This window comes from Macaca fascicularis, chromosome 1 (assembly GCF_037993035.2).
Source record: "Macaca fascicularis isolate 582-1 chromosome 1, T2T-MFA8v1.1".
Lineage (NCBI taxonomy): Eukaryota > Metazoa > Chordata > Mammalia > Primates > Cercopithecidae > Macaca > Macaca fascicularis.
Window position 1 is genome coordinate 222,760,587 of NC_088375.1, and position 139,038 is coordinate 222,899,624.

General features: G+C 51.7%; 4 protein-coding genes, 1 non-coding gene and 2 pseudogenes across 27 annotated transcripts; 3 read left to right on the forward strand and 4 right to left on the reverse strand.

Annotated features, from left to right (window-relative positions):
* Positions 1-4,295: 4,295 nt before the first annotated feature.
* Positions 4,296-18,595, reverse strand: MIIP (migration and invasion inhibitory protein). Of its 10 annotated transcripts, XR_012426002.1 has the most exons (12): positions 18,543-18,595; positions 17,310-17,567; positions 16,539-16,730; positions 15,941-16,285; positions 15,470-15,554; positions 7,217-7,325; positions 7,077-7,135; positions 6,441-6,570; positions 6,207-6,303; positions 5,797-5,936; positions 4,939-5,073; positions 4,296-4,604 (listed from the first exon to the last, which is right to left on the reverse strand). XR_012426002.1 is itself a non-coding variant. In XM_065529815.2 (11 exons), the coding sequence occupies exons 2-11, from the start codon at positions 17,352-17,354 to the stop codon at positions 4,533-4,535; spliced, it is 1,269 nt and encodes a 422-aa protein (XP_065385887.1). In that variant the 5' UTR covers positions 17,355-17,567; positions 18,543-18,595; the 3' UTR covers positions 4,296-4,532. The 10 variants fall into 10 exon arrangements, 7 of the variants coding, with proteins under 7 accessions (XP_065385887.1, XP_065385892.1, XP_065385899.1 ...); XR_012426003.1 differs by lacking the exon at positions 17,310-17,567; XR_012426004.1 differs by lacking the exon at positions 17,310-17,567 and having other exon boundaries at positions 16,539-16,733.
* Positions 18,596-20,875: 2,280 nt separating this feature from the next.
* On the forward strand, positions 20,876-22,239 carry LOC141408839 (inositol monophosphatase 1-like; annotated as a pseudogene).
* Positions 22,240-27,076: 4,837 nt separating this feature from the next.
* MFN2 (mitofusin 2) lies at positions 27,077-58,799 on the reverse strand. Of its 12 annotated transcripts, none has more exons than XM_074020021.1 (21): positions 58,750-58,799; positions 57,392-57,435; positions 57,127-57,267; positions 56,047-56,114; positions 49,712-49,890; positions 46,723-46,858; positions 43,434-43,596; positions 42,344-42,468; positions 40,577-40,685; positions 40,361-40,468; positions 38,220-38,373; positions 37,936-38,003; positions 37,669-37,790; positions 35,266-35,392; positions 34,773-34,877; positions 34,456-34,558; positions 33,458-33,678; positions 32,710-32,865; positions 32,138-32,334; positions 30,856-30,990; positions 27,077-29,078 (listed from the first exon to the last, which is right to left on the reverse strand). In XM_074020021.1, exons 5-21 carry the CDS (start codon positions 49,884-49,886, stop codon positions 29,009-29,011), a joined length of 2,274 nt encoding a protein of 757 aa, XP_073876122.1. In that variant the 5' UTR covers positions 49,887-49,890; positions 56,047-56,114; positions 57,127-57,267; positions 57,392-57,435; positions 58,750-58,799; the 3' UTR covers positions 27,077-29,008. The 12 variants fall into 12 exon arrangements, 11 of the variants coding, with proteins under 11 accessions (XP_073876122.1, XP_073876094.1, XP_073876097.1 ...); XM_074019993.1 differs by having other exon boundaries at positions 57,127-57,271; XM_074019996.1 differs by having other exon boundaries at positions 57,127-57,271; positions 58,557-58,799.
* A 5,797-nt stretch (positions 58,800-64,596) lies between these two features.
* Positions 64,597-107,204, reverse strand: PLOD1 (procollagen-lysine,2-oxoglutarate 5-dioxygenase 1). 2 transcript variants are annotated; one of them, XM_005544770.4, is made up of 19 exons: positions 107,038-107,204; positions 93,403-93,494; positions 91,565-91,698; positions 90,954-91,117; positions 89,093-89,205; positions 87,443-87,506; positions 84,976-85,073; positions 84,298-84,399; positions 83,594-83,725; positions 81,172-81,293; positions 78,569-78,673; positions 77,613-77,738; positions 77,118-77,259; positions 75,739-75,852; positions 75,016-75,081; positions 74,081-74,185; positions 70,085-70,231; positions 67,449-67,574; positions 64,597-65,481 (listed from the first exon to the last, which is right to left on the reverse strand). In XM_005544770.4, exons 1-19 carry the CDS (start codon positions 107,111-107,113, stop codon positions 65,326-65,328), a joined length of 2,184 nt encoding a protein of 727 aa, XP_005544827.3. In that variant the 5' UTR covers positions 107,114-107,204; the 3' UTR covers positions 64,597-65,325. The 2 variants fall into 2 exon arrangements, with proteins under 2 accessions (XP_005544827.3, XP_065385870.1); XM_065529798.2 differs by having other exon boundaries at positions 64,597-65,626.
* An 8,830-nt stretch (positions 107,205-116,034) lies between these two features.
* Positions 116,035-122,845, forward strand: KIAA2013 (KIAA2013 ortholog). Of its 2 annotated transcripts, XM_015453409.4 has the most exons (3): positions 116,035-117,257; positions 118,970-119,823; positions 122,114-122,845. In XM_015453409.4, the coding sequence occupies exons 1-3, from the start codon at positions 116,225-116,227 to the stop codon at positions 122,129-122,131; spliced, it is 1,905 nt and encodes a 634-aa protein (XP_015308895.2). In that variant the 5' UTR covers positions 116,035-116,224; the 3' UTR covers positions 122,132-122,845. The 2 variants fall into 2 exon arrangements, with proteins under 2 accessions (XP_015308895.2, XP_045236561.1); XM_045380626.3 differs by lacking the exon at positions 122,114-122,845 and having other exon boundaries at positions 118,970-120,296.
* A 9,587-nt stretch (positions 122,846-132,432) lies between these two features.
* On the forward strand, positions 132,433-132,554 carry LOC123570816 (U5 spliceosomal RNA; annotated as a pseudogene).
* Positions 132,555-134,039: 1,485 nt separating this feature from the next.
* On the reverse strand, positions 134,040-134,158 carry LOC123570739 (U5 spliceosomal RNA). The gene has a single exon (XR_006694991.2). It is a non-coding gene; the product is annotated as a U5 spliceosomal RNA (small nuclear RNA).
* Between the last annotated feature and the right edge of the window lie 4,880 nt (positions 134,159-139,038).

Below are 139,038 nucleotides of genomic sequence, written 5' to 3' on the forward strand. Positions count from 1 at the left end.
AGCCAGGATGGTCTTGATCTCCTGCCTCACGATCCACCCGCCTCAGCCTCCCAAAGTGCTGGGATTACAGGTGTGAGCCACTGCGCCAAGGCATTTTGTTCTTATTTCTAAATGACCAACACAAGACACTAGTTTTGGGAGAGGTAGGTGATGTTGCCTTTTTCCTTTGGGATTTACAGTACCTACTCAGAAGGCACAAAAAGAATAAAAAAAAAGAAAAGAACGCTATCAATTTGGGAGAGGGGGTGCATGTAAGGTGTTATCAGGAGTGTGCCCAACCACCAGGGTCCTTGCATGCAGAGAAATGAAAGCATTTGTCCAGTAACCTTCACAATGCAGGTAAGAAACCAGGCTAGAGGGAAAAGCCAAGTTCTGGAACACAGTTTTTAGCCAGTACTTTTGAAAAAGTACAATACAAAAGTATTTCAATGAAGAAAAACAATGCCAGCTCTGTTTTCAGGAAGCTACAATTCTCGCAGGGGAGAGAGCTTAGGCAATGCATCTCACCGTTAGTTACTTATAATACTACTCAGGGGCCTTGGGGAAGAGCAGGGAGGCAGGCTGTGTGATGGCGGGGGCAGATCTGAGAACCCAGAGGTTCAGGGAGGATCTCTTGAAAGAAGAGACACCCAAGCTGAGACATGGATGGGGCAAGGGCAGGAGACAAGATGAGCAACCAGGGTGACCCCAAGTTGTAGGGGTGAAAGGCCCAGGAGAATTAAGAACAGCGTGCAGGTACCTGGGAGGGTCGTGGGGACATTCACAAAGTGGAATTGTGTGGGTAACCCGGAGAGCTGCAAGACATGGGCTCTGCTCTAGGGGCCTCTTGCCTGGAACCTTCTTTCTTGGGTCCTCTTTTGGCCCAAATAAGCCTGTATCCCAGGCTGAAATCAGTCCTAAGAAGTGACCGGAGAGGCAGCCCCAGGCCCAGGGCTTTCTCAAGCATCTTCCTGCAGTTCTCAGGAGGCCAGGGGCAGTGGCTCACGCCTGTGATCCTAGCACTTTGGGAAGTCAAGGCGGGTGGATCACTTGAGACCAGGAGTTCAAGACCAGCCCGGCCAACATGAGAAGGAAATAGAGAAGGACACCCCTTCTCTATTAAATTACAAAAATTAGCCGGGCATGGTGGCGGGCGCCTGTAATCCCAGCTACTTGGGAGGCTGAGGCATGAGAATCACTTTAACTCGCGAGGTGGACGTTGCAGTGAGCTAAGATTGCACCACTGCACTCTAGCCTAAGCGACAGACCCTGTCTCAAATATTAAAAAGAAAAAGAGTTCTCAAGCGACCAGCAGGAAGGATCTGGTTCAGGCTGTGATCTTCCTACCCCTGCCGATTGCTCCAGATGGCCCCAAGGAGGCTGCCTTCTGAAGAGATAGCCGGGAACAGGCAGAGCACAGAGGTCAGTACATGGGAAAACAGGAGTTATTTGTTGCCACACAAAGAGCCTTTCAGGCTATAGCGCCAGGTTTCATCCAGCACAGCGTCTACAGACTTTGGGCTGTGGTTCTTGTGCATGGAACTGACTGGAAGCAAGCCAGCTGGAAGTGTTTCAGAGTTTCAAAAGAACGGTTTTTCCAGAGAAACCACTCACCCTGATGCATTACGGGCCCCATGGCAGCATTCCAGCCTGTATGGTGATGGGAAAGAAGCATTTCTCTCTGGGTTACACTGTTGATGTTTTGGACTTCTGTTATTGTTATACACGGCTAAATCTGTAAGCTGATCTCAGCTTTGTAAACTTTGTAACTTTTTTTTTTTTTTTTTTTTTTTGAGACAGAGTCTGCTCGGTCCCCCAAGCTGGAGTGCAATGGCACTATCCCGGCTCACTGCAACCTCCACCTCCTGGATTCAAGTGATTCTCATGCCGCAGGCTTCCAAGTAGCTGGGATTACAGCCATGTACCACCATGTCTGGCTAGTTTTTTTATTTTTAGTAGAGATGGGGTTTTGCCATGTTGGCCAGGCTGGCCTCAAACTCCTGACCTCAAGTGATCCGCCTGCCTTGGCCTCCCAAAGTGCTGGGATTATAGGCGTGAGCCACAGCACCTGGCCTAAATTTTGTAACTTTTTTTTTTTTGAGACAGAGTATCACTTTATCACCCAGGCTGGAGTGCAGTGGAACGATCCGGCTCACTGCAACCTCTACCTCCCAGGTTCAAGCCATTCTCCCACTTCAGCCTCCCGAGTACCTGGGATTACAGGTGTACATCACCATCGCCAGCTAATTTTTGTATTTTTAGTAGAGATGGGGTTTCACTATGTTGGCCAGGCTGGTCACAAACTCCTGATCTCAAGTGATCCTCCTGCCTCGGCCTCCCAAAATGCTGGGATTACAGAAGTAAGCCACCGCGCCCAGCCTAATTTTGTAACTTTTGTTTGACAGAAAGGCTTTGAATTCTCTTCTCCCTCTGGCCAAAGAATTTCTAAAGAAACCACTGTCTCCCACAAGTTCTCTGACTCAAAATTACACGTGGAACAACAACAAAGCAAATCCAACTAAAATATGGGACAAAGGACTTGACTTCTCCAAAGAAGATACACAAACAGACCGCATGCAGTGGCTTGCGCCTATAATCCCAGTGTTTTGGGAGGCCCAGGTAGGAATAGCCTGAGGCCTGGACAACATAGCAAGACCCTGTCTCTATTAAAAATAATAAACTAATAAAGAAGTACTCCTGAACTTAAAAGTTAAAGACTATTAATTATTGTTTAAAAGATATACAAATGACCAATAAGCACATTAAAACATGCTCAACTTCACTAATCCTTAGGGAAACGCAAATAAAAACCACAATGAAATACACTTCACAGCCATTAGGACAGCTACTATAGAAAAACCAGAAAATAGCAAGTTCTGTTGAGGATGAGGGGAAATTGGAACTCTTGTGCATCACTGGTCGGAAAGTAAAACAGTATAGCGGTTCCTCGAAAAACTAAAAATAGAATTATTGGCCGGAGGTGGTAGCTCACACCTGTAATCCCAGCACTTTGGGAGGCTAAGGTGGCGGATCACTTGATCTCAGGAGTTCAAGACCAGCCTGGGCAACATAGTGAAACCCCTTCTCCACAAAAAGTACAAAAAAAACTAGCCAGGCGTGGTAGCACGCACCTGTAGTCCAGCTACCGGAGAAGCTGAGGCAAGAGAATCACTTGAGCTCAAGAGGTCGAGGCTGCAGTGGGCAGAGATGGCGCCACTGCACTCCAGCCTGAGTGACAAAGTAAGATCCTATCTCAAAAATAAAAAACCACAGAATCACCTTCTGATCCTGCAATTCCACTTCTATATACCCAAAATAATTGAAAGCAGGGACTTAAAGAGACTTTGTTTCTCCAGAGAGAAGGAAAAGTTTTTATAGCTTCATAAACTCCAGGAAAAAGCCCCAGGACAGCACAGCCCAGTTCCATCTCTAAGCCGAGAAACCTTAGAGAAAGTTCATGCCTCGTTTCCGCATTTATTCCATTTATAAAAACAGAAATTTCATACTGTGCAACCAACATGTACAAGAGGTGAAAGACGGCGCTGCCCACTCTCCCAGACTAGACATCTGGGCGCTCTGCTAACCTTGCCTCCGACTCACTGCCCAGCCCTCAGTTTCCTCATCTGTCCCTGCTGGGGCTCTGAATGACCCACGGCTCCCAGGGCTGGGTGGAGGAGCCATGTGACCCCAGGGACTTCCAGAGAGCACTTCTATCAATGGATCCCAGTTCTGGGACCAGGAACGACAGAGCTGAGTCATTCAAGACGACTCACGGCTTCAGCAGAGGCCCTCGCTGAAATGACTTTTTTTTTTTTTTTGAGATGGAGTCTCGCTCTGTCACCTGGAGTTCAGTGGTGTGATCTCAGCTCACTGCAAGCTCCACCTCCCGGGTTTACACCTCAGCCTCTCGAGTAGCTGGGACTATGGCACCCACCACTGCGCCTGGCTAATTTTTTGTATTTTTAGTAACGATGGGGTTTTACCGTGGTCTCGATCTCCTGACCTCGTGATCTGCCCACCTCGGCCTCCCAAAGTGCTGGGATTACAGGCGTAAGCCACCGTGCCCAGCCTGAAATGACTTTTTAATAACCTTGGCCCAGTCTGCCTTGGGGACCCCCCTCCCCCATCTGGTGGAGGCCACTACCCAGAGCTGGGGATGTGCGGAAGGAGCCACCCTCATGGTGACGCACGCACACTGCCCAGTCCCGGTGGTCGCAATGTCTTCCTTCTGCAGGTGCCAGGAGGGCAGGCTGAGAGGCCAGAGTGCCTTCTGGGCCCCAAGTGCATGAGCAGGATGGAACCAGCACACGTGGGACTTGAGCTGCAGAGCACTGAGCTTTATTTTAAAATTTCCACAGAATCCCTCACCCTCCACCCCAGGGTCCTTCCTCTCTGGAACCCAGGCAGCAGACAAGCCTGGGCCCACCCACCTGCCCAACCTAGGACAGCCGGGCCTGAGCGGGGCAGGCAGGGGCTTCCATCTCCTGGGTGCGCCTGCCAGAGGTGAGAGGCTGGAGGCGGCGGGAATGCTGTCCTCCTCCAGGAGTCAGTCCTCAAGGCTTCTGCCGTGGGACGTGGGGCCGAGGGACCTGGGGCACTGACCAGATCGGGGTGGGGGGCGGCACCTGCATTGGCAAGGCGTGGATGGGGAAGAGGGAAGTTTCAGGGGGGCCACTTGAAAGGGACAGGTCATCTCCAGTTCCAGCCACATTCCCTCCTGGATCTTGCAGTCAGGGTGGCCTTCCTGGGTGGAGCAGGGCAGGCGGCAGGGAGCGGAGGAGTTCCGGGGGATGGCTAGGGTCAGGGCCAGAGGGCTGGACCCCTGCAGAGGGACACCCCCAGGCTCTATCCTCCCCAGCCCAATCCTACCCCCCAGGGGGCTCTGCAGTCCCCAGGCCTGCTCCAAGGTCTTTGTCCCTCTGGGGGGCACCCCAGGCTAGGATGTGATCTGGGCCATACCAGGCGAAAAGGGCTGGTGCCTGACAGCTTCTGGTGCTGGACCTCAGCGGAGACAGAGGACCAGAGGTCCAGGTTCTTGGGGGCTGAGCTTTTCTCAGACTTCGGAGGGAAAACGTCCCAGCCCAGCAGGCAGTGCTGTGGAAGGCAAGGTGTTAAAGGTGCCCGGCCTGGGATAGGCTCCCCGCTGTCTGGGCAGACCCCCATCAGGGAGGGACTGTGCCCCCCATTAGGAAGGAGGCCCCCACCAGGGCAGGGCCTGTGTCTACCCACAAGATTACCCCAGGTCTCTCCTTCCTTATCCTGGCAGATCCAGCCATCGCTGGGGCCCTAAGAGCTGAAATAGGAGGAGGACAGGATGGTGACAGTGACACTCACAGGGCGCTTCCTGCTGTGGGCTCTCCAAGCGCCCGCATGGATTGCTTCACTGACCAGCCCCACCTCGCCACCAACATCCCTGAGGATGGCGCTGTTATGTCCATTTCATGGACCAGCAAACTGACTTTCCTCTGTATCCTTCTCCTCCTCTGACCCCAGCTGCCCTACTCTCGATTTAGGAGTCAGGCGGAGTTGCCACTGGGCCCCCATCCTGACCTGGAGACACAGGAAAGGACTTTTTTTCTTTTTTTTTTTTGAGATGGAGTCTCACTCTGTCATCCAGGCTGCAGTGCAGTGGTGAGATCTCGGCTCAGTGAAGCCTCTGCCTCCCGGGTTCAAGTGATCCTCCCACCTCAGCCTCCCAAGTAGCTGGGACTACAGGTGGAGGCTGCAGTGAGCCAAGATTGTGCCACTGCACTCCAGCCTGGGCAGTAAGAACAAAACTCGGTCTCAAAAAAAAAAAAAAAAAAGAAGCACAGAGACCTAGGTTCAAATCCCAGCTCCTCCAGCAAGGCGCCTGCCACTCCGCTTCGGTCTCCCCACCTGCAGGGTGGGGGTACAGCAGTGCCTGCCCTCCTGGCTGCTGTGGGGGCTCCCTGAGAGAAGCCCCCTAAGGACTATGCCTGCAGTACACAAAAGCGCAATAAACAGGGTCCGTTCATTTCATGCCAGCCTACAGGCAGACCACCCTGGAAGCCCCGGGGTAAGTGGAGCGGGGGTCCTACCTCCCTTAGGGACAGCTGTGGGTGATGGAAGAGGCCCAGCCTGTGCTCCAGAGACTTGGGTGCTCACCACTGTCGAGCCCAGCCTTGCTCTGTGACCCTCCCTGGGGACCTGGGCCAGTCTGAGCCAGCCCCGCCCTCATCACTATCCAGCCCCACGTGGCTGCTCACCCGGGGCAGGGCCAGTGTGTCGGAGGCGTCAAAGCTCTTCCGCCGGTGGATGCGGTACCGGTGCGGGGGTTCCAGGATGGACAGCGGGATGCTCACCCTGCACAGGGGTGCAGTGGGGGACCCCTGAGGAGCCTCCCGGCGGTTGGGGGCCCACGCCCAGGCCCATCTTTACTCGCTTAAAACCAGTGGTTCAGGCTCTGTCCCCACAGGTGTCCCAATACTCTGGTCACTCACCTGACCTGCGCCGGCTGCGCCAGGGTCCCAGGGCCCTGCTGGTCTCGTGGTGTCCTACACAGGCGGCAGGGGGTGCCGGGATCCACAGGCACGGGGAACAGGCGCCGGTTGACACGGTAACAGTACACGCCTGCGAGGCCCATGAGAAGCCGCAGCTCCCCCTGAGCCAGGAACCCAGGTCCCCAGGTCCCCAGGTCCCCAGGTCCCCAGGCCCGGTGCTGCCCCCAGCGGCCCCCAATCACACAGGCTGCCAATCCTCTGGGAAGCAAGTTGGCCCATTTCCTTCTAACCCCTTTCCTCCCAGAACCTGGGGCCCACGCCCTAAGGGGTGGGGAGGGACATCCTCCCGGGGCTCTCAGGAGCTGGGATGGAGTCCCACCAGCACAGAGGCGCTGCTGGGAAGGTTGGGATGGGGCCACGCAGGGCAGCCCCTAATTCGGAGGCCAGGTCTTAGCTCACCCTACCCCTACCAGGGCTTGGCCACCCTGTCCAGACTGCAAGCCTCCCTCCATGAGTCTCAACACCTCAGGGGCCTCCCCAGGCCCCAAACCTCAAATAGAACCGCTCTGTGGCAGGGGAGGCCAGGGCAGCGCGAGGCTGGACTACTCAGTGGCCTAGCCAAGGGCCCGCACTCACATTCATGGTCTTCCTCCACACCGCTGCCACTGCTGTCACGCAGGCCTAGGACCTGGGGTCTGAGAGGGCGAGGGGGATGAGCAGGCCGGGGGATAGAGCCGCTCAGCCACCCTCGCCCACCCTTGCCCACCCCTGCTCACTCAGGATGGCTACAGATACACTCCTCCTTGTTGGTTTCCCGAAACTCCTGCAGCTTCGAGAAGAAGGCCTCAGGCTGGCTGGCGATTGAAGAGCTGGTGTCCAGAGACCCTGGTGTGGGCAAAGCACCAGGCAGCTGACGGGAGAGGGGCTGGGGGCTGCTGTGTGGCCACCGGCCAAGGCTTGGAGAGACGATCAGCCCGGCACCCCAGGCCACCTGCTTCACCCCTACTGTGCCTCAAACAGGCCAGGAGGGCCCCTCCAGTCACTGGGACTGTTGGTTGGTTTCAGTGTCTGTCTACCCTGATGCATAGCCAACCATCCATGGGAAAAATATCGACAGAGACCTTTTTTTTTTTTTTGAGACGGAGTCTCGCTCTGTCGCCCAGGCTGGAGTGCAGTGGCCGGATCTCAGCTCACTGCAAGCTCTGCCCCCCGGGTTCACGCCATTCTCCTGCCTCGGCCTCCCGAGTAGCTGCGACTACAGGCGCCCGCCACCTCGCCCGGCTAGTTTTTTGTATTTTTTAGTAGAGACGGGGTTTCACCGTGTTAGCCAGGATGGTCTCGATCTCCCGACCTCGTGATCCGCCCGTCTCAGCCTCCCAAAGTGCTGGGATTACAGGCGTGAGCCACCGCGCCCGGCCAACAGAGACCTTATGACAGGGCTAGATGCTGTTTCATGTGCCAGGAACTAGATAGACAAAGCCCCCGGCCTTAATGAGTCTTACACTGTAAGGTGGCAAGAGATGAACTAGCCACCAAAAAAAATCCGTGAGACAAGACTGAATGGTGACATCTGCCAGAAAGCAAGAGAGCAGGGTCAGAGCCTAGTATGGCAGGGCAGCCATGCCAGGGAAGGCCTCTCCGAGTGACGACCCTGAGCAGAGACACGGAAGGGCCACAGAGACCTCCCAGGAAGGACATCACAGGCAGATGAAAGAGCAAGCGCAAAGGGTGGGCGCATGTGTGGTTCAGCTGAGGAACAGCCAGGAGGGGAAAGTGGCAGGAAGGGAGTAAGGGTGGAGGAGATGAGGTTAAGAAGCCCAAGGAGGGTTTGGGGACCAGGAGGAACACAATCACATAGGCCATATATTTTTACAGGACTCCTCCTCTGGCTGCTTCAAGGTGAGGGGAAGTAGAGGCATCAGTTAGGATTCAGCTGGGGACAGGCAGGGGCAGCCCCCAACTCAGCATGATTCGACTTAGGATGTTTCTTTTCTTACTTTTTTGAGAGAGAATCTCACTGTGTTGCCCAGGCTGGAGTGTAGTGGAGCGATCTCACCTCACTGCAACCTCTGCCTCCCAGGTTCAAGAGATTCTCATGTCTCAGCCACCTACGTAGCTGGAATTATAGGCATGCGCCACCACGCCCAGCTAAATTTTTGTATTTTTAGTAGAGAAGGGGTTCCACCATCTTGGCCAGGCTGTTCTCAAACTCCTGGCCTGATCCACCTGCCTTGGCCTCCCAAAGTGCTCGGATTACAGGCGTGAGCCACTGCCACACCTGGCCAGAATTTTTCAAGTTATGATTTATCAACTTTACAATGGCACAAAAGTGATCACATTCAGAACATCAGTAAGTTACATGAGACATTCAACACTTCATTATAAAAAAGGCTTGTGTTAGGTCATTTTGCCCAACTGTAGGCTAATGTCAGTGTTCTGCGCACATTTAAGGTAGGCTCAGCTAAGCTAGAATGTTTGGTAGGTTAGGTGTATTAAATGCCTTTTTGTTTTGGTTTGGTTATTTTTTTTTTTTGCTGCCCAGGCTGAAGTGTGGTAGCGTGATCTCGGCTCACTGCAACCTCCGCCTCCGGGGTTGCAGCGATTCTCCTGCCTCAGCCTCCCGAGCAGCTGGGATTACAGGCGGGTGCTACCACACTCAATTAATTTTTGTACTTTCAGTGGAGATGGGATTTCAGTATGCTGGCCAGGGTGGTCTTGAACTCCTGACCTCAAGTGATCCGCCCGCCTCAGCCTCCCAAAGTGTTGGGATTACAGGTGTGAGCCACCGCGCCTGGCCTTATATGCCTTTTTGACTAAACAGTATTTTCAACTTACGTTGGGTGTATCAGGATGTAGCTATATGGTAAATCCAGCAGCATCTATAATCGGATTCTAAAAGTATGTTGAAGGCAGGGTCAACAGGATGTGCTAATGGACTAGATGAGGATGGTGTGAAAAGGAGGGGGGAATTAGGGTCGATCCCAAGGTAATGGCCTGACCTATTTAGTATGTGGAGTTGCCATTTGTGGAGACAGGAAAGACTGCAGGAGGAGCACAGCAGATGGCGTGGAAATGAGGACCCTGATTTCGGACAGAAGGTTAAAAACTTCATGGTGATGTGGAGAAGACAGCGGGATATACAAGCCTGGAATTCGGAGGAGAGATGTGGGCTAGAGATACAAAATGGAGAAGTAGAGGAAGTGTCAAATGCCTCAGCACTTGGGAGATCATAGAGGGAAGAGGGAAGACAGAGAGGAGTCAGAAGACTGAGTCCCAGGCCTAGGGGTGTAGTGGTCAGAACAAGGACCTTTCCTTCCCCGGGAGCCTGGGAAGGAGCACCAACAGAGATGGGGTAGAGCCAGGAAGCATGGGGCTAGAAGTCTAGGGGAGAAAGTGCTTTAGGGAGGGAGTGACCACCGTGTCCCCTGCTGCTCAAAGGTAAGGAAGGTGTGGATGAGGGCTCAGCTGGGGAGTTGGCACCACGGAGGCCACTGATGACCCAACGGAGGGCCACGTTGATGAAATGCTGGGAGCTGAAGCCTGATTTAAGAAACAGTAGTGGAGGCTGGACACAGTGGCTCATGTCTGTAATCCCAGCACTTTGGAAGGCCAAGGCAGACAGATCACTTGACATCGGGAGTTCCAGACCAGACTGGCCAAGATGGCGAAACCCTGTCTCTGGCTAAAAATACAAAAATTAGCTGAGCGTAGTGGCACATGCCTGTAGTCCCAGCTACTTAGGTGGCTGAGACATGAGAATCACTTGAACCTAGGAGGCAGAGGTTGCAGTGGGCCGAGATCACTCCACTGCACTCCAGCCTGGGTGAAAAAGTGAGACTCCATCTCAAAAAAAAATAGTAGTGGAGAGAAATTAAAGGCAATGAGGCTAGACAGCCCTTTTGAAGAGGAAGTTTTGTTATCGAGACAATAGGCAGTCACTGGAAGCAAATGTGGGCTAAAGGTAGAAATGTGGCATCGGGATGAGAAATAACAGGTGCGGCTTTACCCCGACTGGATGTGAGCCGCTGGTAAGATGCTGTCTCACCTGGCCTCAGCCTTCCCATCTGTGAATGGGCACCATGGTGGCGCCTACCTAATAAGCTTATTGTGAAGGGCAAAGGAGTCAGCGGGAGGAACAGGGAGCAGAGCTTGGAGCAGTGCCTGGTGCAGGGAGCATGAGATACAACCAGCTCCCAGAATGCTTCCTGCATGTTCATGTTCATGTTCATGTTGAGGGGCAGGATGAGGATGCAGGACAGAGAGAGAGAGGATCACAGGAAGCAAACCCTGGAGGAGCCAGAAGCAGAGGGGCGGAGCACGCTGCAGCAGGGCCAGGGCCCAGGTGGCAGCGTGGACGGTCACCTTGGGCAAGGCAGGGAAGCAGAGCGCATGGACCAAGAGCAGGCATTGGGACAGACGCCTCCATTTTCCCAGAACCAGGAAGGAGGGCAGTGAGCTGAGAGTTCAGGAAGTACTCAAGTGCAGGGCCTGTGTCCCCGCCACCACTTGCTCCCAGCAACTCCACAATGCACCTGTCTTTGTTTTTTGAGACAGAATCTCACTTTGTCACCCAGGCTGGAGTGCAGTGGCTTGATCTCTGCTCACTGCAACCTCCACTTCCTGGATTCAAACAATTCTCCTGCCTCAGCCTCCTGAGTAGCTGGAATTACAGATGCCCACCACCACACCCAGCTAGTTTTTGTATTTTTAGTAGAGACAGGGTTTCACCATGATGGCCAGGCTGGTCTCAAACTCCTGACCTCAAGTGATACGCCCACCTCGGCCTCCCAAATTGCTGGGATTACAAGTGTGAGCCACCATGCCTGGCCGTGGCCTCCTTTCTGGTCCTGCCACGCCTGTGGTCACCCCATTATGCGTGTAATCCCAGCACTTTGGGAGGCCGAGGTGGACGGATCACCTGAGGTCAAGAGTTCAAGACCAGCCTGGCCAACATGGTGAAACCCCGTCTCTACTAAAAACACAAAAATTAGCCGAGCATGGTAGTAGATGCCTGTAATCCCAGCTACCTGGGAGGCTGAGGAAGGAGAATCGCTTAAACCAAGGAAGCGCAGGTTGCAGTGAGCAGAAATCACACCACTGGACTTGACTCTGGGCAACAGAGCAAGACTCCATCTCAAAAAAAAAAAGAGGAGGCCGCAAGGCTAGAAGAAAGAAAGACAGGAGGTCACATCATCATGGGGCCAGTAGAGGCCAGATCATGCCTCGTAAGTCTAGAATGGGATTTTGGATTTTACAGTAAGTGCTGGGAAAAGTCCATGGGGAGTTTTGAGCAGGGGAGTGATATGATCTGATTTCCATGTTTAAAAACATCCTTTGGCTGCTATGTCAAAAATGACAGTGCACAACCACGTCCCTGGCAGCATTATTCCCAACAGTCAAGAGATGGAAACCACCCAAGTGTCCATCCATGAATGAATGGATAAACAATATGTGGTATCTACACACAACGGAATGTCACTCAGCCCTAAAAAGGAAGGGAATTCCAGCCAGGCACAGCAGCTCACACCTGTAATCCCCGCACTTTGGGAGGCCAAGGCAGGAGAATCACTTGACTGCAGCAGTTCGAGACCAGCCTGGCCAACATAGTGAAACCCCATCTCTACTGAAAATACAAAAATTAGCTGGGTGTGGTGGCGCACACCTGTAATCCCTGCTACTCGGGAGGCTGAGGCACAAGAACCATTCCAACCCAGGAGGTGAAGGTTGCAGTGAGCCGAGATCACACCACTGCACTCTAGCCTGGGCGATACAGTGCGACTCTGTCTCAAAACAAAACAAAAAAATAAATAAATAAAAGAAAGGGAATTCTGACACACACTACAACATGAATAAATCTTGAGGCCATTATGTTAAATAAAAAAAGCCAGTACAAAAGAACAAATGCTGTATGATTTCACTTATATAAGGTTCCTAGAGGAGTCAAATTCATACGGACAGAAAGTAGAATGGTGACTGTCCAGGGCTGGAGGGAGGGGGAATAGGAGTAATTATTTAATGGGGAGAGAGGTTTTTGGGAAGATGAAAAATTGTGGAGACGGATGGTAGTAATGATAGCTCAACAGTGTGGACATACTTGATGCCACTTAACAGTCCACTTAAAAAATGCTACAGGTGGCTGGGCGTGGTGGCTCACACCTGTAATTCCAGCACTTGGGAGGCTGAGGTGGGTGGATCGCCTGAGGTCAGTTCGAGACCAACCTGGCCAACATGGTGAAACCCTGTCTCTATTAAAAATACAAAAATTAGGCAGCACACGGTGGCTCACGCCTGTAATCCCAGCACTTTGGGAGGCTGAGGCAGGCGGGTCACAAGGTCAGGAGATCGAGACCATAATGGCTAACACAGTGAAACCCCATCTCTACTAAAAATACAAAACATTAGCCAGACGTGGTGGCAGATGCCTGTAATCCCAGCTACTCGGGAGGCTGAGGCAGGAGAATGGCGTAAACCCAGAAGGCAGAGCTTGCAGTGAGCCGAGATCTGGCCACTGCACTCCAGCCTGGGTGACAGAGCAAGACTCTGTCTCAAACCAAAAAAAAAAAAAAAAAAAAAAAAAATTAGCCAGGCGTGGTGGCAGGTACCTGTAATCCCAGCTACTCGGAGGCTGAGGCAGGAGAATCGCCTGAACCCAGGAGGCGGAGGTTGCAGTGAGCGGAGACCACGCCATTGCACTCTAGCCTGGGCAACAAGAGTCAGACCTCATCTCAAAAAAAAAAAAAAAAAAAATGCTAGGCCGGGTGCAGTGGCTCACGCCTGTAATCCCAGCACTTTGGGAGGCCGAGGCGGATGGATCACCTGAGGTCGGGAGCTCGAGACCAGCCTGACCAACATGGAGAAACCCCGTCTCTGGGCCTGGTGGCACATGCCTATAATCCCAGCTACTAGGGAGGCTGAGGCAGGAGAATCGCTTGAACCTGGGAGGCGGAGGTTGTGGTGAGCCGAGATCGTGCCACTGCGCTCCAGCCTGGGCAACAAGAGTGAAACTCCGCCTCAAAAAAAAAAAAAAATGCTACAGTGGTAAATTTTATGTTATGTATTTACACAAACACACAAACACACACACAAACACACACACACGCACAAGCGCAAAGGACAATGGGATATAGGCCAGGAGGAAACCAGCCAGAAGGCAGCTGAAGTTGCTGTTGGGGAGAGCTGGACAGTAGCGTGAAAAGAGCTGGCATTGGTATGGAGTTGTGCAGAGGCCTGGCAAATAACCAATGTTCAAACATAGGGCAGCTGAGACTCATTCATTCATTCAACAGATGCACCGTCTCTGTGCCAGAGGTTGAGAGAGCAGACATGGCTCAGAAGGTGCTCAGAGGCTGGTGTGAAGGTAGTGAGTTATCGCAATTGATTACTCACAGTCAGTGACAGACCAAACTCTTTGTTCTACTCTTTCCCCCTTCTTCTCACTACTGCTCGTCTCATTTTTTTTGTTTGTTTGTTTTTTGGAGACGGAGTCTTGCTCTGTCACCCTAGCTGGAGTGCAATGGCGCGATCTCGGCTCGCTGCAACCTCCGCATCCCGGGTTTAAGCGATTCTCTTGCCTCAGCCTCCCAAGTAGCTGGGATTACAGGCCCAGACCACCACGCCCAGTTAATTATTGTATTTTTAGTAGATACGGGGTTTGACCATGTTGGTCAAGCTGGTCTCGAACTCCTGACCTCGTGATCCACCTGCCTCAGCCTCCCAAAGTGCTGGGATTACCGGGCGCCCTGTGGTGCCAGAGAACCCCATTTGACACTCTTTAACTGTACTGCCTCAGGCAAGTTATTTAACTTCTCTGTGCCTGGCCTGTCTTCTCTTAAAAAGCAAAAAAAAAAAAAAAAAAAAAAAAAGGCCAGGCATGGTGGTTCATGCCTGTAATCCCAGCACTTTGGAAGGCTGAAGTGGGCAGATCACCTGAGGTCAGAAGTTCAAGGGCAGCCTGGCCAACATGGTAAAACCCCATCTCTATTACAGATACAAAAATGAGCTGGGCGTGGTGGCGCATACCTGTAATCCCAGCTACTTGGGAGGCTGAGGCAGGAGAATCGCTTGAACCTGGGAGGCAGAGGTTGCAGTAAGCCAAGATCACACCATTGCACTCCAGCCTGGGCAACGAGAGTAAAACTCTGTCTCAAAATAAATAAATAAATAAATAAATAAATAGGCCAGCCCAGTGGCTCATGCCTGTAATCCTAGCACTTTGGGAGGCTGAGGTGGGCAGATCATGAGGTCAGGAGGCCGAGGCGGGCAGATCACGAGGTCAGGAAATGAGACAATCCTGGCTAACACGGTCAAACCCCGTCTCTACTAAAAAAAAAAATACAAAAAAATTAGCCGGGCATGGTGGCGGGTGCCTGTAGTCCCAGCTACTTAGGAGGTTGGGGCAGGAGAATGGCATGAATCCGGGAGGCAGAGCTTGCAGTGAGCCGAGATCACGCCATTGCACTCCAGCCTGAGCGACAGAGCAAGACTCTATCTCAAAAATAAATAAATAAATAAATAAATAAATAAATAAATAAACAACAAAACAAAACAAATAAACAAAACAAAACAAAACAAAAAAGGTGGCTGTGGGGGGCGGTGGCTCACTCCTGTAATCCCAGCACTTTGGGAGTCCAACGTAGGTGGATATCTTGAGCTCTGTAGTTTGAGACCAGCCTGGCCAAGATGGGGAAACACCATCTCTACTAAAAACACAAAAAATTAGCCAGGCGTGGTGGTGCTCGCCTATAATCCCAGCTACTCGGGAGGCCGAGGGACGAGAATCACTTGAACCTGGGAGGTGGAGGTTGCTGTGAGCCAACATTGCACTACTGCACTCCAGCCTGGGTAACAGAGTAAGACTCCGTCTCAAAAAAAAAAAAAAAATTGGGTGCTCCCCAAGGAGGATGGCACGGTCATCAGAGAAACAAGCAACAGCACCGGGTGGAGGCTGAGATAGGAGCATGGAGGAGCCCAGGCCTCCACCTCCCACTCCCAGGCCAAGTGTGTGCCGGGCGGGTAGCAGCAGGCCTTACCTGCAATCCAGTCATAGCCCAGGTATGGCCTGAGGCGCCAGCTCCTCTCAGGAACTGCAGACTCCTCAGAGAAGGTCACCCTGGGCTGAGGAGGGAAGCACAGACGGGCAAGGACTAAGCCAGGAGGCCTGGCCCAGAGGAAGCCACACCTCGAGGGACAGAGAGACTGTGTCTCAACTTACACCCTGACTTGGAGCCCAGGGCTCAGCAAAGGTCACAAGAGCAAGAAGGGAAATGTTTGACCCCACTTTATGTGTGGCTGTGAACAAAGCCTGGCCTCTTCTCAAAGTGCTGAGAAACTCACAGCTACCGCTTAGCGAGCATTTAGGCTGAGCCAGACCCAACTCACAGTATCTCCCAGGAGCCTCTTGTTCTGCAAGGGAGGCTGCCCACAAGCACATGTGTCAGATAGGGAAACTGAGGCCCAAGGAAGCTCCTCCCATCAGCAGATGTCCCGCTCTCCCACATTACCTTGGACAGCTTGCTCTGTTGAGCCAGGATGGACCTCGGGGGCTGTGCCTCCTGGGGTCCTGGATCACCTAGCCCCGCTGAGGGCTCTGGGTCCCTTAGGCTTGAGGTGCCCAGGGAGGGTGCTGAGTGGGGTCTCGGTCGGCCCAGGGACTCCTGGTGCTGGCATTTGGCAGGTGGGAGAGAGGCCACCCCCGATCTGGCCACATCACGGGGGTCCCCTCGGCAGGCATCTGGTGAGCTCCACACAGGACACCGGCCCCGTGGGCAGGAGGTGCTCAAGGAAGTTGAGGACGTCTCTGGGGTCAATGAAGTCTCTGAATTGTAGCTGCTGGATTCCAGGCTTGACTGGAGAGAGGGGCGGGGTCACCCAGGGAGTGGCTGTCAGAACATACCCACGGGTCCTACGCCAGGTACCAAGGCCTGTGTCCTCATCCTGCTCTGGCCTCAGCAGTGACCAAGGCCAGTCTCTTCCCTCCCCAGCCCTCAATATCCCATCATCAGTAAAATGGGGGTGTTGAACAAGATGAGCCCAGAAGCCTGGATGCTGGCCTGAGGTCAGGTAGCCACTTCCTCTGGGGTTCCCAAGGCAGGCACGTACCTCTAAGGCTGCCCTGGTCACTGACCGCCGCACAGCATCCTGCCCCACCCACAGCTGCCTCAGGAGCTCCAGGTTGAGCAGCCGCAGCTGCGCCAGGTCCTCAGCCTCCACCATCCTGGGCCTCCTGCAGCAGGTGTCACTTGCCCCTGGGCCACAGGATGTCCTCAGGGCTGGGTTCCTGCCCCAGCTCTTCTACTTGAAGTCAAGAGAGCAGGACACGGGGCTCAGTAGGGTGCCCTGTGGTGCCAGAGACCCCCATTTGACACTTTTTAACTGTACTGCCTCAGGTGAGTTATCTGTGCCTCAGTTTCCTCATCTGCTGGAAGACAACAGTACCTACCTCATACGATTGTTGTTAGAATTAAAGAAAGCATGTTAAGCCTGGGCAACATTTGTAGACACATTTTTTTCTACAAAAAAAAAAAAAAATTTTTTTTTAATTAGCTAGCCGTGGTGGCACTCGTCTGTGGCCCCAGCTACTCGAGGATCGCTTTAGCCCAGAAGGCCCAGGCTGCAGTGAGCCATGGTCACATCACTGTAAAAAAAAAAAAAACAAAAACAAAAATACAAAAAACAGGCCAAGTGGCTCACGTCTGTAATCCCAGCACTTTGGGAGGCTGAGGCAGAAGATCACTTGAGGTCAGGAGTTTGAGGCAAGCCTAGCCAACATGGCGAGAGGCCCTGTTGCTACTAAAAATACAAAAATTAGCCGGGCGTGGTGACACCCGCCTGTAATCCCAGCTACTCGGGAGGCTGAGGCAGGAGAATCACCTGAACCTGGGAGGCGGAGGTTGTGGAGAGCCGAGATCGCGCCATTGCACTCCAGCCTGTGTGATGGGGTGAGACTCCATCTCAAAAACAACAACAACAACAACAACAACAAAACAATTCGCTAGGCATGGTGGTGGGTGCCTGTAATCCCAGCTACTCAGGAGGCTGCTGAGGCAGGAGAATCGCTTGAACCTGGGAGGCAGAGGTTGCAGTGGGCAGAGATCACACTATTGCACTCCAGCCTGGGTGAAAGCAAGACTGACACACACACAAAATACAAAAAACAAAGTACTTAGCACAATGCTTACTTAATACAGTGCTTACAGTGGTACATAGTAAGCATTCAATAAACGTCTATTATTACCAAAATGGCTGGGGCAAGGTCATGCTTCCTTTTTTTCCAGGCTCACTGCAGCCTCCACCTCCTAAGCAGTGGTTTGGACAACCGTGCTTTATAACTGGTGAACCCAATACAAACCAGGCTTCAAAAGGGATTCTTCCTCCTTTCCTGCCCTCCCTTCCTCCTTCAATTTCTTTTTACAAATGAAGAAACCAAAGCTCAGAGAAGTTAAGCAATTTGCCTCAAGTCACACAGCTAGCAAGAGGCAAGATCTGAACCAAATTTGACTCCAGGATAGATGAGTTCAGGTTTCTTGGAAAGCCTTTCCCTGGAAGTGTGGGGGAGCCTGGGAAAACTCCGCCTCCTCCTCCCAGCCCTTGCCCCCCACCTCCAAGTATCCTCAGGATCACCGGGTGCAAGGTCTGGAGCAGAAAGAAGCCTACTACCCAGGGACCCTCCCACACGTATATGACCCCACAGGGCTGGGGGGCACGGAGATGCAGTCAAGGGGGGCCAACTGCTTGATTCGTAGGACAAAGATCCCGGCCCCCACCCCTAACTGACCAAGTAGCTCTGGGCCACACCCCTGTATCAGAGGGTCGCCGCTTTCGCACAGGGTCAAAGGGCACAGCTGGCCTTGCCTTCCCCTGGCCCCGGTCGCGCTTTGGAAAGGAAACACTGAGCAGAGGCACCGGGAAAGCGACGCTCCAGAAACACCAGGGCCGCAGAAGTAACAGAGGCCCAGCGGGCGGACGCCGAGGCGGGACCCCGGCAGGGGCAGACGCAGCCTCCCCTTCTTTTCCACTGCAGCCCCCGAGCCCCTCGCGGGAATGCACGTGGGACCTGCTGCAGAGCCCTTCCGCTCCACCTCAGTGCCGCCTCCCCTCACTCACCCGGCAGAATCCTCCAATTCGCGCCGCCGCCGCCGCCGCCGCCGCCGCCGCCTGAACCGCCCCGGGTCGCCGGCTGGGGGCTGGGCCTCCGCCGGCCGTCCTGATTGGTCAGGTGAGGGGCAGGGCCGGGACGCCTGGCTAGCGTTACTCCGCGATCCGAAGCGGCAGTTTCAACATGGGGGCGGGACCAAGAGCGGAACTACACCGGTTGGTCCATTTTCGAGGCCGGTCCGGAGGTCGATTCCTGGAAGGGGGCGGGCCCCGGAAGGGCGGACTCCGATTGGTCAGCTGCGGGACTGGGATACGCGTTCAGGAGCGGCAGTTTCCGTCAGGCTCGGTGGCCTAGGCTCGGCGCAGGCGGCAGTCTGGAGCTGCGGGGTAGGTTTGGCAGGCGGCGGGCGACTCATTGCATTGTACTCATCGTTTCATACTTTTTTTTTTTCTTTTGGAGACGGAGTCTCGCTCTGTTGCCCAGGCTGGAGTGCAGTGGCGCGATCTCCGCTCACCACGATCTCTGCCTCCCGGGTTCAAGCGATTCTCCTACCTCAGCCTCCCGAGTAGGTGGGACTACAGGCTTTTTTTTTTTTTTCAAGTAGAGACGGGTTCACTATGTTGGCCAGGCTGGTCTCGAACTCATGACCTCGTGATCCGCCCGCCTCAGCCTCCCAAATCGCTGAGATTACAGGCATGAGCCACCGCGGCCGGCCTGCTTCATACTTTCATTCAGGTTTTTAGAGAGTGCCTGCTTTGTGCCGGAAGATAAGGACTATACAGTAAACAAGAAAATGTAGTATTGGGGCCGGGTGCGGTTGCTCACGCCTGTAAACCTAAAAATACAAAAATTAACCGGGCAAGACCGGGCGCGGTGGTTCACGCCTGTAATCCCAGCACTTTGGGAGGCCGAGGCGGGCGGATCATGAGGTCAGGAGATCGAGATCATCCTGGCTAACACAGTGAAACCCGGTCTCTACTAAAAATACAAAAAATTAGCCGGGCGTGGTGATGGGCGCCTGTAGTCCCAGCTACTGGGGAGGCTGAGGCAGGAGAATGGCGTGAACCCGGGAGGCGGAGGTTGCAGTGAGCCAAGACTGCGCCACTGCCCTGCAGCCTGGGCGACAAAGCGAGACTCTGAATAAAAAAAAAAAAAAAAAAAAAATTAGCCGGGCAAGGTGGCCGGCAGAGGCTGAGGCACGATAATCTCTTAAACCCAGCTACTAGGGAGGTGGAGGTTGCAGTAAACTGAGATCACGCCACTGCACTCCAGCCTGGATGACAGAGCAAGACTCCATCTCAAAAAAGAGAAAAAAAAAAAAAAAAAAAAAGATATCCAGCCTGGGCAACATGGCAAAACCCCGTCTCTACAAAAAATGAACCAGGCACTTGCCTGTAGTCCCAGCTACTCGGGAGGCTGAGATGGGAGGATCACCTGAGCCAAAAAGGCTGAGGCCGCAGTGAGCTGAGACTGCACCACTGCACTCCAGCCTGACTGACAAAGAGGGAGACCCTGTCCCAATAAATAAATAAATGAAAAAAAGAAAGTATAGTATTGGTGTCCAGATAGACGAATAGATCAATGCAGCAGAATAAAGAGTTCCGATATGTGGGCAATTAATTTTTGACAAAAATGAAAGCACACACAATTCAGTGGAGAAAGGATAATGCCTTTGGCCCAGGGCGGTGGCTCACGCCTGTAATCTCAGCGCTTTGGGAGGCTGAGGTGGGTGGATCCCTTGAGGTAAGGAGTTACAGACCAGCGACACCCAGCGCCGCCCCCCCCCCGCAAAAAATGTATTTTATCAATAATGTGTGTGGAAACTTGGAAAAACAAGAAAAGATGGTGTCTTCAACAAATGTTGCAGGTATAATTGGATATCCACACACTCATCCAAACAAAACAAACAAACAAACAAAAACCCATATGCAAAAATTAACCTAGAATGAATCATAGATCTAGTTGTGAACCTAAACTATAAAACTTAGAAAAACTGGGGTCGGGCGTGGTAGCCAGCCTGGGCAACATGGCGCAACCCCGTCTCTACTAAAAATACAAAAATTGGCTGGGCACAGTGGCTCACGCCTGTAATCCCAGCACTTTGGGAGGCCAAGGCGGGGGGATCACCTGAGGTTGGGAGCTCGAGACCAGCCTGACCAACACGGAGAAACCCATCTCTAATAAAAATACAAAATTAGTCGGGCATGGTGGCACATACCTGTAATCCCAGCTACTTGGGAGGCTGAGGCAGGAGAATCGCTTCAACCCAGGAGGTGGAGGTTGTGGTGAGCCGAGATCACACCATTGCACTCCAGTAAGGGCAACGAGAGGGAAACTCCGTCTGAAATTAAAACAAACAAACAAACAAAAAAACAGAATGAAAAGAAGATAGGTAGCCCCTCTACCTCCGGAAGAGCTGAGAGTGATAACACCAGGCACTGAACTAGCAGGAACCCCTCCGACTCAAGAAGATGGCTGATCCTTGGCAGGAATGCATGGATTATGCAGTAACTCTAGCAAGATGAGCTGGAGAGGTAGTTTGTGATGCTCTAAAAAATGAAATCAGGCTGGGCGCCGTGGCTTACACCTGTAATCCCAGCACTTTGGGAGACCGAGGCGGGCGGATCACGAGGTCAGGAGATCGAGACCATCCTGGCTAACACGGTGAAACCCCATCTCTACTAAAAATACAAAAAAAATTAGCCAGGCACGGTGGCTGGCGCCTGTAGTCCCAGCTACTCGGGAGACTGAGGCAGGAGAATGGTGTGAACCCAGGAGGCGGAGCTTGCAGTGAGCCGAGACTACACCACTGCACTGCAGCCTGAGCGACAGAGCAAGACTCCGTCTCAAAAAAAAAAAAAAAAAAAAGAAATGAAATGAATGTTATACCGAAAGGTTCTCCAGTTGATTTGGTAACTGCTGCGGACCAAAAAGTTGAAGAAATGCTTATCTCTTCCATAAAAGAAAAGTACCCATCTCAGTTTCATTGGTGAGGAATCTGTGGCAGCGGGGAGAAAAGTGCCTTAACTAACAACCCCACGTGGATCATTGACCCTATTGATGGAACAACTAACTTTGTACATAGATTTCCTTTTGTAGCTGTTTCAATCGGCTTTGCTGTAAATAAAAAGATATAATTTGGAGTTGTATACAGTTATGCGGGAGATAAGATGTACACTTCCAGGAAAGAAAAAGGTGCCTTTTGTAATGGTCAAAAACTACAGGTTTCACAACAAGAAGATATTACCAAACCACTCTTGGTGACTGAATTGGGCTCTTCCAGAACACCAGAGACTGTAAGAATTGTTCTTTCTAACATGGAAGTTTTTTTGCATTCCTGTTCATGGGATCCGGAGTATTGGAACGGCAGCTGTTTGCCTTGTGGCAATTGGAGGAGCAGATGCATATTATGCAATGGGAATTCACTGCTGGGCTCTTGCAGGAGTTAGCATTATTGTTACTGAAGCTGATGGCATGCTAATGGATGTTACAGGTGGATCATTTGATTTGATGTCACTAAGAGTAATTGCTGCAAATAATATTAACAGAAAGGATAGCCAAAGGAATTCAGGTAGTACCTTTGCAATGAGACGATGAAGATTAATTCCAGCAGCCTCATAGTCAATTCCAGTTGCTTTTCCCCAGATTTGCTGACTCACCGATGGATATGTGTTTTGGAAGTATGATATGCTTGGTTTTAATTCTCTTTGTCCAGATTAAAAATTTGGAACTTGTTCCATTTTTAGAAAAAAAAAATGAAAAGACAAACCACAAGATTGGAGAAAATATTTGCAAATGATGTATCAAAGAATTTATATCCAGATTACATAAAGAGCTCTCAAAACTCATAAAACAGCCCAATTTTTAAAATGGGCAAAATAATTGAACAGACATTTCACCAAAGGAAAAATACAGATGACAAGCACATAAAAAGATGCCGAACATCATAAAAACTGAGGCTTGCCAGAGACTCCATACAGCATCCTTATCCACCACGAATGCCTCTAGTTCCAGCTTCCATCCCAGTCTGCCTAAGTTTTCTCCTGTTCTGGGATCCATTCACTAGGCAAATGTAAATTTTTTTTTTTTTTTTTTTTTTTTTTTTTGAGACGGAGTCTCGCTCTGTCGCCCAGGCTGGAGTGCAGTGGCCGGATCTCGGCTCACTGCAAGCTCCGCCTCCCGGGTTCACGCCATTCTCCTGCCTCAGCCTCCCGAGTAGCTGGGACTACAGGCGCCCGCCACCTCGCCCAGCTAGTTTTTTGTATTTTTTAGTAGAGATGGGGTTTCACTTTGTTAGCCAGGATGGTCTCGATCTCCTGACCTCGTGATCCACCCGTCTCGGCCTCCCAAAGTGCTGGGATTACAGGCTTGAGCCACCACACCCGGCGGCAAATGTAAATTAAACCCACAATGAGATACCACTATAGATCTAAAGTGTATAGATCTAAAGTGATGGTGTGTAAAGTTAAAGATTCACTGTAGGCCGGGCACAATGTCTCATACCTGTAATCCTAGCACTTTGGGAGGCTGAGGCGGGTGGATCATTTGAGGTCAGGAATTCGAAACCAGCCTGGCTAACATGGTGAAACCCTGTCTCTATTAAAAATACAAAAAAATGGCCGGGCGCGGTGGCTCAAGCCTGTAATCCCAGCACTTTGGGAGGCCGAGACGGGCGGATCACGAGGTCAGGAGATCGAGACCATCCTGGCTAATATGGTGAAACCCCGTCTCTACTAAAAAATACAAAAAACTAGCCGGGCGAGGTGGTGGGCGCCTGTAGTCCCAGCTACTCGGGAGGCTGAGGCAGGAGAATGGCGTAAACCCGGGAGGCAGAGCTTGCAGTGAGCTGAGATCCGGCCACTGCACTCCAGCCTGGGCGACAGAGCAAGACTCCGTCTCAAAAAAAAAAAAAAAAAAAAAAAAATTAGCCAGGCGTGGTGGCAGGCGCCTGTAATCCCAGCTACTCGAGAGGCTGAGGCAGGAGAATGGCTTGAACCTGGGAGGCGGAGGTTGCAGTGAGCCACGATTGTACCACGGCACTCCAGCCTGGGTGACAGAGTAAGACTGTCTCAAAAAAAAAAAAAAAAAAAAAAAAAAAAAATATATATATATATATATATATATATATATGAACCCATGCGCATTACTGGTGGGGATATAAAACAGTATAACACTTCGCAAAATCTGTAGAAGTTAAACATAAATTTACCATATGGCCCAAGTCCAGCCTGAGATATCTACCTGCAAAAAATGAAAACATCTGCCTACACAGAGATTTGAACACTAACGTTCCTAGCAGAAATACTCACAATGTTGTCTAAAAGATCACCAAGATGGCTAAATAGTAGAAAGGAGCACTTTCTTGTTGATACTTGTTTGCAAACCAGGAAGAGACGGTCTGCAGCGTGCACCGAAGGTGCTCTCTTCCAAGAGAGAAAGGACAGGTTGGGTTTTATGCCTCACAGGGCCCGTATTCATACATATTTAGCAGGTTTGAGGGAAAAGCTGTATACATATTTATGAGAAGAGGTGAGCTCATGTGCAATGGCTAAATAGTTTGTTCACAGCTTCCGTAAGCTGGCTGAAACTAGCTTAAGTTCTGCAGTTGCTTATCAGAAAAGAATGTTTGTTGGCTGGGTGTGGTGGCTCATGCCTGTAGCTCCAGCACTCTGGGAGGCTGAGGCGGGAGGATCACTTGAGCTTGGGAATTCGAGGCCAGCCTGGGCAACACAGTGAGATCCCATCTCTTTTTTTTTTTTTTTTTTCTTTTTTGAGACAGCATCTCCCTGTTGCCCAGGTTAGAGTGCAGTGATGCAATCTCAGCTCACTGCAGCCTCCACCTCCTGGGTTCAAGTGATCCTCCTACCTCAGCCTCTGGAGTAGCTAGGACTACCAGTGCACACCATCATGCTGGGCTCATTTTTGTATTTTTTGCAGAGACAGGGTTTTGCCAGATTGCCCAGGCTGGTCTCAAACTCATGAACTCAAGCGATCGTCTCGCCTCAGCCTCCCAAAGTGCTGGGATTACAGGCATGAGGCACCATGCCCAGCCAACATACATTCTCTATTTTAAAAATTAAATTAAATTTTAAAAAGAAAAAGAATGTTTGTGTCCAGGCATGGTGGCTCACGCCTATAATCACAGCACTTTGGGGAGCCTAGATGTGAGGATCACTTGAGATCAGGAGTTCGAAACCAGCCTGGGTAACATAGTGAGACCCCTCATCTCTACAAAAAACAAAAAACTTATCTGGGCATGGGCGGCGCACACTTTTAATCCCAGCTATTCGGGAGGCTAAGGTGAGGGGATCACTTGAGGCTGGGAGGTCAAGGCTGCAGTGAGCCATGATAGAGCCACTGCACTCCAGCCAACAAAAATCTATCTCAAAAAAAAAAAAAAATGTTTGTAAGAACCAGTCCTCTATGTGATCAGAGGCATAAGGGTTTGGTTTGTAAATCAAGACTTGGGATCATTTGCCTGATGGCTCCTGATGTTAGGGAGTTTTGCGAATATGTTGTTTTTCTTTGTAATTGAAAAAGGTTATTAATCAGTGAGTGAGATTTCTGTTGTTGTTGTTGTTGTTGTTTTGAGAGGGAGCCTCCCTCTGTTGCCCAGGCTAGAGTGCAATGGCGCGATCTCGGCTCACTGCAACCTACTCCTCCCAGGTTTAAGCAATTCTCCTGCCTCAGCCTCCCTAGCAGCTGGGATTACAGGCGCACGCCACCAAGCCTGGCTAATTTTTGTATTTTTAGTAGAGATGAGGTTTCACCATGTTGGCCAGGCTAGTCTTTAATTCCTGACCTTGTGATCCGCCCACCTTGGCCTCCCAAAAGTGCTGGGATTACAGGCATCAGCCACCACGCCCAGCCCCAGAGGCAGATTTTTATCCACCTTAGTTACTGCTATATTCCCAATGCCTAGAACCATGCTTAGCCCAGAGTAGGTGCACAAATATTTTGCTGAAATCATGAACTTCCTCATTTGAGGAAATTAGGGAAAATAGACCATTGGATTTTGAGATTAGGGCTCATGCATATGAATGTCTGACACATGCTAAACTCAAAAAAGTTGGCTGTTCTTATCTCAAGCCTAAGAGTCCCACTTAGAGACAGGAAACCATCCACTTGAGGACCCAGTGAACAACTTAGCTGACATCTGTGAGGGCCCTGCTTCTGAAGCCATGTATGAGCCAGATGCTCTCTGAGAGAGCTGCCTGGGCTGTCACCCCAGTGCTTGGGACACAGTGATACATTCCTGACTACCTACTTTTTGTGATTAAATGGGGACATTGTTACCAGAGGGTTAAAACTTCCAGCCTCTCAGATTCCCCAGTGGACAGATGAGGTAGTCAGAGAAAGCACAGGAATGAGGCTAGCCTTGACTGGGAATAACTAAGCAGCATTTGCATAAGGCAAGAAGACCCTTTTTCAAACTATGGCTCATCACCCAGGATGATGGTGTTGTGAACAATTTAGTGGGTTGTACATAACATCTTGTTGATGACAGAAACTACTTGTTTTGTGGATTGGAAAAAAAAAAAAAAACACCATAATGATTCATTTTTTTTGTTACCTAAGAAAGTCTTTGGCTGCTGCCTTGAAACAGCCACAGGATGGCAAGGATAGGCAGGGACAAGGCAGGAGCAGGAACCTGGGTCCGGGCTGATGGTTGTGATGGAGGTGAGGAACTGGGCAGGGTTGATAGACTTGGAAGACAGCAGGTGACAGATTAGGTGCAGCACATGTGACCACGGACTCATGGGTGATGCCCCAAGTGTGTGCCCTGGGAATCTGGAAGGATGAGGTTGCTATCAGCTGAGCTGTGGCCTCTGTGGGAGAGCAGGGTGGCCACTGGGCGGCACCAGAGCTGAGAGGACAGCTGTAGGGGTGGGGAAACTGACTAGCCACCCCCATATCTACTCCTGAGGACCCTTAAACAAAAGAAAAACACCGGACGCAACGGCTTATGCCTATAATCCCAGCACTTTGGGAGGCCGAGGCGGGTGGATCACAAGGTCAGGAGTTCCAGACCAGCATGGCCAAGATGGTGAAACCTCGTCTCTACTAAAATACCAAAATTAGCTGGGTGGTCAAGCCGGGTGCCTGTAATCCCAGCCACTCGGGAGGCTGAGGCAGAGAATTGCCTGAACCCAGGAGGTGGAGATTGCAGTGAGCTGAGATCATGCCACCGCACTCCAGCACTCCAGCCTGGGCGGCAGAGCGTGACTCCATTTCAAAGAAAAAAAAAGAATGGTCGCAACCAAATTCTCAGAAGGCAAAGCAGGATGGAACAGTGAGTCATTTACTTTTTAAGTGAAAAAATGGTCTGGAGTTACAGAGAAATCTATAAAGAAATCAGTCTCGATTTCCTGATCCTTAAAGATCAGTTACACCATTTGTTGTTTTGAGAGTATCAAATTCCTTCCGAGAATAAGGAACCACATTATAGTAGGAACTATAGTTGTGGTCACTTCAGAACACAGCTGGCCATGTCCAAGAGGAGTTTGTACAAGAACCCGAAAAGATGGAGATCTCACAAAGGATTTCCAACTAGGTTTTATTTTAGTTTCCAATATTATGAGAATGATACAGGAGTAACTCAGGCAAATATATCACCTTAAATACATCAGAGAAAACTCACTGTGTCAGCACGTCTTGCGCTCCAGCAAATGAACGTAAAAACAGAACAATGTCAGCAGCATTACAAGTGCTTTTGGCCAGACTTCTTTCAGAAAGGGTCTCTCCCTCAGTGGTCTTAATTTAATTTTACTTATTGAAGAAGCTCAAAATTTCATTCATTCCCCAGGGGCTACATTGAAAAAAAATTCATGTTTATGCTAAATAATTTTTTTTTTTTTTTTTCCCAAAAAGAGCATAAAATCCATTGGAATTGTGTGACACTGATTTTCCCTGACATGCTGTGAAGTGGCCCCTATCCATTCAGGCCCAGCACACACCGGGAACACCCACCCACAGCACGTCCACCTGGCAGAGTCCATCACTTTGCCCCACACAACAGGACAGACTGAGGGTTTTAAGTACAAGCAGGTATGTGAACAGGACATCACCTGTGATGTGGCCACCAACCAGTGCACAGAGGCCACCAACTAATTTCCTCAAAGATGAGTGATGGCTGGGCTGCGGGGCCCCTGCCCTGTGGGCTGCTTTTCGGGAGAGGTGTTGCTTATTTCTAGGAAGCGATCCAACTTGTGCCACACAGGATTTGTCACCCAAACTGTTTTTCTCACACAGTCAACACCTTGGTGACAGGCATCTGCCCCCACTTCAACCAGCAACAATCCCAAAACTCAACATCAGCATAAGGATAAGGGGGTCAGTCCAAGTTTCTGGGGATCAGGGAGGGTGGAAGGATGGGCACTGGATTTTCCGCATTGTCCCTTGGCCAACTGCAGTCACTGGCGCAGGAAATTTAGTCCAGGGCACTTGGGGCAAGGTTGGGGGGTTAAGAAACATGTCTCTTAAAGGACACAACAGGGATGCAATCAAGCCTAGTGGGTGGGGGCTCTCAGACCCATGAGCCCCTTGAGAACGAGGTCAAATGGACGGCCCATTCTCCAGCTGTCTTGTGTGGAGCCCACGCTCCTTAGCCAGCTACCAAGGTCCCCACCTTCCACCATCCTTCCTTCTACTACATCCTTCAACCACCTAGACCAAGCCATCTTCCAAAACACATCTACACAAAACAGGCCTGCACAAGTCCAGGACTGACACTAAAGCAGGGGGCACAATAATGAGAAGAGAGGCAAGTCCCTCCTTGTCCCAGTGACCGCCACTTGCTCTGCCATCTCCTCATATATCCAACAGCCCTCTCCTCTTAGCTACTCCCACTCCTCCAGCTGCCTCGGCTGCAGCACAGGGCCCGCCTCAGCCTAAGCCCAGTGGTTACTGAGCCTCAACACCAAGACGTGTCTGAGAGGCTCTGTAAATGGGATAAAGCACTGAGCCAACAGGTGAGAATGAACACACACAAGCCACAGTCCTTCTGGGACAGACTCTCTGGGAAGAAACTCCAATCATCCCTTACACCTGTAGGTGTGCTGGGCTGCAAGGAGGGCAGGTGCGCACAGGCTGGAGAAAGGTGGGGGTGTCTGCGTGATACCCTCAAAGGCTTCCATGAGGCATTGTGCAATGCTGAGATCCCAAGGCCTTATCAAGCACTCAGATGAACCCAAGAGAGCTGGAAAAAGCTTCAACTTAACTCCTTGGTACCAAGCTGTCCATAGCTGTCGTTGAAAGTGTCCTTTAGGGGTATGAGCCAGATCTTCCTGCAACAGCAGGCAAAGGAGGGGGAAAATAACTAGTGCTGGAGGGCTCAAAATGGTACGAGACTGGGTGCTTCATTCTCTTGGCGGTGGCCGGGGGCAGGAGCCACATGTGCCCCTGGGGGAGCCCACACAGCACTCAGGGCTGGCAGCACCGCCCCTCTCCACGCAGGCTCCGCCTCAGGTGCCCACTATCTGCTGGGCTGCAGGTACTGGTGTGTGAACATGTTGAGCTCACTGTCCAACCAACCCGCTTTATTCCTGCAAAGAAATGTTTCTTTAGTAACCATGACAGCTGATGACAGGCAGTATTAGGACTACCTACCAGGCACCATCCTAAGGACACTTGACACACACCCTTACGTAATCCTCCAACAATCGTATTTATTCCTGTTTCACAGATGGGGACGAGGAGGCCCAGAGGGGTTAAATAACTTCCCAAGGCCACTGGTTAATAAGCCAGGGAGCTGCAAGTCAGGCTTTTCTGATTCTCAAGACCTGTGTTTGCTTCACCAGGACCATGTGCAAGTCCCTGAGCCGTCAGGAACTCAGTTTCCCTGCCTGCCAAGGAAGGGGTTGAGGTGCTGACAGGAGACCCTTTCCAGGTTCAACCATGTCACTGTGGCTGACAAGCAGCAGTTCCCCCCCACCACATTCCCCCTTTTTGAGTCCCCAGAGGGCAAGCAGTGTGTCCCTAGGAAGCAGCTGTCCCCAGGTGGGGGTGGGGCGGGGGGGGCACATCCGCACAGTCGAGGGCAGGGAAAGCCCACTGATCTGGTGACGGTTGGAGCTGACACCCTCTGATGCATCTCCCCTCTGGCTCTGCCACCCTGCAGGCTCTGACGTCAGGGGTGAGGGCAGGAAGTGGAGGGTCCCCATGTGCTGATGTTATCACGGGCTGGGCAGGCCGAGGACTTCTGCAGGGTCCCCGTGTGCTGATGCTATCATGAGCCAGGCAGGCCAAGGATTTTTGCAGGGCACTTTTACATTCAGTCGTGCAGCTGTGTCATGAAATCTTACTCCCATTTTACAGATGAAAATAATGAGACATAGCAGAGTTAAGAGCTTGAGCCAAACATGAGTGGCTGGAGAGAACCCAGGACTCCAGATTCATCAGACTGATGCTCTTTCCAGCAAACTGTTAATGAAAGCTCCACAGAGACTCCCTGGAGATCTGAGTTCCAATCCCAGTTCTGCAAGTCCCCAGCCAAGTAACCAGCTTCTCTGTGGACAAACGGGGGGCTATGCCCTCTTCATGGGTCCAAAGAGCGGCAGGTGTAAGGAGAATCAGAGTGCATGGGCTGCTGGAGCCAAGTACACCTGGGCTCCCCTCCTAGCCTGGCCATTTTCTGAGATGCCAGACAAGTTCCCCAATTTTTCTACATAGAAAATGGAGGGATAGGGAAGACTGAGTGAAACAGCACATGTAAAGCACTGTAGGCCCTGCGGTTCGGCACAGGGCGCTGTGAACTGCAGTCTCGCAGTACTGTGATGCCACCATGCCTTCAGCTGCAAGTGCCTTGAAGGCAGTGACGCTGTGTCTTGTTGAACCTCCAGCACCAGCACCATCTGGCACCCGTGAGGTACGTGGTACACATCATTTTTTTTTTTTTTTGAGACAGAGTTTTGCTCTTGTCGCCCAGGCTAGAGTGCAATAGCGCGATCTCTGCTCACTGCAACCTCCGCCTCCTGGGTTCAAGCCATTCTCCTGCCTCAGCCTCCCAAGTGGCTGGGATTACAGGCGCACGCCACCACGCCCAGCTAATTTCTGCATTTTTAGTAGACACAGGGTTTCACCATGTTGGCCAGGCTGATCTCAAACTCCTGACCTTCGGTGATCTACCTGCCTCGGCCTCCCAAAGTGCTGGGATTACAGGTGTTGGCCACTGTGCCTGGCCCGTGGTACACATCTAACATGAATAAATTAAATCCCCACCCAAGACACAAGCCACACCCAAGACACAAGCCCAGCAGCTGAGCCCCAGTGCGCCTGTGCTGCACCCTGGAACCCTCCTTTGGCCACCCAGGTCAGCCTCACCTGAGCAACTTTGCTTTGCTCTGAAGTGAGTCAAGAACCTCAATTTTCTTGTTCATGGCAGCAATTTCCTGCTCCAGGTTCTCTCGGGTGACGTCAACTTGCTGGCACAGATGAGCAAAGGTCCCAGACAGTTCCCTGGGGAGGACAGAGAAGGGATCAGTTGGGGTGTGTGGAGCAAGATGCCACTGGTGGCTTAACCCACCCAGAGTGGGAAGCAGCTGGCCCCGTCGATATCCCTGCCAGCAGCTCTGCCCTGAGCCAGCCCTGGTTTGGCAGAATCTCCTACATCCTGCTGAGACTGTGAATAATCATAACAACCAAACACACTTGGCATCACCACGGCCTGAGAAGCAACAGCACGCAGAGATCCTGACTCTGCTGCTCATCAGCCGAGTAGGAGGGAACATGTGACTGTTTTTCAAATCTCAGTTTCTTCAATTTGAAAAAGGAGATGCCTATAAGACAACATCTACCTCAAAGAATCAGAGAAATACATAAATTAGATGCAAAATGTCTAGAGCAAAGGGTCTGCCACACACAACCAAAAAAAGGAAGCGAGGGCCGGGCGCGGTGGCTCAAGCCTGTAATCCCAGCACTTTGGGAGGCCGAGACAGGCGGATCACGAGGTCGGGAGATCGAGACCATCCTGTCTAACACGGTGAAACCCCGTCTCTACTAAAAATACAAAAAAAAACTAGCCGGGCGTAGTGGCGGGCGCCTGTAGTCCCAGCTACTCAGGAGGCTGAGGCAGGAGAATGGCGAGAACCCAGGAGGCGGAGCTTGCAGTGAGCCGAGATTGCGCCACCGCACTCCAGCCTGGGTGACTGAGCAAGACTCCATCTCAAAAGAAAAAAAAAAAAAAAAAAAAAAGGAAGCGAGGATATTCGTCCAGACCACCCCAGATTAAGCAATAGATTCCCACCTGACTTAAGATGTGCATGAAGATCAGGCTGGGTTCAAAACTTCAAAGCTACATCCACAGCCCAAGCTCTTCAAGGCAACTTCTAAAACTCCTACTAGGACTATCTCTTGCCTTCCCATTTCTTCCTCACCAAGGGGCCCAGAGGCCTACCCAGTCCCAGCCCAAGACACAAAGTGTCCCTGGGAGACCCCTCTCCCCATCACTGGCCTCAAAGCTGGCCCTGCACACCTGAAGGCCCCGGATCTATGATGCTCAGGACCCAGTGGCTTCCAGGCCAGGTTGGAAGAGAGATGGGGAAGGGAGAGGGGGCTGACCCTGCCTAAAGGCAGTCTCCTGCTGGGGTCCGATGGAGCCACTCACTGCTGGACTTGGTGGCTGCAGTTGGAGCCAGTATAGCTGATGACAAGCTGCAGCTTCTCACTGGCATGCTCCACAAACTGGCGCTTGAAGGCCCTCTCCTTGGCCTTGGTGGTCCAGGTCAGACGCTCATAGACGTAGAGGAGGCCATAGAGCCCAAAGGAGAGGGCAATGAGCCGCCAGCCCACTGCCTTCCACACCTGCAGAGCACACAGTCAGCCTGGAGGACAGCCTCTCCGTGGCCCACCCTCCTTTAGGGTCCGTCACTACCAGGGCCGTCCGAAGGGCCTCAGCCAACGAGCCCTCATGTTTCTACTCTTAAGTTCCTCTTTCTATGTCTCCTTTGATCCCACTGAGGCCAGAAAGGCTGGGACCATCTCCAGCGGGAAGTGAGGGAAACTTGGTGAGGGAGTAAGCGCTCCCCATGCCATCACAGTGAAGAGTCACTGAGAGGAGAAAGTATACAGTGGACTGTAGAGTGTGGCCCAATGCAGGGGCCACCACAGGAACCTAGCCCTCAGGCCCCACCCACCTGCCCTCCACCCCCACCTTCCCAAGCTGAACTGGTCACTGACCACTCCTCCAACAACAAGAATGCCCATGGAGGTCCTGGATGTCAGGGAGGCCAGGCCGGTAACCATGGAAACCATGAACTCCTCCTGGGTGAGCGAGCCCTGTGGCAGCGGGGGCATGCTGGGGTTGGCTGGCGTCAGAGGGATAGGACGCTGAACCTGAGGAGAGAAAGATGAGAGGGGTGACAGGGACGTGGTGAGTCTTTCATTCACGTGAACCCTCAGTGTCGCCCTAGTCTGGGGAACAGGGACATAGAGTGGCTCTTCAATTTCCAAAAGGCAAAAAGAGGACAACTAGCTTCGGATGTAGCAGAGGAGACCCTCAGGTGAACACCACAGGATGTGCACAACGTGAGCAGGAGTCATCCTGGCCCGCCTGGCAGCTTCCCCGAGCGTGGGATGTGTACAGAGGGCAGTACGTGTGACAACTCAAGTGGTTTAGAGATGAATGTTTTTAAAATCTGAACTTTAAAATAGTTGTATGTAGGTGGTTATTTTTAAAGTCATCTATTTTTAATAGTTACTTTAATATGTATTAGAGAAAAATACTAGCATCTGTCATTTCACAAATATCACTGCTTAGAACAGATCAGCTCAATCAGCAGCAGAAATTCTGACTGTGGTGTACTGTGTGGTGGGGCACACCACCACAGCTGCTGACCTTTACCCCGTTTCAGAATGGTTCCTGTGTCTGGAGGCGGGGTACAGACTGACCCCCCACGATGCCCCTGAGGTGAGAAGCTTTGCTTGCCTGGTCATTGTAGCCCATCAAGGCCCGACGGCTGTTCTTGGGGCCCAGGAACCTGTTCACCAGCATGGTCCATCCGAGAGAGAAATGGAACTCAATGTCTTCCTGAAAGTCAGCACACAGCTTGTCACAGTTCAGGTCGTAGTTGAGGGAGAAGCACTGGCGCGGGACCAGCATGTCTATCTGACTCCGCACAGACACGGGAAGGAGGGGTTTCAAGCCATCTATCGGGGGAGAAATGGAGGAAAAGCTCATCAGCTCAGCCCTGCGCCACAGCAGCACCAAGCCTTGGAGACGGCTCCACCAGCTACTGCCAGGCATGCTGAATAGCTCTGCCTGGGAAGCACACCCCGGTCAAGTTGGCCCATGAGACTGAGCACGCCTCACTTGAGGCCAGCTCCCCCAGGCAAGTGTGGACCCAGATGCCATACTGCTAACACTTCTGCCTCACATGGACTTACAGGAGCAGGCCCAATTCTCAGCCTAGGATAGACCCATGTGGTAGCACAAGATGGGCTCTCCAACCCTGTGTACAGAATGAGTTCACAAGGCCAGGTCCGGTGGCTCATGCCTGTAATCCCAGCACTTTGGGAGTCCAAGGTAGATAGATCACTTGAGGTCAGGAATTTGAGACCAGCCTGGCCAACATGGCAAAACCCCATTTCTACTAAAAATACAAAACAATTAGCCAGGCGTGGTGGTCATGCCTGTAGTCCCAGCTACTTGGGAGGCTGAAGCAGAAGAATCGCTTGAACCTAGGTGGCGGAGGCTGCAGTGAGTCAAGATCATGCCACTGCACTCCAGCCTGGGTTACAGAATGAGACTGTCTCAAAAACCAAACAAGAATGAGTTCACAACATCTACCCAGAACCTGAAGGTATTGAGTTGAATCATCATGAAAAGTGACAGATAAGGAAAGTCCTGATTTCTTTAGCTTGGCCTCTGTATCTGATCTTCGGGCAGCCCAGGCCACAGCTCCCCAGTTCCCTATGGGCACTGACCTATCATGTCCTGTTGCATGGTCTGCAGGGAGTTGGTGATGGCCGTGGAGCAGCGGTCTGACATGTTTCGGCCCAGTCCTTCCTCTATGTGGCGGTGCAGTTCCTGCCACCAGAAGAGGGAGGTTAAGAGAAGCAGCAGGTCCATCAAAATTCCCTTCAGGCCACATCCACCAGGTGACCCCAAAAGGCTGACGGAAGCCTGGGCCTCGTCTCTGTGGCTTCCACTTTCACTGCTGGGGGGCCCTGACCCAGACCAGCAGGGGCTGAATCACTTTTGGGGGCCTCCTGCCAAGAGGACCTGTTGCTCCATGACTCACATTCTTATAAACCTTGAGGACTACTGGAGAAGGGTGGAAGTCCATCTGGTAATCATCCACCAGCACAGAGAGGCGCCTGATCTCCTCGGCCATCGCAGTTGACACCTACGGCAAAAGGAAGCACACTGTCAAGTATCAAGGAAGACCAAAGTTCAGTCCTGCAGCACCAGGAGAGATCCCAGCAGACGGCATATCTTTCCTCTCAAACCAGCAGCCTCCTCAGCTGCTCTATGGAGTTAAAGCCTCTGAGGTGAGAGGGTCTGGGAAACTCGCTGATCAAACACTCACGTGATCTGTGGAGGTCCAGAGGAAGGGGAACATGCCCAGCATCACACAACCCAACAATGGAACCCAAAGGGCAGCTCTGTATTCTTGAAGCAGGGCCACAACTTCCTTCTGGAAGGCTGAGAAGTCCCTAAGAGGAGGTCTGCTTTCTTCTGGACTCTACTCGGGAGTCCAAATCTCCCCAGAATGCGTCCTCCTCATTTCTCACCTGCCTCTCCACTTCCTCCGTAATCTGCTTAATTCGCAGCTTATAGTCTTGAGCCAAGAGCTCCAGCTGTTTGTCAATAAATTTCAGTCGGTCTTGCCGCTCTTCACGCATTTCCTCGCAGTAAACCCTGAAAGCAGAGTACTGGTGAGAAATCCATGTTCCTGTCTGGCTGAGCAGAGGAGCAAGAGGGGATGCCAGAAAGCCCAGGCCGCCCCGCCCGCTCTCTTGCCTGGCAGGGCTGCACACATGCACCCAGGGGCATAAGCTTGCCCCTTCCCAGGTAAGAAGGGAGCCCTGCAGCCAACCATGCACTCCTCAGTCTTCCACGTGGGACAGGCGGTGGGGACAGAGCAGGGAGGGCGTTGTAAGGGGGTTTAAACAAATTCTGCCAATTAATATAGGGAAAAAAGCTCAACCTCACTAGTAATCATGGAAATGAATTTTTTTTTTTTTTTTTTTTTTGAGATGGGAGTTTCACTCTTGTTGCCCAGGCTGGAGTGCAACGGCGCGATCTCCGCTCACTGCAACCTCCACCTCCCGGGTTCAAGCAATTCTCCTGCTTCAGCCTCCCGAGTAGCTGGGATTACAGGCATGTGTCACCACATCCAGCTAATTTTGTAATTTTAGCAGAGACAGGGTTTCTCCATGTTGGTCAGGCTGGTCTTGAACTCCTGACCTCAGGTGATCCGTCCGCCTTGGCCTCCCACAGTGTTGGGATTACAGGCGTGAGCCACCATGCCCAGCCGGAAATGAAATTTTTAAAGGCACAGTTTTCTACCAAGGCCTGGCAAAAATGACCAGGCCTGAAGTTCTGGTGAGAGCTGAGGAAATGGAAGGCCTAGGGACAGTACTGGTCATGCAATGAATGGGTACGGCTGTTCTGGAGAGCAATCAAGTAAAACTGACTAAAACTGGAAACGCGTGTACCCTAAAACAGAATCGCCACACCCCTAGGAATTCACCCCAGGTAGACTCTTACAAAGGTGCACAAGGGGACACGTGAACACATGTCCACTGCAGTAAGGTTTCCAATAGCAAAAAAGAAATCTAAAATTCCCTCCATAGGAAAATAAGGCATATTCACAACGGAATATACTACAGCAGTTCCTATTCATAAACTCAAACTACACACACTAACAAGGATAAAGGGAAAAACGATGTTGAGTAGAAAGTAAAGCCAGGTACAGTGACAGTGTGATGCCACATCTGTACGTCTGAAGCATGTAAAAACCTTCAGACGTACAAATATGTAAGAATATGTAAAGATGTAAGAATATGTAAAAACCTGACATATTCTTCAGCATTTATGTGAAAGTACTGTTTGAATGGGTGATAGAACAATGTAAGTTCATGATTATGGTGCCTCTGGGCAGAGTGACACTGGGACAAGTGCAAAAGAATCAACAGGGAACTTAACTTTTTAAAATTTTAACTTAATATAAACAATTGAGGCCTGGCGCAGTGGCTCACACCTGTAATCCCAGCACTTTGGGAGGCCAAGGTGGGTGGATCACAAGGTCAACAGACCATCCTGGCTAACACAGTGAAACCCCATCCCTACTAAAAAAATACAAAAAATTAGCTGGGCGCGGTGGTGGGCACCTGTAGTCCCAGCTACTCGGGAGGTTGAGGCAGGAGAATGGCGTGCATCCGGGAGGCGGAGCTTGCAGTGAGCCGAGATTGCGCCCCTGCACTCCAGCCTGGGCGACAGAGCGAGACTCCGTCTCAAAAATAAATAAATAAATAAAATAAACAATTGAGAAAGTCAATTCTGTGTGATAGAAGCAAGGTGTTTTCATATTATTCTTTAGTGACAGGGTCTCACTCTGTTGCCCAGACTAGAGTGCAATGGTGCAATCACAGCTCACTGGAACCTTGAACTCCTGGGCTCAAGTGATCCTCCTGCCTCAGCCTCCCAAAGTAGCTGGAATTACAGGTGTGCGGCCACCACACCCAGCTGATTTTTAAAATTTTTGTAGAGATGGGGTCTTACTATATTATCTGGGCTGGACTCAAAACTCCTGGCCTCAAGCAGTCCTCCTGCCTTGGTCTCTCAAAGTGTTGAGATCACAGGTGTGAGCCACTGCTCCTGGCTGGAATGTTGTTTTTAAAAATGTGTTCAGGCTCTGAGAATGGCTGTGGAGCTCAGCAGGGCATGGGCCAAGGCCTCCAACACAGGGAATCATGTTGCACAGACCAGGTGGGGTGATGAAGTACCCAGCCGCCCTCCTCACCAGGCTGTCTATGTGACTCTAACATGGTCTGGTGGCCAGGGAAAGGGCCCTGGGTGGGAGCCCAGAGACTCAGCCCTGCCATCAAGGCGTGTCCTAACTGCCCAAGGCAGGGGAGGAACAACCTCATCTCGGCAGCCCTCTCCACCTATCTGCAGTCTTGGACTCTTACTGCTGCTCCCGAGCTGCCACATGCAATGAGTCCATGATGAGTCGAACCGCCTCTGCAATCTGCTTGGCCCGGACCGTGTGCTGCTCAAACTTGGTCTTCACTGCAGACTGGGAGATGCACTCCTGGAACACACAAAGGCACGGAGGGAGGTGGGGGCCACCAGGGGCCTACGGCCAAGGGCCAGACTCTGGCTTTCACTGCCAGGGACACGGCCAGTGGGAACTGGGGAGGCACAGAATCACCATATACCAGAATCAAAGGACTCACCTCAAACCTCCTCTCAAAATTCTGAAACTCAAACATCCTCACTTGAAAGCCTTCTGCGAGAGCGCCCCCTAGGAGAATGGTACTGCATTAGCCCAGAAACAAACTTGGCGGCAGAGGAAAAGGATGAAATCCCCAGAAACCAAGCCACTGGCTGAAGAGCAAGAGCCTCTCACTCTGCTCTTCTCAGCAGCCCCTTCTCAGAAGGATTTTCTACTGACAGACTCAGCACGAGACAAAATGTCTCAAACATCAGGGAAAAGAAGGACATCTGTTCTCATCATTACCTCCTTCGGGCATGCCCTGGGCTTTCTGAATCCTGGCGTTGAGCACCTCCTTAGCAGACACAAAGAAGATGCGGTCCCCGGCCTGGGATCGATCCACCACACCCAGCTCATCCACTAGGAAGCTGGTACAACGCTCCATGTGCTGCCGCCGCACCTGGAGCCCAAACAAATGTGTCCAAAGTTGGTGCAGGTGGCCCCACAGCCCCAACCTGCCTCTTTCATTAAAAGAATAGGTCATAAGAGGCTGGGCACGGCGGCTCACGCCTGTAATCCCAGCACTTTGGGAGGCCACGGCAGGTGGATCATTGAGGTCAGGAGTTCAAGACCAGCCTGGCCAACATGGTGAAACCCTGTCTCTACTAAAAACACAAAAAAATCAGCCACGCATGGTGGCGGGTGCCTGTAACCCCAGCTACTCAGAAGGCTGAGGCAGGAGAATCGCTTGAACTTGGAGACGGAGGTTGCAGTGAGCCAAGATAGCACCACTGCACTCCAGCCTGGGCAACAGAGTGAGAAAAAAAAGAATAGGCAACATATTCACATGGCTCAACAGCCAAAGGCACAAACACATACACAGTGCAATGTCTCCCACTATTCTGTTCTCCAACCACCAAGTTTCCCAGACCAATGTGTGGGGGTTACTTGGCGTAGAGCCTGCCAAAGATATTTTATGCATATACAAGCAGAAATGCTTAAACATGCCCTAGACTGCCTCTTGTTAAGCTTATATAGTGCCTCACTTTTGTGCCCTGGAAGGAAAGGAACCCTGGGGTCAAGTAACCTAAATCTGGGAGCTATACTCTGACAAGCCGTGTCCTCCTGGGGCATTGTTTACAGAAAGAGTGGGCATCACTAGAAAATCCCTCCTGGCTCTGACACCTGGGGTTCTACCTATAAAATGTGACAACAGCTTCTTATAGACACCTACCATGTGTCAGGTGTTTTAGACAGCTTTTATCCTCTCAGCAAGTCTATTTATCACACTGGTGAGGAAACTGGATTTACCAGAAGGGTCAAGGGATCTGCCAAAGTCACACTGCCTGCCTAGTGTCAGTCAGAATTTGGACTCTGGGCTGGGCACAGTGGCTCATGCCTGTAATCCCGGCACTTTGGGAGGCCAAGGCGGGCGGATTATCTAAGGTCAGGAGTTCGAGACCAGCCTGGCCAACATGGTGAAATCCCTATTTCTATTAAAAATACAAACATTAGCCAGGCGTGATGGTGGGTGCCTGTAATCCCAGCTACTCGGGAGGCTGAGGGAGGAGAATTGCTTGACCCTAGGAGGCGGAGGTTGCAGTGAGCCGAGATTGTGCCATTGCACCCCAGCCTGGGTGACGAGCAAAACTCCATCTCAAAAAAAAAAAAAAAAAAAGATTTTGGACTCCGGCCTGTTGACTGCAACAGCATGTTTTATCATCCCATATTATCAATCTTATTACCCTTTATTTTTTTGGGGACAGCGTTGTACTATGTCGCCCAGGGTGGTTTCAAATTCCTGGTCTCAAGGGATCCTCTCTCAGCCTATAGGTGTGCACCACCATGCCCAGTTTGTCTTTCATTTCACATATTTAGAGTTGTGAGGCCAGGAGCGGTGGCTCATGCCTGTAATCCCAGAACTTTGGGGGGCTGAGGCGGGTGGATCGCTTGAGCCGTGGAGTTCAAAACCAGAGTGGGCAACATGGCAAAACCCCATCTCTACCAAAAATACAAAAATTAGGCAGCCTCATAACCCAGTCTCTAAATAAATAAGTAAACAGCTAAGAGTTGTGAGTCACCAGTTAGAATCAGTATTCTCCATTCCTCTTTCCAGCCTCTTTCACAGAGACCTCCCTAGAGCTGAGCCTGTTCCATACTAACTCCTCAGAAACCAAACTGAGCACTGGTCCTGAAGATGCACTAATGCTGCAGGGATCCTTTTTAAGCCTAGGGGAGAGTGGCTTAAAAAGGGGGTGCGTCCAGCAAAGTGGATGGCAGAGGGGAAAAGCCACCAGAAGATACCATAGGAGAGTATTTGGAGAATTATTTGGCAATAAAGTTAATTCAGGGAAGTCACCAGATCCAGGAGGGCATGAAGTGGCCCCAGTGGCAGGCAGTGCTCCCTCGGGGTGGCATTCCCCAAACTGCCAAACAGAGGCACTAACCTCCTCCATGTACTCAGGCTCTGAGGCGGATGCATCCCAGCGGTTGTTCAGGATGAAGATGTTCGGCCGGGAGAGACGCTCACTCACCTTGTGGAAGAAGTGCTTTTCCTAGACAAAGGGTAAGACCTCGGTGGAGCAGGAGCCTGACAGCCAAGGCCCCATCAGCTGCCTGCCCAGGGGGTGTGGGAGCTTGGGAGAAGGCAGAGGAGGAGTTACCGTCTGCATCAGGGTGGACTCTGAGTTGGCCACCAGCACAAACACATCAGCATCCAGACAAAACTTGTCAATCCAGCTGTCCAGCTCTGTGGTGACATCAATACCAGGGCTAAAGGTGACAGGAGTAAACCAAATCATCAGGCAGAGCAAGAGCCCTATTCTTCCTGCTGAGAACAGACCTGGGACTTGTGAGGCAGGAGGAGAAAGCCAGCGAGGGGAGGGAAATCAGGCCCAGCCCTCATTAACCGATTTTTACTTTCCATTTCCTATCCTTCCAGATTGCCTGGAAATGAGTGTTTTGGTTTTTTTGTTTTATGTTTTTTGTTTTTTTTTTTCTGAGACGGAGTCTTGCTCAGTCGCCCAGGTTGGAGTGCAGTAGCGCGATCTCGGCTCGCCGCAAGCTCCGCCTCCCAGGTTCATACAATTCTCCTGCTTCAGCCTACCAAGTAGCTGGGACTACAGGCACCCGCCACCACACCAGGCTAATTTTTTGCATTTTTAGTAGAGATGGGGTTTCACCATGTTAGCCAGGATGGTCTTGATCTCCTCACTTCATGATCCACCCACCTCGGTCTCCCAAAGTGCTGGGATTACAGGCATGAGCCACTGCGCCCAGCCTTGTTTTGTTTTTTGAGATGGAGTCTTGCTCTGTCGCCCGGGCTGCAGTGCAATGGCAAGATCTCAGCTCACTGCAACCTTCGCCTCCCAGGTTCAAGTAATCCTCCTGCCTCAGCCTCCCAAGTAGCTAGCACTACAGGCACGCACCACCATGCCCAGCTAACTTTTTTGTATTTTTATAGAGATGGGGTTCCACCATGTTGGTCAGGCCAGTCTCAATCACTTGACCTCCTGATCTGTCCACCTCAGCCTCCAAAGCACTAGGATTACAGGTATGAACCACCACGCGTGGCGGAAATGAGTGTTTTTAAAAAATACATCTATTGCTTTTATAAAAACAGAATTACTTGTAATTCTACTTTAAAGATGATATACCAGGACAGGTGCAATGGCTCACGCCTGTAATCCCAGCACTTTGGGAGGCCGAGGCAGGTGGATCACGAAGTCAGCAGTTCGAGACCAGCCTGGCCAATACGGTGAAACCCCGTCTCTATTAAAAATACAAAAATTAGCCAGGCATGGTAGCGGGTGCCTGTAATCCCAGCTACTTGGGAGGCTGAGGCAGGAGAATCGCTTGAACCCGGGAGGCAGAGGTTGCAGCGAGCCGAGACTGTGCCACTCACTGTACTCCAGCCTGCGTGACAGAGTGAGACTCCATCTTAAAAAAAAAAAAAAAAAAAAAAAAAAAGATATACAACATACAATATACAATTAAGGTGAAGGTGTGACTTGATGTGAGTCCAGGTAAATGCTACAATACTGTACTTCTTGGTATAGTTATAACCTGTCCACCAAGCCAGGGCAAAGTGTTTCTTCAAGGGAGATAAAATACACCTCTGACTCCGCCACAACTCCCCACCCCCAGTATACGTAATGGCACTGGGCTGAGGCTGAGAACCTCCCCAACTTTTGAGCATCCCTCCTATCTCTTACAGACCATCCCTGGGACATCTGGTACTGGTAAACAGGTATAGGTACCAGACTCTAGAGGAAATCCAAGAGGCCAGAGGATTTGGTTGAGCCCATCTGAAAGGCAGTAGTACTTAAGCAGAGCATGGATGGGGCCCAGGGACTCTGGCCCAGATTACTCAGAAATGGAAACCTGGCACCTCCCAGTTTGGACCTCCTAGGAGGGTACCTCCCTCTTACCTGTCCATCAAAACGAGGTCATCCTTCAGAAGTGGGCACTTAGAGTTGGGCCACATCACACTCACTAGGCTGCCAGCATGGAGCTGCTTGTCCTGATGGAGGGCATGAGCCAGCTGGTTCACAGTCTGATGGCAGAGGAAGGAAAGAAAGAAGCTGAGGAGGAAACACCAAGCCAGATTTCCTGTGCCGCTGCATCACAGCACAGTGGCTGGGACTGCTGCCCATTTGCTACCCTTTCTTCTTCCACATATAAAAAGTTAACAGCTGGGAGCTGTCAGTTAAGAACCTACTTTCTTCACTGCTCTTTTGAGCTTCTTTCCTGGATATCACGCTAAAGTCGTCTGTTCTGCACTAATTGATTCTTTTTTTTTTTTGAGACAGTCTCGCTCTGTCGCCCAGGCTGGAGTAGTGGCGTGATCTCGGTTCACCGCAACCTCCATCTCCCAGGTTCAAGCAGTCCTCCTGCCTCAGCCTCCCGACTAGCTGGGATTACAGGCGCCTGCCACCACGCCCAGCTAATTTTTGTATTTTTAGTAGAGACAGTGTTTCACCATGTTGACCAGGCTGGTCTTGATCTCCTGACCTCAAATCATCCACCCGCCTCGGTCTCCCAAAGTGCTGGGATTACAGGTGTGAGCCACCGTGCCTGGCCGATTGATCCTTTATGAAGCAAATTGAGCATCTGGCCCCAAACAAGAATGCAGCTGCCTCTCAGAAAACTCAAGAGTGTCGGCCCCTGAATGATAGGTCAGAGACACAGAGCAAATGCAGGAATCCCTCTCTGGCAATACCCCAAGGAAGAACACAGCACATACTGTCTTCCTTAACGAGTGAAGAGAGGCCAGTGGCCGCTCAGAGCTGTATGAGGAACAGCAGGGTCCTCATTCTTGGTGATCCACATTTCTGAAAACCGCCCCCGCCAGCCCCCAGAAGCTCTCACATCCTTCAAAAAGCTTATCTAAAATAGGGTCTCCCATTCACCTCCACAGGGCAGTGCTGCCCTCTCCCTAGAGGTGAGGTCAGCCATGTCACAATGGAGGACTTGCTCCGCCAGCAGGCACAGGGCTGACAGCCAGCCTGGCACCCTCACCTTGGCGCTCCTCTTTTCCTCTGAGCCCTCGGTAAGGAGAAAGGCCTCATGGCCATCTGTGCCCTCTACCCGCAGGAAGCAATTGGTGGTGTGGCCAATCCCAGAGGGCAGAACTTTGTCCCAGAGCATGGCATTGATCACGGTGCTCTTCCCATTGCTCGTCCTAGAAGGAAGTAACAGCTGTCAGCAAAGCCACCAATATCCGACCTATTCACTGCAATGCTGCCAGTGCCCAGACAGTGCTGAGACACAGAGTAGGCACTGTTTATTAAAATGAATAAACACCCCCAGGCCCAAAGCTGTGACATACCCCTGGTTCATCATTTCAGATTAATCTGCAAGAGGCTCACTACGTACTGTCTGCCCCTTGAATCATACAGCCACCCTCAGCATCACTTATAGAGACTGTCTGAGACAGTCAGACAGTCTCCAAAGTTTAACTCAGGCCTACCTGAAACACCGACTCACCACCCTCAAAGCGTCTTTCTCAGTCTAAATGACCCCAGTGTTTCCCACACAGGGCATGTTTCACTGCTTTTCTCCCATCACGCTCCTCCTTACACATGAAGCTTCACCTTGTCAGTCCCAGCTGACAACTGCCAGGATAAAGGGAAGATTACTTTCTCATTCTTTGTTTTTATTATTATTTGACATGGAGTCTCACTCTGTCGCCCAGGCTGGAGTGCAGTGGCATGATCTCAGCTCATTGCAACCTCTGCCTCCTGAGTTTAAGGGATTCTCCTGCCTCAGCCTCCTGAGTAGCTGGGACTACAGGCGTGCGCCACCATGCCCAACTAACTTTTGTATTTTTAGTAGAGACAGGGTTTCACCATGTTGGCCAGGCTGGTCTCGAACTCCTGACCTCGGGTGATCCTCCTGCTTCAACCTCCTAAAGTGCTGGGATTGCAGATGTGAGCCACCATGCCCAGCCTACTTTCTCATTCTTACCTATCACACCCCTTTCATGTAATCTGGTGGGGTTTTTTTGGTTTTTTTTGATACAGGGTCTTGCTTTGTCGCCCAAGCTGGAGTGCAGTGGCGTGTGGCATGAATAGAGCTCACTGAAGCCTTGACCATCAGGGTTCAATGATCCTCCCACCTCAGCCTCCCAAGTAGCTTACACTATAAGTACGTGCAACCACGCCCAGCTAATTTTTAAATTTTTTGTAGAGATGGGGTCTTGCCATGTTGCTTGGGCTCGTCTCAAACTTCTGGGTTCAAGCATTTCTCCTGCCTCAGCCTCCCAGTGCTGGGATTACAGGTGTGAACCACTGCACCCAGCCATTTCTGTTTCTTGAAAATAGCTCCACTCAGCAGACTCATCTGCTCTGAGTCTCAGAGCTTTCAACCTGTGCTAAATACAGCGTTTCTGAGTTAAAGTTTCCCAGCCACATCACTAGAGCAGAACTACAATGACCTTACCTGCACCCACTGAGACAGGCAGCCCACTAGCTCACCTAAGTAGGGGTCATACCTCCCAGGTGAGGATGAAGAAATGATAGTTCAGAGTACAGGACCACACCTGAGGTTACAGGTCATCAGGAACAAGACTCTAGGCACAGTGCCTATTCCCCAGGCTACCACCAGGTGCGTAGCATACAATGTCTAGATGTCTTTTTTCCTGTATTAGATATGTGTGTGTGTGTGTGTGTGTATACATTTTTTTTTTTTTTGAGACAGAGTCTCGCTCTGTCGCCCAGGCTGGAGTACAGTGAGGTGTGATCTCAGCTCACTGCAACCTGTGCCTCCTGGGTTTACACCATTCTCCTGCCTCAGCCTCCCAAGTAGCTGGGACTACAGGCACCTGCCACCATGCCCGGGTAATTTTTTTGGATTTTTAGTAGAGATGGGGTTTCACCGTTAGCCAGGATGGTCTTGACCTCCTGACCTTGTGATCCACCTGCCTCGGCCTCCCAAAGTGCTGGGATTACAGGCGTGAGCCGCCGCACCTGGCCATTATGCCAGTTATAAATGTTTGGCATAGTACTTTGGGTACATTGTGGCTTCATAAGGGCCAGTGTTAAAACTGCTTCCATGTCAAAGCAAAGAAAACTGCCTATATATTGGTTTGTCCTGGTGGGGAATAAAAAGGATCACTGGTTCCAGTCACAGGAGTAGTAACTGTGGGTGCCTTAAGGTTTGGGGCACTTACAAGGCTGTGGTAGAAACAGATACCCCATGGATATCACATGTTAAATCATGTGTATCTGGGGAATACTCAATCTCAATGTGCATACCTTTGACTACCGCTGTGGAAGCGTTCCTTTAGACAAAGCTGTGACCCATTTTACTCTGGATCAGGACAGAAACAGTTCACATTCCATTATTTGTAAAGTTATCTTCTGTTAGCTTTCATTATTTTTGCTACACTCATTTTATTTGTATTTAAAATGCTTTAGGCAACCTAAGAACAAATGTAAAAGTAAAGATGCAATAAAAATGAATTGCTTGATATTCATTACTTCGTGTGTATCAACAAGCATAGCACTAAAACAAAACAAAACAAAAAAAGATGTATTTAACTTATTTTTAGGTTTTATGCTTTTGTGAATTTTTTTTTTTTGATGCTTGCCTAACATGCATGTGCTGTAAAAATAGTTAACAGGGAAATAACTTGAGATGATGGCTAGCTTTGTTTAATGTCTTATGAAATTTTCATGAACAATACAAGCATAATTGTTAAGAATATGTGTATTAAATTCATGTAAGTGGAATAAAAGTTTTATGAATGGAGAAAAAAAAAACCAAGTACTGTATGATTCCACTTACGTGAGATACCTAGAATAGTCAAATTCATTGGGACAGAAAGTAGAATGGTGGTGGCCAGGGCGAGGGACATGTGGGGACAGGGAGTTATTATTTAATGGGTATAATACAAGCTTAAATTTTGCAAGATGAAAAAGCTCTGGAGACTGGTTGCGAATATACCCACTAGTGAACTATATGCTTAAAATGGTTAAGGGGGTAAATTTTATATTATATCCTTTTAATCACAATCAGAAAATTAAAAACAAAGTCAGGCTTGATGGCATGCACCTGCAGTCCCAGCTACTCAGGAGGTTCAGGTGGGAGGATCACCTGAGCCCAGGGAGGTCGAGGCTGTAACGAGCTTCCAGCCTGGGAGACAGAGAACCCTGTCTCAAAAATCGAATAAATAAAATATAAATTAAAAGGAAAGCAATGAATTCTGAAGCGTGTCCCTGCCCTGGAACGTTCTGCGGCCTTGCACAAAGTGCCTCCCTCCCTCCTAGCCAGGAAGAAAGAAAGGGTGGGTGCCACAAGGACATACCGGCCAAAAAAAGCCACTTTCATGTGCCGCCGAGCCAGCACCTCGCTGATGCCTCTCACTTTGGATAGGTAACCTTTGACGTCCAGAACCTGTTCTTCTGTGGTAACGGGGTCCAGTTCTGCATTCCTGTAGGTGTCTGGAGGTGGGGATGGAACATGGGTCACCACGTGGTCAGAGGAGTTCCACAGTCATAAGTCTGGAAGGGCCAGAGCAACCGCCCTGCTTACCCTAAACGAGTCCACCTCTGGCTCCCTGCAGCCGACAGGCGGAATTCCAGATCCTCATGGTGGCCCCATGGTGTGGTGGTTAAGAACATGGCTAAGGAGCAACACTGCCCGGTTTTGAAGCTGGGTTCTTACCACTTTCTAGCTCTGTGGCCTCAAGCAAAAGAACCTTTCTGGGTCTTAGTTTCCTTAGGCACAAAATGGAGATAATGACAATATCTACTTCATGAGACCACTGTGAGGATCAAATGAATTAAAATACAAATGCTGTCAATGGCGGTTGGTGTAAGATGAATACCTGAACGTTAACTGCCATCCTTGTTCATTTTTTCTTAACAAATATTTACAAAGTTCTTACCACATGCCAGGCACTGTTCCTTTCACTTTTCAAATTCGTTCTCTCCTTTGGTCCTCTTTATTAACGTGGCTCCAGAGGTAGTAAAAGGCAGAGCTAGGATTTGAATTAGGCAGCCTGGCTCTGGAGTCCAGGCTCTTAACCACTCTGTGTCACTTCCCGAGGCCCTCCCTGCCCTGGCCCTGCTGGCCTCTTGCTACCCACTGCCTCACAGTCCTCCCTCACCATATCCCCAAACTCACCAGCTTCCTCGGCCCTCTGGCTCTGCTCCCTGCTGCCCAAACCCCTTCCCACTCTCTGAAGAACTGACACACTACACTGCCTTGGGGCAGCTTGACTCATTCTCACTTGACCTCGAGTCTAGCTTAGACAGCACTGCCTCAGGAAGGCTTCTCTGACCACCCCTCCAACCTGAGTCAGGACCCTGGACCCCTTCTCTGTGTGCCCCAGCACCCTGCACTTCTCCCATCTCAGCTCTCACCTCACCTTAAGTTAACTGTCCAGCTCACCTGCCTGTGTCATCTACCTCATGAGGGCCACGCTATCTGATCCCAGCACCCAGCAGGTGCACAAATGTTTGCTACGTGAGCAGACCTTTGGATTACAGCACTGCTTTTTTCCAGTGCCCCTAACAGGAAGATGGCCAACAAATTACTCCATACAGGAGCAACTGAGTGAGATCCCACCACTGTCCTGTCTAGGACACGCACTAGACAAGCTGGAACACAGCCAGGTGTTCAGCCCCCCTGCACACTCCTGGGAACTACGAGGCTGACAGCCCCAGCCCTGAGAACACTCCCAAAGCATGTGAAGCATGACAAGGGCCCGCCCACTGAGTTTCCCCCGCAGCCAGCGCCATGAAAGGAAGTGACCAAGTCAACAACACCCCCATCTCCCCGCCCGCAATGTCCACCGGTCACCTCTGCCCCAGAGGCATCAATATTCCTCCCTTATATGGGCAACTAGGCATGGCCTTTGGAATGTCCCTCAGAGGAAGCTGGTTCTCAAGCATGTGACTACACTTAAAAGTGGGAGCCAGCAGGCCGACAAGCTCTTGTTACCTGCCCGTTAGAAACAGCCCCCAGGCAGGAACCATCCCCTCCCTGACCCAACACAGCTCAGGATCACTCCAGCTCTTTCCCTTCCATTTAAACAACAGGGAGGCCTCATGTTTTCACACAGAGAGAAATCAAAGCATGCATCACATAAACATCTGCATTAAGCATGTGTCTGTCCACAACGTCATCTGAGTAGGTGACTCAGAGCTTCCAAGAGGGTTACTCTGGGCTCCCAGAGAGCAGTGGCCTGATCTACCCCATCTCTGCATGCCCAGCACCTGCCACAGGGCTGGCACACCACAGCCACTGAGTTGGGATTATTTCAACTACCAATCATACTACTTTAAAATTCAGATTTTAGTTCAACAAGTATTTAGGAAACACCTTCTGTTACATCAAGTGCCATGCAAAGGGCAGGGCACAGATGAGGGCATGAAATTGGACAGTCTCTTTCTTCAAAGGGAGCCTCGTGTAGCAGCCTGGCGTGTAAAACAACGAGAAGCCAAGCTGCTCTCGTTGAAAGCAGAATGGAAAGAAGGTGGCCCCCCTGAGCCAGGGGCCAATCCCGGAAGCCCCACCACTGAACTTCTAGGGTTCTGCAGACTAGAATCTGAAACCACTGTTCACACCTGAGCCCCCTTTCACAAGTGAGGAAACCAAGGGCAGGTAAGACTCAGCTACTGGGTCTCCACAGACAATCTCAGGACCTGGCGCCAAAGTGCCCTTCTAAAGAGGGAGCCTGAGGAAGCAAGCGCTGGAGTTGTCACTCAGACGAGCGGGGCCCCGGGAACCAGTCCTTCTCTGCTGATAGACAAGGAACTAGAGGTTGGGCTCAAATTAGTAACTAGTAGAAAAGGCACAGGTGACATGAGTTTCCTATAGTTCTGTCACCAATCTAAAAATATAAAAGAGAGGGCGCCCCGGTCAGGCATCACTGACACCCAAACAGTGCCTGGTATTAATGGCAGCCAGAACTAGGCAAAGGAAAACACATGGGCTCTGGAGTTGGAGACACCTGGGCAAAGCCCTGATCTATTACTTACAAGGTATCCGACAACTCTCAAACCTCAATTTGCTTGCCTTGTAGATGGGGATAAGATTCACCTATCTTTCATGATTAAATGAAACGAAACCTGTGGACTTCTAAAGTAATTACTAAATGGCAGTTCCCTTGTCTTCCTGGCCTCATCTCCCCAGACTCCAATTCCACATGATTTCAAGAGCAGAGCATTTCTGAGGCTATCTGGGCATGAGTTCCCGAAGAGCAGAGCTATACTTCCCCACCCACAAATCCCACTAGCTAAACATCTAAACAGGTAAGAGTGGGCCTGGCTGAGCAGGTGCCCCCTTACCTTCAAGGAAGGTGGCGCTCTCCTGGATGTAGGCCCCCAGCTGCTCAAAAATGCCATTGATCTTCTTCTTGGCAGTGACAAAGTGCTTGAGTGGGGAAGCATTCACTTCAGCCATGTGTCTCTTATCTTTCTTGACTGTGACGATAGTGTTGCATCGAGAGAAGAGCAGGGACATTGCGCTGCAAGAGAAGCCAATGTGAGCGAACACAGCGATACCTACCTCGGGACATCCTGCTGGAAGGATGGTGGAATGCTTGGGGGAGAATCAAGAATATGGGGATCTCAGGTCACTGCAACCTCCAGGACTAGAACAAAGGATGGTGAGATAAGAAGTGTCTCAGGCTGGGCACGGTGGCTCACCCCTGTTTCTCAGAACTTTGGGAGCCCGAGGCATGCGGATCACCTGAGGTCAGGAGTTCAAGACCAGCCTGGCCAACATGGTGAAACCCCGTCTCTACTAAAAATACAATAATTAGCCAGGTCTGGTGGCACACACCTGTAATCCCAGCTACTCGGGAGACTGAGGCAGAAGAATCGCTTGAACCTGGGAGATGGAGGCTGCAATGAACTGAGATCACGTCATTGTACTCCAGCCTGGGTGACAGGGTGAAACTTTGTCTCAAAATATGAGATAAAATAAAATAAAATTAGCCTGACACAGTGGCATGCATCTGCAGTCCTAGCTACTTGAGAGACTGAGGCGGGAGGGTCACTTGAGCCCAGGAGTTTGGGCTGTAGTGACCTATGATTGGTCCACTGCACTCTAGCCTGGGAGACAGAGCAAGACCACATAAAAACACTACTGGTTAGGGGGCGGGTTCAGTGGCTTATACCTGTAATCCCAGCACTTTGAGAGGCCAAGGCAGGCAGATCGCTTGACCTTAGGAGTTTGAGACCAGCCTAGGCAACACAGGATCCCCGTCTCTATTTAAAAAAAAAAAAAACCAGCCGGGCATGGTGGATCATGCCTGTAATCCCAGCACTTTGGGAGGCTGAGACAGGTGGATCACAAGGTCAAGAGTTCAAGACCAGCCTGGCCAACATGATGAAACCCCATCTCTACTAAAAATACAAAAAAATTTAGCCGGTTGTGGTGGCGGCCGTGTATAATTCCAGTTACTTGGGAAGCTGAAGTAGAGAATTGCTTGAACCTGAGAGGCGGAGCCCTCCCAGCCCAGCCCTCCCACTATGCCCCACCTCTTTTGACCTTTGACCAAAGACCTCTAGGACTTTGGAGTCAAGTCTCATGACCTCTAAAATGTTATTCTTATATGAAAAGATAAGCTACAAAGATGTGTGGGATTGAATGAGAGCAAGAGATAGTCACACAAAAATAGACTGTGATAATATGGCCGGGTGCGGTGGCTCACACCTGTAATCCCAGCACTTTGGGAGGCTGAAGTGGGTGGATCACTTGAGGTCAGGAGTTTAAGCCCAGCCTGGCCAACATGGTGAAGTCCTGTCTCTACAAAAAATACAAAAATTAGTCGGGTGTGGTGGTGCATGCCCGTAATCCTAGCTACTCAGGAGGATGAGTGAGACAGAAGAATCGCTTGAACCTGGGAGGTGGAGGTTGTAGTGAGCTGAGATTGCACCACTGCACTCCAGCCTGGGTGACAGAGTGAGACTCTGTCTCAAAAAAAAAAAAAAAAAAAAAAAAAGACTTACAATAAACAAAGTGTTGGGCCGGACGCGGTGGCTCAGAAATGTTGGGCCGGGCGCGATGGCTCATGCCTGTAATCCCAGCACTCTGGGAGGATGAGGTGGGTGAATCATTTGAGGTCAGGAGTTCAAGACCAGCCTGACCAACGTGGTGAAACCCCACCTTGACTAAAAATACAAAAATTAGCCAGGCATGGTGGCAGGCACCTGTAATACCAGCTACTTGGGAGGTCGAGGCACGAGAATTGCTTGAACCGGGGAGGTGGAAGTTGCAGTGAGCTAAGATCGCGCCATTGCACTCCAGCCTGAGTGATAGAGCAAGACTCTATCTCAAAAAAAAAAAAAAAAAAAGCTCAAAAAGAGGCAGACACACCAGAAGGTAGTGTCCAGGGTAAGACTGGGAATTCTGACCCCAAAAGTAGATCCCTGCCAGGTCCCTCAGAGTTCCCACCGTGGCGAAAGGTACTTCTTGAGCAGAGCCCACCGATCCTAGGAAGTCAAAGGGCAAAGGCCCTCCTGGATGAGGGGGCGTGTGCACAGCTGACTGTGCCTGGGTCTGTCACTGCCTCCCCAGCCACCCTAATCTTAGGGCCCTCAGTTCTCCACCCAGCAGCAAGCTCACTCTCTCTAGACGAGAAATGAGGTGTTGCTCCCGAGCAAGCACACGAGAAACTTCCAAATGGGACCAAAGTATGTTGCAGAAGGTCCTGAAAAGCAGAAAGAACACCCAGAAGAGGTACATGAAGACCAAATGCCACAACGGACGTTTAGGAACTAACCATCCCAAAGAGTGGGCAGAAGACAGACCGACCCAAAGTGGGATAGGGACCCACATGTGTGCCCAAACCAACAAGTTCTTGTGCAATGTTAATGATTCCTCTGGAGATGAGGGAAGGAAGTGACCCCACTTCCGTTTCTACATTCCTCCTCAGCATGACGCCACAGCTATGAGAGATGTCTTCTCAGCATGGAAGCCATATGTGCAGGGCTTAAAGACAGCACAGCTCTGAGGAAGGAAACTGCAAAGAAAATGCTACTCTCACTCTTCCAAAGCAGCAAAGGAAAAGTGCACTGAAATCAGGCTTGCCATGGCCTGGCAGATCAGACTGTTCGAGAAAGAGGGGATGTGGTAGGCACAAGAGGAAAGCCACCCAAAAGGAAAAGAAAAGAGATCAGGGGCCAGGCACGGTGGCTCATGTCTGTAATTCCAGCACTTTGGGAAGCCGAGGCAGGCAGCTCACCTAAGGTCAGGAGTTCAAGACCAGCCTGGCCAACATGGTGAAACCCCATCTCTACTAAAAATACAAAAAATTAGCTGGGTGTGGTGGCGCATGCCTGTAGTCCCAGCCACTCCAGAGGCCGAGGCAGGAGAACCACTTGAACCTGGGAGGTGGAAGTTGCAGTGAGCTAAGATCTCACCACTGTGCTCCAGCCTGGGCGACAGAGCGAGAGTCTCTCTCTTAAAAAAAAGAAAAAAAAAAAAAGAAAAAAAAAAGGGATCAGGGATGGGGCATGGTATAGTACTACCTATGACAGGTTTTGTAATCAGGCAGAGCCAGGTTCAAATTGTGACTATATTATTTCTGGGCTGCTGAAACTTAAGCAAGTTATTTCATCACAGAACCTTGGTTTCTTCATGTGTACAACAAACAAGACACCTATTGCAGAGAAAAACTGTCTCAAACTGTCTTTTTTCTCTACTCTCACACCATAATCATCAACACAAGAGACTTCTGTGACCAAATGTGAGGGGGTTTCTTCCCCACCCCAAGCAGCGGACACCAGCTGGGTGTCCTCTCACTCAGTTCTCACACTGTCTACCCGGAGAGAGTGTCAGATCCCACGGGGTGAGGACTCAGTCCCCAGGACTGCCCCACCTCTCCACCACCACGCCTCAAACATACCAGTCGCAAGTCTGGGCCTCCAGAACTTCTGACCGACTGGCTTTAGGCTGAGGTTCCCATGACCCCCCCTTTGAGTTTGATTAATTTGATGGAGCAGCTTACCTAACCCAGGGAAACACTTATGTTTACTGGGTTATGAGGGCTATCGCAAAGGATACAGATAAAGAAATGCTTAGGGCGAGGTACGGGGGAAGAGGCGTGTAGCTTCTGTGCCCTCCCTAAGCAGGCCTCTCTCCAGGAACCTCCGCATGTTCCGGTATTTGCAAGCTCCCTGAACTCTGTCATCTTGGATTTTTATGGAAGCTTCATGACATCAGCATTCCTTCCCCCAGGATACAGGATCCAACCCTCTCAGGGGAGGGTTTTAAGGCCCACAGTCAGAAAGGTGGGGAAAGATTAGGGTGGAAGGAGAGCAGGAGAAGGTCAGAGGCCTGCCCCTGAGACCTACCACATCTAACATTATAACATGAAACCAGAACAAGGGCTATAGATAGGAGTTACAGGCCTGGGTCCGTGGATGAAACCCATATCCTCACACCATGATACCATCTCAACTGTGAGAAGACTAAAGCTGATGATGCAAGCAACGTGCTTCACATACAGTAAGAGCTAAAAGCAGCTTTACATGTTATAAAGCAATAACAACAAACTCTACCAGCAAGATCACAAGTCTCTCTCCATGAAAATCCAGCCTTCAGGGAGGGCAGAGGCAAGTCTGCCAACTCACCCCACACACACCACTCCCTTATCCGTTACCACGGAGATCAAATACACAGGTCAGCTGGGGAAGGATCAGCGATACCCCACCCCAGAAGTGACTTGCTGCAGGAAGCAAGTTCCCCACTATCAGAAGCAGATGCCTTTAAGTTCTGGTCAATGTTTGCAAGCCCAGGGGATATAAAACCAAAAGCATTAGTGCTCACTAACTGCAAGACTTAACAGCGTGTACACCAGTAGAAGCTTGGGAGCTCCAGGTTATAAGGTCTGCTAGGAGCACAGCCGATCCAGGAGCCTCCCTGCCCTCACCAATAACCAACCTGCAGCAGCCTCCAAACCCCTGGCGTAAAACCTACCGTCAACCCCTCCAAACTCTGCCTGATTTATCTGGCTCTGCTAACTTGCAAGCTAAGATTCCACATTTGTGTTGCATGAGCTGCTTTCTGCCTGGAGTCCTCCTTCCTTTTCCACCCATTTGGCATACTCCTACTGTCCTTCTACACCCAACTCAAGTGTCACTCCCTCCATGAAGCCTCCTCTGATGCCTCATAGAGAACAAACAACATCACAGACCCGGTTTTTGTCACATCCTGTGTCCCCCAATTATCTCAAGGCTTTGACTGCTGACTCCCTACTCCTCCGGAGTGATGCGGGGCAGCTGGGTTCCTGCTCCTCCTCTGGAAAGCCTTGATAATCTCTGCTTCACCACAGAGCTCGTCGCCACAGGCACGTGGGGACCATCCCACAAGCATAGCCTGAGAGCCTGGCTCCAGTATCAGTTACACACTAAGCGTCACACTTCAAGCTGTGACTGCCTCATAAGTGCTCTGGAGATTACAGTTTTGGATAGTCTCTGGCAGCACTTCCCAAAGTGTGGTCCACAGAACTCTACTTGCACCCAATATTCCACCTAAAGAAGGTTCAATAGTAGAATCAGTTTGTAAAACACCATACGCTACTATTCCCCTCAGTGGAGCACACCAGCACAGCAAAGAGTTTGTGAAGGAAGGCTTGTTGTAAAGACACTAGTTTAACTGTATTGAATTCAGCATTTCACAAATATATTCAATTAAAAAACTCTTCTGTGTAATAGTTTTTAAAATCCCGGGCCGGGTGCGGTAGCTCACGCCTATAATCCCAGAACTTTGGGAGGCCGAGGTGGGCGGATCACGAGGTCAGGAGATCGAGACTATCCTGGCTAACACAGTGAAACCCTGTTTCCACTAAAAATACAAAAAATTAGCCGGGTGTGGCCGGGCGCGGTGGCTCAAGCCTGTAATCCCAGCACTTTGGGAGGCCGAGACGGGCGGATCACGAGGTCAGGAGATCGAGACCATCCTGGCTAACACGGTGAAACCCCGTCTCTACTAAAAAATACAAAAAACTAGCCGGGTGAGGTGGCGGGCGCCTGTAGTCCCAGCTACTCGGGAGGCTGAGGCAGGAGAATGGCGTAAACCCGGGAGGCGGAGCTTGCAGTGAGCTGAGATCCGGCCACTGCACTCCAGCCTGGGCGGCAGAGCGAGACTCCGTCTCAAAAAAAAAAAAAAAAAAAATTAGCCGGGCGTGGTGGTGGGCGCCTATAGTCCCAGCTACTCGGGAGGCTGAGGCAGGAGAATGGCCTGAACCCGGGAGGTGGAGCTTGCAGTGAGCCGAGATTGTGCCACAGCACTCCAGCCTGGGCGACAGAGCAAGACTCCATCTCAAAAATAAAATAAAATAAATAAAAAATAAAAATAAAAAATAAAATAAAATAAAAAACCCGAGGATAATGCTTTAGGGAAAGGCCCATTCTTTCTGGCACTCTCTCACTCCTACCCCCAAAAAGTGCGCCGGGGCACAGTATTGACAAATATTAACCTAAGACCAGAAATGAACCTAGTTCTAAATGGAAACTGCTATTAGCCCTCCAAGGTGGTCCAAAGTTTTGCCTCAACCTAGGCCATCAGTCACGGAGTATTAGGTATCTTGGGAGTAGAGACAACAGTAGCAAAATTCACTGCAAGGTGTGTTTGGATCCCAAGCACAGTCCCTGAATCCACACCACCTCCTTACCCAGTGTTATGTACAGCAACTCCTAGCAGGGAAAATAAAATGGATCCACGGATCGTCTGCTGGCACAACTGGAAAAGAGGAGAAGCTGAGAAATCGAAACAAAAGAGGATACAGGGTAAAGGGGACAAAGCAGAATCTTAGAAGAGCAGTGACAAGGAGCCAATCTGTGCTGGGCAGAGACGGGGTGTGGGGAAAAGAAAGAGAGATCAGCCTGTTACTGTGTCTATATAGAAAGAAGTAGACGTAAGAGACTCCATTTTGTTCTGTATTTGAGATGCTGTTAATCTGTGACTCTACCTCCAACCTTGTCCTTGCAAGAGACATGTGCTGTGCTAACTCAAGGTTTAATGGATTTTGGGCGTGCAGGGTGCGTCTTTGTTCCTAGAAAAGCTAGGTATTGTCCAAGGTTTATCCCCATGTGATAGGATGAAACAACGTTGCTAAAAGGTTTATCTCAAGGCACGGGATTTTCCTTTAAACTTATTCATGTCACAGAGATCCTTGTTCTTATGTCTTACTGCTAATTTCCTCCCTAAAAATGATCCTATTGTCCTGCCACTCCCTTATCTTTAAGATGGTAAAGATAATTATCTATAAATACTAAGGGAACTCAGAGGCCGGTGCCGGCGTGGGTCCTCTGTAAGCTGAGCGCCGGTCCCCTGGGCCCCCGCTTTTCTTTCTCTATACTGTGTCTCTGTGTCTTATTTCTTTTCTCAAGTCTCTCGTTCCACCTAACGAGAAACACCCACAGGTGTGGAGGGGCAGGCCACCCCTTCACGGGGAAGAGCCAGCACTGCAGAGAAGACCAAATGAGGGAGACACAGACTAATTCTTCGGGGAGCCCAAGAGATCCCAGCCACTTCCTGAACTGTCAACTTTTAAACAGGCTCTCTAAGCAACCAGCGAAATCCTTCACGGAAGTAGGAAAGAGATACAGCAGTTTTTCAACAGAAGTTAGAAAGCTGTGGCTCTATACAAAGAGGATGCCATCCAAGAGACTTGCCACCAGAGGTCCAGGAGAGCATGCCCCTGTCCACTCAACTCAAATCCAGGGTGCCAGAAGTCACAGCTACTACTCACTTTTTTGGATGGTGAGAGATCTTCACAAGGTAGGCATCATGGACATGGCTGGAGTCCAAAAGACAAAAAGATTCTGAGTTCTCTTCTGTCTTGTCTCAGGTTGAGGTTGGTTATTGATTGACTGTGTTGACTCCACCAGTCCTGACTTATTAGAAAAGAAAAGGGAGATAGATCAGGTGTCCTCCCCCCCAAAAAAAACACTGGTGTACAAAACATGTCTAATCAGGTTTCAAGCCAAACAAACTCATCCCTGAGGGAAGCTTACTCATTGAGGTATTGTGGAGTTGCACCGGTATGTGAGGAAGTGCCCTGGGGAAAAAAACGCAGAGGTGTGGGACCAATCCTGGCTATGCACAAACATGTGTTCTGCCATGTGCGGGTTTGAGGCACCAGGGAGGTCCCTGCAGGAGCCCTGAAAAAGGTACATCTAGAGAGGGGAGAGGAGGACAGAGCAAAACCAGGAAAAAAACTGGGCTTGAGGATTGTGGAACAGCTGATTACTGAGCAACAGAAGAACTGACTGAAAGCCAATGTATTCAGCTACTGTGAAGTATCTCACTTAATTATCAATTCTATGGGGCAAACAGAGGGCTGGAATACTTGAAGATTTATAGACTGTTAGTCGATTGTCTAAGCTGGGATTTGAAATATTAGCTCCCTTTGACTCCAAAGCTCCTGGAGTGCAGTGGTGCGATCTCAGCTCAACCTCCGCTTCCCGGGTTCAAGCGATTCTCCTGCCTCAGCCTCCTGAGTAGCTGGGATTACAGGCGTGTGCCAGCAAGCCTGGCTAATTTTTGTTTTTGGTACAGACGGGGTTTCACCATGTTGACCAGGCTGGTCTCGAACTCCTGACCTCAGGTGATCCACCCGCCTCCGCCTTCCAAAGTGCTGGGATTACAGGTGTGATCCACTGCGACCGGCCTCCTTCCTTGTTTAACTACATTGAGCTGCCTTCCTCCCCCAAGCCCTAAACCTTGGGACACCAGAGGCGGATAACCAGAGCCTTTTTCTGGGTAGAAGAGAGAGAGATGATTGAGAATTTAAAGAAAGAGGGCAATGAAGGAGTACTAGAGGGGGTAACGGGCAGTTCTGCCTTCGTGCGTCTAAACAGCTATTTATTCAACATTTTCTGTGTGCCTTCTGTATGTGTGTCAGGCGCCACGTTAGGAATGGATAAGAAATAGTCCTGCCCTCCAGGGCCTTAGAGTCCGGTGAGAAGTCATACAAGTAAACAGGGTTGAACGAGAGGGTAGTAAGTGTCCAAAGTGGGGAGGGCAGGGCGCTCCCGCGGTGAACGTGGACACCTATCAGGTGCTGAGTAAATGCTGGCAAAATGAAGACTGGATGAAAAACAGAAAAGCGGCAGGGGGTAGAACGTTGCCGTGAAGGGTGGAAAGGCGGGGACAATGAGAAGCTACAGGACAGCCCACCTCCCAGTCCCAGGTCCCGTGGCCCGCCCCCTCCTCTCAGGGCCTGCGGCGAGGCCTGAGAGTGGGGACCCCCGCTTGACTGCATCTCAGACCCCCGTGGCCCCAGAATCCCGTCGGCCTACGCCGAGCTGCTCAGGACTTGCCCGGCCGGGCCGGGCCAGTCCCCGCCACCCCGGCTTGCTCGCCCTCTCACCTTCACCTTCCCGGCCTCGCGGTGGCCATCACACTCACTACGTCACCAACAAGCGCCACCGCGGGGGGAGCCGGGAGGAGGGAAAGGGACGCGCGCGTCACCAGTCGCCTCAGGATTGCCCCTCGACCCGGATGAGCTGGTGGACCCTGAGCCCAGCTGGCTCGCCCCGCCTACTCCTTACGCCTCTGCGGCCCCGCGACTGGACACTTCGAGCGGCGCCTCAGCGCGCGACGCCTCCGCCGGCGCGTCCCAAGCCGATGACGCAGCGGCTCGGACTCCCGCTGCATCGTGGGGGCTGTAGTTCCGGTGGGCGTCGGCGGGAGCTGGGGGGCGGGGCAGGGCGGGGCGGAGCCTCAAGCTGTCAAGGGGCTTTGAAAAACCAAGGGCATGGAGTAGAGGTTCCCGCTCTTTCGCCGGTTGTCCTAGAGCCTGACCCTGGGGCCTCTGCCAGCTCTGGAATCCAGATTTGCATTCTGTAATCTTAGAGGAGTGCTCTCTGGAGGGCCAGGCCTAGGGTGAAGTGACTCATCGGGCAGACAGAAGCGAGCCTGGACGTGCTGCCTGCCCTTCAGTCGCCTTTGAGCAAAGAACAGCAGCAACAAGGGCGAATCAATGCTAGTGACTGAACTGCGTCTCTAACATCCGCCCCTGTGTTTAATCTCCACAGCAGTCCCAAGAGACGGAGAGGGGAGGGTACCCAAGCTCACATGGTTACCCAGATCACTGGGCCCCAGTGATGTGCCAGACACTAGGAAACCGCAGCAAACAGGTCCCCTGCTGGACTTGGCCTCCGCAGGGAAGGCTCCAAGTCTGAGCGCGCCAGAACAGTAGCCACTAGCCACATGTGGCTCTCAAGTCCTGAGCCAGTGCAAACGGAGATGCGCTAAAAGACTTAGGACAAAAAAGACTGTTAAACTATCTCACTTTTTAGGAAAAAAAATATCGACTGCACGCGGTGGCTCATGCCTATAATTCCAGAATTTTGGGAGGGCGAGGCGGGTGGATCTCTTGAGGTCGGGAGTTCAAGACCAGCCTGGCCAACACGGTGAAACCCCGTCTGTACTAAAAATACAAAAATTAGCCAGGTGTGATGGTGCACTCGGGAGGAAGAAGCAGGAGAATGGCTTGAACACGGGGGCAGAGGTTGCAGTGAGCCGAGATCGTGCCACTGCACTCCAGCCTGGGCAACAGAGACTCCGTCTCAAAAAAAGAAAAAATGTATATTTTTGACCCAGAGTCTCACTCTGTCACTCAGGCTGTAGTGCAGTGGTGCAATCACGGCTCACTGCAGCCTCGAACTCCTGGGCTCAAGTAATCCTCCCACCTCACTCAGCCTCTTGAGTAGCTGGGAGCACAGATGCTGCAGCCATGCCTAATATTTATTTTTGGTAGACATGGGTAAGCATTTCACTTTGTTACCCAGGCTGGTCTCCTGGACTCCTAGAGTCAAGCAATCTCCTGCCTCAGCTTCCCAAAATGCTGGGTTACAGGTACCTGCCACAGTGCAGGGCTATTAGCTCATTAATATTTATATGCTGATTACATGTTGAAGTGATAATATTTTGGATCATTTGGGTTAAATACATTACTAAGATTAATTGCACCTGTTTCTTTTTACTTTCAAAAATGTGGCTACTAGAATTGTGGGGAAAAGAGAGATCAGCCTGTTACTGTGTCTATATAGAAAGAAGTAGACATAAGAGATTCCATTTTGTTCTGTATTTGAGATGCTGTTAATCTGATTGTGACCCTACCCCCAACCTTCTCCTTGCAAGAGACATGTGCTATGGTGACTCAAGGTTTAAAGGATTTTGGGCTGTGCAGGGTGTGCTTTGTTAAACAAATGCCTGAAGGCAGCTTGCTGGTTAAAAGTCATCACCATTCTCTTAATCTCAAGTACCCAGGGATACGCACACTGCCAAAGGTCGCAGGGACCTCTGCCTAGGAAAGCTAGGTATTGTCCAAGGTTTCTCCCCATGTGATAGTCTGAAATATGGCCTCGTGGCATGGGAAAGACCTGATCGCCCCCCAGCTTGACACCCGTGAAGGGTCTGTGCTGAGGAGGACTAGTACAAGAAGAAAGAAGGCCTCTTGGCGGTTGTTGGCAGAGAGAAAAGCATCTGTCTCCTGCCCGTCCCTGGGCAATGGAACATCTGGGTATAAAACCCGATTGTATGTTCTCTTTACTGAGAAAGGAGAAAACCGCCTTAGGGCGAAAGGCGGGACTTGCTAGCGCAATGCTGCTCTTTATGCACTAAAAAGGTTTATGGAGATGTTTGCATATGCATATCAAGGCACGGCACTTTTCCTTAAACTTATTCATGTCACAGAGAACTTTATTCATATGTCTTAGTGCTGACTTTCTCCCTATAATGATCCTATTATCCTGCCACTTCTTTTTCTTTAAGATGGTAAAGATAATGATCAATAAATACTAAGGGAACTCAGAGACCGGTCCTCTGTATGCTGAGCGCAGGTCCCCTGGGCCCACTTCTTCTTTCTCTATACTTTGTCTCTGTGTCTCATTTCTTTTCTCAAGTCTCTTGTTCCACCTAACGAGAAACGCCCACAGGTGTGGAGGGGCAGGCCACCCCTTCAAAAATTACATAAGTACCTTGCATTTGTGGCTCAAATTGTAATTCTATGGGATGGTGCTGCTGTATCACCACGGTAGAACAACTTCAATTTATTGCCACAAATAACCTCAAGAGGCGAATCAGTACTCTGATATCAAACTGAATGGTTTATCAGTCTCCTGTGAGGATGGCCAAAGGGAGCTGTCCTGCCCACAGTGCCCTCTGAGTAGCCTAGTGCCCCGCGGGTCTGACTGTGTGTGGGGCCACACGCAGACTTGGCCTCAGGATGCAGACAGGGCCCTGTCTGGGATGTGGCACATCTTGGGGCCTCAGTTGCTAGCTGCCTTGTACTGGGTCGGATTGTTTCCTCCTCCACAATCTCTGGACTCCCTAAGGGAGGAACTCTAAATTCCACTTCCATTCTGAGGGCAGGAACTATAAATTCCATTTCCTTTTTTTTTTTTTTTTTTTTTTTTTTTGAGACGCTCTCGCTGTTGCCCAGACTGGAGTGCAGTGGCACCATCCTGGCTCACCGCAACCTCCACCTCAGGCAATTCTCCCGCCTCAGTCTCCCCACTAGCTGGGATTACAGGTGTGCACCACCATGCCTGGCTAATTTTTGTATTTTTAGTAGAGATGGGGTTTCACCATGTTGGCCAGGCTGGTCTCACTCCTGACCTCAGGTGATCCACCCGCCTCGGCCTCCCAAAGTAATGGGACTACAGGCGTGAGCCACCATGCCCAGCCTTCCTTTTCCTTAACATAATCTTGCCCAAGTCAGGTGGAAGCCTGGGTATTCTCTCTCCTAAACATCTCTCCTGCCCACTCCCTCCTCTTCCCTTAACTTCCCTGCAAGCATTGGTCTAGGCTCTGGTCACTTGCCTGGACTGCTGTAGGAGCCTCTGAATCCATTCCCAGGCATTTAGTCTTGTACTCTGCCCAGCAGCTAGGCTCTCTCTGAAACACATCTGCAAACTTGCCCGGCAAGTAGAGGAAATCTCGCAGTTTGTAGATATGTTTCAACCCATCACCATGTGTTTCTCATTGAGATGGCTGAATTCTTGTTTCGACCCTCTGGATCACAAAACTCTCCTAGCAGTGCTAAGTGTTATTGGGAATGGGTGCAGAGCACATTGATGTATTCATGTACAACTCCAGGAGACCTTTCTTTCTTACCTTGTTTTTTTTTTTTTTTTTTTTTTTTGTAGACAAGAGTCTTGCTCTGTCACCCAGGCTGGAGTGCAGTGGCGCGATCTCAGCTCACTACACTACAACCTCTACCTCCCAGGTTCAAGCGATTCTCCTGAGTAGTTGGGATTACAGGCATGTGCCACAAAGCCCACCTTATTTTTGTATTTTTAGTAGAGATGGGGTTTTGCCATGTTGGCCATGCTGGTTGAGAATTCCTGGCCTCAAGTGATCCTCCCACCTCGGCCTCCCACCGCACCCGGTCCATATAACTTTTTTTTTTTTTGGTGACAGGTTCTTGTTCTGTCCCCCAGGTTGGAGTGTTGTGGTGCAATCTTGGCTCACTGCAACCTCCACCTCCCAGGTTCAAGTCATTATCCCAGCTCAGCCTCCCAAGTAGCTGGGATTACAGGCACCTGCCACCACACCTGGCTAATTTTTGTATTTTTTGTAGAGATGGGGGTTTGCCATGTTGGCCAGGCTGCTCTCGAACTCTTGACCTCAAGTGAGCCACCCACCTCTGCCTCCCAAAGTACTGGGATTACAGGCGTGAGCCACAGCATCCGGCCCCCCATGTTACCTATTTTGTTTGACTTTTTCATGATGAAGATGCATTTGTAATCAGAAAAAAGTTAACAGTTAAAAGCAACCCTAGGCCGGGCACAGTGGCTCACGCCTGTAATCCTAGCACTTTGGAAGGCTGAGGCAGGTGGATCATCTGCGGTCAGGAGTTCGAGACCACCCTGGCCAACATGGTGAAACCCCGTCTCTACTAAAAGGACAAAAACTAGCTGGGTGTGGTGGCGGGTGCCCGTAATCCCAGCTAGTCATGAGGCTGAGGGAGGAGAATTGCTTGAACCCGGGCAGCAGAGGTTGCAGTGAGCCAAGATCGCCACATTGCACTCCAGCCTAGGCAACAGGGCAAGACTCCATCTCAAAAACAAAAACAAAAACAACCCTAATATACACAAATACACACATAGGCTTGTGTTGGCACGAACCAGCTCAAGAACCTTCAAAAAACAGATTAGACATGGTGGCTTTCAGAGAGAGGAACTGAGCAGCTGCGGGGAAAGGATGAGAGAAAGATTAAGATTTGTGCTGTTTGAATTTATGATGAGTCAAATTTGAAAATGAAAAGACTCAATTTTTTTTTTTTTTTTAAATTGAGACGGAGTCTTGCTCTGTCGCCCAGACTGGAGTGCAGTGGCCCGATCTCGGTTCATTGCAACCTCTGCCACCTAAGTTCAAGCGATTCTCCTGCCTCAGCCTCCCGAGTAGCTGGGATTACAGGTGCATGCCACCGCACCCAGCTAATTTTTTTGTATTATTAGTAGAGACAGAATTTCACCACGTTGGCCAGCCTGGTCTCAAACTCCTGACCTTAGGTAATCCGCCTGCCTTGGTCTCCCAAAGTGCTGGGATTACAGGCATGAGCCACTGTGCCTGGCTTTTAAAAGACTTTCAGGCTGGGTGGGGTGGCTCACACCTGTAATCCCAGTACTTTGGGAGGCCAAGGCGGATGATCACTTGAGGTCAGGAGTTTGAGACCAGCCTGGCCAACACCGTGAAACCCCGTCTCTACAAAAATGACAAAAATGTGTCGGGCATGGTGGGGCATACCTCTAATCCCAGCTACTTGGGAGGCCGAGAAGCTAGCACGACCTTCTTAAAGGCTCTAAAAAGATGGCTCTTGGCTGGGCGCGGTGGCTCACACCTGTAATCCCAGCACTTTGGGAGGCCAAGGTGGGTGGATCACCTGAGGTCAGGAGTTCAAGACCAGCCAGACCAACCTAGTGAAACCCTGTCTCTACTGAAAAAACAAAAATTAGCCGGGCGTGGTGATGGGTGCCTGTAACCCCAGCTACTTGAGAGGCTGAAGCAGGAGAATTACTTGAACCCGGGAGGTGGGGGTTGCAGTAAGCCAGGATCGCACCATTGCACTCCAGCCTAGAAGACAGAACGAGACTCCGTCTCAAGAAAAAAAAAAAAAAAAAAAAAAGAGGGCTCTTAAAACCTCTCCCTGTAGACACTCACACCAAGATGCACGCATACCCACTCGCCCTGAGCATCTTCTCTTCAGTGGTTTAAATGACCTTTAATAGAAACTCTCCAGTTTCTGACGGTCTGTCCCTCTCTTCGGAGGCATCCAGGACAGGGTGACCCAGTACGGTGTGTGGACATGTCACTCCCCTCCCCACAGGCAAGTAGAAGATTGAGCTGTGCACCGATGCCTCTTCTGTCTCCCAAGAGGTTCTCTGGAGTCGCTGTCTCCAGGGGACTACAGTTTGCTCTCATGACCAGCCACGGAGGCAGAAGTCCCAAACTCAGGACGGCCCTTGGAGTCTGATCTAGGCGTCTTTACCCCAAAACTTGAAGCAGAAGTCCCTGGTGCAACAGCTGTGCCTGGGAGAAGCTCTGGCCGTGGCTTCTCACCCACAGAGTCTTTCTGGGCAACTTGAAGAAGCCCCTGTTCTGCTCAAGCCTCACCCCACGGAAGAGGTGGAGGAAGGGGGCCTTGGTTTTTCAGGAAGATAGGTTGGAGAGGACGAGTCACTACAAAGCAGTAAAAGTGAACAGTGTCTCCAGGGGCTGGGTCCAGAGCACCACGGAGAGCCCCAGCCATGGAGGTGTGTTCCGTCTCTGGCCTACAGGGATCTCTCTGAATCTCTCTGATTGGTGGCTCCTAGAGCAATGGGAAGTCAAGAGCCAGGAGGCTGGACTGGGTTCCCCGGGACCCCGAGGTCCCAGAGGCTGCTGGGCAGTGGTTGTCAGCAAAGAAGAAAGGTCCAAGAGGGTCAGGTCTGGTCAATTAGGGATCGACGAAGGAGACTGCGATGTAGCGGGTGCCCCTGGTGGTGGGGAGCCCCTCGTGGTAATGCGTGAGTCGTCCAGGGTGCATGAGGGTCCAGCCCTTCCTCGGGGCTCGGATGGAACAGTTGTAGCGCAGGAACCGACAGCCCCCGCCCTGGGAGACAGAAAGCACCAGTGCCCTTTCTCCACCGCCCCCTGCCCGTCTGTTCTCCCGTATGTCACGGCCAAGTGGCCCTCAGCACTGCCGGCCTTGGGATGCCTTCTGGAGTGACAGCCACAAGCGCTGCCTAAGGAAGACACTAAACAAAGAGTAGTGGCTGGGCGTGGTGGGTCATGCCTGTAATCCCAGCACTTTGGGAGGCCGAGGCGGGTGGATCGCCTGAGGTCAGGAATTCAAGACCAGCCTGGCCAACAGAGTGTCTCTTTTTTTTTTTTTTTTTTTGAGACGGAGTCTCGCTGTGTCGCCCAGGCTGGAGTGCAGTGGCCGGATCTCAGCTCACTGCAAGCTCCACCTCCCGGGTTTTTACGCCATTCTCCTGCCTCAGCCTCCCGAGTAGCCGGGACTACAGGCGCCTGCCACCTCGCCTGGCTAGTTTTTTGTATTTTTTAGTAGAGACGGGGTTTCACCGTGTTAGCCAGGATGGTCTCGAACTCCTGACCTCGTGATCCGCCTGTCTCTGCCTCCCAAAGTGCTGGGATTACAGGCTTGAGCCACCGCGCCCGGCCAGAGTGTCTCTATTAAAAATACAAAAACCAGCTAGGCGTAGCAGCGCACGCCTGTAATCCCAGCTACTCGGGAGGCTGAGGCAGAATTCCTTGAACCCAGGAGGCAGTGAGCTGAGGTCGCTCCACTGCACTCCAGCCTGGGCAACAGAGTGAGCCTCTGTCTCAAAAAAGAAGAAAAAAACAAAGAGTAAGTGATCAAGGGCTCTAGCCTTGGAGTCAGGCAAACATCATCTCCACCCTCTACTAACTGTGACCAACCTGAGCTTCAGTTTCCCCTTCTGTAACATGGGGGTTAAACAGAACAGGGCTGTGAGAATTAAACGAGATATTACAAATAAGAGCTGAGGACCAAGTTTCCCAACCTCACTGCTATAACACTTTGCTATGGAAGCCTGTCCCGGGCATCTCTGACTTCTACCCACTAGATGCCAGTAGCCCCTCACAGTTGTAAAAACCAAATATGTCTCCAGCCACTGCCAATGTCCCTTGGAGGCCACAATTGCTCCTGGTTGAGAATCCTTGGATTAGGGATACCTGATATGTTTGTTTTAAGCTCTCAAAAAATTATAGCTCCAGCCTGGGCAACATAGTGAAACCCCATCTCTACAAACAAGAAAAAAATTAGCTGGGTATGGTGGCACAGGCCTGTGGTCCCAACTACTTGGGAGGCTGAGGTGGGAGGACTGCTTGGGTACAGGAGGTTGAGGCTGCAGGGAACTGTGATCATGCCACTGCACTCCAGCCTGGGTGACAGAGTAAGACCCTGTCTCAAAAAAAAAAAAAAAAAAAAAAAGATTATAGCTGTTTTTATGGGCATTCTTCATAGCACCCAGCCCAGGACTAAGTTCAAAAAACCTCTTTTTATTTTTTTGGAGACAGAGTCTCGCTCTGTTGCCCAGGCTGGAGTGCAGTGGCACAATCTTGGCTCACTGCAACCTCCACCTCTTGGGTTCAAGAGATTTTCATGCCTCAGCCTTCTAGCCTCTGGGTAGCTAAGATTACAGGCATGTGCTACCACGCGCAGCTATTTTTTGTATTTTTAGTAGAGATGGGGTTTCGCCATGTTGGCCAGGTTGGTCTCAAACTCCTGGCCCCAAGTGATCTGCCTGCCTTGACGTCCCAAAGTGCTGGGATTACAGGCATGAGCCACCATGCCCAGCCCAAAATTCTCTTAAAATAGTAGCTTAAGAGCCTGGCCCCTCCTCCTACTAGATTGTGACCCCTTCCAGGAAGCCCTCCCACAGACCCGTACCCTTTTTTTTCTGGTTCCCTGGCACTGGTTCCCCAGCACTGGTTCCCCGGGGCCCCTCTGCCTCGACCACCCTGAAGGCTCTCCCCAGCCGGCCCTCAATATCCCCACTGCTGGCCCCTTGACCCCGGCTGGCTCCTACTCACCTCGTAATCTACCCCGACTCGGTTCAGGGCGATGTTGATGGTGAAAGTGGAGGCATCGTGGTGCGGCATCAGTGAGGGCTGCTCATCAGGCTTGTAGCGGACGACAAAGGCCAGGTCAAACTGGGCCTGTACCAACGCAGGGGGACAAGAGAGGCCGTGTTAGTCAAGGAGGCCACAAAGGCCAGGAGAGAAGGGTGCACACACGAGGCCTGGTCTGGCCTGCTGCAGGTCAGCGTACAGCGGCCAGGTCTGCATGGGGCTGTATGCTCCAGTGCCTGCAACTGCCTGGCACAGAAAAGGTTCTCAACAAAAATGTATTGACAGAGGGGAGAGAGGGAGGGAAGGAAGAGAAGGGAAGGGAAGGAAGGAAGAAAGGAAAGGAGGGAGGGAGGGAGGAAAAGGGAAGACAAGAAACGAAAGGGAAGGAGGCCGGACATGGTGGCTCACACCTGTCCCATCTCTACTAAAAATACAAAAAATTAGCCAGGCATGGTGGTGGGCGTCTGTAATACCAGCTACTTGGGAGGCTGAGGCAGGAGAATCGCTTGAACCTGGGAGGCGGAGATTGTAGTGAGCCAAGATTGCGCCACTGCAATCCAGCCTGGGTGACAAGTGCGAAACAACGTCTCAAAAAAAAAAAGAAAAAAGAAAGGAAGGAATGAAAAGACAAAAACAAAGGGGGGCATCCAATCCTCACTACCCTTTCTGGCAACTATCCAGGCTGGATTCCCTGAGGCAGGACCCAGGCACCTGGAGAAACCAGGGACCGAAGAAGGAACTGAGTGAGGACTGGAGAAAGCCAAGGCGGCAGTGGACAGACACATGAGTGACAGCACTGGAAAGAACTGTGAGAATTAACCAAGGCCAGCCAGGTAACGGGGAATCACAGTAAGCATTCAAGGGATGAACGACTGCTGTCAGTAACGGGAGTTCAGGGTTTTCCTCACTATTTTCCTCACTTCTTCCTCACATCCAAAGAAGGCTGCTTCGGATGAAGCAGGGCCCAAGCGTGGGGCACAGGCTTGCGGCTAGGGAGGCAGTGGGCACGCTGGCCGGCTAAGGTGGGTGGGGGTGCTTTTTTGGTGGGCTGGTACAGGAGCCACTGAGGCAGGGTTAACGACAAGGAAGAAAGATTCAAAAGGGCTGAGAGGCCGGGCGCGGTGGCTCAAGCCTGTAATCCCAGCACTTTGGGAGGCCGAGACGGGCGGATCACTAGGTCAGGAGATCGAGACCATCCTGGCTAACATGGTGAAACCCCGTCTCTACTAAAAAAAATGCAAAAAACTAGCCGGGCGCGGTGGCGGGCGCCTGTAGTCCCAGCTGCTCGGGAGGCTGAGGCAAGAGAATGGCGTAAACCCGGGAGGCGGAGCTTGCAGTGAGCTGAGATCCCGCCACTGCACTCCAGCCTGGGCGACAGAGCCAGACTCCATCTCAAAAAAAAAAAAAAAAAAAAAGGGCTGAGGTCGGTCGGGCATGGTGGCTCATGCCTGTAATCCCAGCACTTTCAGAGGCAGAGGTAGGCGGATTACTTGAGGTCAGGAGTTCGAGACCAGCCTGGCCAACAAGGTGAAACCCTGTCTCTACAAAAACTACAAAAATTAGCTGGGCATGGTAGCGCACGCCTGTAATCCCACCTACTCATGAGGCTAAGACTCCATCTCAAAAAAAAAAAAAAAAAGGCCGGGCGCTGTGGCTCAAGCCTGTAATCCCAGCACTTTGGGAGGCCGAGACGGGCAGATCAGGAGGTCAGGAGATCGACACCATCCTGGCTAACACAGTGAAACCCCGTCTCTACTAAAAAATACAAAAAACTAGCCGGGCGAGGTGGCGGGCACCTGTAGTCCCAGCTACTCGGGAGGCTGAGGCAGGAGAATGGCGTAAACCCGGGAGGCGGAGCTTGCAGTGAGCTGAGATCCGGCCACTGCACTCCAGCCCGGGCGACAGAGCGAGACTCCATCTCAAAAAAAAAAAGAAAAAAAAACAGGCCCAGGCTAGAGGCCAGCTGGCCGGCCCTAGATGCCCACCCCAGCACCCTGTCTTCCCACACACTACTAGATGGAGCGGGTGTGTGCGGTGAGACCTCCTGCCTGGGGACCAAATATCCAGGCCTCTCCCATAAGCTGGGATGCTCCTCCACCCCTACTCCAACCCAACCCCTTCCCCAGCCCCTCCCCTTGCCAGACTCTCCAGCCTCCACCCACCCTGGGCCCTTCCACCCATGCCCCCCACTCCACCCTACCCCTCCCACCCCATTCCCCTGCCCCACACTGGCCTCCACCTCCCCACCAACTCCTGCCCCTTCCGGTCTCTCCACTCCCTCACCCCTGCCCCCCTTGCTGTTCTAGGCTTTCCACACCCACACACCCCTGTCCCTCCCAGGCCCCCTACTCCTCCCCACCCCTCCCAGCTTCTCCACCACTTCCCACCCCACCCTTGCTCTTCCCAATCCCATCCCCACCCCTCAGTCCCTCCACCTCATGCCCCACCCTTGCCCTTCCCACGCTCCCCATACCCCCACACCACCTCAGCCTCTTCCAGTTTCTCCACCTCCCACTCTACCCCCACCAGTCCCAGCCACTCCACTGACACCCCACCCAACCGTCCCCGCATCCTGGCTATGCCCCAGGCTTGCCCACCCTGGTGTAGTAGCCGGGGTAGAGCTTCTCCGTCATGGGCGCAATGTACTCCAGCAGGAATTTGTGCCACTCCCGCTCAAAGCCGATCTGGTTCATGTGGATGTCAATAGTCGGCACGTTCTCGTAGCCACCCTGGATGCGGCTGTCCTGGAGGTGACCAAGGTGAGTGTTTAGGCAGAATTCTAGGATGGCCCCCAGGCTCCCACACCCTGGTGCCCAGGCTCTGTCTACTCCCTTCCCCTATACCCAGGAATGTGATGGGACCATGTTATATTATATGAGAAAACTGAATGGGCTTTGCAGATACAATTAAGGCCCCTAATCAGTTGACTTTGAGTTAATCAAATGGGAGATTGATTTGAGTTAATCAAACGAGAGTAGGTCAGGGGGGCCTTCCCGCAGATGCAGGAAGACTTTTTTTTTTTTGAGACAGGGTATCCCTCTGTCGCACAGGTCAGAGTGCAATAGCTCAACTTCAGCTCACTGCAGCCTCAACCTTCCAGGCCTAAGTGATCCTCCCACCTCACCCTCCCGTGTAGCTGGGACTACAGGCACACACCACCATGCCCAACTAATTTTATTTTTATTATTTTTATTTGTGTGTGTGTGTGACAGAGTCTCACTCTGTTGCCCAGGCTGGAGTGCAATGGTGCCATCTCAGCTCACTGCAACCTCCACCGCCTGAGTTCAAGCGATTCTCCTGCCTCAGCCTCCCAAGTAGCTGGGATTACAGGCATGCACCACCATGCCCGCTAATTTTTTTTTTTTTTTTTTGAGACAGAGTCTGGCTCTGTCATCCAGGCTGGGGCACAGTGGCGTGATCTTGGCTCACTGAAAGCTCCTCCTCCTGGGTTCATGCCATTCTCCTGCCTCAGCCTCCCGAGTAGCTGGGACTACAGGTGCCCACCACCACACCCGGCTAATTTTTTGTATTTTTAGTAGAGATAGGGTTTCACCGTGTTCGCCAGGATGGTCTCGATCTCTTGACCTTGTGATCCACCCGCCTCGGCCTCCCAAAGTGCTGGGATTACAGGCGTAAGCCACCACACCCAGCCTTTTTTTTTTTTTTTTTTTTTTAGTAGAGATGGGGTTTCATCATGTTGGCCAGGCTGGTCTCGAACTCCTGACCTCAGGTGATCTGCCCACTTCAGCCTCCCAAAGTGCTGGGATTACAGGTGTGAGCCACGTGCCCGGCCACTAATTTTATTCTTTGTAGGGATGAGGTCTCTCTATGTTGCCCAGGCTGGTCTTGAACCCCTGGGCTCAAGCGATCCTCCTGCCTCAGTCTCCCAAAGTGCTGGGATTACAGGCATGAACCACTGCACCTGGCTAAAGGAGGATCTTCAAGAGAGACTCTGTCTCTTGCTGGCCTTGAAAAAGCAAGTTAAGTTCTACAGCTGCAGGGGAATGAATTCTGCAACAACCAAGTGAGTTTGGAATGGAACCCTGGGCCTCAGATGAGACTCCAACCCCAGGTGACACCTCAATGACCCAGCTAAACTGGGCCCAGATTCCTGACCCACAGAAACCAGGAGATAACACATGGGTGTTATTCTGAGCCATGGTCATTTGTTACAGAGCACTGAAAACTTGTTCCAGGGCCAGAGTCAGCTGGAGTCCGATGTCTGGCCCTGTCACTGGAGCACAAGCATCAGCCAGTCCCCAGAATGCATGAGCTAGTCCAGTTCCTGGCTTCTGGAGATCAGCTCAGCAACCAAAGCATGTGGTTTAGGAAGGTAACCAGAATTTCAGGTTAGTCCAGTTGCCACGTCAGAGGTTGGCACACAGGTCCAGGGTCTCATATGCCTTTAAAAATGGTGCCTTAAACTTGGGAACACACATTTCTGTTAAACAACTTAGAAAATGAGGCCAGGCATGGTGGCTCACGCCTGTAATCCCAGCACTTTGGGAGGTTGAAGTGGGTGGAGCACCTGAGGTCAGGAGTTTGAGACAAGCCTCATCAACGTGGTGAAACCCCTGTCTCTACTAAAAATACAAAAATTTGCCAGGTGTAGCGGTGGATACCTGTAAACCCAGTTAGTCAGGAGGCTGAGGCAGGAGAATCACTTGAACCCAGGAGGCGGAGGTTGCAGTGAGCTGAGATTGTGCCATCGCACCCCACCTGGATAACAAGCAAAACTCCGTCTCAAAAAAAAAAAAAAAAAAAAAAAATTATGCATGGTGGCCAGCACCTGTAATCCCAGCTACTCGGGAAGCTGAAGCAGGAGAATCGCCTGAACTCAGAACTCAGGAGGCAGTGGTTGCAGTGAGCTGAGATCACACCACTGCACTCCAGCCTAGGCGACAGAGTGAGGCTCCACCTCACACACACAAAAAAAGAACTTAGAAAATGGGAAGTGGGGAGCCGGGTGCGATGGCTCACACCTGTAATCCCACCTCTTTGGGAGGCTGAGGCGGGTGGATCATGACATGAGGTCAGGAGTTCGAGACCAGCCTGACCAACATGGTGAAACCCATCTGCACTAAAAATACAAAAATTAGCTGGGCATGGTGGCAGGTGCCTGTAATCCCAGCTACTTGGGAGGCTGAGGCAAAAGAATCGCTTGAACCTGGGAGGCGGAGGTTGCAGTGAGCCGAGATGGTACCACTGCACTCCAGCCTGGGTGACAGAGCAAGACTCCATCTCAAAAAAAAGAAAAAGGAAAATGAGAGGTGGGTTGGGGCTTGAAGTACATGGGAGATACGAATGTTGTAAAACTGTCAGGAGATGAAAAATTCCTTTCTGAAGTTTCTCTTCTGTGAAAGGGGTGACGGCAGTTTGTTTACTAAGTAATGTTGCCTTTAAGTACAGTGGTGTATTTTTATTCAAGATTGTGCTCTTTTATCAAAATCCTATGGAAATAAATGTTCTGGGATCATTAAAAAAAAAAAAAAAGGTACCTTAGGGCAGACATGGTGGCTCATGCCTGTAATCCCAGAACTTTGGGAGGCTGAGGCGGGCAGATTACTTGAGGCCAGGAGTTCGAGACCAGCCTGGCCAACATGGTGAAACCCAATCTCTACTAAGAATACAAAAATTAGCCAGGGATGGTGGCACATGCCTGTAGTCCCAGCTACTGGGGAGGCTGAGGCAAGAAAAGTGCTTGAACTTGGGAAAGGAAGGTTGCAGTGAGCTGACATCACGCCACTGCCCTCCAGCCTAGGTGATACAGTAAGGCACTGTCTCAAAAAAAAAAAAAATTTACACACACAAACACATACAACTAAACAAATAATACCAAGATTAGCTGGGCATGGTGGCACACGTCTATAATCTGAGCTACTCAGCAAGCTGAGGTATGAGAATCTCTTGAACCCAGGAGGTGGAAGTTGCATGAGCAAAGATTGCGCAACAGCACTCCAGCCTGGGCGACAGAGTGACAGGTGTCTAAATTAAGTAAGTAAGTAAATAAATAAAATGAAATTGTGCCTGGTTCACAACCAGCCTGGGTGACATAGCCAGACCCCGTCTCTATTATTTAAAAAATATATATATATAAAAAAAGAAAAAGAAAAAAATGGTGCCTGAACTTTCCAGAACAGGAACAGGTATTGGGAGTCTCACGGAGAGAACACAGGGCCTCCCGCTCTCACCAGGCCACCTGCTCCTGCTGTCTGATGAACTTGGACCCGAGAGCCCTTCCTAATGCCCCTCATCCCACTTTGGCCCTTTCCTCCCCAGTTCCTCCTGGGGGAAGTCTAGGGAACCAAGCTAAGCCATTCCAATAGCAAACCAGGAACTGAAAACCTAGTAGCTTACGGTCAAGGCAACTCAAAGCCACACAGTGGCAATAGCAGCTTGGGAACCAAACTCCATCTCGGGTTTCTCAGCCCCTCTACTGCTAACCGCCTGCAGACACCCATGCCAGCACCCCATGTCAAGAGTCCCAGAGAGGGTGGCTAGGCCAGCTTGCCAGGAGAAGACCCCGGACAGTGAGTGGCACTGATGGAGAGGCGGCCTCCCTGCGGCCCCAGCCCAGGCATCAGGGTCCCCACCTTGTTGTCACCCAGAGACCACTGGCCAAAGTGTTCCATCTCCTCCACCAGTTCATCACAGGCTGCCTCCGTGAAGATGGGGAACCAGTAGACATCCGGGCAGGGCTGGGGAGGGCAGGGACTCAGTCAAGGGGGTCCACAGTGGCACCACAGAATCCTCCTCCCTCTTCAGGGCCCCACACCCAAGCCAGGGAGCCCTCCGAGTGTCCCCAGGAAGCAGGGGCTTGTCAATCCTGGAGAGACTGAGTGGGTCCCTAAAGGGAGAAGGAGGCAGAGCCCAGAGACACACTTTCCCAGCCGAGGTCACAGAGTCACCAGCGCCAAGGCCAGGAGAGAAACATGGGTATGGAGGGAGGGAGGGGGCAGAGGCCCCAGGCTCGGGGGAAGCAGACATTAGTGAGTGGAGAGAAGTGGCCACTCCCCGCACTGGTCCAGGCACGATGGGCCACAGTGGCCATCACATCCGGGATGTTTTCCTCCTTCCTGCCTAGGCCAGGGAGAGAGGCCCTGCAGACCCCCACAGCCTCCAGCAGGGAAGTGCCAACAGGTGGAGGGGCCATCCCGCCACCCCTCACTCCCATCCCACCGCCCCCCACTCCCATCCCGCCACTCCCCCACTCCCATACTGCCATCCCCCACTCCCATACAACCGCCCCCCACTCCCATCCCGCCACTCCCCCACTCCCATACTGCCATCCCCCACTCCCATACCACCGCCCCCCACTCCCATCCCGCCACTCCCCCACTCCCATCCCACCGCCCCCCACTCCCATCCCGCCACTCCCCCACTCCCATACTGCCATCCCCCACTCCCATCCCACCGCTCCCTACTCCCATCCTCCTGTCCCCCACTCCCTGGGGCAAGCGGTTTCCCTTCTGTGCCCTGCCCCCTGCAGCAGGCGAGGCTGGTCCAAGAGGGTGTCCATGGCCCTTACCGTCTCCACCAGCTTCCCCGCCAGGGCCTTGGTGTAGTTCTGGTGGATGTACTTCTCCTTCCAGTCCTGTGGGGAGTGGGAAGCAGGCTAGGGTCCTCACCATTGGCTCAACTGCATGGGATGCTCCAAGCAGACCCCTCAAAGTGGGAGTGAAGGTGCACATGCCTGGTGGAGGCAGGCGTTCACCTGCACCCACTGGGTGTGTGTGTGTTGTCTGGGTGCACAGGTATGCCCACAGGAGGTGGTGTTTGCACATGTATGTATATGTGTGTGCCCGTGTGTACATATCTGTGTGCAGGCATGTGCTTACACCCATCAGCTGCGAGCTCCCAACGTCTAGAAACAGTCACAACTGTCTGCCCTTCTGATTATCACAATACCCTCACGGGCAAGACAGGCTGGGACAGTATACCCATTCTGGAGCTAAGATAACTGAGGTCCCCAAAGATGAGAGGCTCAACTAAGTCCCAGTTGATGGCAGAGCTAGGCCACAAACCCAGGCCTCTGAGTCCTGGTCCCTCCTCCAACAGATGGTGTTGGCTCTCTGGACACCCTCCTCTCCCTACCCAAATCCTGCCCTACAGCCTCCTGGGGTGAAGGGAGGGTGGCAGGTGGCCCACAGGGGTCCTGGCTGTTGTAAGGCTCTGAGCGGGAAGTCCCTCAGACTGCAGGATCACTGGGCCCCTTCTGCTCCCAACCCCCAGGTGCCCAGCCCAGCCTCACCTCGGGGTTACTGAACACCTCCCAGAGGTCATTGTGCAGGTGGGCGGTGCGGTAGCTGTCCAGGGAGAGCAGGTGGCCAAGGGTGTGCCGGTTGGTCAGGAACATGAACACATCCTGGGGAAAGCAAGCCCAGTGGAAGAGGCGCTCCCCCACCCCTCCCCTGCCCCCACGCCTGCCCTGCACACTCCCAGATGGGCAACAGTGCAGCCTCCTCTGCCCACCGGACTGAAGTTCACAAGATCACAGACCAGGTGCAGTCACCCCTGTGTCCCCAGGGCCCAGCCCAGGCCTGACACTGAGAATGCAATCAGGGAAGTCTTCCCAGAGGACTGAACACAGAATGAAAGAAAAAATGCGCAAAAGAAAAGGAGCATGCTCTGATCCTGAAATGTTGGTCACAGGGGAAAACTTCATCTTGCTACCGGTTAAAAAAAAAAAGTCACAAAAATATATGGAGCGGGGCACAGAGACAGGGCGAGGTGTCTCTCGGGCACATCACTTGGAGTACTTTTAGGTGGAAAGTTTCGTTTTCTTTGGGCTATGTCAAAAATGTAAATAAGCCGGGCGTGGTGGCTCACACCTGTCATCCCAGCACTTTGGGAGGCTGAGGCGGGTGGATCACGAGGTCAGGAGATCGAGACCATCCTGGCCAACATGGCGAAACCCCGTCTCTACTAAAAATACAAAAAATTAGCCAGGCATGGTGGCGGGCGCCTGTAGCCCCAGTAACTCAGGTGAGTGGAGACTGCGCTGCTGCACTCCAGCCTGGGAGACAGAGCAAGACTCCGTCTCAAAAAAAAAAAAAGAAAAAGTAAATAAAATAGATGGTGTAGGCCGGGCACGGTGGCTCAAGCCTGTAATCCCAGCACTTTGGGAGGCCGAGATGGGCGGATCACGAGGTCAGGAGATCGAGACCATCCTGGCTAACACGGTGAAACCCCGTCTCTACTAAGAAATACAAAAAAATAGCCGGGCAAGGTGGCAGCGCCTGTAGTCCCAGCTACTCGGGAGGCTGAGGCCGGAGAATGGCGTGAACCCGGGAGGCGGAGCTTGCAGTGAGCTGAGATCCGGCCACTGCACTCCAGCCTGGGCTACAGAGTGAGACTCCGTCTCAAAAAAAAAAAAAAAAAAAAAAATAGATGGTGTAAAAACCAGGTCTGCTAAAAGGTCCCTGCAGACCCCTGAGGACCATTGTGCCAGACGGCCTCCATTCCTCCACCAGGCGCTAGTGGCTTCCAAGATGCCCTGCTAGAATCTCCCTGCTAGGAGCTCCCAGGCCTATGATGACAAGGCAGCCCGCCATGAGGGTAAGAGCTGGAGGCCCACCTTCCCGCCTGCCCCATCCACAGGGCGTCCTGTGCCGCCCACTGCTGGCTGACCTGCTGCCGGACATTGGCACAGAAGGCCATGTCAGGGTCCAGCTTGCTGTGGTGGAAGAGATCTGGGGACTGCAGCTCACCCCGTAGGGCACTGCCTTTGATCAAGTAGATGTTTGAAATATAGGGCACATTCCAGACACCACTGCGGGAGAGAGAGAAAGAGGGTGGGGTCAGAGGCTGGTGGTGGGGAAAATGGAGGGAGTCACAGGCTGGTGGTTGGGAGTCACAGCCTGGGGTCTGGGGAGTCTGGGCCGTGAGAAGGGGAAGGCACAGGCTGGGAGGGCACAACTGTGGTGATTTGATTCCCCCACCCTGGACACATGGGCCTATTTGTCAGAAAGTCCTTCTATGTGTCTAACTGCAGTCTTCCTTGCTTCAGATTCTACAGGAATCTGAGGGTAACAAAGACAGGAATATTGGGGAGGGATCCCCACAAACCCAGGCAGAAGCCAGATGAAGGTGTCCCTCACCCACCCCTACCCTGCAGGTACTCACATGCGCCGCCCCTGCACAATGTCCACGTAGTCCTCGGAACGGGCATAGTAGCCATCTGCACTGAGAGCCCCCCAGAAGTTCGACCACAGCCTCCCATGCCGGGTCATCAGCGGGGCGATGACGTTCCTGAGGAAGGGAGCACCTCAGTGGGAGTGGGAGGCAGCACTAACCAAGGATGGGGGGAGGAGGGAAGGGGGAGGAGGGTGCCCCTCAACCTGCACGCAGGGGTCCCCAAGCACCTCACTGGGACAGACAGTGCCTTGGCTGGGGTGTCGGGGGTTCTGGTACCTGCTCCCTTCCATGGGGCAGCCAGGAGCAGACAGGGCAGGACACCTTCTCTATCACAACCTGGGGTATCAGGCTGGGGATCCACAGCTCCGGGTAATGGGTGAGGCCGAGGAGGAGGAGGAGGAGGAGAAAGAGGACGAGGAAGATGAGGAGGAGGAGGAAGAGGGAAAAGGAGGAAGAGGAGGAGGAAGACAAGGAGGAAGATGAGGAGGAGAAAGAGGAGCAGGAGGAGGAAAAAGAGTAGGAAGAGGAGGAAGAGGAGGAAGAGGAGGAGAAAGAGGACGAGGAAGACAAGGAGGAGGAGGAAGAGGAAAAGAAGGAAGAGGAGGAGGAAGACAAGGAGGAAGATAAGGAGGAGAAAGAGAAGCAGGAGGAAAAAGAAGAGGAAGAGGAGGAGGAGGAAGAGGAAAAGAAGGAAGAGGGGGAGGAAGACAAGGAGGAAGATAAGGAGGAGAAAGAGAAGCAGGAGGAAAAAGAAGAGGAAGAGGAGGAGGAGGAAGAGGAAAAAGAAGGAAGAGGAGGAAGAAGACACGGAGGAAGAGGAGGAGGAGAAAGAGGAGCAGAAGGAGGAAAAAGAGTGGGAAGAGGAGGAGGAGGAGGAAGGCAAGGAGGGCTCCAGGGACCAGGCCAATCCAGAGCAGTGCTGGGCGCAGAGGGAGCAGCCTCACTTGTTCTGTTGGATCAGCAGCCGAAGACTGTTGGGCTCGGTCAGGGCCACGTCAGCATCCACACTGAAGTAGTAGGTGCAGCTGCGGTCTTGCCGGCACAGGTCTCTGCAAGGAGGATGCAGGATCAGTGCACCTGATCCTGGTGCACTGGTGGCTGCTCACATCTGTGATCAGAGTCTGGCTTCACCACATACCAGCCAAGTGGCTTTAGAGAGGTCACACCAGCAGCCTCAAAGGTTCCTCCCGACTCTGAGTCCCAAACCCCTGGACTTCGGGGCTCTCACCCAAGGCCCAGAGCTTGGCAACTGGTATCAAGTGCCCTGAAAACCCCGGTACTGGGAAGAACACAGCCCACAGGTGCCTACATGGCCCAGGGTGGGGAGTAAGCTGGGGCTGCCTTTCTGAAATGCAATTCGGTAACTTGTACCAAAAGCCTTAAAAATCTGTTACTTTTGTTTATCTGGTGCAGGACTCAGCAAACGAGGGTCTGTGAGTCAAACTCTGGCCCTCCCTGGTTTTATACAGCTCATGGGCTAAGAACAGCTTTATGTTTTTCCTTTTTTAATTTTTTTATTTTTATTTTATCTTATTTTATTTTATTTTTTTGAGAACGAGTCTCACTCTGTTGCCCAGGTTGGAATGTAATGGTGCAATCTCAGCTCACTGGAACCTCCACCTCCCGGGTTCAAGCGATTCTCCTGCCTCCACCTCCCAAGTAGCTGGGATTAGAGGTGTGCACCACCATGCCCAGCTAATTTTTGTATTTTTAGTAGAGACAGGGTTTTACCATGTTGGCCAGGCTGGTCTCGAACTTCTGACCTCAGGTGATCTGCCCGCCTTGGCCTCCCAGAGTGCTGGGAATACAGGCATGAGCCATTGCACCAGCCTTTTTTCCTTTTTTAGAGATGGGGGTCTCACTGTGTCACCCAAGCTGGAATGCAGTGGCACAATCACAGCTCAGTGCAGCCTCAACTTCCCCAGTTCAAGCAATCCTCGGCCTCCCAAAGTGCTGGGATTACAGACGTCACCCACTGCACTTGGCTGGTTTTATGTTTTTAAGTGGTTTCAAGAAAAAAAAAATCAAAAGAAGATGATGTAAAAATTATGTAAAGGTCATCACCAGGTGCAGTGGCTCATGCCTGTAATCCCAGCACTCTGGGAGGCTGAGGCAGGAGGATAACTTCAAGCCAGGAGTTTGAGACCAGCCTGGGCAACATAGCAAGATCCTGTCTCTACAAAAAATAAAAATAAATTAGCTAGGCACAGTGGCTCACACCTGTAATTCCAGCACTTTAGGGAGGCCGAGGCGAGTGGATCACTTAAGGTCAGGAGCTCGAGATAGGCCTGGACAACATGGTGAAACCCTGTCTCTACTAAAAATACAAAAAGTAGCCAGGTGTGGTGGCATGCACCTGTAATCCCATCTACTCGGGAGGCTGAGGCAGGAGAATCGCTTGAACCCGGGACGGGGAGGTTGCAGTGAGCGGAGATCACGCCACTGCACTTTAGCCTGAGTGACAGAGTGAGACTCTGTCTCTAAATAAATAAATAAAAATTTAAAAATTAACTGGATGTGATGGCACATGCCTGTAGTCCCAGTTTCTTGGGGGGCTGAGGTAGGAGGATCGCTTGAACCCAGGGGTTTGAAGCTACAGTAAACTATGATCCTGTCACTGCACTCCAGCCTGGATAACAAGAGTGGCACCAAGTCTCAGAAAAAAAAAAAAAAAGACATGAAAGTCAAATTTCAGTGTCCATAAATGAAATTTTGCTGGAACGCAGCCTCACTCATTCACTTACGTATTATTTGTGGCTGCTTCTGTGCTACTAGGGCAGAGCTGAGTGGTTGTAACAGAGCCGGCAGAGCCAATTTGCAAAGATTTATGATCTAGTCCTTAGCAGGAAGCTTGCCAACCTTTGATCTGGACTGTCTGACTCTTCTACAATCAACACAAATTGCTTCTTTCTTTGTTTTTGTTTTGCTTTATGAGACAAGGTCTCGCTCTGTTTCCCAGGCTGGAGCACTGTGGTGCAACCATAGCTCACTGCAACCTCGACTTCCTGGGATCAAGAGGTCCTCCCGCCTCAGCCTCTTGAGTAGCTGGGACCCCAGGTCCAAGCCACCACACCTGGCTATTTTTTTTTATTTTTGAAGAGATAGGGTCTCGCTATGTTGCCCAAGCTGTTCTCGAACTCCTGGCCTCAAGCGATCCTTCAGCTTTGGCCTCTCAAAGTGTAGGGATTACAGGCATGAGCCACTGCCACCAGCCTTTTTTTTTTTTTATAATAAAGCAAAACATTCGAGGTTGCCTCCCTAATTGTCAGCCTTTGTCTACTTCTGCCCCCAGTCCTTCCTCTTTCTCTGATTTGCTTCCTGAACCCAAATAACATGGCTCAGCCCTGCTCAGGAGCCCCAAGGGTTGGCAGGACAGAGGCTATTTTCCCATTTGACAGATGGAAACTCCAAGGCCCAGAGAGGGGCAGAACTTGCTAGAGCAGACACAGCCTTCTGAACTCCTGTCACTCAGCCTGCTGCTCCTTACCACAGCCACAGCTCCCCCACCCACCACTGTCAGTGGAGAGTACTGTGGCCCACAACTCACGCGCCCATGTTCCTGGCGTCCGCATTCGCCATCCGCACCTCGGGGCCCACTAGCTTCACAGACTGGTACTCGCTGCCATGCTCTGCCAGGAACTCTTCCACCTGAGCCCTGTGGTGCTGCTCCTGGGGGTGAGGATGGGGAAGGGGTTGGGGGAGGTGAGGAGGAGGACACAGCTTCCACCCAGGGACTGCAGCACCTGCTGTCACTGCCATGCTGTGCCCCTTCATCTCTGGCACCCCGGCCATCTACTTTCCTTTGCCCATGCCAGCCCTGTGCCAGGAACGCCCTTCCCTGGCCATCCTTTGCCCATTCTCCCCTGACCAGGCCAGGCCTTCTAAGGGCCTCTGTCATCAGGATAGAGCCCCGCCACCACTCTTAGGATCCCACATCCAGGGACATTGCTGATTACTAGGTGTGGCCCAGGAATCCACTTTGTTACCAAATGTGTCAGGTGATCCTCGACTTTGCTTTGAAAAACAACAGTCTGCCAGGCGCGGTGGCTCAAGCCTGTAATCCCAGCACTTTGGGAGGCCAAGATGGGTGGATCACGAGGTCAGGAGATCGAGACCATCCTGGCTAACCCGGTGAAACCCCGTCTCTACTAAAAAATACAAAAAACTAGCTGGGCGAGGTGGCGGGCGCCTGTAGTCCCAGCTACTCAGGAGGCTGAGGCAGGAGAATGGCATGAACCCAGGAGGCGGAGCTTGCAGTGAGCTGAGATCCGGCCACTGCACTCCAGCCTGGGCGACAGAGTGAGACTCTGTCTCAAAAAAAAAAAAAAAAAAAAAAGAGAAAGAAAAACAACAGTCCATGTCGGGTGCAGTGGCTCATGCCTGTAATCCCAGCACTTTGGGAGGCTGAGACCGGTGGATCACAAGGTCAGGAGTTCACTAGCCTGGCCAAGATAGTGAAACCCCATCTCTACTAAAAATACAAAAATTTAGCCAGGCATGGTGGTGGGCACTTGTAATCCCAGCTACTCAGGAGGCTGAGGCAGAGAACTGCTTGAACCCAGGAGGCAGAGGTTGCAGTGAGCCAAGATCGCACCACTGCACTCTAGCCTGGGCCACACAGCGAGACTCCATTTCAAAAAAAAAAAGGAAAAACAACAGTCCGGCTGGGCGCGGTGGCTCACGCCTGTAATCCCAGCACTTTGGGAGGCTGAGGCGGGTGGATCATGAGGTCAGGAGATCAAGACCATCCTGGCCAACATGGTGAAACCCCATCTCTACTAAAATACAAAAAATTAGCCAGGCGTGGTGGCGGGTGCCTGTAATCCCAGCTACTCGGGAGGCTGAGGCAGGAGAATGGCTTGAACCCAGGAGGCAGAGGTTGCAGTGAATTGAGATCATGCCATTGTACTCCAGCCTGTCTCAAAAAAAAAAAAAAAAAAAAAAATTAGCCAGTTGTGATGGCGCATGCCTGTAGTCCCAGTCACGTGGGAGGCTGAGGCAGGAGAATCGCTTGAACCCAAGAGGCAGAGGTTGCCAAGATCGTACCACTGTGTGACCTTGGGCACATTACTCAACCTCTCTGACCTCATGATCCGCCTGCCTCGGCCTCCCAAATTGCTGGGATCGTACCACTGCACTCCAGCCTGGGTGACACAGCGAGACTCTGTCTCAAAAAAAAAAAACAAAGAAAACCAATTTGACTGCCACCAGGTACAATTAGGAAGGATTAACAGGGCCAGGGATGGAAGTGAAGATGACAACGGTTAGAAGCACCTATATGTGTCCTGTGCACCAGGCACCTTTTACGGACTTCACATGTCAATTTGCTTAGCCCTTGCAGCAATTCTGTGTGATTGGACAATTATTGTCCCTATTTTATTTATTTACTTTTTATTTATTTATTTATTTAGAGACTGAGTTTTGCTCTTGTTGCCCAGGCTGGAGTGCAATGGCGTGATCTTGGCTCACTACAACCTCCACCTCCCAGGTTCAAGCGATTCTCCTGCCTCAGCCTCCTGAGTAGCTGGGATTACAGGCATGTGCCACCACAATCGGCTTAATTTTGTATTTTTAGTAGAGGCAGGGTTTTACCATGTTGGTCAGGCTAGTCTCGAACTCCCGACCTCAGGTGATGCACTCACCTCGGCCTCCCAAAGTACTGGGATTACAGGTGTGAGCCACCACGCCCGACTATTATCCCTATTTTATAGATGAGAAACTAAAGCACAGAGAGGTTGAGTAATGTGCCCAAGGTCACACAGCCAATAAAAATAGTGGCACTGGGATTCAAACTCACCCAGACTGACTCCAAAGTCAACTCAGTGATTTGGGGACACAGTCCACTGGTGACTGTCATTTGGCCCAGATAAGCAAGATTCAGTGAGACCCTCAGGGGTCTCAGGCTATGTTGTGAAGCTGGGCCCTGGACCTAAGCCACATGACGACCCCTCAGAGTGCCTGCTACTCACGTGGTTGTGGATGAAAAGTCGCATGTGTTTCCGGGGGTAGTGGAGCTGCAGGAGCCGCTGGAAGAACAGGGACACGAACGGCGTGGGCTGTTCGATGAACATGCCGACCAGGACCGTGGGCAGAGCTTCATCCTGCACCAGGGAGGGCGGCATGAGAGTCCAGCAGTGTCCGGCCGCAGCGCTGCCACTCCACCCCAAGGTGGCCCAAGGAAGCCAGAGCCAGAATCAGAAGCAGGTAGACTTCCCAAGAAAGGTGCCCAGGCTGGGGACCTCCAGGCAGGGGGTGCAGGAGGGCAGGGAAGCAGCAGGAAGGTGCCCTGGGGAGGGAGCAGCAGAAGCCCAGGCCTGGAGCAAGGACCCGGTTGAGGGCCTGCTATCAGGAGACAGTGGCTGGCGTGGTGTTCAAGTTGAGTCATAAATGAGGATGAGGTTCATGGGATGGGGAGGGGGCTGCAGGAGAGCCTGAAGGACCAGGCAGAAGAAACCAGAACCTGGACATTTCGGAGGAAGCTAGAGACATGCAGTCTGAGAGGGCTTCCAGGAGAAGGCACTTGGGTGGCAATCGAGATAGAACCCTAGGCAGGGAGATGACCTCTTCACTTTCCACCAAAGACAATGGAGTCTATTCCAGAATCACCCATCTCGCCATCTCAGGGGACTGAGCCCCCCGTGTCCCTCAGGCACAGGCCTGGGCGCAGCCTCACCCCAATGCCCTTGAGGCTGCGCAGGCCTTCGTCACACACGGTGCAGCCCGTCTCGAACGTCCAGAAGCGCGGGATGTAGTTGCCCAGGTAGTTCAGCTGCAGCTGTTGGGGAAACGTGGGGTCACAGAGAAGCCGGTCAGCCCTACCCGCCACAGCCCTGACTCACATCTCCCTGGGCCCCTGGTGGGTCAGCAGAATCCAGCCTTCTCCCACTCCCTAAGGGGGTCTTGGAGATAATGCTCCATCCCCAGGAGATCACCAAGCCACTCTGAGAGAGGGCGGGGGAGGGCTTGGCACTCCAGTGCTTCTCCTGAGAGCTTGTAAAATGCAGATTCCTGGGTCTAGTGCAAATGTGAAATAAAGGTTTACTGAGTGAGTAAATGACTCTGCCCGGGGGTGACAGAGTACAGATGGCTCTGGTAGCCCAGCCTAGGCCTGGATGGGGACAGCAGCCTCCTATGTGTCCTGTGCCCAGCAAGAATAGACGGAGTACCACTGACCAACACAGCAGGAAGAGAAGGCACCACGCTGAGCTCAGATGTGAGGACAGAAATAGTGAGTTCATAGCAGGCCCCCAGGTAGGTGTTCCTGGCCCCAGGGGGATACTGTGGGGTCACGGTGAGAAATTGGGGCTCTGGCCCCCCTCGCACACTCCCCAGGGGCTGGGGGCCCCCCTACCTTGGTTGGCCCGTTGCCATGGATCAGGACTGGGAGGGTGTCATAGGCCAGGTTCCTCGCTCTCACATGGCCCATTTCAAACTTGAGCACGACCTCATCTGGGGGTCAGAAAGCACAGCCCCACCCAGCATCAGACCCAGAAGTCAGGCTCAGGGTCCAACCAGTGGGCTCAAATCCCAGCTCTGCAGTGGGTAGATTATGTCCTTGGGCAAGTCACTTCTCTCTATGCCTCAGTTTCAGGAATAATCCCTTCTTCATAGGGTGAGGGGGAGGATTTGTGTTGGGCAAGCGTGGGGCACCAAGCCTGGCCCATGATGAGCACAGAATCCATGGCAACCCCTGTACTTGTTGTGGTTACTTACAGCCAGAAGCAGGGACTGGGAGAAGAACAAAGACGTGGAACATCCCAGCTCCAGGCACCTCAGAGAAGCCCCAAGAGAAAGGGTCTGGGAGGCGCCTTCTCTGAGTAGGCAGAGCAGCACTGAGAAAATGCCAGAGCCACACAAAGGGGAGGCCTGGGCATGATCAGGACAGATCTTGTCCCAGTGGAGGAAGCCCCTTTAGCAGGGCCCCAATACCCATGTTGTTTGTGTGTGTGTGTGTGTGTGTGTGTGTGTGTGTGTGTGTGTGTGTGTGTGTGTGTGTTTTGAGACAGAGTCTCACTCTGTCACCCAGGCTGGAGTGCGCAGTGGCACAATCTCGGCTCACTGCAACCTCCACCTCCCAAGTTCAAGTGACTCTCCTGCCTCAGCCTCCCGAGTAGCTGGGATTACAGGTTACAGGCACCCGCCACCATGCCCAGCTAATTTTTGCATTTTTAGTAGAGACGGAGTTTCACTATGTTAGCCAGGATGGTCTTGATCTCCCGACCTTGTGATCCACCCGCCTCGGCCTCCCAAAGTGCTGGGATTACATGCGTGAGCCACCACACCAGGCCCATTTTTTTTTTTTTTTTTTTTTTTTTGAGACAGAGTCTCATTCTATTGCCCAGTCTGGAGTGTAGTGGCATGATCTTGGCTCACTGCAACCTCCACCTCCCAGGTTCAAGTGATTTTCCTGCCTCAGCCTCCCGAGTAGCTGGGATTATAGGCACATGCCACCATGCCCAGCAAATTTTTGTATTTTTAGTAGAAACAGGGTTTCGCCATGTTGGTCAGGCTGGTCTCGAACTCCTGATCTCTGGTGATCCACCCGCCTTGGCCTCCCAAAGTGCTGGGATTACAGGCATGAGCCACTGTGCCCAGCCCCCAATACCCATGTTTGACCCTATTAGTCTACACATAGGAAAATGGGTATTTCAGCTGGGCACGCTGGCTCACACCTGTAATCCCAGTACTTTGGGAGGCGAAGTGGGAGGATCACTTGAGCCCAGGAGTTTGAGACAAGCCTGCGCAACATAGTGACACCCTGTCTCTATTTTAAAAATTAAAACAGGGCTGGGCATGATGGCTCACGCCTGTAATCTCAGCACTTTGGGAAGCCGAGGCAGGCAGATCACCTGAGGTCAGGAGTTCGAGACCAGCCTGGCCAACATGGTGAAACCCCATCTCTACTAAAAAAATACAAAAATTAGTCGGGCATGGTGGCGTGCGCCTGTAATCCCAGCTACTTGGGAGGCTAAGGCAGGAGAATTGCTTGAACCTGGGAGGCTGGGAGGCAGAGGTTGCAGTGAGCTGAGAATTCGCCACTGCATTCCAGCCTGGACGACAGCGCAAGACTCCATCTTAAGACAAAAAAAAAAAAGGAAAACAGATAGCTCCTGACTGGCCTGGATCTGAACTTAGTGCTTCTTAACCCCCAGAAACCACAGGCAAAGGGCACACTGTTTCTGCATCTTTCTGGGAGCAGAGCCGTAGCTTTCATCAGATTCTCAAAAGGGCCATTTAGCCACAAAGTCAGCAATGAGTGGATCTGGTTCACTTCCCTTTTGGAAAGATAAGAAAACTGAGTCCCCTGTGGGGAGGAGGTGTGACTTGCTTGAGATCACTCAGGAAGACCTATGGCAAAGCAATGTCATCACCAGCCACAGACATGAGGCCAGACCCAGGGATGTTTGTGGCATCAAGGGTCAAGTAGCCTTTTGCTTCCCAAGCTGCCTATGCCACCAGCTGAGTTCCTGCCCCCAGCCTAGGACTGCTTCACCTGGAAGGTGGGAGGGCCGGGAAAGCAGGGAAGGAGCGCCCACCTGCAAGGACCTCGTATGCAGGGCAGGGGGTCCAGCACCTGCTGTGCACATCCCCCAACTCCTCCCAGACTGAATGCTCACCTGTCCCAGGCCCCCAAGAGAGACACGGCTCTGCGCCGGGACATCCAAGTGGTCCCTGGGGACCTAGGGATGAACCCAGTGACCTCCCAGCACAATGGCCAGAAAGAAGCAGCCCAGTTCTCTTCCTTGGGCGCAGGCTCTGCCAGGAATCCTTCCTATCACCCCTCTCAGGATCCACCCCTCCCCATGGGGGCTGCTCACCCAAAGCTCCATCCAGGTTCTGGAAGATACGGCAGCGGTGGTCCAGGGTGATATTGATCTGTTCCTGCACGAAAGAGGGTACCAGGCTGCAGCAGGGACAGGCCCTGGGGGGTCTCACCCAGTGGGGGGAATTCCCCTCACAGTCTCACCCAGTGGGGGGAATCTGTCCCCCAGCCTCGGCCCTTTCTCCCCACACCTACTCTGCCATATCACATCAGGGCAGTTGGGTGCCCAGAGAAGGCCAGCAGCCAAGCTCCTGGGGTCTACAGTCTAGTGGCTCCATTCACAGAAAACCAGGGACTCTGAACTGGAAGGAATCTAAGAATGCAGCCGGCTCACCTACAACAACGACGGCCGTAAAAGTAACCAGCGCCTGCCAAGCACATAGCTACTCCAAATATTCTGGTTTTTGAGACAGAGTTTCCCTCTTGTCACCCAGGCTGGAATGCAGTGGCATGACCTTGGCTCACTGCAACCTCTGCCTCCCGGGTTCGAGCAATTCTCCTGCCTCAGCCTCCCGAGTAGCTGGGACTACAGGTGTGCACCACCATGCCTAATTTTTGTTGTTGTTGTATTTTTAGTAGAGATGGGGTTTTGCAATGTTGGGCAGGCTGGTCTCGAACTCCTGTCCTCAGGTGATCCACCCGCCTCGGCCTCCCAAAGTGCTGGGACGACAGGCATGAGCCACTGCGCCTGGCCACTACTCCAAATATTCTACACGTGGGTCGGGTGCGGTGACTCACACCTGTCATTCCAGCACTTTGGGAGGCTGAGGCAGAAGGATCACTTGAACCTAGGAGTTTGAGACCAGCCTGGGTAACACAGCGAAATTTCATCTCTATAAAAAAATTTTAAGGGGGCGCATGCCTATAGTCCCAGCTACTCAGGAGGCTGAGGTGGGAGGATCGCTTGAGTCCGGGAGGCTGAGGCTGCAGTGAGCTATGTTTCTGCCACTGCACATCAGCCTGGGTGACAGTGAGACCCTATCTCAAATAAATAAATAAAATATTCTACATATATTAATCAATTTAATCCTGACAACATCTCTGTGAGAAAGTACTATCATTATTGCATTATTTTAATTTTAATTTTTTTATTTTTTTAATTAATTAATTTTTTTTGAGACAGAGTCTTGCTCTTGTTGCCCAGGCTGGAGTGCAATGGCATGATCTCGGCTCACTGCAACCTCCACCTCCCAGGTTCAAGCAGTTCTCCTGCCTCAGCCTCCTGAGTAGCTGGGATTACAGGCACCCGCCACCACACCCGGCTAATTTTTGTATTTTTAGTAGAGACAGGGTTTCATTATGTTAGCCAGGCTGGTCTCAAACTCCTGACCTCAGGTGATCCACCCACCTCGGCCTCCAAAAGTGCTGGGATTACAGGTGTGAGCCACCGCCTCTGGCCCATTATTGCATTTTATAACGGAAAAAACAAGGCACAGAGAAGCTGCCCGATGTCACACAACTAGTAAACAGTGAGCTGGGATTAGAACCCAGGCACCTTGGCCCTGAAGTCCTTATTCTGAACCACTGAACAATGCTGCCTCTAAGACACCAACCCGGAGGTTCAGGCCTGAGAGGAGCTGTTCCCATGCAGCCTGGCCAGTGGATCCCCAGACCCCTCTCCTTTGGCCCACCCCCTGCCTCTTACCCTCTTCTCTGGGTCCAAGAAGATCTTGGTGTAAAACAGCTGGTCGCTGTCGCTGTCCTGGCCCTCCCACTCGGCCACCAGTTTGCTGAGGTTGGGGGCATAACCGATGAAGCCTGAAGGTTGGTGCGTGGGGACACCAAGACAGACCCTTAGCTTCCAGCCTGTAACCCAGGGGCCTCCTCCCACCCTTCCCTCTCATCCACCTCCACTCATATGCTCACAAACCCTGCCACCTCTCAGAAGTCCTGAATTGACAGGAGGTGGGGCTGCATGTTGGAAATGGGCCTGCCAGTGAATGCCACTTGTGAGTTCCTACTGACCCCAAGGATAATGGTGCCCACTAACCTGTACTGTTCGGTGCTGGGCACCACATAGGTGGTGAAGAAACGGATTGGGCGAGGAGCCCCCGGAGAGCAGGGCTGGGAGGATACAGGCCTCGTGCCCCTTCTTACAGTTATCTGGGAAACTTGGCCCAGAGAAGGGCAAGGCTGGGCCAAGCTCACACAGCGCCTTGGGGGCTGAGACCTGGCATGGTGGGAAAGCCCACATGGGCTCCTAGCTACAGTACAGACTGGTGACAGGCAACCACAAGAGTAATGGGACACCCCTACTCCTGGGCCTGCGCCAGGGCAAGGCCATTTGGACTGTGCTTACTCTGGACCAGTGGAAAAAAGTGTCTGTTCAGGGCAGATGGCAGATCCCCATCTGAGGTTGAAAAGAGGCCTGTGGATTTTATTCTCCATGCAGTGGAAAGTCATTAAGTGATGTGTGTGAATTTACATCTTATTTATTTATCTATCTATTTATAAGACGGAATCTCGCTCTGTTGCCCAGGCTGGAGTACAGTGGCACAATCTTGGCTCACTGTAAGCTCCGCCTCCCGGGTTCACGCCATTCTCCTGCCTCAGCCTCCTGAGTAGCTGGGACTACAGGCACCTGCCACCACGCCTGGCTAATTTTTTGTATTTTTAGTAGAGACAGGTTTTCATCATGTTAGCCAGGATGGTCTCGATCTCCTGACCTCGTGATCCGCCCACCTCGGCCTCCCAAATCGCTGAGATTACAGGTGTGAGCCACCACGCCTGGCCTTGGATTTGCATCGTTTAAAGACCCCTCTGGCTGCTGGATGGAGAATGGCCTGGAAGGGCATGAAGGTAGGGATTGGCAGAGCAGTAAGGAGGCTCCTACCGAGAGCCAGGAGCCCAGTGAGAATAGCGGCAGTGAACTGTGGGCCGGAGAGAGCAGATTCCAGAGATCTTTAAGAAGTAGGAGGCAGGTGGCCAGGTGTGGTGACTCACGCCTGTAATCCCAGCACTTTGGGAGGCCGAGGCAGGTAGATCTCTTAAGGCCAGGAGTTCAAGACCCACCTGGCCAACATGGCAAAACCCCATCTCTACTAAATATACAAAAATTAGCTGGGCATAGTGGTGCATGCCTGTAATCCCAGCTACTTGGATGGCTGAGGCAGGAGGATTGCTTGAGCCCAAGAGGCGGAGGTTGCAGTGAGCCGAGATTGCACCACTGCACTCCAGCCTGGGCAACAGATTGAGATGCCATCTCAAAATTTAAAAAGTAGCAGACAGGTGACTGGCATTGGACAGTAGACTGGCATTGGAGGAGGGCAAGGGAGGAGTCAGGAGTGACTCCTGGGTCTGTCCGTGGGGCTGCGTGTCTGTTGAATGAGATGAGGAGAACTGCAGGAGAACACATTTGGGGTTGAAAATTCAGGAGCTCTATTCAGGACATTCTGCACTGGAGACCTGTGAGACACCCACATTGCACGTCAAACAAGGGGGGTCCTCACAAAGGCAGGGGATCGACCCCTCTGCTGGGCCAAGCACCCTGTACCCAGGCCTCTCACCTCCAGAGCCCAGGAACCTCTTGCCATCGGAGACCACCGGATACTTGGCCTCCAGCCTGCGGTCTGGGTAGATGAGCTCCTCAGCAGAGAAGACCACCTGGCTCCTGGCCTGCCGGAACTTCTTCAGGAGCTCCCGGGGCCCCGATGCGAACAGCACGTCGTAGCTGTGGCCAGAGCAGCAAGAAGACGGAGCAGGGCAGGAGTGAGCAGGGGCCCAGTGAGGGCACAGACAGGAGGGACCAGGGATCAAGTGCTCCACAAATGGCCCTCTGCCCACGCCAGCCTGGGCCACCATCTGGGAAACGGACCTGTCTCTGTCTGCAGCCCTGCCTGCCATGTTCCCACCCCAACCCTGGGCAGAGAGACGGTCCCCATAGCATGTCATTCTTCTCTTACTTAAAGTGGGCCCATCACACTCATGGGCCACCTCCTCTTTATCTTTTCACCAAGCTTGGGAATGGGCTTCACTAAGACCGGGAATGGACACCCTAAAACTAGGCAATCGTAGCTAGAGTGGTCCCCCTTCTTCCCCGATGTTCTGGGAGGGGCTCATTTTAGAATATTCTATCTTCCTCTGAGGGGCTCGGGCCAGGAAGCCCTGACCCACCTACCTGTCTGTGAAGAGAATGACCAGATCCTCCTTGTCTGCGTGCTTCTCCAGAGCTTTCTTCAGCAGCCGGACCTTCTGCCCTCCACCTGCCGACGTCCCCTTCTCCACATTCCAGTCCTCCCCTAGGCCGAGCGCCTGGAGTGAAACACCCCTTAACATTGACTTTTGGTAAAGAAATATTTTCACAGGGCCGGGCGGGGTGGCTCATGCCGGTAATCCCAGCAGTTTGGGAGGCCGAGACGTGTGGATCAACTGAAGTCAGGAATTAAAGACTAGACTGGCCAACATGGCGAAACCCTGTCTCTACTAAAAACACAAAAATTAGCCAGGTGTGGTGGCACATGCCTCTAATTCCAGCTACTTGGGAGGCTGAGGCAGGAGAATTGCTTGAACCCGGGAGGTGAGGGTTCCAGTGAGCAGAAACCGCACCATTGCACTTCAGCCTGGGAGACAGAGCAAGACTCTGTCTCAAAAAAAGAAAAAAAGAAAGAAATATTTTTTTTGCTTCTGTGGGTCCAGCAACTCTGACCCTCCCCTGTAAGGAAACCATTCTCCACCTGTGTGACGCTTACCTGGCTCCTGGTGGTCATGTGACCATGCCTGTCCAATCAGAATGTCCCACCCTTCCTACCCCTCCCACACCGAGATTTGAGCATGTGACCCCAGCATGGCCTATCAGCATCTTCCCTGGGAGTGTTCTCTCAAAAACAGAAAAGTCCGCAGACCTTTCACAAAAAGGAAAGGCTGCCTCCTTCTGCTGAAGTTGAGAAACTGGGGCACATGAATCTGTGGCTGGTGGTCATCTTGCCACCACAATGAAAACAAACAGGGCCTAGAGATGGAAAGACAAGGCCCTCACTTTGCTGCTTGAATCCCTGGATCCAGTCATGCCTGAAGCAACCCTCTCCTGCAACCCTCATTCATGTGAGCTAATACACTTGCTTGCTGACTTAATGCCAGTAGATTGCAAGCTCTGTGTAGGCAATGACATGTTCTGTATTGTCCATCACCCTATTGCCAGTGCCCAACCTTGTGCCTGACATAAGGAAGCACTCAGGATACTCGTCGCCCTGCAGGGCTCAGCCCCATGGACTGTACACAGAGGACACCAAGCCCATGCCAGTGGTCGACTGGGCATTAGCTCATGTTTCTTTTTCCTTTTTTTTTTGTGACAGTTTCACTCTGTTGCCCAGGCTGGAGTGCAGTGACACCATCTCGGCTCACTGCAACCTCCACCTCCCGGGTTCAAGTGATTCTCCTGCCTCAGCCTCCCAAGCAGCTGGGATTACCGGTGTGTGCCATCATGCCCAGCTAATTTTTTTGGTATTTTTAGTAGAGACGGGGTTTCGCCATGGTTGGCCAGGCTGGTCTCAAACTCCTGACCTCAGGTGATGATCCAAAGTGGATCATCGGCCTCCCAAAGTGCTGGGAATACAGGTGTGAGCCCCAGCGCCGGACCACTCCTGTTTCTTTAGAGCAGTGTTTATAATACAGGGAAGATGTCTAGAGCACGCCCATCCCCAAATTACCTGGAGGAACTTGTGGAAATGCTGATCCCGAGGCCCTGTCCCCTAAACTACCCTCAGGTGAGACTCCTGCACACTAACATCTGAGCATTTCTCTAGCCAACTCTCCACCTCTCCCTCACCCCGTAGACTCATGCTGTGTCCTCTGCTGTGTCTTCCCATTCCCGACTCATTTTCATCCTTCAGGCTTCCAGAAGCCTCCCCTGGGACCCCACGTCTATCTCAAGAGCTGTGGTAGTTTGGAAACGGCACTAACTCCTAGATCCTCCTGCCTACCCCTCACTATCTCTGCCTCGCCCAGGAAACCCCTTACCTGGATCTTGTAGTTGAAGAACTGAGCTGAGCGCTTGAAGCGACGGAATCCCTCGGTCTCCTTAGTGGCCACCGTGAGGACTAAAAGGTTGTCTGTAGACAGGGGAGGGTATGGTGAATGGGAATGGATGAGGGAGGTCACAGGGAGGTCTTTGTTCCCAGTGACCTGTCAAATTCTTTCAGAAAGTGTCTTCTTGGGCCCATCACAGAACAGGGCCCAGGGAGGAAGGAATGATAGAGCAGGAAATAACCCAGGTTTCCTGAGTCTCCTCCAGGGCTCCCTCCACCCAGTAACTGACTGATATAGTTGGATATTTGTCCCCTTCAAATTGCACGTTGAAATGTGATCCCCAGTGTTGAAGGTGGGGCCCAGTGGGAGGTGTTTGGGTCACAGGGGCAGATCCCTCACGAATGGCTTGGTGCTATCTCCTTGGTAATGAGCGAGTTCTTGCTCTGAGTTCATGTGAGAGGTGGTTGGTTTTTATTTTTTTGAGACAGTCTCACTCTGTCACCCAGGCTGGAGTGCAGTGGCATGATCTTGTCTCACTGCAACCTCCACCTCCTGGGTTCAAGCTATTCTCCTGCCTCAGCCTCCCAAGTAGCTGGGACTACAGGCAGGTGCCACCACACCTGGCTAATTTTTGTATTTTTAGTAGAGATGGTGCTTCACCACGTTGGCCAGGCTGGTCTTGAACCACTGACCTCTGGTGATCTGCTTAGGCCTCCCAAAGTGCTGGGATTACAGGCAAGAGTTACCGTCCTGGCCAAAAGAGCTGGTTTTTTTGTTTGTTTGTTTGTTTTGTTTGTTTGTTTCAGTGCCACGATCTCAACTCACTGCAACCTCTGCCTCCTGAGTAGCTGGGACTACAGGCACTCGCCACCACACCCAGCTAATTTTTGTATTTTTAATAGAGGCGGGGTTTCACCATGTTGGGCCAGGCTGGTCTCAAACTCCTGACCTCAAATTATCTACATGCCTCGGCCTCCCAAAGTGCTGGGATTACAGGCATGAGCCACTGTGTCCAGCGGAGAGCTGGTTGTTTAAAAGAGCCTTGTATTTCTTCCTCTCTCTTGCTCCAGCTCTCACCATATGACATGCCTGCCATGAATCAAAGCTTTCTGAGGCCTCACTGGAAGCAGAACAGATGCTGGTGGTATGCTTGTATAGCCTACAGAACTGTGAGCCACATAAACCTCTTTTCTTGAGAAATTACCCAGCCATGGGTACTTCTTTACAGCAACATGAAACAGACAAATACACTGACCAACGTGTCATGAAGCATGTGCTGTAGACAGGAGAGGTGTCTACACCCTGAATTATAGGACTGAGTTTCTGGCTTTAGAGGGCATGGAAGGAAGAATTTACTCTGAATGTTGACCACCAGGAAGATCTCTCTGGCCAATGATACACATTAGCCCAGGGACAGCAAATACATGGCTCACAGGTCCCTGCTCTCCATGCCTAACCCAGGACAGACATTGCTAATCTATCCCAGTCTTTCCTGCTGAGTATCACATGGTTCTAGATTCTCCCAACACCATGCTTGAGGCTGTTACAACCAATGAGTCAGCCCAGAGTGGAAACTCACTTGAAATCCACTGCTCCACTCCCGACCTTTGGCCAGGGCAGCCATTCCTCCATTTTTAACAAGGAACCTCTCTCATGCTCTGCAGTGTGGCCTGCCTCTGCAACAGAACCTTCTGGAAATAACTCCCCAGAGAGCATCTCAGGGAGCCCTGGGGAAGCCCCTCCCAGAGCACACTTTGAAGCTGTGTTCTCTGAGAATTGAGGAGTCTGGAGCTAGCCTGCTTGGTTAGAATCCTAGCTCTGCTCCTTCATAGCCATGTGACCTGGGGCAAGTCCCTATCCCTTCTGAGGCTCAGTTTCCCCCTTGGAAAGCAGGGATAATAACAGTACTTCTCAGGGCTGCTGGAGTAATTAAATGAGATCAGGCATGTAAAATCCTTATTGGGATACTCGGCACACATGAAGAGGTATTACTGAAGGCCAGGTACAGTGGCTCACACCCATAATCCCAGCACTTTGGGAGGCTGAGGAGGGCGGATCTCCTGAAATCAGGAGTTCAAGAACAGCCTGGCCATCATGGTGAAACCCCATTTCTACTAAAAATACAAAAATTAGCTGGGCGTGGTGGCATGTGCCGGTAGTCCCAGCTACTCGGGAGGCTGAGACAGGAGAATTGCTTGAACCCAGAAGGTGGAGGTTGCAGTAAGCCAAGATCGCACCACCACACTCCAGCCTGGGTGACAGAGTGAGACTCTGTCTTAAAAAAACAACAACAAAAAAAAGAGGTATTACTGGTGCTGATTAATGAGAAGCAAATGCCTTGGCCTGGCATTCAAGGCCCTCTCTGATCTGGCGGGTGATATACTCATCCCTCTCCATCATGGGGGCCCTCCTCCAACTGGGGGGGTCTCTCCTTGCTGGGTTCCTCCCATCCTACCATGGCTCCCTCTGTGTCCTCTTTCTTGTTTTTGTTTTTTGTTTTGGCCAGGGGAACCCAATTTCACTCCTGTTGCCCAGGCTGGAGTGCAGAGGCACAATCATGGCTCACTGCAGCCTCAACTTCCTGCACTCAGGTGATCCTCCCACCTCAGCCTCCCGAGTAGCTAGGAGGGACTACAGGTGCACACCACCATGCCCAGCTAAATTTTTTAGTGGAGACGAGGTTTTGCCATGTTGCTCAGGCTGGTCTGGAACTCCTGGCCTCAACCGATCTGCCCACCTCGGCCTCCCAAAGTCCTGGGATTACAGGCATGAGCCACCACACCCAGCATATGTCTCCTTTCTCTAACCTTCCTCCAGGTCCCAGGGCCAGTGACAATGACGTCCCTTCCACCTCTACGAAGCTTTCTCTGATTTCTCCTTTCCTCTCTGGCCTCCGAGCCACAGAGGCAAGACCCACACCGCGGTGCTCATCGTCTTAGCTCACTTAGGGTGAGTTTTAGCTCCCTGAGGGTCTGCAGCTTACACTTTTCACCTGGTGGCCAGACTGACAGCAGGCAGGTAAGGCCCTCCCCTCCCACCACCTCAGGAAGTCAGGAAGAACCTAGACTGCAGGAACAAAGGGGCCTGGCTTGCCAGAGCCAGTGAGGCAGGGGTAGCCGGGGAAGGGATCTGGCCCCAGGGCAGGGGGCAGGCGCCAGGCGGCCCAGAAGAGATTGGCAGGGATCAGCTGGGGTCCTGGGGGAGGAGGGGTGGATACACTAGGCACGTGTGGGAAGGAGAGGCCTCACCACCTGAACCTGGGATCCAGAAACAAGGGGTGCTGCTTATACTTGGGGAAGGGCTCCCCCCAACGCCTGCCAGGATGGTGAAGTCTCCCCCCAGGAAAAGAGAACCAGAGCCACCAGCTCTGAGGCCCTCTTGTCACCATGGGGCTGCTGGGGACAGGAAGAGTGTCACATTTCATGGATGGAAAAAGCCAGCGTGAGAGCATGTGAGTGAGTGAGCGTGTATCTCTGTGTGTGTGTGTGTGTGTGTGTGTGTGTGTGTGTGTGTGTGTGTGTGTGCGCGCGCGCATGCGCAATTCAGGATTCTTGATGGAACAGGCTCTTGGAACTCCAGCAGCAGGGGTTGGGGAAGGGGATGGGGTGGCGTAGCTCAAAGCCCCTTTCTCAAGTTCCTGCTTCTCAATAACAGCAACAATAATGGCTTACCTTCATCAAGCATTTTCTGTGTGCCAGACACATTTTTTTTTTTTCTTTGAGACAGAGTCTCGCTTTGTCACCCAGGCTGGAGTGCAGTGGCTAGATCTTGGCCCACTGCAATCTCTACCTCCTGGGTTCAAGCGATTCTCATGCCTCAGCCTCCCAAGTAGCTGGGATTACAGGTGCCAGCCACTATGCCCAGTTAATTTTTTGTATTTTTAGTAGAGATGGGGTTTCACCATGTTGGCCAGGCTGGTCTCAAACTCCTCCTGACCTCAAGTGATCAACCTGCCTCGGCCTCCCAAAGTGCTGGGATTAGAGGCATGAGCCACTGTGCCCAACTTTTTTTTTTTTTGATACAGATTCTGGCTCTGTCCCTGGGCTGGGGTACAGTGGTGTGATCTTGGCTCACTGCAACCTCTGCCTCCCGAGTTCAAGCAATTCTCCTACCTCAGTCTCCCAAGTAGCTGGGATTACAGGTGCACGCTGCCACACGCCGCTAATTTTTGTATATTTAATAGACACGGGGTTTCACTATGTTGGCCAGACTGGTCTCGAACTCCTGACCTCAGGTGATCTGCCTGCCTCAGCCTCCCAAAGTGCTGGAATTACAGGCATGAGCCACCGTGCCCAGCCAACGCTGTTCGAAGCACTTCACACATACTAACCCCCCACTTTCCAGTTAGGAAACCAAGGCTAGAACTGGCGAGTAATGTGCCCAAGGGAGCTAGGAAGCAGCAGCACCAGGACTTGGACACAAGCCTGAACCCGGAGTCTCCTCTCTTAACCTAAATGCATGCACTGCCCAGCCAGGGACAGTGGCCAGGCCATCTGTTGAGAGGGCCCTGTCCCTCTATCTATGTAAGGGAGCTGTCTAGCTGTGCCCTTCCCACATGCCCACTTTCCTCCGCATAACCTGTCTCTTCCCTGTTTTCCAGGGAAACAGTGCTGCTGAGAGCCCACACTGGGGCCTTAACAATCCCCAGGTTCCGTGGCTGGGCGCAGTGGCTCACGCCTGTAATAGCAGCACTTTGAGAGGTTGAGGCAGGGGGATCACCTGAGGTCAGGAGTTTGAGTGCAGCCTGGTCAACCTGGTGAAACCCTGTCTCTACTAAGAATATAAAAATTAGCCGGGCGTAGTGGCACATGCCTCTAATCCCAACTACTCGTGAGGCTGAGGCAAGAGAATCGTTTGAACCCAGCAGGCAGAGGCTGCAGTGAGCAGAGACTGTGCCATTGCACTCTGGCCTGGGCGACAAGAGCAAAATCCTGTCTCAAAAAAAAAAAAGGCTGGGCGCGGTGGCTCACGCCTGTAATCCCAGCACTTTGGGAGGCCGAGGCGGGCGGATCATGAGGTCAGGAGATAGAGATCATCCTAGCTAACACGGTGAAACCCCATCGCTACTAAAAATACAAAAAAAAAAAAAAATTAGCCAGGCATAATGGCGGGCGCCTGTAGTCCCAGCCACTCAGGAGGCTGAGGCAGGAGAATGGCATGAACCTGGGAGGCGGAGCTTGCAGTGAGCCAAGATCATGTCACCACACTCCAGCCTGGACGACAGAGCGAGACTCCGTCTCAGAAAAAAAAAAAAAAAAAAAAAAAAAAAAAGCCAGGCACGGTGGCTCACGCCTATAATACTAGCACTTTGGGAGGCCGAGGCAGGTGGATCACGAGGTCAAGAGTTCAAGACCAGCCTGGCCCAGATGGTGAAACCCTATCTCTACTAAAAATACAAAACTTAGCTGGGCATGGTGGTGGCGGGAGCCTGTAATCCCAGCTACTCGGGAGGCTGAGGCAGAGAACTGCTTGAACCCAGGAGGTAGAGGTTGCAGTGAGCCAAGATCGCGCCACTACACTCCAGCCTGGGCGACAGAGTGAGACTCTGTCTCAAAAACAAAAACAAAAAACAAAACAAACAAAAAAACTCCCAGGTTCCTTGGGCCACGCAGAGCCTGCCTCTCTGGTTGAGGAACCCACGTGATTGTCCAGTTCAGAGGGTCCCAAACCTGCCCACACATCAGCATCACAAGAGAAGTTGTGGAATCCAGGCTTCTAGGCCCTGGGGCTAGGGGTCTGAGATGGGCCCAGGAGTCTGGATTTTTCCTACCTTTCCCAGGTGATTTCTGATATCAAGCCACATTTGGGAATCACTGGTCCAGTCCATCCCCTTGGTCCCCTGACACTAGGCTGCAATGCAGGGGTCTGTCTGGGAGGCGGTTCACAAGAGAACTGAAGACAATCCCTCCAACAAGAGACCCTGGCATGACGTCCTAACATCCCCAAGAAAACAGCCTCGGTAAACCCAGCCTGCACCCCGTTCCCTTGACCTGTTGGCAACACACATTCCTTCCCCTAAAGAGGCCTCCAGTCTACCTCCTCCTGGAAGCCCTCCTTCATCTCATCCCATGTGGTCACTCCTTTGCACATGCAGTCTTGGTTTGCCCAGTAGTTGACGTATTGGTACAAACCTGCTCCTTCTCCCTCTGCCAGGCCAGAGCCACATCTTTATTTCCTTGGTCTCCCTCTCCCTCACCATGGCTGGGACTGGGCCTGACCAAGACACAGTGTACATTCTGGCCCTAAGCAGCAACGTGAGGCGTGACACCGTGGCTCACATCTGTAATCCCAGCACTTTGGGAAGCTGAGGCAGGCAGATCAGTTGAGATCAGAAATTTGAGACCAGCCTAGCCAACATGGTGAAACCCTGTCTCTATCAAAACTATAAAAATTAGCTAGGCTTGGTGGCAAGAGCCTGTAATCCCAGCTACTAGTAAGGCTGAGGCACGAGAATTGCTTGAACCCAGGAGGCAGAGGTTGCAGTGAGCCAGGGTCACGCCACCGTACTCCAGTCTAGGCAACAGGGTGAGGCTCTGTCTCAAAAAAAAAAAAAAAAAAAAAAAAAGGCCAGGCACAGTGGCTCACACCTGTAATCCCAGCACTTTGGGAGGCCAAGGAGGGCAGATCACCTGAGGTCAGGAATTCAAGTCCCACCTGGCCAACATGGCAAAACCCCGTCTCTACTAAAAATATAAAAATTAGCCAGGCAGTGGTGCATTTTACATGGTGCAAGTTATACCATGGTGCCTGTAATCCCAGCTACTTGGGAGGCTAAGGCAGGAGAATCACTTGAACCCAGGAGGCAGAGGTTGCAGTGAGCCAAGATCGTGCCACAGCACTCCAGCCCAAGAGACAGAGTGAAACTCTGTCTCAAAAAAAAAAAAAAAAAAAGCAGCAACATGGGAAGGTGATTTCAGGAAGAGCCACCACCACTGAACCGCTGTGAGATACTGTGTGCTGTATGTGGCATGTTATATTCATTATCTTATTTAACGGTCAACACTATATGAGGAAGGTGATATTTTTATCCCTGCTTCTTCAGGTGAGGAAACTGAGGCACAGAGAGGCTAAATACCTGGCCCAAAGTCACAGAATCTTTTTTTTTTTTTTTTTTTTTTTTGAGACGGAGTCTTGCTCTGTCTCCCGGGCTGGAGTTGCAGTGGCCGGATCTCAGCTCACTGCAAGCTCCGCCTCCCGGGTTCACGCCATTCTCCTGCCTCAGCCTCCCCAGTAGCTGGGACTACAGGCGCCGCCACCTCGCCCGGCTAGTTTTTTTTGTATTTTTTTTTTTAGTAGAGACGGGGTTTCACCATGTTCACCAGGATGGTCTCGATCTCCTGACCTCGTGATCCACCCGTCTCGGCCTCCCAAAGTGCTGGGATTACAGGCTTGAGCCACCGCGCCCGGCCAAGTCACAGAATCTTTAGGTGAAATGGGAATGAATTGGCATTCTAAAAGCCCGTCCTCTTGTCTTCATTTCCCTGTCCAAGAGCCCAACATCCTAAAATGACAGAGACTTCTGGTTGCAGATAGAAGCCAGGGCTTCCAGCCACCTTCCCTCTGGCCTCTGCAGCAGGAGCACTCAACTCCAGTCACATGGTGAGGTCTTTTCCCAGCTCACTGTTAGGCCAGGCCAGAGAAACCCTTAAGGCATGGATGTGGAAGATTCATTTTCAAGCACCAAGGCCCCTCCCACCTGCTTTCTGTCTGGTCCAGCCAGCTGCCTTGGGCTAAGGCCAAGGCCTGGCACCCAGAGCTCTCAGCCCTCCCCACCTTCTTCTGCCCAAAGTCCAGCAATGACTTCCCCAGATGAACCCGTGATCCAGGATCAGCAGAAATCAATGAGAGACAATAGCGGGGGTGCTAAAGACAGATTGCTGGGCAGGGAACTTAGCCTCTCTGTGCCTCAGTTTCCTCATCTGTAAAATGGGAATAATACAGATGATAGTACCTCCCTCCAGAGACTTTCATGAGGATTCAATGAGCTGATGTCGTAAAGCGCTTGGCACAGTGCCTGCCTTGGTAGTTGTGGGGGTTCTGGCGACAGGGTGCCTCCCCTAAAAAGGGGAGCTGTGTCTTGGTAGGTGCTGCCCTGGGGGTCAGGAATAAAGGGGAGCTGCCTTCCTGAGAGCAAGAATGATGCAGAGGGCAGGGTGGCTCATGCCTGTAATGCCAGCACTTAGGGAGACCAAGGCAGAAGGCTTAATTGAGGCCCTGAGTTCAAGACCAACCTGGGCAACAACGTGAAACCCTGTCTCTATGAAAAATTAAAAAATAAGCCAGGCGTGGTGGCACGCACCTGTAGTCCCAGCTACTCAGGAAGCTAAGGCGGGAGGATTGCTTAAGCCCAGGAGGTGAAGGCTGCAGTGAGCTATAATCATGCCACTGGGCCACAGGAATTAGCCAGGTGCAGTGGCTCACACCTATAATCCCAGCCTTTGGGAGGCCAAGGTGGGTATGATCACTTGAGCCTGAGTGTTCAAGACCAGCCCAGGCAACACAGTGAGACCCTGTCTGTACAAAAAAATAAAATTTAGAAAAACTTTTAAGAAAAGAATGATGTGGGCGGTAGCTCACGCCTGTAATCCTAGCACTTTGGGAGGCCAAGGAAGGTGGATCACCTGAGGTCAGGAGTTTGAGAACAGCCTGGCCAACATGGAGAAACCCTGTCTCTACTGAAAATACAAAAATTAGCCGGGCATGGTGGCGGGCACCTATAATCCCAGCTACTCGGGAGGCTAAGGCAGGAGAATTGCCTGAACCCCGGGGGGCAGAGGTTGCAGTTAGCTGAGATGGTACCATTTCACTCCAGCCTGGGTGAGTGAGACTCCGTTTCAAAAAAAAAAAAGAGAAAGAAAAAGAAAAGAATATGTGGACTGAGGGTGAGTGCTTGGTTGGGACGTGCCTATGTGATGAGCTCCTGGAAGAATGGGACCTTCTGGGCACCCCTGGTTTGACTGTGCCAGCAGATGCCCCCTCCTCCCCAAGCAGTCCCAGCCCAAGGCGTGGGTGGTCACTGTGTGGCCTGAGTCAAAGCACAGTCATGACACACCCAGTCTGCTCTCTGGGGAGGCGGGAATGAATGAAGACCTTCCGCCCTCCCCCCTCCCCCATCCTTCATCCCCACCCCAGGCTTGAACGGAAGCCAGGAACAGGGTCTGGCAGGAACTAGGGATGCCCAGCACCTGGGAGCCAACCTTGGCCTCCCCCGGGGCCAGCTGCCCACTTAGGTCTCCCCAGACCCGGCCCCACCCCCACACCATCCAGTGCAGCCTGCCTGACTCCCGGGACCCTTCCGTTCTCTAGTAGGGAACAGCATGACCTGAACGCCCAGCTGAGCCTCTGATCTCTGCAGCTGTCCTTCCCTCACTGTGGCCAAACCAAGGCCTACAGGGAAAGGCAGGAGCTGGAGATCTGCTAAAAGTTTCTGCAAATGGGAGGAAGGGCCGTGGTACATCTGGCCTCGGCTCTAGGGACATCTGCCTGTTTGGATGTTGCCTTTTATTCCCCCAGTTCCCTGTGATGGAAGATGTTGCTTTGCTGAAGCCTCCTTGTGTCTCCCATCTTGTTCTGGAAGCCTCCACAGGATGGCACAATATCTCTTCCCTCAGACACGGGGTGTCTACTGAGGCGAGGTGCTCTATACTCCCCTCCGACTGGGAGCCCCCTAAAAGTGAAAACAGTCCATGTTTCTCTCTATGCACCAAGGCCATGGGTTTTGGGTGAGGGGACAGACAAGCTGCCGACAGCACCCCACCCACCTCACTCCCCAAGACTCCACAACAAATCCCCTCCCCTACTCTGGCTGAATCCACCTCAGTAGCTGACCCTCCCATCCACCTGCCAGGGAAAGGGAAGAGCTGGCCTCTCTGGGGGGCTGCTGGGGTGCCCCCCACCAAACACATACACTAGTCAGTGGGCTGCTTAGGCAATGCCTGCAGGGAAGATGAGCAATCCATTCTGTCCTGTCCAGCTGGCTGAAGGTCACGCCTCAGCTGGGTCTGGGGGAGCTGAGCAGGCTCCCCCAGGCAGCATTTCCAGGCAATAGCACCCCCTTCCCATCCAGAGGTGCAGAAATGAACAGTAGATCTGAGTTCCAGACAACGACCCCACCCCCAACCAGCTCTGGCAACGAGAGACCAGATGTTTAACCTTCCAGGGCCTCAGTCTTCCCATCTCCAAAATGGGGTTGATGATTCCTTACTCATCAAAGGGATCCTGGCCAGGCGTGGTGGCTCACGCCTGTAATCCCAGCACTTTGGGAAGCTGAGGTGGGCAGATTGCTTGAGGTCAGGAGTTTGAGACCAGCCTGGCCAACACTGCAAAACCCGTCTCTACTAAAAATACAAAAATTAGACAGGCATGGTGGCACATGCCTGTGATCCCAGCTACTTGGGAGGCTGAGACAGGAGAATCGCTTGAACCCTGGAGGCGGAGGCTGCAGTGAGCTGAGATCGTGTCATTGCACTCTAGCCTGGGCAACAAAGTGAGACTCTGTCTCAAAAAAAAAGAAAAAAAAAAAGAAGGAAAGAAAATGAAAAATTGAAAAAAAAAAAAGGAAAACAGGTAAGGATCCAAATGGAGAAGGGAAGCAAAGGCGCAACTCAGACTGGCCTGACATTAGCCCCAGGCCTGGGGATCCGCTCTCTCGTGCATCAGTGAGCACAGATGTGCTTACTATCTACCAGGTGCTCTACCTGGGTTACATCAGCAGCACACTGATCCTGTCCTCCGCCCACAGCAGCACCCTCCGTGAAGGCTTCCTCAGATCTGCTCTGCCCTCCTCCTGTCACTTGCTGGGGATCAGGGTGCCTAACGCCCTGTCATCAGTCTGGTCCCTCTACAATTCAACTTCCCGGGCTTCATCGTGGGCAGCTAAGGTTTCTCTCCTGGGATGGTCTGGGATGCAGGCAGCCCATGTCAGCAGAAGCAGGGGTATCAAAGGCCCAGAAAACAAGGCCACAACAGGGCTCCTGGCCAGTGAGGGGACCCAGGCCGAGAGCCCTTTGCACGGCCCGGTGGTCAGCGTTTCCGTCACTGGACTTTCTGAGCTGTTTTACTGCCCTGCTGTAAGCCAGCAGCCCTGGGCCCGGGAGAGAAAACGCCCTTTGCCGAGGGCCTTTCATGGGCCAGGCATTGAGCTGAACTCTCCCCAACTTCATCCCCTGAAATCCTTGTTAGAACTCCAGGCGTGAGGTAGTATCACCAGGTCTTGCAGGCTAGAACACCAAACCTCACAGAGAGCAAGCAGCGCCGGCTTTACCACTGGGAGACGTGGGGCCTTGGGCACAACCTGGCCCAAGGGAGGTACTCAAGAAATGGCAGTTCCTGGCCGGGCGCGGTGGCTCACGCCTGTAATCCCAGCACTTTGGGAGGCCGAGGCAGGTGGATCACCTGAGATCAGGAGTTTGAAACCAGCCTGACCAACATGGTAAAACCCCGTCTCTACTAAAGATACAAAAATTAGCTGAGCGTCGTGGTATCTGCCTGTAATACCAGCCACTAGGGAGACTGAGGCAGAAGAATCGCTTGAACCTGGGAGGCGGAGGATGCAGTGAGCCGAGATCGCACCATTGGACTCTAGCCTGGGCAATAAGAGTGAAACTCTGTCTCACAAAAAAAAAAAAAAAGAAAGAAATGGTGGTTCCTGGCTGGGTGCAGTGGCTCCCGCCTATAATCCCAGCACTTTGGGAAGCCGAGGCAGGAGGATCACGTGAGGTCAGGAGTTTGAAACCAGCCTGGCCAACATGGTAAAACCTCGTCTCTTCTAAAAATACAAAAATTAGCTGGGCATGATGGTGCAGGCGTGTAATCCCAAACTAGTCTGGAGGCTGACACACGATAATTGCTTGAACCCAGGAGGCAGAGGTTGCAGTGAGCCGAGGTCACACCACTGTACTCTAGCCTGGGAGACACAGCAAAACTCTGTCTCAAAAAACAAAAAAAACCCAACAACAACAAAAAAAGAAAGAAATGGTGGTTCCCATCCCTGACCCAAAGACCCAAGGGTCCCAGAACCCAGGATCCTTCTAGTGGTACAGTTTCAGGTTCTCCAAGAGGGTAGGCTGAAGGAGGAGAACGCCACGGAAGCTACCGTCAGTTCTGCTTGGCTTTGCTGGGACTGTCTGCAGTCTATGCCCTTCTCGGGACAGCCCTGCAGAGGGCCCATGCCAGGGAGGGCTGGGGAGGAGGGAAGCACCCACTCAGGACAGTGGGACACACACTGCAATCCAATCGGCCTTGAGGAAGTAGAAGGAGTGCTAGACTGGTGCCCAGCTGACCTCGGACCAGCCACCTCTGTCTGGACCACCCTGGACAGTCACTTCATCTGTCTGGGCCTCAGTTTCCTCAAGTATAAACTGCAGAGAGGGCCAGGCGCGGTGACTCACACCTGTAATCCCAGCACTTTGGGAGACCAAGGTGGGCAGATCACCTGAGGTCAAGAGTTCAAGACCAGCCTGGTCAACATGGTGAAACCCCATCTCTACTAAAAATACAAAAATTAGCCGGCGTGGTGGCACATGTCTGTGATCCCAGCTACCTGGGAGGCTGAGATACAGGAATTGCTTGAACCGGCTGGGCGTGATGGCTCACGCCTGTAATCCAAAGACTTTGGGAGGCCAAGGCAGGCGGATCACGAGGTCAGAAGTTCAAGATCAGCCTGGCCAGCATGGTGAAACTCTATTTCAACTAAAAATACAAAAATTAGCTAGGCATGGTGGCGTGTGCCTGTAATCCCAGCTACTTGGGAGGCTGAGGCAGGGGAAACACTTGAACCCGAGAGGTAGAGGTTGCAGTGAGCTGAGATTGCACCACTGCACTCCAGCCTGGGCAACAGAGCAAGACTCCATCTCAAAAAAAAAAAAAAAAAATCGCCTCTACCTGGGAGGCAGAGGTTGCAGTAAGGCGAGATCACACACTGCATTCCAGCCTGGGCGACAGAGCAAGACTCCGTCTCAAAAATAAATAAATTAATTAAATAAAATAAAAAAATAAACTGCAGAGAGGAAGACCACCCTGGCAGGGGCTCAGCAGACCACAGGGGACATGGGTGAAAGCACAAACTGCTCCACAAAGTGAGCCACACCTTCTACCCCCATCCCTCCCCTGTCCCCCTCAAGACCCCTCACTCCCATGGTCATGAGGCCTCCTGGCTCTGGAACCAGACACCTGGGTGGGTGGGGTAAATCCTGGTTCCAAGGCCCACAAGTTGTATGATCTTGGGCAAGTGAATGAACTCTGGAGCCTCAGTTTGCCCAGCTGGAAAACGGGGATAATAGAAGGAAACACTTACCAGGGTAGCAATCATGCCTAACTGATGCCTTGCCCATAGTGAGCACTCCGCAGAATAGCCATTGCCGGTTATTATTATGAGAACTATTATTATTTGAGCCTTTCTGTGCTGAATGGAACTCAGCTGTCACCCTTTCTTTCCCGAAGGAGGAACCGCAGCCCCAAGAGGGGAAGTGATTTGTTCAAGTCACCAGGGAGTAAGTGGACGAGGAACCGGAACCCAGACTCCCTCTCCAGCCCAGGCCTCCCATTCAGGTCGTTCCCAGGGAGGCAGCCCGGGACCAGACCTCCCGCCCGGATCCGCGCTCGCGCCCCCGGCCTTCGCTCCCTCACCCTCCGGCTTGGCGTCGCCCTTCGCTTCAGCCAGCAGCAGCCAGCCCAGCGGGGCCAGGAGCAGCAGGGGCCGCATGGCCGAGGTATGAGGATGATCGGCCGACCCCGGCGGCGCTCGCAGGGCTGGAAACTTCGCGACGGGGCCGCAGGTCCCGCTGCCACGCACTGGGCCCGCCCCGGGGGCGGCAACGCCCCGCCACTCCACGCCCTCTCCACCGCCTTCCCCGGGGGGAGGGTTTTTCTGCAGATGTGCCCAAGCCCTGGCCTCTCCCTGTCGGGGCAGCTCCCACCGCCTGTCTGTGCAGCTCCCGGGACTTCTGCCAGGCCCTGCCTCCTCCTTCCCTTCTCTGGGGGGTTCACTCCGACCAGGAAGAGGGCGGTGAGAGGAGGGCGAGGCCACGATTTCTAGACCCCAGGTTCTGGGCCGACGCTCCATGGCATCGATAACCGTGAGCCCCTGTTTGCTCGCCTGAAAAGTGGGGCTTATGATAGCGTCTGTTCATTGGGTCTTGCACGGGTTAATGGCGATACCTGTAGCGCACTTAGAGCAACCCCAGGTCAAGCTCCAAGGAAGTCAGTTTTCATGATTTCATTAGACCTTCCCCAAACCCAAGAGGTGAGGGTGGGCAGGGATGCGTTCAGAGACACAGACACTCCTACGTGGCCCACCCAGGCACTGGAAATGCAGGAAGCCCGTCTCCATTCTCACCAAAAGGCTATCACTTGATCTACCTTTGTGTCCCTGGGAGGCAAACCTCTGAGCCAAGGAAAGTCTCGCTTCTGAGGTTTTTTTGTTGTTGTTTTGTTTTGTTCCATTTTTTTCAGGCAAAGTTGCGTTCAGTTGCGCAGGCTGGAGTGCAGTGGCATGATCACCACTCACTGCAGCCTCAACCTCCCGGGCTCAAGTGATCTTCCCATCTCAGCCTCCCGAGTAGGTGGGATCACAGGCCTGAGCCACCATCCCTGGCTAATTTTTCTACTTTTTTTTTTTTTTTTTTTTTGAGACGGAGTTTCACTCTTGTTAGCCCAGGCTGGAGTGCAATGGCGAGATCTCCGCTCACTGCAACCTCTGCCTCCCGGATTCAAGCGATTCTCCTGCTTCAGCCTCCCGAGTAGCTGGGATTACAGGCATGAGCCACCATGCCCAGCTAATTTTGTATTTTTAGTAGAGGCGGGGTTTCTCTATGTTGATCAGACTGGTCTTGAACTCCCGACCTCAGGTGATCTGCCTGCCTTGACCTCCCAAAGTGCTGGGATTACAGGCATAAACCACTGCACCTGGCCAATTATTCTACTTTTTGTAGAGACAAGGGTCTCCCTATGTTACCCAGGCTGGTCTCGAACTCCTGGACTCAAGGGATCTTCCTGCCTCCCAAAGTGCTGGGTTACAGGCTGAGCCACCACACCCTACAGAGATTAATTGTTAAATGAATAAACGAATCAGTGAAAGTTTTTAGGGCCTCTTCACAGATGCCCAAAGCCCAACAAACAACTCAATAGTCTCTAGAGTAAGGGCTTCTGGACCAGATGTCAGACAGGGGCAGCCACCTCTGAACAAAAATCCTTCCTTCCTTGGAAGAAACCTCAGACAGAGGCCAGGCACGGTGGCTCACGCCTGTAATCCCAACACTTTGGGAGGCCAAAGCGAGCGGATCACAAGGTCAGGAGTTCAAGACCTGTTTGACCAACATGGTTGAAACCCTGTCTTTACTAAAATACAAAAATTAGCCAGACTGGTGGTGCGTGCCTGTAATCCCAGATACTCAGGAGGCTGAGGCAGTAGAATCGCTTGAACCCAGGAGGCAGAGTTTGCAGTGAGCCAAGATTGCACCACTGCACTCCAGCCTGGGCGATAGAGCGAGACTCTGTCTAAAAAAAAAAAAAAAAAACCTCAGACAGGGACCCAGGAGCCCTTTTCCCAGCTAATTAGGCTCCAGAGGAGTGGGTGGCGGGTGCAACCCAAGGCTGGCAGGGGGCAAAGGGGTGGGAGAGAAGGAATGTCACGAATGTCAATGGACGACATAGAGCAGGCTATGCATCAGTGCTGGGAAAAGATTTAAATCAACAGCATTCAGATGGGCTGGGTGCAGTGGTTCATGCCTGTAATCCCAGTACTTTGGGAGGCCAAGACAGGTGGATTGCTTGAGCCCAGGAATTCAAGACCAGCCTGGGCAACGTGGTGAAACCCCCTTCTCTACTAAAAATACAAAAATTAGCTGGGCATGGTGGCATGTGCCCGTAGTCCCAGCTACTCAGGAGGCTGAGTGGGGAGGATCACTTGAGCCTGGGAGGTGGAGGTTGTAGTGAGCCATGATCGCACCACTGCACTCCAGCCTGGGCAAGCGAGTCAGACCCTGTCTCAAAAAAACAAACAAACCAAAAAATAAAAATAAAAACAAAACAGCATGCAGATACTGCAGCCAGGGAAATACACTACCCGTATGATGTTAAGTGGAAAAGCAGAATATACAGTATGGTTCCACTCAGTAAAAATACATTCTTTTTTTTTTTTTCTTTTTTTTTTGAGATGGAGTCTTGCTCTGTAGCCCAGGCTGGAGTGCAGTGGCGCGATCTCGGCTCACTGCAACCTCTGCTTCCCGGGTTCAAGCAATTCTTTGCCTCAGCCTCCCGAGTAGCTGGGATTACAGGTGCCTGCCACCATGCCCAGCTCATTTTTGTATTTTTAGTTGAGATGGGGTTTCACCATCTTGGCCAGGCTGGTCTGGAACTCCTGACCTCGTGATCCACCCGCCTCGGCCTCTCAAAGTGTTGGGATTATAGGCGTGAGCCATCGTGCCTGGCCAAATATATATTCTTATCAATGTATACATGCACAGAGACAATGCTAGAAGAAAATTATAGCCAAGTGTTTACTGTGATTATTTCCAGGTTGTGGGATTATTTCATATTTATATAATTTTTGATGTTTTATATTATTTCTAGGTAGTTATTTTGTTATTCATATTTTTCATTTTTTTTTCAATAAACATATACTATTTGTAAAATTCAAACAAAATTGGCCGGGCACGGTGGCTTACGCCTGTAATACCAGCACTTTGGGAGGCAGTGGCAGGCAGATCATCTGAGGTTGGGAGTTCGAGACCAGCCTGATCAACATGGAGAAGCCTTGTCTCTACTAAAAATACAAAATTCTCCAGGCATGGTGGTGTGTGCCTGTAATCTCAGCTACTTGGGAGGCTGAGGCAGGAGAATTTCTTTTTTTTTTTTTTTGAGACGGAGTCTTGCTCTGTCACCCAGGCTGGAGTGCAGTGGCCGGATCTCAGCTCACTGCAAGCTCCGCCTCCCAGGTTTATGCCATTTTCCTGCCTCAGCCTCCCAAGTAGCTGGGACTACAGGCGCCCGCCACCTCCCCCAGCTAGATTTTTTTTTTTTTTTTTTTTTTTTAGTAGAGACGGGGTTTCACCATGTTAGCCAGGATGGTCTCGATCTCCTGACCTCGTGATCTGCCCGTCTTGGCCTCCCAGAGTGCTGGGATTACAGGCTTGAGCCACTGTGCCTGGCCCGGAGAATTTCGTGAACCTGGGAGGCGGAGGTTGTGGTGAGCTGAGATCGCCCCATTGCACTGCACTCTAGCCTGGGCAAGAAGAGCAAAACTACATCTTGAAAAAAAAAACATTCAAACAAAATCAATACATGCTGTTTTTAGAATATAGGTACAGGCCGGCACAGAGACTCATGCCTGTAATCCCAGCACTTTGGGAGGCCAAGGCGGGAGGACTGCTTAGCCCCAGGAGTTCCAGACCAGCCTGGGCACTATAGCAAGACCCCTCCCCCATCTCTATTAAAAAAAAAGATAGAGTCAGTCACAGGGAACCGTGGAAATCATCTCATTGTATGGAGATGTGCTCATTGTACAGATAGTACAAGAGATATCCAGACACACCGGGCAGCAAGCTCAAGGTCACAAGGCAAGTAAAAGGAAGAGGCGTGAGCGGAATCCAGGGCCTCTACCTCCCAGCTGGGACCCAGGACTGGGAGTTTCAGCATCTGGAGACAGGACTTGGTGCCAGAATCCACCGGATGTTTTGGATTCAGGAGGATGCAGACTCAGACTCCAGACCCCTGGAGGAAGAGGAAATGCCAGGAGGAGCAGAGGGAGGAGAAGGAGCATGTATTGGCTGGTTCAATTTTCTCTTTTTTTTTTTTTTGAGACAGGGTCTCACTTTGTTGCCCAGGCTGGAGTGCAGTGATGTGATTATGGCCTGCTGCAGCCTCAACTTCCTGGGCTCAGGTGATTCTCCCACCTTAGCCTCCTGAGTAGCTGGGACTACAGGCGTGCACCTTGCCTGGCTAATTTTTTTTTTTTTTTTTTTTTTTTTTGAGGCAAGGTTTCACCATGTTGGCCAGACTGGTCTCAAACTCCTGAGCTTAAGACATCCTCCTTCCTCAGCCTCCCGAAGTGCTGGGATTACACATGTGAGCCAATGCACCTGGTCCTGTTTCCATTTTCAAAACTCTCCCTCATTCCCTGCTCACAGCAGCCTTGCTAATTAAGCAGTATTGTCCCATCTGCAAAATGAGAAAACAGACCCAGAGATGTGAAGCAATCTGCTCGACGCCACACAACTGATGCAGAACTACAGCAAGGGAGGCAGCATTGGAACCCAGCTCTAACTCTCCATTTGCTGTAGTCCAAGGAGAACCTCAATGGTAATGTACTATAAATAGAAAAAAAAAAAAAAAAAACCGCTTGAGGCCGGGTGCCATGACTCACGCCTGTAATCCCAACACTTTGGGAGGCCGAAGTGGGAGGATCCTTTGAGACCAGGAGTTCAAGACCAGTCTGGGCAACATAGTAAGACCCGTTGCCCCACCCCCACCCACCTCCTGTCTCCACGAAAAACATTAGGAGGGCGTGGTGGCATGCGCCTGTAATCTCAGCTTCTCAGGAGGCTGAAGTGGGAGGATCACTTGAGCCTAAGAGGTTGAGGCTGCAGTGAGCCATGATTGTACCACTGTACTTCTGCCTGAGTTCTGTCTCAAAAAAAAAGGAAAAGAAAAAACCATTGGACAGTGGGAGTCCCACGGCCCAAAGTCATTTTAAGTCAGCAGGGGTAATCAATCTTGGAGGCTGCTGGCCTCTCTGGGTGAAAGGATTCACTCTGGCAAAGCCTGCCCTCCCCTCCTTTGGTATCTATTTCCTGTTCCCTTCACCAAATTGCTGAAACTTGAACCTTTCCCAAGCTTCATGGAGAAAGAGGACCTGTCTCTTTAACCAGTGGTGGCTGCCGTCCAGATGTTACTTCTGGTACGTGCTGCACGTGCTGTGGACAATTAAAGGCGCAGGCCTCAGCTTTCTAGGGAAGGTGTAGAAAGGATAGCTGGCCTGGAGGGCAGCTACCCGGTGCCATGAGGGGCTTTTCTCATTTTCATCCTTTTCTTTTACTCATTTCCTTTTTTGGCCCCAGGAAGAGCAAGGGCCTCAGTAGGATGGCCATATTCTGTGCTGCTAGATGGGCAATCACCTCTCACTAGCACTTAGCCTCCCTAGTAATAATAATAGTAAAAATAAATAATAATAAAATGTCTTTTTTTTTTTTTTTGAGACAGTCTCTCGCTCTGTCACCCAGGCTGGAGTGCAGTACCTCAAGGCTGGGCACGGTGGCTCACGCCTGTAATCGCAGCACTTTGGAAGCCTGAGGCAGGTGGATCATCTGAGGTCAGGAGTTCGAGACCAGCCTGACCAATATGGAGAAACCCCGTCTCTACTAAAAATACAAAAAAATTAGCCAGGCGTGGTGGCGCATGCCTGTAATCCCAGCTACTCGGGAGGCTGAGGCAGGAGAATCACTTGAACCTGGGAGGCGGAGGTTGTGGTGAACCGAGATCGTGCTATTTCACTCTAGCCTGGGCAACAAGAGCGAAACTCCATCTCAAAAAAAAAAAAAAATGCCTAAACCTCAGCATCACACAATATCCCCTTGTAATAAACCTGCACATGTACCCCCTGAACCTAAAATAAAAATTGATAAAAAATAAATAAAGAAGCCTGAGTGTGGTGGCCCACACCTGTAATCCCAGCACTCTGGGAGGCCAAGGTGGGAGGATTGCTTGAGTTCAGAAGCTCAAGACCAGCCTGGGCAACATGGCAAAAACCTGCCTCTCCAAAAAATACCAAAAAAAAAAAAAAAAAAGGTAGCTGGGCATAATGGTGAGGGCCTATAGTTCTAGCTACTCGGGAGGCTGAGGTGGGAGGATCACGTAAGCCTGGGAGATGGAGGTTGCAGTGAGCTGTGATTGCGCCACTGCACTCCAGCCTGGGCAACAGAGTGAGACCCTCTCTCTAAATAAATAAATAAATAAATAAATAAATAGGGCTGGGCGCGGTGGCTCACACCTGTAATCCCGGAACTTTGGGAGGCCACAGTGGGCGGATCACAAGTAAAGAGTTCAAGACCAGCATGGCCAACGTTGTGAAACTCCATCTCTACTAAAAATACAAAAATTAGCCAGGCATAGTGGCACGTGCCTGTAATACCAGCTACTTGGGAGGCTGAGGCATGATAAATGCTTGAACCTAGGAGGCAGAGGTTGCAGTGAACTGAGATCGCACCACTGCACTCTAGCCGGGGGGACAGAGTGCGACTCTTGTCTCAAAAAAATAAAAAATAAAAATAAATAAAATAAAAATGGTAGGCAGACTGTAGGATCACCTGGACAGCTCCTTCTAAAGGGCACTGGCCTCAGCAAACATTTCTGCGTCTGCTCACAACCCACCAGAGGCCACCTCAAATGACCGTTTAATTTCCAACAACTGGGAAGCACTGTCTGGCTTTGGAATGTACTGAAACCAAAGTGGAAACAATCACCCATTGTCTGCCTCTGTGCTTATGTTTAATTTTTTCCCCAGGATACAAAGCAAAATTTCTCTTTTGCATCGATGATTCACAATTTAAAGGTATTTTCAAAGTATGAGACTTTAGTGTCTTATGTTATTTAATAAGTTAAAACTTAGGGCTGACATCAAGAAGACAATTTGGTGTGGTGGAGACATTGACAGCCCTTGGCTGGATTTGTGTCCGCATATGGTGTACATGCAGCTAGACAGGTCCGTTAACAAAATATTTTTTGGGAAGTCTAGTTTCTAGTGGTGAGGGTTTTTTTGTTGTTTGTTTGGTTTTTTGGGGTTTGTTTTTTGGTGTTTTTTTGAGACTGAGCCTCTCTTAGTTGCCCAGGCTGGAGTGCAGTGGCACGATCTCAGTTCACTGCAACCTCTGCCTCCCTGGTTCAGGCGATTCTCGTGCCTCAGTCTCTCAAGTAGCTGGGATAACAGGTGCCTGCCACCATACCCAGCTAATTTTTGCATTTTTATTTTTTTATTTTTATTTTTAGAGATGGAGTCTCGCTCTGTCGCCCAGGCTGGAGTGCGGTGGCGCGATCTCGGCTCACTGCAAGCTCCACCTCCTGGGTTCAGGCCATTCTCCTGCCTCAGCCTCCCCAGTATCTGGGACTACAGGCTCCTGCCACCGTGCCTGGCTAATTTTTTGTATTTTTTTTAAATTAGAGACGGAGTTTCACCGTGTTAGCCAGGATGGTCTCGATCTCCTGACCTTGTAATCCGCCTGCCTCGGCCTCCCAAAGTGCTGGGATTACAGGCGTGACTGACTAATTTTTTGTATTTTTAGTAGAGACAGGATTTCATTGTGTTAGCCAGGATGGTCTCGATCTCCTGACCTCGTGATCCTCCTGCCTCAGCCTCCCAAAGTGCTGGGATTACAGGCGTGAGCCACCGCGCCCAGCCTAATTTTTGTATTTTTAGTAGAGACAGGTTTTCACCATGTTGGTCAGGCTGGTTTCGAACTCCTGACCTCTCGGCGTCCGAAAGTGCTCGAATTACAGACGTGAGCCACCACTCCTGGCCTCTGATGGCTCCCCTTCCCCTCCTCCTCTTCATTTCTTCTTCTTCCTCTTCTTTCTTCTCTCTCTCTTTTTTTTCCCCCACTTTTTCGTATTGTTCCAAGTGTTTTTGCGGCGAGGATAGTCTTTTTTTTTTGTTAGTTTTTGTTTTTGTTTTTGTTTTTTTTGAGACAGGGTCTTGCTCTGTCACCCAGGCTGGAGTGCAGTGGCCGGATCTCAGCTCACTGCAAGCTCCGCCTCCCGGGTTCACGCCATTCTCCTGCCTCAGCCTCCCGGGTAGCTGGGACTACAGGCGCCCGCCACTTCACCCGGCTAGTTTTTTGTATTTTTTAGTAGAGACGGGGTTTCACCGGGTTCGCCAGGATGGTCTCGATCTCCTGACCTTGTGATCCGCCCGTCTCGGCCTCCCAAAGTGCTGGGATTACAGGCTTGAGCCACCGCGCCCGGACTTTTTTTTTTTTTTTTTGAGACGGAGTCTCACTCAGTCGCCCAGGCTGGAGTGCAGTGGCATGATCTCGGCTCACTGCAACCTTGCAACTTCCGCCTTCCGGGTACAAGTAGTTCTCCTACCTCAGCCTCCTGAGGAGCAGGGATTACAGGCATGCGCCACCACCCCCGGCTAGTTTTTGTATTTTTAGTAGAGACGGGGTTTCACCATGTTGGTCAGGCTGGTCTCGAACCCCTGACCTCGTGATCCGCCCGCCTTGGCCTCCCAAAGTGCTGGGATTACAGTAGTGAGTCACTGCGCCCCGCGAGAGAATAGTCATTTTTACAGCAACAAAGTTGTGTGTGTGTTTTTTTAAATCTTGGGGCTGTTGAATCCATCAGTAGCAAAGGGGCCCAACACGTGTTTGGTTTGGCAGGGTCGATGTTTTTTTCACGAGTGAATTGGATGCTTCCAGTCCTCCCCAGACCCCTGCACTTAACTCTACTGGACTTCACTCTTCGGGCCTGGGAACCGGTGGTCCGGCCCCCGGCAGCTTCTGTCCGGCCCCCGGCAGCTTCTGTCCCGCCCCCGCCGTGGCTCCGCCCCCTTCTCTCCGGCCCGCCTCTCTCTCCTCCCTCCGCCCTCCCGTTTTCCATCTGTCGTAAAAGACACGGCGACGCTTGACGGCCGGCGGCGTTTGACGGCTGGAGGCCACTGAGAAGAAGGAGGAAGCAGCGGTGGCGGCTGCTGCGGCGGTTGCAGCGGGGGCCGGGGTGGGCGCCGCGGTCCGGGCCCGGCAGTGAGGCGCGGGCGGCCGGGCCGGTGGGCTGGGCGGCGGGCCCAGCGGCCGCCCCCGCGCCCTTGCCCGCGCCTGGCGGCCCGATGTGGCTGCAGCAGCGGCTCAAGGGGCTGCCGGGACTGCTGTCGAGCAGCTGGGCCCGCCGCCTCCTCTGCCTGCTCGGCCTCCTGCTGCTGCTTTTGTGGTTTGGGGGGTCCGGCGCGCGGCGGGCGGCGGGCGGCCTGCACCTGCTTCCCTGGTCCCGCGGTGAACCGGGCGCCGCCGAGCCGTCTGCCTGCCTGGAGGCGGCCACCCGCGCCTGGCGCGGCCTGCGGGAGCGCGGCGAGGCGGTACCGCTGGGCCCTGGAGTGCCAGCCCTGGTGGCTAACGGCTTCCTGGCTCTGGACGTGGCCGCCAACCGGTTGTGGGTGACCCCCGGGGAGCGAGAGCCCGCCGTGGCGCCGGACTTCGTGCCCTTTGTGCAGCTGCGCCCGCTGAGCGCCCTGGCTGAAGCTGGAGAGGCGGTGCTGCTGTTGCGGGAGGGGCTGCTGCGCCGCGTGCGTTGCCTGCAGCTCGGGTCCCCAGGTCCTGGCCCCGTGGCCGCCGGCCCCGGGCCCGCCTCCGTCTCTGGCCTTGCCGCGGGGTCTGGCCGCGACTGCGTGCTGCTGCAAGAGGACTTTCTGGTGCACCGGGGCCGACCCCACGTCTACCTGCAGCGCATCCAGCTCAACAACCCCACGGAGCGCGTGGCCGCGTTGCAGACTGTGGGGCCCACTGCCGGCCCAGCCCCCAAGGCCTTCACCAGTACCCTAGAGAAGGTCGGAGACCATCAATTCCTCCTCTACTCAGGCCGGTCCCCGCCTACGCCCACTGGGTTGGTGCACCTGGTGGTGGTGGCCGCCAAGAAGCTAGTGGACCGCCTCCAAGTGGCTCCCAAGACGCAGCTGGATGAGACGGTGCTGTGGGTGGTACACGTCTCTGGCCCCATTAACTCCCAGGTGCTCAAAAGCAAAGCAGCCAAGGAGCTCAAGGCACTGCAGGACTTGGCCCGGAAGGAAATGCTGGAGCTCTTGGAGATGCCAGCCGCGGAGCTTCTTCAAGACCACCAGCTCCTCTGGGCTCAGCTCTTCAGCCCAGGTGAGTCCTGGTCAGCACTTGGTCCACCCTAGTTATGTCCCTCCAAAATCTGCAGAGGTAACACTGAAGGTGATGATGGGGTGGTTAAAACTTGGGCTTGGCGTTTCACCAGAGGTTGAATCTCTGCTCAACTGCCTAGTGTCTGTGCGACTTTGGGATTCGTCGCCTAATCTCTCTGGGCCTGTATTTAATAACAATAACGCCTACCTCAGAAGGTTTTTATGAGACTGTAGTGGAAATTTGAGTGTAAAGGTCAGGTCTTTCTGTTATTTGTTCTGGGAGGTGGGGCCTGATTTGAGCAGAGGGAAGTGTTTTAGAGTCAGTTTGCAGAGGTGAAACCAGCAGGTGGATCCTGATTCTTTGCTCAGCTCTGCAGTCGGCCTGGTGACAGATGGGGACTTCTTGACATAACCCCTGCTAGGCTGAAGTGCGTCCTGGCATTTGTGGCTGCAACTGGTTCACAGGGAGGTTGGAGAATGCCTTCTTTCAGCAGGTTGAGATGCTCCCGCCCAATGAAAACTCTCCTCTCTGTTGACTGTTAAAGAAAAGAAAATCCTGTTCTGGATGAGAGAGGAGTTTTGGTTTCCAGGGCTCCTATTGTCTGAACCCTTGTGTTTGGTTGCTCAAAGAGTTGAGTTCATTCAGCAAGTATCTACTGAATGCTTCTGCCAGGGCTGTTCTATGCATGGGGGGTGCAGATGGGAACCAGAGTTCCCGTTCTCATGGTGCTTGCTTAAATTCTGGTTGGGAGGAAGGCAGACATTAGAAAAGTGAAAATTAAAATTAAAATAAGACAGTTTTTTAGGCTAGAACGTGCTGGCTGGGCGCGGTGGCTCACACCTGTAATCCCAGCACTTTGGGAGGCTGAGGCAGGTGGATCACCTGAGGTCAGGAGTTCAAGACCAACCTGGCCAATGTGGCGAAACCTTGTCTCTACTAAAAATACAGAACTTAGCCTGACCTCGCGCGATCCGTCCACCTTGGCCTCCCAAAGTGCTGGGATTACAGGTGTGAGCCACTGCTCCGGGCAGGAGGATAGTCATCTTTACAAAACAATGTTGTGTGTGTATATGTTTTTAAATCTTAGGGCTGTTGAATCCATCAGTAGCAAAGGGGCCCAACACATGTTTATTCAGCAAGTATCTATTGAATGCTTCTGCCAGGGCTGTTTTATGCATGGGTGGTGGCCTACACCTGGAGTCCCAGCTACTCAGAGGCTGAGACAGGAGAATCACTTGAACCTGGGAGGCGGAGGCTGTAGTAAGCTGAGATCGTGCCACTGCACTCAAGCCTGGGCGACAGAGTAAGACTCTGTCTCAGTAAATAACTAAATACATACATAAAGCTACAGGACTGGAGAGAGAAAGGACAGAAGGAGAAGTGGCCTGAGACTGGCCTCAGCACTGGTGACTGATCTGGCGCAGGAGGTCTGATCATAGGGTTGGCACCAAGTCCTGGCTAAATCTGTGTTCCTCTGGGCTCTGGCACCAGACCCCACTGCTTTTTAACAGGATTCTAGATTTCAGGCCCACAGGCTCAAGTTGGTTGTGTAAACAAGACAGGTGACTTTCTCCCATACTTTAGGGAGACAGGCACCGTTGTCTTTATCACTAAGGCACACCTCACTCCTCTGCTGCCCTTGGTCTTTATTTCATATGCTCTGCCTCCCAGCTGTCCTTCCCCCTTAACGTGCAGCTTTCATGGTGTTGCAGGAGTGGAAATGAAGAAGATCACTGATACCCACACGCCGTCTGGCCTGACCGTGAACCTGACACTCTACTACATGCTCTCCTGCTCACCGGCCCCGCTGCTCAGCCCCTCCCTGAGCCACAGGGAGCGAGACCAGATGGAGTCGACGCTCAACTATGAAGATCACTGCTTCAGCGGCCACGCCACCATGCACGCCGAGAACCTGTGGCCGGGACGGCTGTCCTCTGTCCAGCAGATCCTGCAGCTCTCCGACCTGTGGAGGCTGACCCTCCAGAAGCGTGGCTGCAAGGGGCTGGTGAAGGTGGGCGCCCCAGGCATCCTGCAGGGCATGGTGCTCAGCTTTGGGGGGCTGCAGTTCACGGAGAACCACCTCCAGTTCCAGGCCGACCCCGACGTGCTGCACAACAGCTATGCATTGCATGGCATCCGCTACAAGAACGACCATATCAACCTGGCCGTACTGGCGGACGCCGAGGGCAAGCCCTACCTACATGTGTCCGTGGAGTCCCGCGGCCAGCCTGTCAAGATCTATGCCTGCGAGGCGGGCTGCCTGGACGAGCCAGTGGAGCTGACCTCAGCGCCCACGGGCCACACCTTCTCGGTCATGGTGACACAGCCCATCACGCCGCTGCTCTACATCTCCACCGACCTCACACACCTGCAGGACCTGCGGCACACGCTGCACCTCAAGGCCATTCTGGCCCATGATGAGCACATGGCCCAGCAGGACCCCGGGCTGCCCTTCCTCTTCTGGTTCAGCGTGGCCTCCCTCATCACCCTCTTCCACCTCTTCCTCTTCAAGCTCATCTACAACGAGTACTGTGGGCCTGGAGCCAAGCCCCTCTTCAGGAGTAAGGTAGGAAGCCGCTGTCTGGTCGAAACCCGAGACCTCGGCCTTGCTCTCAGCCCTGTGTCTCGGAAGGGGCTGGCCTGGCGAGGGGGGGTGAGGCCTGGGCAGGAATGGGTGTCCTGATGCCCTCAGCCTTTGACACCAGAGAGAGAGTGCAAGTGTTTTGAGAGGAGACGACAAGGAAGGGAAAGCTGTGGAAATCCAGGTGTGAATTGATGGTCTTCTGGCTTCCCAGGGCAGCCCTCCCCTCCTCCCCCATCATAAATGTCAGCGTTTAAAAATAACTGCAAGCCAGGTGTGGTGGCTTGTGCCTGTAGTCCCAGCTACTTGGGAGGCTGAGATGGGAGGATCACTTGAGCCCAGGAGTTTGAGGCTGCAGTGAACTGTGATTGTGCCACTGCACTCTAGCTTGGGCAACAAAGCAAGACCCTGTCTCAAAAAAGCAAAAAACAGAACAAAAAAGCAAATAAAAGTAAAAAAAAAAATTAAGAGGCAGGGCCTGGTGGCTCATGCCTGTAATTTTAACACTTTGGGAGGCCAAGGTGGGAGGATCCTTTGAGCCCAGGAGTTTGAGACCAGCCTGGGCAGGAAAACGAGGACTTGTCTCTACAAAAAATTTAAACATTAGCCAGGTGTGGTGGTGCACACTTGTAGTCTCAGCTACTCAGGAGGCTGAGGTGGGAGGATCACTTGAGCCCTGGAGTTTGAGGCTGCAGTGAGCTGTGATTACACCATTGCACTCCATCCCAGGTGACAGAGTGAGACCCCATGTAAAAATAATAACGAGGCTGGGTGCAGTGGCTCATGCCTATAATCCCAGTACTTGGGGAGGCTGAGGCAGGCGGATCACCTGAGGTCAGGAGTTCAAGCCTGGCCAACATGTTGAAACCCTGTCTGTACTAAAAATAACAAAAATTAGCCAGGCATGGTGGTGCACGCCTGTAATTCCAGCTACTCGGGAGGCTGAGGCAGGAGAATTTCTTGAACCCAGGAGGCAGAGGTTGCAGTGACCCGAGATCATGCCAGTGCACTCCAACCTGGGCAACAGAGTGAGACTCTGTCTCAAAAAAAAATAAAATAATAATAGTAATAATAAAATAAAAATAACTGCAACAGGCCCCTAGATTGACTTGAAACCTCTGTCTGAACTGCTGGCGGGATCCCCAGCTTCCCCCCATGTGCCTGTTCATGGCATGCAGAGGTCAGCCCCTTGTTCCAGGCCTTGGACCAGAGTGGCCATCTCCTTAGCATAGGACACAGGACAGAAGCATTCCCCTCCAGTTTCCTGAGACATGTTTGCCCCTGGAAGCGGTGATTTTGGCCGTCATTGCTGCAAGACTGTCATCGGGGCAGCATCTTGGGATCAGCATTGCTGTCACGGGGTGAGGCTGCTTACTGTGCCCTGCCGCCCGGCCTTCGGTGCTTTCTCCGGAGAAAGACCAGCAGGGATTCTAGGGGGAGGCCTTTGTTAGCAGTTGTAGAAGAAAATGTTTCCCAAAGAGCTGAGCTTTTTCCCTTCCTCTTCTCTCCTCCCTCATCCCCCTGTCTCCTCCCCTCTACTCTTCCTCCCCTCCCCTCTCTTCTCTTCTTTGCTCCATTGTCTTCTCTTTTTAAACTGTAGTGATAGTAGAGAGGTATATTAGGCTCTGCATCTATGTTCCCAAGTAGTCAAAGAGCCCAGATCCCACCCTGGAGAAATGGGAAGTGCCCCCTCACATCCACAGGGATGCCTGCGGCTTCTAGTTTCTGGCCCAAGACCAGGACTTGGAAAAGGAAGCAGAACTTGACCTGAAAGAGCAGAAGAGTGGGAGACAGGGCTGAGTTCCTCAAGTTCGAAGAACAGATCAAAAGTCAGATCAAAAAGGACCGCACAGAGGCCTTCCTTGTGAGCTGCCTCTGGACTAGCTGCACTAGGACAGGCGCCAAATGTGCATCGTGTGGGTTTTGCTGTCTGTTTGGCAGGCGGCTGCTTTTCCCTGCTGCTCGGTGGCTTCTCTGCCCTCACTCTTGAGGGCACCTTCGGTTCCCCCCACAGTTGGGGAAATGAGCCAGACTACCTTCGTGGGGTACTGAGCGATCTCTCAACAGACACAGGCTCAAGCTGGGCCATGCCAGAGCGGAGCCAGTGAACACTCAGCTCCAGAAGGCTCCAGGCCACTGAGTCCATGGTCATTCTGCAAGGCTGGGTCAGAGCCAGGGTGTGGTGCCACTAGGGTTGTCTCCGTAGGCTATTTCTGTAGCTGGCCACTGGGGTTGGCAGTGAACAATAATCACACTTGTTTTGTGAATTGAACAGGAAGATCCCAGTGTCTGAGTGAACTAACAGTCCTGCTTTCAGCCACCATTTGCACAAGACACCCAGCACTGAAAGTCCTGCTGCCAGGGATCCTTTGGAAGCACCCGCCCTTTGTGCCTTGTTGGGGGAAACCAGTGACGCAGAAGCGAATGTGGATACACCAGAGTTTGCATTGGAAGGAACGAGTGTCACGTGGGGAGGGAAGGGGCCAGTGGACCTTTTGTAAGCTTTCCACTCAATAAAACGAACCTGTATGGCAAATACTTGAAATGGAACTCACTCCTTCCACTTTCCCCCTTTGTTCTGTCCCAGGAAATAGACCGTCTTTTGAAAAGACTCTTGTCTAGGGAACGTTCTGTCCTTTTCCGAATTTATCGTGTTCTTTCTTGATGAAGTTTTAATTTATTTTTGTTGAGATTTTGCTAGATGGCTTTTGCATCCCCTGTAGATGGTGAGTGCTGGCAGTGATATCCATCTCAGCCTTTGGAGGCCCCACGGTCCCGAGGCTGGGCTGGGGTCCCCAGGGTGGCTGTGCTGCTGCCTGTAGGAGGGTGCGGGTTGTGCTGTCATCCTCGGGTTTGCACGCCCTTTCTTATGAGCCTGTGGACACCTGTGGTTTTGTACTTTGGGGCTTCAGGGGAGGTGTTTAACTTTCTAGTGATTGATGATTGTCAGGTTTTGAAATACCAAAGCTTTTTTGTTCTGTTTTTAAATAAATATCTTTCAAATTTCCATGACCGGTTTGTGTGTGGTTAAAACCTGGAGACATGCACCACGTCTGCCCTCAGCACTAGATCTGTCAGAAGCAGGACGCCCACCCAGCCCCGCTGCCAAAATGCCGTTCCTTTCCCTCATGTTCTACGTCTCTTCAAAGGAGTCCGCCCGGAAGGTGTGTTGGGGGCTGCCTTTCTGCTCGCCAGGGGGTTGCTTCTCGCATTACCCTGGCTCCTTCCCTGCTCAGGTGCCCTCTCCCCCACCTGCCCTAAAGAGCCAGGGTTCTCCTGCCCTGGTTTTGCTGGCTATAGGATGTCAGCAAGACAAACCCTGAGTGGTCCTTCTCCAGATTGTCTGCTGAAGCCACCATCAGATGCCTCCCCTCTGTGGGGAGAAGGGAACTGTCCACTCCAGGGACCAAAAAGGGGCTGAGCCGGGTGTGGCAGTCCACCTGCGGGGCTGTCCTCAGCGTCTCGGCGTTTAGACTGTTTCTCTGCGTTCCCAGACAGCATTTTAAGTGGCATGACTCACCGGGAAGCCTGGTCTGCCTGCAAAGGAGCCATATGTCTGGCCCACAGCCGATGGTTATGAGAGTAAACAGGGGGCTCAAGCTCTGCTTTTAGTGGCACTGGTTCCCCAGTTCGTTCTGTCCATGCAGCACCTTCTCCCCTGGATCGTGCAGAGCTATGACATGTGATCTTCTCCCCTGGATCGTGCAGAGCTATGACATGTGATCTTCCAGCCGTGGGCCACGGCTGGCTCACATATTGCAGAGTGGGAGCCTCTTGGGGTGCAATTGGTGTCATTTACAGTGTGACATTAAATGGAAAACTGTTGGACCACAAGAACTGCAGCTCTCATTCCTTCTTGAACTTGGAACTGGGCATGTTGTAGGCTCCCATAAATGTAAAACAAGGCTGGGCGTGGTGGCTCACGCCTGTAATCCCAGCACTTTGGGAGGCTGAGGCAGGTGGATCACCTGAGGTTGGGAGTTCGAGACCAGCTTGACCAACATGGAGAAACACCGTCTCTACTAAAAATACAAAATTAGCTGGGCATGGTGGTGCATGCCTGTAATCCCAGCTACTCGGGAGGCTGAGGCAGGAGAATCGCTTGAACCTGGGAGGCGGAGGTTGTGGTGAGCCGAGATCATGCCATTGCACTCCAGCCTGGGCAACAAGAGCGAAACTCTGTCTCAAATAAATGGTAAAACCTATGTATGTGGTGCCTAAGAAATACCAATTGAGGCCGGGTGCGGTGGCTCACGCCTGTAATCCCAGCACTTTGGGAGGCTGAGGCGGGCGGATCACAAGGTCAGGAGATCGAGACCACGGTGAAACCCCATCTCTACTAAAAATACAAAAAAAAAAATTAGCCGGGCGCGGTGGCGGGCGCCTGTAGTCCCAGCTACTCAGGAGGCTGAGGCAGGAGAATGGCGTAAACCCAGGAGGCGGAGCTTGCAGTGAGCCGAGATCGCGCCACTGCACTCCAGCCTGGGCGACAGAGCGAGACTCTGTCTCAAAAAAAAAAAAAAAAAAAAAAAAAAAAAAAAGAAATACCAATTGAATGATTAGAATGTCTATAAACTGAGGTTTGTAAAGTACAGCTCTGATTAAGTGCTCACCATACATGTTAGATATTTCACATCAGCACGGCCTTTTGGGGTGAAGAGGTTGCTGGGGGTTAAGATCCCAGTTTGAGAGATGTGGAACCTGGACCTCACACAGTGAATCATTTGTCCAAGGCCACGTGACCATCAAGTGACTGGAGTGCAAACTCTGCCTCGATGCTGGTGCAGGCTTGCTCGGAGTCCCCACCCTGCCATTTCTCCCCATGGCATGCGTCTGATGGCTTCTGTGGCATGGCTCAGTATCCACAGGGCTTCCAGTTGGCCACCATGGTAGAGAGGAGATGCTGGTGGTCCACAGTGGAGCAGGCCAAGCAGTAACCCTAGAGGGTCCCATCTGCGTGGTCCAGTGAAGGCTGGCTGCACACAGAGAGCCTTTTTCTTTTTCTTTTTCTTTTTTTTTTTTTTTTTTGAGACAGAGTCTCGCTGTTGCCCAGGCTGCAGTGCAGTGGTACGATCTCAGCTCACTGCAAGCTCCACCTCCCGGGTTCACGCCATTCTCCTGCCTCAGCCTCCCAAGTAGCTGGGACTACAGGCGCCCGCTACCACGCCCAGCTAATTTTTTTTGTATTTTTAGTAGAGATGGGGTTTCACTGTGTTAGCCAGGATGGTCTTGATCTCCTGACCTTGTGATCCACCCGCCTCAGCCTCCCAAAGCACTGGGATTACAGGCATGAGCCACCACGCCCGGCCACAGAGAGCCTTTTTAAAGTTGCTTTTTCAGGGCCTGAAATCTGGTGTGGAAAATTTAATTGCATACTATCTGAAACTTCCCAACAGCTGAAACATTGGTTTGGAAATGTGTTCACTCCCTGAAAATCTACTTGCACCCCATATATCTGTCCCATCTCACATATTCTCAGCCACGTTTTTTTTTTTTTTTTGAGACGGGGTCTCATTCTATTGCCCAGGCTGGAGTGCCGTATGGTAATCTCAGCTCACTGCAGCTTCCTCAGGTTCAAGCGATTCTCCTGCCTCACTCAGCCTCCTGAGCAGCTGGGATTACAGGCATGTGCCACCACACCTGGCTAATTTTTGTATTTTTGGAAGAGATGGGGGTTTTACCACGTTGGCCAGACTGGTCTCGAACTCCTGACCTCAGGTGATCCACCTTTCTCTGCCTCCCAAAGTGCTGGGATTACAGGCTCGAGCCACCGCACCCGGCCTCTCTCAGCCACCTTGACTCCTGCCATTGTGGCGGCAGCCAGCTCTGCACAGGTATGAGTGTCCTGGCAGCACCCAGCATCAGCCTCTGTCATCTTTAGGAAGCTGCGAGGCACTCAGGCATATGTAGCCTTGAAGCATGTGAATGGTAACACCATTTGGGGCCACGCTTCACCCGTGGGACATGGAGCCAGTAGACACAAGCTGTCCTCTTCTGTCCCTGGCGTGGACAGTTCTGAGGCATACTTTATTCGGCTTCTCAGAAGGTGCTACGGTTTGGATATGGTTTGTTGACATTTGGCCCTCAGTGTGGCAGTGTTGGGAGGCGGGGCTTTGTGGGAGGTGTTTGGGTCACACGAGTGGATCCCTCCCGGAGGGCTTGGCACCTCTCTCCGGAGTGAGTGAGTTCTTCCTCTTGTGGGAATGGATTAGTTCCCAGGAGAGCAGGTTGTTATAAAACCAGGAAGCCCCTCGGGTTTGCTTCTTTACATGTGTCTGCTTCCCCTTCAACCTTCTCCACCATGCTATGAGGCAGCAAAGAAGCCAGGCAGATGCTGGCACCATGCCCTCGAACTTCTCAGCCTGCAGAGCCGTGAGCTACATAAACTCTTTTCTTGACTGGCGCAGTGGCTCACGCCTGTAATCCCAGGACTTTGGGAGGCGAAGGCAGGTGGATCACGAGATCAGGAGATTGAGACCATCCTGGCCAACATGGTGAAACCCTGTCTCTACTGAAAATACAAAAATTGGCCGAGTGCAGTGGCTCATGCCTGTAATCCCAGCACTTTGGGAGGCCGAGACGGGCGGATCACGAGGTCAGGAGATCGAGACCATCCTGGCTAACAGTGAAAACCCGTCTCTACTAAAAAATACAAAAAAAAACTGGCCGGGCATGGTGGCGGGCACCTGTAGTCCCAGCTACTCAGGAGGCTGAGGCAGGAGAATGGCATAAACCCGGGAGGCGGAGCTTGCAGTGAGTTGAGATCCGGCCACTGCACTCCAGCCTGGGTGACACAGTGAGACTCTGTCTCAAAAAAAAAAACAACAAAAAAATTAGCCGGGCGTGGTGGCGGCCACCTGTAGTCCCAGCTACTTGGGAGGCTGAGGCAGGAGAATGGCGTGAACCCAGGAGGCAGAGCTTGCAGTGAGCTGAGATCGCGCCACTGCACTCCATCCTGGGCAACAGAGCGAGACTCCGTCTCAAAAAAAAAAAAAAAAAATTAGCTGGGTATGGTGGTGCATGCCTGTAATCCCAGCTACATGGGAGACAGAGGCAGGAGAATTGCTTGAACCAGGGAGTCGAAGGTTGCAGTGAGCCAAGATCATGCCACTGTACTCCAGCCTGGCAACAGAACGACACTCCGTCTCAAAAAACAAAAACAAAACCAAAAAAACCTATTTTCTTTATAAATTACCCAGCCCTCGGTATTCTGTTATAGCAACATGACATGGACTAAAACAGAAGGTCCCCACAAGATCAAGCCCTGGGTAAGAGACCCAGGCTAAGGCACTAATCAAGAAGCCTGTGGCTCCTCTGGACGATTTTTCCAGGAGGATGTGGGATTCTCCATGTCCACTGACATGGGCTGAATTGTGTCCCCTCCTTAAATGTCTATGTTGAAATCTTTTTTTTTTTTTGAGAACTGTGAGTGCACCCAGGTGGGATTGCAGTGACGTGAACATGGCTTACTGCAGCCTCAACCTCCTGGGCCCAGACAATCCTCCTATCTCAGCTCCCCCAAGTACCTGGGACTACAGGTGTGCACCACCACACCTGGCCAGTTTTTGTATTTTTTTGTAGAGATGGGGCTTTGCCATGTTGCCCAGGCTGGTTTCAAACTCCTGAGCTCAAATGATCCACCTGCCTCAGCCTCCCAGAGTGCTGGGATGACAGACATGAGCCACCATACCAGGCCCCTGCATTGATGTTCTAACTTCCAATGTGATAGGATTAGGAGGCAGCACTTTCGGAGGGGTTCTTAGTTCATGAGGGTAGAGTCCTCATGAATGGCATTAGGACCCTTCTAAGGGGGCCTCACAGAGCTGCCTCACCCTCTTTCTGCCATGTGAGAATGCAACGAGAAGACAGCAGTCTGCAACCGGAAAGAGGGGCCTCACTAGAACCCAACCATGCTGGCACTGTGATTTCGAACTTCAGCCTCTGGAACTGGGAGAAATCAATTTCTGCTGTTTTGAAGCTGCCCGGACTATGGTATATTGTTAGAGCAGCCGGAATAGACCAATACGGGCATATCTTTCCAGCGGAGAAATGGAACTCTTCTCTGGTGATAACAAACCAAGAATACAGAGAGTCATAGGACCGCGGATGCTTTTTTTTTTTTTCTTTAGTCAAGGTCTCGCTCTGTCACCCAGGCTGGAGTGCAGTGGTGTAATCACAGCTCACTGTGGCCTCAACCTCATGGGCTCAAGAAACCCTCCCACCTCAGCCTCCTGAGCAGTTGGGACTATAGGCACAAGCCACCACGCCTGGCTAATTTTTTTTTGTATATTTTGTAGAGACAGGGTTTCACCATGTTGCCCAGGCTGGTCTCAAACTCCTGAGCTCAAGCGATCCGCCCACCTCAGCCTCCCAAAGTGCTGGGATTACAGGCATGAGCCACCGTGCCTGGCCAAATAAATCTTAGGGTATTTCTGGTGAGGAGTAACCAGCTTCTGACCGAGCACAGTGGCTCACATCTATAATCCCAGCACTTCGGGAGGCCGAGACAGGAGGATCTCTTGAGCCCAAAACTTCCAGACCAGCCTGAGTGATATAGTGAGACCTTGTCTCTACAGAAAATTTTAAAAATTAGCTGAGCATGATGGTGGCGAGCACCTGTGATTCCAGTTACTTGGGAGGCTAAGGTGGGAGGATCACTTGAGTCCAGGAGGTGGAGGTTGCAGTGAGTCAAGATCACACCACTGTACTCCAGCCTTTGTGACAGAGTAAGATCCTATATCAAAACAAAACAAAACAAAAACAGAAAAACCACAAAACCTCAGCTTTCCTACCCAAAGAGCTGAGGCTTACCTCTCCAGAAGCAGCATCAATTTCTGCCAGGCAGGGACAATTTTTCCTTTTCATCCCAGAATGTCTCTGGGCAGGGACGGCTTGAGGAGCATCCGAAGAGCAGGTGGGACATTGGTGGACGGCACTTACTTCCAGGCTCGTTAAACTGGTGTGGGGAGCTTAGCCTTGGTGTGAGAGCAAATCCTCTCTAGGAATCTTTTTTGACTGGAACACAAAGGGGAGCAACACAGACACACCTCAGCGAATGCAGCCTGCAGGAGAGACAGACGAGTGTCGACGGAGGATTACCCAGGTGCCAAGGCAAGAGACTGAAGGCACAAACTGTTTCAGGATAGTAAAGAAAATAGTTAGACTAAGAATAGTTATAATACAAATTAGATATAGAGATGATCATGGACATTATAAATCATTAGTATGAACAATATTAATCATTAGCTTTTAATATTACTCTTTGTTGTATAACCAAGGAATAACCGGTGGGTATAGGGTCAGGTGCTGAAGGGACATCATGAGAAGTGACCAAGAAGGCAAGAGGTGAGCCCTCTGTCACGCCCGCATAAGGGCCGCCTGAGGGCTCCTTGGTCAAGCAGTAACGCCAGTGTCTGGGAAGACACCCGTTACTTAGCAGACCGGGAAAGGGAGTCTCCTTTCCTTGGAGGAGTCAGGGAACACTCTGCTCCACCAGCTTCTTGTGGGAGGCTGGATATTATCCAGGCCGGCCCGCAGTCATCCGGAGGCCTAAACCCCTCCCTGTGGTGCTGCGCTTCAATGGTCGTGCTCCTTGTCCACTTCCATGTTCCTCCCGTACTCCTGGTTCCTCTTTGAAGTTCTTAGAAGATAGCGGTAGAAGAAATAGTGAAAGTCTTAAAGTCTTTGATCTTTCTGGTAAGTGCACAGAAGAAAACGCTGACATATGCTGCCTTCCCTTTCTGCTTCGGCTATCTAAAAGGGAAGGGCCCACTGCCCCCATGATCACGTGACTTGCTTGACCTTATCAATCACTTGGACGACTCACCCTCCTTACCCTGCCTGCCCCTTGTCTCGTATACAATAAATATCAGCGCGCCCAGCCATTCGGGGCCACTACCGGTCTCCCTGTCTTAGTGGCAGTGGTCTCCCGGGCCCAGCTGTTTTCTATTTATTTCTTTGTCTTGTGTCTTTATTTCTTACGATCTCTCGTCTCTGCACACGGGGAGAACACCCGCCAAGCCCCGTAGGGCTGGACCCTACAGATGAGAAATTGAATGATGATACTGCAGTCAGGGCTGTGGGACTATGGGGCAGGGACATCTAACCTGTCCTTGAAAGTCAGGGAGGTCTTCCTGAAGGAAAGTGAAACCTCCAATCTGGAAACTGAAAGATGATGGGAGTCAGCCAAGCTAAGCAGTGGAGAGCCTGAGTGAATGCATGCACAGAGGTGGGTGGGTGTAGGGAAGCCAGGGAGCCTTTATTTTGAAACAGGGTCTCCCTTTGTCTCCCAGGCTGGAGTGCAGTGGTACAATCATGGCTCACTGCAGCCTCGAGCTCTTGGGCTCAAGTCATCCTCCCACCTCAGCCTCCTGAGTAGCTGGGACCACAAGTGCATGCTACCACACCCAGCTAATTTTAAAAAAATGTTCTGTAGAGATGGGGCCTCGCCATGTTGCCCGGGCTGGCCTCAAACTCCTGGGCTCAAGAAATCCTCCCGCCTTGGCCTCCCAAAGTGTTGGATTATAGGTGTAAGCCACTGCACCCACCCAAGAATTGGATTTCTTTGCCCACATCACTGACTTCTAGGGACAAAGGGTGGGCTCCGGCCCTAATTCACGGCAACAGTGACATTAGAGATCATCATTCCTTCCATGGACGTATCCCTTCTCCTTATTACGTCCTAATTTTAGCCAGTCTACAGTTACGCTGAAAACCGAAGAACAGTTTTATCACCATGTTTTACAAAGTGCAAATTGAGACCTGGTGAAAAACAGTGACTGGCTAAAGGTCAAAGAGAGGTCATTCATGGAGTTGGGTGGTGGCACCCTTGCAGGATGTACCCCCAGCCACTGGTGGGTTAATCATTACCTCTGCTAACAGCTTGTGATGGTTAACATTAAGTGTCAACTTGGTCAGGTGCAGTAGCCCACGCCTGTAATCCCAGCACTTTGGGAAGCCGAGGCGGGTGGATCCCCTGAGGTCAGGAGCCTGAGACTGGCCTGGCCAACATGGTGAACCCCGTCTCTACTAAAAATACAAAAAATTAGCCGGGTGTGGTGGCAGGCGCCTGTAATCCCAGCTACTTGGGAAGCTGAGGCAAGAGAATCGCTTGAACCTAGGAGACAGAGGTTGCAGTGAGCCGAGATCGTGCCATTGCACTGCGGCCTGGGGTGACAGAAAGAAACTTCATCTCAAAAAAAAAAAAAAAGTGTCAACTTGATTGCATGGAAGGATGCAAAGTATTGTTTCTGGGTGTATCTGGGTGTTTCTGAGTGTGGCCAGAATAGATTAACATTTGAGTCAGTGGACTGGGACAGGAAGACCCACTCACAGTGTGGGGGACACCATCCAGTCAGCTGCCAGCACAGCTAGAAAAAGCAGGCAGAAGAAGGTGGAAAAAGCCGATTCACTGGGTCCTCTGGGCTTTATCTTTCTCCCGTGCTGGAGGCTTCCTGCCCTTGAACATCAGACTCCAAGTTCTTTGGCTTTTGGACTCTTGGACTTACACCAGTGGTTTGCTGGGGGCTCTCAGGCCTTCGGCCACAGATTGAAGCCTGCACTGTCAGCTCCCTACTTTTAAGGTTTTGGGACTGAACTGAGCCACTGCTGGCTTCCTTGCTCCTCAGCTTGCAGACGGCCTATCATGGGACTTGACCTTGTGATCACGTGAGTCAATTCTCCTTAATAAAGCCCCTCTCATATATACGTAGATCCTATTAGTCCTGTCCCTCTAGAGAACCCTGACTAACACACACGTGGAGGAGAGCTCTGAAAACCCGGGCCAGGGACCAGCGTGACTGCTCTGTGGCTGTCCCAAGAGACAGCAACGCTGGGCAAGTTTGCTCGTGAGAAAGGCTGAGGCTTCTCTCAGAATAAAACCTTGGGAAGAGACAACTATACAGCATTCCCAGGGGCCGGCGCAGTGGCTCACGCCTGTAATCCCAGCACTTTGGGAGGCCAAGGCGGGCGGATCACCTGAGGTCAGGAGTTCGAGGCCAGCCTGGCCATCATGGCGAAACCCCATCTCTACTAAAAATACAAAAATTAGCCAGGCGTGGTGGCGGGTGCCTGTAATCCCAGCTACTTGGAAGGCTGAGACAAGAGAATTGCTTGAACTGGGAAGGCAGAGGTTGCAGTGAGCCAAGATCATACCACAGCACTCCAGCCTGGGCGACAAGAGCAAGACTCCATCTCAAAACAAACAAACAAAACCTTTCTCTTGTCATGTAACCCATACATACACATACTATGTACCCACAAACATTAAAAATCAAAAATTTAAGACAAAACGAAAACAACGGAAAACCTTTTTTTGAGGAGTCCCTAGGCTTCACCAGTTTGTCAAAACTGGAGCGTGATTGCTGAGACTTTATTTGCATACCCACAATGCATTGTGCACCAAATAATTTTCATCTTTAAAATTACTAGATCCCTTTTTTCCTTCAATCTATCTGTCCCGAAACTGAGACTGCTGTTCCAGAATTGTCTGAAGAAAAAGGCAGAAGTCAATAGCTCTTTTGGGCAGAAAGAAAGTTACCATTAGCCCGTTGGGAGTAGTCCTTACATGAGAAGTGAGTGCTGCCTATCATAGATATGCAGTAGTTTTCATTCAAATTGCATGAATCTTTTGCCTTTTACTAAAAATATCTGTGGAGAGGAAACAACTGTGAGTTTTAAGCTAATTTTTTTTTAACACCCTGTATTTTTTAGCGCGGCTTCTTTGAGCAGTCTTAAAAGTAGACACACTAGAAAAGCTGTTATGACGGTTTTTCTATATTCTGAAACATAAACTCAAAACTCCAGTGTTTAATTTTGGAGGACCAGAGCTAGCTTTTGGAGGAGCAGCTGATGTTGGGGGAAAAGGACAATTACCCTCCTACGTAGCTTGAATGGGGCTTGGAGCCAGTGGGGAGGCGTGGGGAGGCGTGGGGGGGGCGTGGGGGGGGCTGTGGGCGGTTGCTTAAGGGCCTGAGCCTGGGGTCAGAATTTGTTTTGTTTTGTTTTTTTGAGACAGAGTCTCGCTCTGTCGCTCAGGCAATGGCGCGACTTCGGTTCACTGCAACCTCCGCCTTCCAGGTTCAAGCGATTCTCAGCCTCCCGAGTAGCTGGGATTACAGCTAATTTCCCGGCTAATTTTTGTATTTTTAGTAGAGACGGGGTTTCTCCATGTTGGCCGGGCCAGTCTCGAACTCCTGACCTCAGGTGATCCGCCTGCCTCGGCCTCCCAAAGTGCAGGGATTACAGGCGTGAGCCACCGCGCCCGGCCTGGGGATCAGGATTTTTTGCGATGGATTTCCTCCCTCCTTTACTGGGACAGACCCTGCTAGTTTTCCCTCCCCAGTACTCAACCTCTCCCTAGAATCTCCCATCACTAGCAGGGCTCACGGCTACCTGGAGGCATGACTACATTTCCCAGCCTACCTTGCGGTTGAGATGAATTCTGGCCAATGGGACTGGCTGGAAAATTCACTTTCTCTTGCGTTTCATCAAACCGATTGGGTCTCGGGAGGACTAGCTGCGCGCTAGGCACCGCTCCTTAGGCGGGGATACTGGGTAGAAGAGTTCGGGGCTGCCTTCTTCTACACGGAGAAGCCGGTGGGAGCAGCGGGGGAGCTCGCCCAGAGCCCCTGCTTCATTTAATTGGATAGTCCATTGGTCCCCAACCTTTCTGGCACAAAGGACCCGGTTCGTGGAAGACAGTTTTTCCAAGGGCGGGGGAAGGGTGGGTACGGGATGTGGACAGTTTCAGGTTGAAACTGTCCCCCTCAAGTCATCAGCCATTAGATTCTCATAAGGAGTACTTACCTAGATCCCTCGTATGCGCAGTTCGCAGTAGGGTTCCTGCTCCTAGGAGAATCTGATGCCCTACTGACCTGACACGATGGGGAGGTCAGGCGGTAGTGCTCGCTTGCCAGCCTACGGTAACCCTCTGTCGGTCAGTGGCCGGGGTTAAAAACCCCTGGTGTAATTAAACAAGCCAAGCCCCGTTCCTTGGTCAAAAGCAGTAAGCCACCCCAACGTGTCACGGTAGCAACTCCCCAGAAATGCAGTAGAACTAACGCCTACCATAAAAAGGTGAACCTCTAGAAAAAGCCCAAAAATTCGCGTTTGTATTAAACGCAATTCCACTAGCTGATGAACCCACATTTCAGAGCTTACAGATTTACTAGCATACGTCTACTTTTAGTACCACTCAAATAAGCCCTGCTGAAAAAGCAAGGCCTCAAAAAATTGGTTTAAAACTCAGAGTTGTTCCTCTCCACGGAAATCTTTAGTAAAAGGCGAAAGATTTATACGATCTGAAGAGAAACCAGAGTATGATGGTAAGCGCCGGCACTCAGTTCTCACGTAACGACTACTCCCAACTGGCTAATGGTAACTTTCTCTCCGTCCAAAAGAGCTATTGACTTCTGCCTTTTTCTTCAGACAATTCTGAACAGCAATCTAGGTGTCGGGAAAGATAGGTTGAAGGAAAAAGGGGATAGTAATTTTAAAGACGAACATTATTTGGTGCACAATGCATTGTGGGTATGCAAATAAAGCCTCTCCAATCACGCTCCAGTTTCAGGAAATATCTTAAATGGTTCATGCGTTTTAGCGCTGCGCCTGAGGCCACCACGCGGGGGCAGAGCAGAGTCTGGTCCCAGAAGACAAAGGCTGACTTTATCTGCTTTACTTACAGCGGCCGAGCTATTAGGTCGGTGCAAAAGTAATTGCGGTTTTTGCAATTTAATTGCAAAATTAACCTAAGTAAACAATTTTTTTGAACGTAAAAAAAAAAAGTAAAAAAAAAATTATCTTGGCTGGACTCCGTGGCTCACTCTTGTAATCCCAGCACTTTGGGTGGCTGAGGCGGGCTGATCGACTGAACTAGGGGTTTGAGACCAGCCTGGGCAACATAAGGAGAGCCTGTCTCCAAAAGAAAAAAAAAAAAAATTCTTACACTTATAGCCACTCCAGGCCTACTGAAGCCCTGGGGATTGGGCCCAGCCCCCTGAGTCTGAACTCATCCTCCGTGTGATTCTGACGGAGGCTACATTGAGAACCTCTGTTGGGCAACTGTTCTGCCTGAAATACGGAGAGTGAGGAGTTTGGGAGACACATTACTGACTGAGCAGGGGAAGGCCTGGGAAAGGCTGTGAAATGAGGAGAGAAAAGGCCAGGGAAGGCAGCCTTTTCCCACCACCTTCCCACCTGGGGGATGGTGGCATAAAAGGAGGGGGCAGTGCAGGAGCCTGTGAAAGGGACTAGAGAAATTCAGGGAGGAAGAAGGAAAACCTGGACTGGGAGCCGTAGAGAAACCGAGGGCAGAGAAGAAGTTACCTGGCTGGGCGCGGCGGCCCACGCCTGTAATCCCAACACTTTGGGAGAGAGGAAGGAAACAGTAGGTGAGGAGGGGCAGGAGATGGGGAGGGGGCGGTAGGTGGCTCCTGGTTGCAGAAGGGAAGGAGGAGCGGTGCAGGGGTCTCCCTGCAGTGATCCTGGTCCATGGAGCCCGGGCCCACCCCCAACCCCCATTCTCTCACTCCCCTGCAGCCCCTCCTTTGCTGGCCCCTATTTCCCTCCATCTTCTCACCTGGGAAGATCCCAGCACCCCATCTTTCCAGCCTCTGCTCTGTAGCAACTGAACTGCTGGAAAAATCCCACAGCAAGGGAACCTCGGATACAGGCCTCCACTTCACCTGTTTCTCTCATTGGCTCCACTTCCCCACTCAAGATGTCCCTATTAGGCTGAGTGCGGTGGCTCACGCCTGTAATCCCAGCACTTTGGGAGGCGGAGGCGGGCGGATCACCTGAGGTCAGGAGTTCGAGACCAGCCTGGCCAACATGGCAAAACCCTGTCTCTACTAAACATACAAAAATTAGCTTGATGTGTTGGTGTGTGCCTGTAATCCCAGCTACTTGGGAGGCTGAGGCACAAGAATCACTTGAACCCAGGAGGCGGAGGTTGCAGTGAGCCGAGATCGCACCATTGCACTCAAGCCTGGGGGACAAGAGCAAAACTCCGTCTCAAAAAACAAACAAAAAAACAAACACACAAACACCCCTTTTAACTCTTCTCTCCCCTTATCTTCCTGCTCTGCAACTCACTGTGTCAGCCCACAACATCCCAGGGGCTTCCTTGAGAGGCCAGACACCCTCATCTTCCCAGCCCGCAGCAGCCGCATCTGCCTCATCTTCTGCCTCCTCCTGGGCTTTGAACCCCAACTCCACAAAGATGGTGCCCCTTCCATGCAGTCCCCCAGCAGCACCCTCCGTGTCCCTCCCGCTGTGGTCGTCTGAATGTCGTGGCCCCTCACACATCCACAGGCTGAAATGTAATCTCCAAGATGATGGTATTGATATGTGGGGCCTCTGGGAGGTGATTGGGTCATGGATGGGATCAGTGTCCTTATGAAAGGGTTTGAGGGAGCAAGTTTGTGCCTTTTACCCTCCCATCAAATGGGGACACAGGGAAGGTGCCATCCATGAGGAACAGGCCTTCACTAGACCACAAATCTGCTGGTGCCTTTGATATTGGACTTCCCAGCCTCCAGAACTGTGAGCAACAAATAAATTTCTGCTGTTTATAAATTACCCAGTTTAAGGTATTTTGTCATAGCACCTGAACTAGGACACCCCCCCCCACTGGCTCATCTTCTAGACAGATAAGTAGGCTTCCTTATCTCCTAACCTGAGAGAGAGAGAGAGAGAGAGGGGTGAAGGAGGAAGTGGGGAAGGAAGAAAGACTTCCTAAACCTCATCACCATCAGCCACAACAAAGCAAAGCACTTTTACTTTGTATTTCTATTAAAAAAAAAAATCTGGTGGAAATCTCTTTAGTAAAAAGAAACGTGGGGCTGGGCGCAGTGGCTCAGACCTGTAATCCCAGCACTTTGGGAGGCCAAGGCGGGCGGATCCCCTGAGGTCAGGAGTTTGAGACCAGCCTGGCCAACATGGTGAAACACCGTCTCTACTAAAAACACAAAAATTACCTGGGCATGGTGGGCGCCTATAGTCCCAGTTACTTGGGAGGCTGAGGCAGAAGAATCGCTTGAACCCAGGAGGCAGAGGTTGCAATGAGCCGAGATTGTGCCACTGCATTCCAGCCTGGGGGACAGAGCAAGACTCCGTCTCAAAAAAAAAAAAAAAAAAAAAAAAAAAAAGATTTCCAAACAGGGACTCAAACAGATGCCTCTACATGAGCATTGTTCATAACAGCCCAAAGATGATAACAATCCCAGTGTCTATCAGCTGATTAGTGGATAAACGAAATGTGGTTTATCCATACAATGGAATACTATTCAGCTGTAAAACAGAGGGAAATTCTGGTACACACTACATTGTAGATCAACTGAGGATGTATGCTAAATGAAAGAAGCCAGCCACAAAAAGGCATAGATTGTATGACTGTACTTCAGTGAAATATCCAGAATAGGGGATAATAGGAGTTCTTGGGTATTGCATAGAGTTTCTGTTTGGGGTGATGAAAAATTTTGGAAATGGATGGCAGTGATGGTATTATGACATTGTGAATGTTTAATTTATTTTTAGTTTTTAGAGATGAGGTCTTGCTCTGTTGCCCAGTTAATTTTTATTTTTTATTTTTTATAGAAACAAGATCTCACTATATTGACCAGGCTTAATTTGTTTATTTTTATTTTTTGTGGACCTGGAATCTTGCTATGTTGCTCAAGCTGGTCTCAAACTTCTGGCCTCAAGTGATCCTCCTGTCTCAGCCACCCAAGGTGTTGGGATTACAGGTGTGAGCCACCACGCCTGGTCCATTTTCCCTGATCAGGGACAATGCGTTGTTATGTGTGATATTTTGTGTGATTTGTTTGTTTGTTTGTTTGTTTTAGGTGGAGTCTCGCTCTGTCGCCAGACTCTGGAGTGCAGTGGTGTGGTCTCAGCTCACTGCAACTTCCAACTCCCTGGTTCAAGTGATTATCCTGTCTCAGTCTCCCAAGTAGTTGGAATTACAGGCACACGCCACCATGCTCAGCTAATTTTTGTTGTTGTTGTTGTTGAGACGGAGTCTCGCTCTGTCACCCAGGCTGGAGTGCAGTGGCCGGATCTCAGCTCACTGCAAGCTCCGCCTCCCGGGTTTACGCCATTCTCCTGCCTCAGCCTCCCGAGTAGCTGGGACTACAGGTGCCCGCCACCTCGCCCGGCTAGTTTTTTTGTATTTTTTTTAGTAGAGACGGGGTTTCACCATGTTGGCCAGGATGGTCTCGATCTCCTGACCTCATGATCTGCCTGCCTTAGCCTCCCAAAGTGCTGGGATTACAGGCATGAGTCACTGCGCCTGGCCTGGTGTAAGATTTTAGCATATAGCCTGTATTAGTTATGTTAGGGAAATTTCCTTCTATCATCAGTTTTCTCTGTGCTGAGTTTTTTTTATCAAATGCTTTTCAGAATCTATTGAGATAGTTGTATACATTTTCTCCTTTGAATTCAGCGATATGGTGAATTACCTTGCTAGACTTTTGTTCTGTTCTGTTTTGTTTTGTTTGAGACAGAGTCTCACTCTGTTGCCCAGGATGTAGTATAGTGGCAGGATCTCGGCTCACCATAACCTCTGCCTCCCAGGTTCATGCAATTCTTGTGCCTCAGCTTCCTAAGTAGCTGGGATTACAGGTGTGCACCACCATGCCTGGCTAGTTTTTCTGTTTTTAGTAGAGATGGGGTTTCGTCATGTTGGTCAGGCTGGTTTCAAACTCCTGACCTCAGATGATCCACCCACCTTGGCCTCCCAAAGTGCTGGGATTACAGGCGTGAGCCACTGCTCCTGGGCCATTGCTAGATTTTTGAATTTTAATTACTTTTGCATTCCTGAGATAAGGCCCATTTAAGTCATAATACATTTTTCCTTATAATTTGATTCTTTCTTTTTCTTTTTTTGAGACAGTGTCTTGTTCCATCGCCAAGGCCGGAGTGCAGTGACTCAATCTCAGCTCACTGCAGCCTCAACCTCCCAGACTCAAGCAATCCTTCCCCCTCAGCCCCCCAAGTCACTGGGAATACAGGCTAAGATTTTTTCTTTTTGAAAATGAAAAATGCAAGACTCGAAGATCAAAACTATGTAAAAACATATACTCAGAGAAGTCCACTCTTGTCCCTAGCCCCTTCACCCAGTTTCCACTCATCCCCATTGTCAATAGTTTCTTTAAGAAAATTTGTTTACATTTTGTTATTTGTAATAGAGATGGGGTCTCA

Bases quoted from the DNA above. Each gene is read 5' to 3' on its own strand.
- MIIP (XM_065529815.2), bottom strand. From the start codon at position 17,354: ATGGCGCGATCTCGGCTCTCCACAACCTCCGCCTCCCAGGTTCAG. The intron at 7,326-15,469 runs GTAAGGCCTGCT...TGCCCACACCAG, and splicing joins GGGCTATGACTGGATTGCAG to GGTCTCTGGACACCAGCTCT. The intron at 6,304-6,440 runs GTGAGTGACCAG...ACCCCTGTGCAG, and splicing joins GCGCAGCCGGCGCAGGTCAG to GGTGAGCATCCCGCTGTCCA.
- MFN2 (XM_005544769.5), bottom strand. From the start codon at position 49,886: ATGTCCCTGCTCTTCTCTCGATGCAACACTATCGTCACAGTCAAGAAA. The intron at 42,469-43,433 runs GTGAGGGTGCCA...CTCTGCCATCAG, and splicing joins AGGAAAAGAGGAGCGCCAAG to ACTGTGAACCAGCTGGCTCA. The intron at 32,866-33,457 runs GCAAGCAAAGCT...TTCTCTCCTCAG, and splicing joins TGATGGGCTACAATGACCAG to GTTCAGCGTCCTATCCCTCT.
- PLOD1 (XM_005544770.4), bottom strand. From the start codon at position 107,113: ATGCGGCCCCTGCTGCTCCTGGCCCCGCTGGGCTGGCTGCTGCTGGCT. The intron at 93,495-107,037 runs GTGAGGGAGCGA...CCCTGTCTACAG, and splicing joins GGGCGACGCCAAGCCGGAGG to ACAACCTTTTAGTCCTCACG. The intron at 91,699-93,402 runs GTAAGGGGTTTC...GTTTCACTCCAG, and splicing joins TCTTCAACTACAAGATCCAG to GCGCTCGGCCTAGGGGAGGA.
- KIAA2013 (XM_045380626.3), top strand. From the start codon at position 116,225: ATGTGGCTGCAGCAGCGGCTCAAGGGGCTGCCGGGACTGCTGTCGAGC. The intron at 117,258-118,969 runs GTGAGTCCTGGT...ATGGTGTTGCAG, and splicing joins GGCTCAGCTCTTCAGCCCAG to GAGTGGAAATGAAGAAGATC.